Genomic DNA, 144,179 nt, shown 5'->3' with positions numbered 1-144,179 from the left:
CCCCTTCACAAGTTGACAGAGAGCAAGCAAAAGTTCTTGTGGACAAAAGAATGGGAGGATGCATTTAACAAGTTAAAGGAAGCTTTAATATCTGCTCCAGTTATGACGTATCCTCAGCTGGACAGACCATTTATTCTCGACACGGACGCGAGCAATGAAAGTGTCGGTGCTGTTTTGTCCTAAGAAATAGATGGCCAACAACGTGTAGTTGATTACTGGAGCAAGTGCCTGTCTAAACCAGAGAGGAATTACTGTGTCACTAGAAAAGTGTTGCGTGCCATAGTCAAAGCCGTAGAATATTTCCATCATTATCTACACGGCAGAAAATTCCTGCTCCGCACAGATCATGTATCATTGGCCTGACTTTTAAATTTCAAGAATCCTGAGGGTCAAATAGCCAGGTTGATACAGAGACTCCAGGAATATGACATCACTATCCGTCATCGGAAGGGATCATCACATGGAAACGCCGACGTTTTGTCTAGAAGACCTTGCCCAGAAAGCTGCCGATATTGTTCCAGGGTCGAAGCGAAATACGAGCTGCTGAGTCCGGCCGCACGACAAATTACGACATCAACATCGACTGATCGAGACCCTAGAGTCACAAAAAAGTCAGAAAAGACCAGCTGGAAGAGGAAGATGTTAAACCTATAATTGAATTGATGGAGCCTTCAAGTAGAAAATCTTCAAACAGAAAACCTATCTGGCAGATTTCGATCTATAGTCCGACGACAAAACAATACTGGGCTCTTTGAGATTCACTTCACATTCGAAACGGCGTCTTATACCGGAAATTCGAATCCGATGATGGGAAGACTTTCCGATGGCAACTGATACTTCCAAGATCCCGGATTCCTGATGTCCTTAAAGAACTACATAGCAGTCATACAGGAGATCACTTCGGAACAATGAAGACCTTTCAGAGAGTTGGTAAGCGTTTCTACTGGAATAGTGCAAAGGATGACGTGCAAAATTGATGCCGATATTGCGTTGCCTGTACAGGTCGGAAAGGACCGAAGAAACGCAGCCGAGGCAAGCTGCAACGTTACAATGTAGGAGCACCTTTTGAACGTATCGCCTTTGACATCTTGGGACCTCTGCCACGAACTGCTGATGCAGAGTCGTAGTTAGGGTTTTCAGCGCCCAGGGACAACTGAAGCTTTCGCGACCCCTACTGCTTGCCAAGGATGGAAAACATTTAATTCTAAAATTTCGTAACATCAGTTTGGCGCCTCTTGGATGCTGCGCCCGGGGACAGATGTTCCCCCTTGACCACCTTTAACTACGCCCCTATGCTGATGGCAACAAATACATACTCGTTGTCATTGATTATTTCACCAAGTGGCCTGAAGCATATCGTATTCGTGATCAAGAGGCTGTCACAGTAGCTGAGGTGATGATACAGCACTGGATTTCTAGGTTCGGAGTGCCTCTTCAATTACATTCCGATCAGGGAAGGTATTTTACGTCGGCAGTAATCAAAGAACTCTGCAGACTACTCAGCATTGACAAAACCCAAACGACGCCAATACATCCCCAGTCAAACTGCATGGTAGAGAGGTCCAATCGAAACATCCTTAATAACCTCTCATTAGTGGCTTTCAGGACTGGGTCAAGAAAGCGATCTCTTGTTTGGTCACCCTCCGGATGCGGCTTCATCGCCTGAGGAACATATTCAAGATATCCAAGCCCGGTTTAAGTATGCACAACTCTGCACGAGAGCGAGTGAACTTGGTGACGGAGAAGATGAAAACCCGATACGACACGAGAGCTACTGGACATCAATTCTACGAAGGAGACAAGGTATGGTTGTGGAATCCGACCCGACGGAAAGGACTCTCTCCGAAATTACATTAAATTTAAAGTAGACATTCTTAATCATCACATGAGAAGAACGACAGCAAAATCATGGGCGATCTCGATTAAAATTCTAAGAACCTGGTACTTAACAGTTATAGAGAAAATTATACTATACTGTTGCGGTGTTTGGGTCAACGTTTTAACACGGCATGAGCGAAAACTCTTGCTGACCATCCAAAGGACATTTCTTCTACAAATTTGCAAGGGATACAGAACAACATCAACCCAAGCTCTTCTAGTATTGGCAGGTATCCCTCCTCTTGACCTTGTGGCGGAAAGAGAGGCTCTCATAACAAAAATTTTACGTCTCCGCATTCATGGTTCTCTATGAAATCACCGATATTACCCAATCGACATGAATACAAGCCTTCTCAATTGCTTTGCCATCCAGCAGAAAATAACATAACAGACTTCATTTCTACACATCCCCTTCACTTGCCTTCTGACTTTCCAGTAAAAATTTTTACAGACGGCTCTTGCACTCTAACGGGTCATGGCAGTGGCTTATGTATTTTCTATGAAAATTCCTTAATCTACACTTGGAGACATAGGCTAAATATTAATAATTCTATTTACCAAGCTGAACTGATTGCTTTTAAAAAGGCAATTCTTCTGTCTACAAAATTCGATCCTCCGCCACTGATTTGTACGGATTCTTCGTCCAGCTTAAAAGCCTTACGAAATGATAAATCAAATAGTCCACTGGCCTTCGACATACAGCGAATCATCCTCTCTCTTCCTTCAAATAAAAAACCTTTTATCAGTGGGATTCTAGGAAATGAACTCGCTGATCAAATGGCCAAAAGAGCGGCACGGGGTATTTACTTGCCGGAATTCCAACTTTCGTTTCCAGCCTCATTTCTCAAAAGACAGTCTTTTCAGATTCTAATGCATAAATGGCAACACCGTTGGGATTTTGCTTCGACAGGACGTCGAACGTTTCGATTAATCCCAAAAGTATCTGCTTTAGCACGATCTTTTAATTCTGCACTAACAGCATTCTTATCTGGTCATGGCCAGTTCCACCAATACTTAGATTCAATCTTCGTGATCATGATAGATGTGATTGAAGGGAACTGGGCTCAGTTGATCATTTTGCTTACGAATGCGAATTCACCAGGCAATTTCACCTTAAAAAACCTTCTGATGCTTATTGGCAACATTGGACTTTGCGGTTTTTAAAATGCAATACTGCCATCAACAAACTCTTACAAATCATAAGTATTTGCAATAGTCGCTTCACTTTCCCAACTGAACGTTAACTAGCATCTAAATTATGTCACAGTCTCTGGTGAAACTTAATATTAAAACAGCCTGAACTGCATTATACAACTGAACAATTAGTTCACTGTGAATTGCTTGCACCAACTGAAATTATCTAACCTCAAAGCAAAATGTAGCAGTGACAGTCTGGTTATTAAAAGTGTGATGTAACATTTACATATTGTTAGTATAACAAATATAACAAGTATGTTGAATGTTACTGTATAACACGGTAAACTAGAGCAAGAAAAATTCTTTTTTGTACCGTAAGCAAATGCACAGCTTATTGGAATTTGTTTTGTATAATACATAGCAAATAATTTGGTACATGGCTATGAACAGAATGATTTAGGAATACTATAATTTCACTGTATGTGACATATCAATTAGTAAAAGGTTATGAATTGTGTAATTTATGAATATAATAAATTGTTCTGTAATACGTTTTGTTTAATTTGTGGTTTACTATACGGATGGTTTCTTGTAATGCCTACCTATTGTTCGGTATTACCCTTTGGAAGTATTGTAGATCCTCTAGTAAGGTTACCGCATTTTGTAAAAGACTATTGTTGGATCTTGTATAATATGAAAGTGCCTCTAATGTTTTGTAAACTGTACTGTTCTTCACAAAATCCAGCAAAGCATGTGTTTCTTTTAGTATTGCAAGTGGTAAAGACTGTTGTAAATAGTATAGTCTAATGCTATGCCCTGTGTCATGTCCTGAATTAAGTTCAATATTTGGCATGAGTAGAGGTAAAAGGACACTTCTGGCTCGGGAGCTCAGGGAGCGGAAGTTGAGGTAGCTCCCGAGAAGGAATGATTGGCCCTGAACAGGAGGTTTATCTGAAAATGGAAACAGGGAGCCTTATCGAGTAGAGTAGTTGCTACGTCACAGAAAAATGACGTGTGCTTAGGTTTTATTAATTTGGTGATTTAGGCATTTAGTAGTTATATGATAATGTGTAAACTTGCTTATTTTATATTGAATTCTCAAAAACGTGTATCAAGTAGGTGTTTTAAGTGACTGATACAGTTAATTTTCTTAAACAGATATTAGTATATAATAAAATGTTTCCTTAAGAGTATAACTTCTTTGGAAAATAATTATTTTCTTACTTGTATTTAACCAAAGGTTGAATGTTTAAGTGACTGATACAGTTAATTTTCTTAAACAGATATTAGTATATAATAAAATGTTTCCTTAACAGTATAACTTCTTTGGAAAATAATTATTTTCTTACTTGTATTTACCCGAAGGTTGAATGAAAACTGCTACATATAATGGGTTTTATACGGACAATACATTTTAAACCAAATCAGAAGTTTATTAAAATACAAACAATATTGAGTACTATTTCTTAATTTAATGATTTAGACATTTATAACCATGTGACCATTTACTTACTTATATTGAGTTCTTAAAAACATATATTAAGTAGGTGTATTAAGTGACTAAATACAGTTATTTTCTTTAAACAGAAATTACTATATAATAAAATACTTCCTTCGCAGTATAAACTTTTTGAAAGAATAATTACTTTCTTACTTGTATTTATCCTATGACTGAATATTTACAAAACTGCTACATATAACAGATTTGATATAGACAATAAAGACAACTTTTATAATCATTTCATGTCATCTTTATTTTATATCATTTACCAGATATTATTTTATCAACCTGTTAAACTATCACTGCTAGGATATGTACATATCCTTGTTTAACAAAGCCTCACTTCCCTAATCGCTTGTTTACCAGTTTAAGATAATAAAACTACCCTTTCTTATTTTAGATGATTCATTTTCATAAGGTTGGATATGTTGGCCATTGTCTTGGAAAGTGTGTTGCTACATTCCTAAAAACGTAAAATGTGCTTAATATATGAAATATGCATAGAATTATATAAAATGTGATTAATTTTTGAACAGTTTAATGTATTCTTTAAGTAGGTCCATGAGTATTGTACTCTATACCAATTTAGAAGTCAAACAATAAAAATCAGCGTTATTTCGGCGTGTTATTGTGTCTTAATTATTGTACTCTATGGTCTGTAAGTAATATACGTAGGTTATTCAGCTTTTCTTATAGTTGGCACTATTTAACTGTAGTATTATATGAAATTTATGGATGCTGAGCTTCCAATATGTAACTTAAAATAGTTTTGTGCAGAAAAAAATGGTAAGTAATGTGGGTATAAACTGTCATTAATTCGTTGTAATAATTTACATAGGAAAAATATAAACTTTTATTTTCGGAAAAAATACCAGAAATATATCAAATCATGTAATAAATCTGGTTGGACTTCAAGTTCGACTGAAGTGATATAACTTCGGATATAACTTTACATAAGAATATCTAAAATTTTCAATGGGAATTCAGATTTTGAAAATAGTTTTCTATTTTTGATACTGTTTCATTGCATTAAGTCTTCTAGCTCTTATGAAATATCATTGTTATTCAAAAATTTTCATGAAAGATGAAAAATATTTGATTTCTTCCTTGGAATTTTTAGTGTCATTCAGTAAGCACCTGCAATTAAACTCGTATGGCACTCTCTAATTAATCTGAAATGATATATATCCTTTGAAAAAGGATGGGCTATGTTCTTAGAATCTACGAAATAGTGAAATGTTTGTTATGAAACGATAAAAATCTTGCATGAAGTTCGGTATTATTGAAGATCTCTTCCTAAATTCTGAAATAGTGATGTTTTTACTCTCATTATTTTGAAAATTTGGTAGTTCATGAGTTAAATAACTGTATAGATGTACTAAATAAATTTATCGAAAATTCAAATATTTTATTAATTGGTTGGTTTTATAATGTATCGCATAAATATTCGATTCTTTTAAAAATCCTAATTGAAATTTAATTAAAATTATTTGGATTAGTATTAAATTACCCCCAAGGGTTGTTGAGGAAAATGCAATTAATATCCACGTACACGCTAGGAAAATCCACTCATTAGGAACAGTAAAACCTTACCAATACTTAAATGTAAAATCTTGTAATGCATTAATATAAAACCTGAGTAACAAATTATTTCCTATAAGCAGTATACGGTTAAAAAGAGTTTTCTTATAACTTATCAACTTTTAAGAAGGAAGAGTAAGATAATGAAACAATGTTTTTAGAAATTTTCCTTTATTTTCTAAATCTACCCTTTTGTAGTAACGAGAAAATTCAGTGATACTCCTATTTTATTTTAGATGATAACGTATATGTAGGCATACGCATTATTCCTAACAGACGAAAATCCGAATATGTCACTTTTCCAAAGATTTAGCTTTAGACTTACTGACATCGGAAAAGGAAAATAATTTTACTTAAAAAACAGGATATCTTCTACTAAAAGACCTTGAAACAATCACGATCACATGTATATGTAGCACTCAGTGATTTAGTTTCAAACCAAATTTTGATATTTTTTAATCATGTCAGCAACAATTTTCATCTTCGAGTTAAATTTTATACGACTGCAACAGATTTTTCAATGGCTTTCATGCTCACATTGTGTAAAAGACTTTTAGTTTTGACTATTTTAACTTATAATATTGCGAAATACATTGATTATTTTCAGAAAACGTCATTTCAGAATCATATTTTACCACTCTGAAACTTTTGAATAACAGTTCCTATTATAACTCTATTATAAACTCAGTTCCTATTATAACTCTATACACTATTTCCAAAGACACTCTAGATGATAACGTAGCATCATATCACCCATATATTTTTAAAAATTTAGAACAATTTCAGTAAGGCAAATTATCTACAGAGTTTTCAAATACGGCTATATTTCTGAAAGAAACTGCCTAACATACAGCTCTTTCACATCAATACCATTTAAATAAAACCAATCAATTAATAAAATATTTGAATTTTCGACAAAGTTTAGTACACCTATACAGTTATTTAATTCATGAAGTACCAAATTTTGAAAATAATAAGAGTAAAAACATCACTATTTCAGAATTTAGGAAGAGATCTTCAATAATACCGAACTTCATGCAAGATTTTTATCGTTTCATAACAAACATTTCACTATTTCGTAGATTCTAAGAACATAGCCCAATTTTTTTCAAAGAATATATATCATTTCACATTAATTAGAGAGTGCCGTATGAGTTTAATTGCAGGTGCTTACTGAATGACACTAAAAATTTCAAAGAAAAAATCAAATATTTTTCATCTTTCATGAAAATTTGTGAATAACAATGATATTTCATAAGAGCTAGAAGACTTAATGCAATGAAACAGTATCAAAAATAGAAAACTATGTTCAAAATCTGAATTCTCATTGAAAAATTTAGATATTCTTATTTAAAGTTATATCCGAAGTTATATCACTTCAGTCGAACTTGGAGTCCAGATTTATTACATGATTTGATATATTTCTGGTATTTTTTCCGAAAATATAAGTATATATTTTTCATACGCAAACTATTACAACTAATTAACGACATTTTATACCCATATTACTTACCATTTTTTACTGCACAAAACTATTTTAAGTTCCATATTGGAAGCTCAGCATCCATAAATTTCATATAATACTACAGTTACACAGTGCCAACTATAAGAAAAGCTGGATAATCTATATTACATACAGAACATAGAGCACAATACTCATGGACCTACTTAAAGAATACATTAAACTGTTCAAAAATTAATCACATTTTATATAATTATATGCATATTTCATATATTAAGCACATTTCACGTTTTTAGAAATGTAGCATCACACTTTCCAAGACAATGGCCAACATATCCAACCTTATGAAAATGAATCATCTAAAATAAGAAAGGGTAGTTTTATTATCTTAAACTGGTAAACAAGCGATTAGGGAAGTGAGGCCTTGTTAAACAAGGCAGTGATAGTTTAACAGGTTGATAAAATAATATCTGGTAAATGATATAAAATAAAGATGACATGAAATGATTATAAAAGTTGTCTTTATTGTCTATATCAAACCTGTTATATGTAGCAGTTTTGTAAATATTCAGTCATGGGATAAATACAAGTAAGAAAGTAATTATTCTTCCAAAAGGTTTATACTGGGAAGGAAGCATTTTATTATATAGTAATTTCTGTTTAAAGAAAATAACTGTATTTAGTCACTTAATACACCTACTTGATATATGTTTTTAAGAACTCAATATAAGTAAGTAAATGATCACATGGATATAAATGTCTAAATCATTAAATTAAGAAATAGTACTCTATTGTTTGTATTTTAATAAACTTCTGATTTGGTTTAAAATATATTGTCCATATAAAACCCATTATATGTAGCAGTTTTGTAGACATTCAACCTTCGGGTAAATACAAGTAAGAAAATAATTATTTTCCAAAGAAGTTATACTGGTAAGGAAACATTTTATTATATACGAATATCTGTTTAAGAAAATTAACTGTATCAGTCACTTAAAACACCTACTTGATACACGTTTTTAAGAATTCAATATACAATAAGCAAGTTTACACATTATCATATAACTACTAAATGCCTAAATCACCAAATTAATAAAACCTAAGCACACGTCATTTTTCTGTGACGTAGCAACTACTCTACTCGATAAGGCTCCCTGTTTGCATTTTCAGATAAGCCTCCCTCCCACGGCTGACCATTCCTTCTCGGGAGCTCCCTCAACTCCCGCTCCCTTAAGCTTCCGAGCCAGAACTGTCTTTTTTTCTCTACTTACATCCTTTTCCGCTGTGGGAACTATAATCCCGTTAGGTTAACCCTTAGGTCGGGAGCTCTCACAGTGACGTTAAAGTCACCTTGGGATGGTCAGTATACAGACTAAATGACGTCGGATTAAGGCTAGTATATCTCTAGTAGCTCTAGTTTGGATTCGTAAGTCATCGAACTCTAAAAGTCGTTCGTTACGACATGTTAGCTCATTACTATGGGCATAGTATGTAGTGTAAATAATTGTAAATAGTGTAAGACCATGGTACTTTGTGTTTCTAAATGTGTATTTGGTTTGACTTGTATTTAGTATTTGATATGTTTAAATTAGTTATTGCATTTATTGTTCGTGTTGTTTGTTAATGAAATGTAATGTTTATTATTGCATTTATGCCTTAGTTGTAAGTTTGGCTTCCTTTCCAGGGACTGTACTGCGCGGGACGTGCAGTCTTTGGGAAGGGGGCAGTGTTACGGATTTGGTATTTAAATAGCTAAATCCGTAACAATATATTGAACTTACATTAAAGGCATAACATTAAAATAAAACATTTTTATTTTTTTGCTGTCGTATTATAAAATGACATTACTTTCCACTTTGGCGACGTATTATATAGTACAGAGGTGGCCAACCTGTGGCTCGGGAGCCACATGCGGCTCTTTGAAAGATTATTTGTGGCTCTCGATAAATGTACCCGAGTTCCCTTTTCATTTTTGTGTTATTATATTTTTAAAAAATATTATTGTTCCGTATGTGTTTTAAAATGTCTTTTAAATTACTGACAACAAATATGAAAGACTAAATGCAACGTTGTAACATATTTCATTTCCGTCCAAGTTAAGAGTGATAGGACTCATCGAAAACTGCGCGAACGAACATAAACAGTGGAGTAACAGTTCCGTTCGTCGGATTTTCTTTCCCTTCGACTGCCTCGTGAATTTTGAGACGTGAATTTATTCGTAGTATGTAACACGTGTTGTTATTGTTTTAATAACACAAAATTTGTATTTTTCTAAATTTCTTTATTTATTTCCAGTTCTTTTAAAAATATAACGATAGAAAACGAAAAAAAAAAAAAAATAAATAAATAAAAAATAAATAATAAAATAAATAAATAAATAAATAAATAAATAAATAAATAAAAAAAAAAAAGAAAATACGAGCAAGAATATAGCAGTTTTAATAATGATTGGGAGGAGAATTTCGTTTTTATTGACAATAACGGAAAAGCATTATGTGTTATTTATAATTCTACGGTCAAAAATTATAAAGCTAGCAATTTACGTCGACATTATGAAATCAATCATCCTCAGTTTTCTAATCAGTATCCGCCAGATTCCAAATTAAGATCAGATAAACTTGCTTCTTTAAAATCAAATTTAAATACACAACAGTCAGTTTTGATGATCTTTAGCAATCAAGCTAATAATGGAGCTGAAGCCAGTTTTGTTATTGCCTGGAATATTGCTCGTGCAAAACGCCCGTATGGAGAGGGAGAGTTTAATTTAAAAAAAAAAAAAAAAAAAAAAAAAAAAAAATGGAAGATATACAAAAAGTTTTAGATCCAAATAACGCAACATTGCACAAAGTTGTTTCGCAAATTCCCATCTCAAGACACACAACCGAACAAGAACTGCAATTAATACATCTCTTGAATATAATTTAAAAAATGATTTGAAGAACTGTATTGCATTCAGCTTACCCCTTGACGAATCGACAGATATCACAGATCTTCGCAATTGGCAGTTTTCATACGTTTTGTTTCACCTGACTTCGTTGTTAAAGAAGAAGTATTAGATTTAGTAGCACTTCAAGAGTCAACCCGCGGTGTCGATATTAAAAATGCATTAAATTCCATAATGAAAACTTTTGATGTGCCTCTTAATAAACTTGTAAGCTTTGCAACTGATGGAGTTCCGGCAATGATGGGTAAAAAAATCGGTCTTTTGGGCTTTTAAGAGATGTTTCTCAAATTCCACAATTCATACCGAATTCATACTCGCATAATTCACCGAGAACATCTCCTTACAAAATATTTACAATATCCTGATGTTATGAAAACAGTGCTACACATTGTAAATTACATTCGCACCAATGAAAAAAATCATCGACAATTCAAAAATTTCCTTGAAGAATTAAAGGACGAAGAACTTCCATATGACATTAATTTCTTTTCCATTGTTAAATGTTTATCTAGATACAACGTATTAAATCGATTTGTTTGATCCGATAACTGCATTTCTAAAAGAAAAGGAAATAACCTATTCAGAATTAGACGATGACGAGTGGCTATATGACTTAATGTTTTTGACTGATGTCATGAAACATTTGGAAACACTGAATTTACAATTGCAGGGAAAAGATAAAATAATGTCTGACCTCTCACAGTGTATATTTAGTTTTCAAACTAAATTATAACTTTTCCAAAAGAACATTAAAAATAAAACATTTTGCCATTTTCCTCGAATTAAAAAAAAATCCGTTCCAATATTAAACAAGAAAAACTCAACGAGTATATAAAAAAGCTAGAAAGAAAATATTGACGGAATTCCAAAATAGATTTCAAGACTTGAAATATTTTAAATCGTCTCTTGATTTTTTTCTGAATCCATTTGAAATTAACATAATTGAAGGTGAGTTTTCCAGTTCCAATATAATTATGACTCAAAAAGCATCTGAAGAATTAGAATTAATAGAGATACAAGAAGATCAAGCTTTGCAATTAAAATATAAGTCGACGCCGATTACTAAATTTTGGAAATTTTGTATTAGAATCGAAGCATACCAAATTAAAAAAGGCTACTTGTCGAATTATTTCAATATTCGGAACAACGTACTTATGTGAATCATTTTATTCCACTTTAAAATCAAAACACCGATCAGTATTAACTAATCAGCATCTCAAAGAATTACTGAGGAGTGCTGTCACCAATTATTCACCAAATTTTAAAGAATTATCAAGAGAAGTAAAATAAATGTGTTTAATTTTTAATATTTAAATTCAATACACATATTTTATACTTTTATTTATATATTTTCAATAAATGCAATTTCTGTAAAAAATTTAATACTTTTTTTGCATACCTTTTAAATACGTATTTAATTGCGGCTCGCGAAAAATTTCAAATTTTGAAAAATGGCTCGGACTATCAAGGAGCTTGGCCATCCCTGATATTGTACGTATTTTGAATTTGAAAAATAAACAAGGTAATAAATGCTATAAAGCAGCGGTTCTCAACCTTTTAACTAACGTGTACCATCTAAACAAAAATTGGAAACCTTTAGTACCACCACTACATTTTACAATGATTATTTTTCTATTTCTCAACAGAACTATTTAAAAAAATATGAAAGCTTCAGGTTTTATATTAAGCCCAAACAGGAGTTTCTTTAGCATTTTGTGTGTTACCTTTATTTATCAAATATCAGGTTCTTCGCACTTAAACCATCAAATTCAATTCAACAGCAATAACCACAAAATATTTAAAAGAGCATATCCTTAGAATTTCCGATACACAGTCTCACGCACTGGAGATAAAAATGTTCGTTTTATTCCGTACAGTGTTGCCATTGCTCGCTTTCAAATCGTTGAGTTTGGTAATCAAAAATTCCTTAAAGTGTTACAAAATATAAAATCGATAATAAAATAAATTCCAAATTAATGTTTCCACATGCCCATATTAGGTGGAGGATTACGTTAATCAAAATTTGATGGCCCTGTGTACCGTTGTTTTATCACAATGAAAGAAACATACTTACATATATACAGATTCTTCATTATTTAACTTCTTTAAACATAACACAGGGTTCTAATATTTGGTGACAACAATTTGAAATGTGAAACAGGCATTTAAGTTTTCAACACAAAATGCCAAAACAAAGTTAATAGCCCTTCTGGGCTAAAAAGAAAGAAAAAAAAAAATCTGAATGCTTTCAGATTTTATATTACGCCCGAAAGGGCGTTTTTTTAACGTTTGATGTGATACATTTATTTATTAAATATCATGTTCTTCCCAAATAAAACAAATAAAATTTAATTTAAGAGCAATATCACAAAATATTTAAACACTACATACCTGTAGAGTTTTCGATACACTGGAGATTAAATTTTTTTTTCGTACAGTGCTGCCATTGCTCGCTTTGAAATCGTCAACTTTGTTAATCAAAAATTAGTTAAAAGTTTTGTAAAATTTAAAATATATAATAAAACAAATTCGAAGTTTAAAATCCGGGCTTCCAAGTGGCCATGTTCGGTTGGAAAACTAAAGACTACGTTATTCAAAATTTGATGGATCTAGGTACCGTTGTTTTTTCCCAAAGCTAGAAACATTCATGCAGATTCTTCATTATTTAGTTTCTTTAAATGTAATGCATGACGATAATATTTGGTGGCAACAGTTTAAAAAGTTAATCGACGCAAAATGCTGTTTTGAAATTAATAGCCCTCCCCTCCTTTGGGATAAAAAATATTTTGCCATTTGTGCAACCTATTGGCTATTTGAATTAAATATGCACATATAAAAATATTAAATTAAAAATTGGTTGCAATATTAATTATCAAAATTTAAGTTATAATATTTTCTAAAATTTAATGCGAAATTCGGGCCTGTTTAAGGGAAATCAATATGTCTGGTCTTATTTCACTTAGTTTTAAGCGTAAATTAGAATCAACATTTAATTTTGTTCTGTACTTGTTTTTTAAATATAACATGGAAAAAAATCCTCCTTCACACATATAGGTTGTGCAAGATGGCAATAAAATTTTAATAGTTTTATTTGAAATGCTTCTAAATTCTTTTTTTCGGTTGAGCCAAAAGTTAAAAAATGTGTTACTTTTGAAATCTTCAGTTAGAGTTCGATCACAGGAAATTTCTATCAATTGTTCTTTTTCTTCACAAGATAAAATTTCAGGTATATTTGAACAAAATGGATTTATAATACAATTTTCTTTTTCATAATCCTCGGAATAATACATGTTGAAATTATATATCATTGAAAAACAATGATTGTTAATGTCGGATGCTAATTCTTCGCTAAAAGTGGCAAAAAGCTTAAAATATTATTATGCAAGTCTTTGATTGTTAGCTCGATTTTTGTTTTATCATTGCCTTTATTTTATCTCTAACGGTAAACAAATTAACATTTTGTCCTTTAATTCCTAAACTTAATTCATTTAACTTTCCAAAAATATCAGCTAAATATGCTAAACGCGCCAACCATAATTCACTAAATAAACATTTTTGCAATTCAAATTTTGAATCACAGAGAAAATTTGAATTTCTGATCGAAGCTCAAAGAGACGATTCAAAACCTTCGCCCTGGATAACCACCTTACTTCGGAATATAAACAAGTGCGTTTCATGTTCATTGGCCATCTCTTGGCATAAAAACGTAAATATTCTTGAACTTAAAGCTCGGCTTTTAATAAAATTAACAATTTTCAGAGCTTGATTTAAAACAATTTTCAGGCTTTCAGGGAATGTTTTGGGTACTAAAGCATCACGATATATGGAGCAATGAGTAAATTTAGTTTTTCACGTGCGACTTTCTTTATTTAAGAAATTACTTCGGAATGTTTTCTGGTTAAAGCCCGAGCTCCGTCACTGCACTTATTCCAAGGAATATCATTCTCAGATATAAAACTGTCAATTACTTTGAAAATTTCACTTGCAGTTGCTCTATCATGAAGAGATTCACAAAATACTCTTCAGCAATTCGTTTCTCTTCTTCGAAACGTTTGTAAACGAAATGAGCAAAGTTCGTTATATCAGTACTTACATCAATTGCAATGCGAAATACTCACTGTGTTTTATTTTTTAATAGTCTCTTTTATAGAATTTGCTATTACCATGAATTTGTTGACGTATTGTATCATTTGATAACGGAATATTATTAAGTTCATTAGCCGCTTTTTCGTTGAATAATGTTAAAACGATATCTTTAGCTGCTGGTAATATAAGGTTTTCTTCAATAGTTTGAGCCTGCCCAGTCATGACAAATCTTAGGCTTACTAGGTAACTAGCTTCCAAAGATTTTTCTCTAGAATAAAAACCTTTCATTACTTATCTACTATTTTTGAACTTCGATAATTTTCTCTTAAAATATTCTTCAGATTTATCCTTTAAATTGTAATGTTTAGATTAAAGATGTCTTTTAAGAAACGATGGTTGCATACTTTGATTGGATAACAGTTCACCGCAAACAACACATTGAGGCTGAGTGTTCATTTCATCTCCATTCCAAGTAAATCCAAATGCTAAATAACTTTCATTATATTTTCTACAAACAATTTTTCTTTTCTTTTCAATATTCTTAGTGCTAGTAGATCCATCACCTGTGAATCGTCACTTTTCCGCTTAGTCAATCCTAGTCCTTTTTTTTTTTTCATTTTGAAAAATCTAGGTTTGTTTTATTATTTTTTCACAAGTATTTAAATGCATATTTAAATATTAGGGGTTCTCCAAAGACAGACGACGATATTCTCAAATCACGTAGAAAAGTAAGGAATACAAAGCAATAAGAAGACAAAATACCTACTGCTACAGACAGCAAACCGACATTAAACAATTATTCTCACTGAAAATGGAACAAAATGAGCCCGGAAATGGCGAGATAAAATGCTGACATGCTAATAAGTCGATAAAGTCTAAGAGAATTAATGAGATATTATTTCTTTTTTATAGGAACTTATTTTTATTTCCTATTAGATGCAGCATCCATTTCTATAGCGCCTTTTAAAAACATCATTTATGGCAAATTTTGATATGTCTATGGCTAACAGAATATTTGTAAAACGTACAACATAGAAGAACCCAGAAAAGTGGACATTCAAAAGAAATATCGTTCGCCTCTTTCTAAAGTCTATAAGCGGCTATTGACTTTGAACAAAGCTCAAATCGCATAAATGTACGAGTGCTAGAGAAAAAACTCAATCAGAATGCTGGAGTTTTAATTTTTGAATTTAATAGTTAAAAATAATTTATTCTTTTGCGTACCACTTATTTTTCTCTTCCGTACCACCGGTTGAGAACCCCTGCTATAAAGCACAGTTTACAAAACAATTTATAGCAAAAGCAAAATAGCAATGTAATTAATTAAAAATTTCTTCCTTTTAATTTTTTCACGTTAAGAATTTTTTTCTATGTAATTGTCAGAATATGCATGTTTTCTCTATAAAATTAATTTCACACTTTTTCCACTGATTTTTTTCTTTTTCAAAATATTTCTAACCTTTTTCTATTACGGAATTGGGAGAGCTAATTCTTCTTTCGGATTTTAAACATTGCAACTTGAAAAGTTTAGAAGGATTTGAAGGCAAGATTTACAGACCCACAGTTGTAGAAAAATGTGACAATATGAAAAATGCCTTCATTGTATTAGCACATAATGGATGTATTTTACAGAAAGTTTCTGATGAATTTCTTACATTTTGGAGGCACAAGGAAAACATTATGTTTGAATTTTGTACTTCTGATACTAGAAGTCTTTTTCTTAACATGCTTATCTTTCCCTTATTTTCTCAACTTTTCACTAGACACAAATATGGAAAATATCAGAAATTTTTCTAATCTTCGCATGGACAGGCATTTATAAAAAAATAATTTTTCCATTAATAAAGAAATTGAAAATTGACAATTTAAAAGTTTCACCTTATATGTCTCAATGGATCATACACAGGGCTGGCGCTAGGCATTTTCCCACCTGATGCGATCTAAGTGGGGCCTATAAATTCTGCTGCATATAGCGCTTCCAGTACCTGTCCTAAATTCTACTAAAAGTTTTGCCATTTCTAGATTTTGTTGCCCGGTGTGTCACTAAATTCTAAAAATTCTCATCGGCTCTGAAATATCATTTCACATTTATTCTGAATATTTTTCTTTACATTCTAAATGCATATGGTTGATAAAATAACAGAAATCGTTAATTAATTCCAAAAATTCTAAAGTGAAGAGGAAATGTATTGAAGAAAGAAACTGATGACATAAAGAGGAAGAAAATTATTCTTCAAAGATATGTATAGTTATTACTATGCAAATTAATCAGTTGTTTGTAATTTTAGCATTTACTGTAAGTTTCCTTTTTCATTTCCTCAACATAATGCAAATCAGATAGATTTTAAACTGAGGTTTTTGGATTGTAAGACAGAGCGTTGTTGCCCTCCATTTGGATGTTGCCTTAGTTCCTGCCAGCTCTGATAATTTGTAATTATTCATCTTTACGTTATCGCTGCTAACATTTGAATTTGTTACTAAGGTAGAGTTACTGATCCAGCCTAGATTAAAATTAAATTGTGTAATCGTTGACTACTAGTCCACATTTTTAGTTTGAATTTGACTGTTCGTGTTTAATTACATCACCACAAGCTGTAGTTGATTTTGTCAACATAAGAACGTCCTGTATGTTCTAAGTTGTTTTTAAATAAAAGTTTTATTTAAACCTTTATGTGATTTTGTAGCTATTTTCAGACATGGTGATAATTTGCTTCATGTCTATCAGAGGTTTCGGACTATTCAACTTTTACCAGATCAAGTGTAACCTCGTTAGGTACACTGTTAAGAGATTGGTAAGTTAGGAGATAAAGCACGCAGAAATAGGAGGAACATTATCTTGTGTATTGAAACATATTCCTAATTGTTAGAAAAATATTTAACTCTTAGGGTACGTTTGACGAGTGAGACTCGTCATCTGCTTACTTGGGCGAAGTTACGATGTAATCAGTGTTGTAATTAAAATGCTGTATCAAAAATATATTTATATCACCAATATAAGTATATTCCAAATAAAATGTATTACGTTTACATATTAATCCATATAGAGACAAATTAAATCCGTCCCATGGGCAAAAACCTTCAAATTCAATACCCAAAGGGTTAAAGAGAAGAAAACTGATATAAATTTAGCCAAAATATCTGGGAAAGCTTCAAATTAAAAAGACGCATAAATATTTTGTTGTGTGTTCTTGTAGCTTTTAAAATTATCCTAATGCCGTTATCAATGTCATTAATTACATGCATTTTAAACTGTGAAATGTTATTAGATTCTGATTTTAATAGTGCTTTTTTAACAGATGTTTTTAAAAGATAAATAAAATTTAATAGTGTTCATGTAAATCTATAACAACTAAGGGTATTTAACTACCTAATTTAACTATTACGGGATAACTAACTGCTCACCTTTAAAAGTTATCTCTGCATATTAAAGCAAGTTATTGCCTTTCATTAATCCTTACTGTAATCACAAGATGCAACACAAAAACAGAAAACTTATTCTTTGCATCTAGTGAGACTTAAAATAATACAAAACAACTTATCACCTCTGGTGCATTAGTGGCTTATTGAAACCTTAAAAATATATTAACTGGGTTACAATCTCAGAAACTCTACATGAAGCTGCAACACTAACTGCGTCAGACAGACGGAGCACAACTAACTTTCAAATCTTGCCAAACATACCTACATCAGGCTTTCATGTTTGTTCTGATCAACAGATCTCTCTCTAGGCAAGCAGCAGCACTGGCAACCGCCAGTCTTCTGTTACGAATCATGCTTCATTATGAAATTATTTCTCATTTTAACCTATGCCATTTGACATAAAATCTACCTGCTATTCATTAAGCCTAAGTATGTGGCAAAATGAGACATAAAAGGTAAAATATACCTGTTAGTAAAAGAGTAATTTAAGTAAAATGTCTCTAATCTTTCAAATATGCCCAACTATCATACGTGCAAAATATTTAATGCTGCTTGATAAATTTTATGAAATGGATTTTATTCTCAATTTTGTTTTATAGTTATGTTTAATAAGAATGCCCCCTACTTATGGATCTATTTTATTCTTAGAGTGTTATTACAAAAAAGAAGTTCAGACATAAGTTGACTGAATTTAATTGAATGTATTTATTTTATTATTTTCATTTTTTCCCCATATTTCGATTCTACGACTCAAATTACGGAAAACTGACAAGTTTTGTAAAAATCGCGCGAATAGTTTTTCAAAAATTAGCTCCTCGTTGCTAATTAAATTTGATATATATTTATTAATATACCTCTTTTTTATTAAACTTAATGGATTCCTTCTTCCAGAATTCGAAATTTAGGCTTAATACAAACAGATTGGCACGCTTTGAAATTTGGCATCTTTTTTTTTTTTTTTTTTTTTTTTTTTTACCGATAATAACGCCATAATGGTTTACGCAATGTATGAAAATTATTTGAAAGTATGAACGATGATTTTTTCTGCTGGTCTACAATGAAAAGAAGGAAAAGAAAATAGGTTGCTATAAATTAACAAGTTCGCCAAGTAAATTACTCTTGGCGCAAACTAAAAAAAATGTGCCTAGATAAATTTTTGAATTTCTCCTTAAATTTCGCACCAAATTTTACAAAATTTAATATCTAGGCATAATTTGAGTTATAGATTCGAAATATGGAAAACAAATAGCATGACATTTCGGAAAAAGTCCGATTTCGGGTCAAAATACCTATGTTAGAATACTGCTATATATAAATCTAATATGTCGCGCTTTCGAGACATGAAAAACGCAATTTAAATTTCGTCAATTGGCCCAGTAGAACGGGAAATATAAAACTGCGCCCTCCCCCCTTTTCTTTTCTTTTCTTTCTTTTTTTTTTTTTTTTCTTTTCTTTTCTTTTTTTTTTTTTCTTTTCTTTTTTTTTTTTTTTTTTACGCAGTGTACATCTTTTTTGACATTGCTTGTTATGGCCATAGAAAGTAATCAAGTTTTCGTCATGGTTCAAGATGAGTTACGCTTTTTCTACAATTGCTTTTGCACCTACAACTGAGTATGCGCTGTTTAGAGGTCATTTTGTCATAAAACGAGAAAGTAATTTTATCACCGGCTCCAGATACCCTTAATTTGTTGTGTTGAAGCCGATATTCGTGTCTGAGCGCCTTAACTTTAGTTTTAATGTCAACGGTATTTCTGGAATGCCCAGCATCAGCCAACCTTGTCTGTATTTGTTTATAAATTTCCGTATCTCGTGCGGTTCCATTTATTTTTTTTTTCTGGAATCTATCACATCTCCAGATCTCTATCAACACGATTGTTTCACTGACAGTTCAGCGAACAGGCAGTTATATTGTTTACTGAAATTAAGTGAATCGCGCAGTAGCGTACTTCAGTATGGGAAATCTCCCCATTTGCCCTGCTCCAGAGAGGTAGGAGGATTCTACGAAATTCTACCTCCAATTCCGAGAGGCAGTTGAAGCTTATTCACCACATGAATGGGTGACGTTGGAAAATCAGGTTTTTGCCACCGGTTAAACCTGCTCTTGTTAACGAGGCTAAGGTGGCAGATGAGATTTTGAAAAGGAAGCATTCTTTATCATGTGCATGTGATTAAAGTGGGGAAGTTTTGTCCAAAATTTGAAGGGCCATATGTAATTGAATGCATAACGGGCAGCAGTTATATATTTAAAGAATAAAAATGGGAAAGAAGGAGTTGCCAGACCAGGTAAAGTGCTTCTATGGACGTGCCGATATGCCTGTTTTTAAAGATATTATACAAGAACAGCAAAATAACAATAACGCAGTGCCAACAAGAACCAGCGCGAAAGTTCCAGCCACATCGGAAGTACACGTCCCAGAAAGGAAAAGACGAGGGACTGTAATTCATGAAAATGAGGCAAAGAAATTAGGAATGGAAACTTTAAGAGGAAAAGAGTGAAAAAAGCAAGAAGTTCCAGACTTAAGAAATAAGAGACTTCCATGACGGCAAGGTAAGGCCAAGGATCTAGAAAATCCAGTGAGCAATCAACGGGCAGCCAGCGCAAGCTCAGAGATCGGAAAAGAGTTCAAATGCAAACTTCAGAGCTCGGCAAAGTTCCTGCACAACAACCTCTGTGTCCAAAACAACTAGCGGAGCAGGATTCAGCACAGCAAATGAGGCCTTTCAAGTTTCAGACAAGAGGTCAAGTACAGACAGCAGTTCAGAGCCTGAACCCACACACTATGAAGCAGGCCGTGGAATCAGAGTCCTCCCAACTATGAGGTTAAGTCAAAGGCTTCCAAGAAACAGCTTGGAAGAGAACCAGCCCAACCAAATGACAGAACTTCGTCGCCAATTGAATGGCTGATTACCAAAAAACAAAAGATAAGTGGAATTTTATTTCCTTCACATACTCTTTCTATTTTATATCGAAAAGGCAACACTTGCTATTTATTTTAAGTTTTGCCTTAAGCAGGGTCGTTTCAGGTGTTGTTAGCTAGGAAGAAGCCCTGAATTTAATTATGCATTTATTCGCACTGATTTTTAGTCTAGAAACAGAAGTTCTGATTTAAATTCAAGAGACTGATGTCTGAGGAAATTTTAATGACCACAAAGCCCTCAGCGAATATTTCTTAACTAAACAAATTGAGTATTATGCTGTAATTCCCAAAACAAAAAGCCAGTCAAAGTCCTCATAAGAGGCTTACCGATTGACGCAGAAGTCAATACTATTACTGAAGCTTTGCGTGAGCAAATGTCAATAAAGTTGTTCAGCTCACGAGATTCCGAACTAAAACCTTAATGACACTTTTCCAGGCTCAAATATTCCCTGATAAAAATATAGATGAAATATATCTTATTAGGCATTTAATGTATTTTAATGTGATTATTGAAAAGGATATCTCAAAAATACCAGGTGCCGCAATGTCACAATTGCCAGAAGTGGCACCATTCTTCCGAAACCTGTCATGTGGCACTCCGGTGCGTTAAATGTGCCGGGCACCACAAAACTGGCAATTGTGACATAAAAGGCCGAATAGAAAACCCAGTTTGTGTGAACTGCCTGGGACTCGATGTCGCTTCGTACAGGCGGTGCCCTAAGTTCCCCTCTTACAAAAAGCAAAATAAATCATCGGTAATTGAGCCAGCTATCAGTTTTGCCCAGACAGTTAAACCTGCAGCTCAACCAAGCAAAGCTTCAGCACCGAGTGTCTCTGCGGATGCGGACAAGGTAAATAAGCAAACCTTAGCAATGAGCAATAATGTTATGTCTGATAATATTACTCATAATATGAATGTAAACAATATTCCTAATGATTCTAACAATATATCCAATGTTCATAAGAGCCATAATCAAACTGAGCTAACCCGTGTTAAGCAAAACAGCCCCACGCAAAACACCACAAATGACATATTTGAACTTTTAAGAGTTATGAAAGAAGTTGAGTCCATATTTGGCTGTAATATCAGCCGCGTTATTGACATATACAAAAGGAAAATACCAGAATTAAGAAAATGCGACAATATTATAGATAAAATTCAGGTCCTCCACTTGGAGGAAATCCTGGATTCTGGAGGAAATCCACGGGTTAGCCAACAATAACTAATTACGGACAGAAGTCTCTCGATTGTCACTTGGAACGCAAAGGGGTTACGCCTGAGAATTGAATTACGCATTTTTGTAAATGAGTATAGTCCCGATATTCTCCTTCTTCAAGAACACAAGCTTAGTCCACAATTCACCTTCAATATTGCAAACTACTGTCTCTACCGAAAGGACCGAGAACATACAAATAGCAGAAGCTCCGGTGGGGGTCTCATTATCCTAATCAAGCGCTCTATCGCCCTTCCATCACACAACACTGCCACAGCTTTTAGCCCTAGAGGCCCTAGCCATTACAGTCACTACACTCTCATCCCACCCAATCACAGTTATGTCGGCCTACGTATCCGGCAAAAAAAGATCACAAGCGAATATTGAGCGTGATTTTGAAGCGCTATTCCAAGTTAGCAGGAAAATTATCATAGGCGGAGACTTCAACGCACACCAGCGTGCGTGGGGCTGCTCTTATATCTCATACCTAGGAACTGTAATTCTCCGTTTTGCCAACGATGCTGGAATTACCATTGCAGCTCCAAATACTCCAATACGCTACAACAACAGAACAGCCAATGTGCTAGACTTCTTCCTCCTCAAAGGCTGCACAGCAAGATCTGTTGAAACCCTTAATGAGTTATCATCAGATCATAACCCAGTCTTGGTCAACCTGGGTACTTCTGTTTGTAGCACAGCACACAAGAAGGCCTTCATTATCAATTGAGCAAGATATGCCAAAGCCTTAAACAACACCTCACTCCACATTCCAACAGCACTGTCGGGTGATGAGTTAGACGCTATCGTTATGGAAAACTGCAGTGGTTACACCAATCCTTAAACCTGGCAAGCCTTCTTCCGAGCCATTATCATACAAGCCGATCAGTCTCCTCTCCTCTCTGAGTAAAGTAGCTGAGTACGTGATTCTATAAAGAATTCTGGACTTCACAGACCGCAACAAGATCATTATACCAGAACAAGATGGGTTCCGGAAGAAACATTCCACCGTACACCAACTGTACAGGGTTACAGAGATGATCTCCTCAGGATTCCAGGAGCGAGAAGTTACTGGTGTCATATTCTTAGATGCAGCCAAAGCCTTCGACCGTGTCTGGCTTGAGGGCCTCTCATACAAACTCATCACTCTAGGTTTCCCAGAGTACATCCACCACACATTCCTATCTTAAGGAAAGACACTTTATCGTTCGTGTGAACAACTCACTTTCTACACCACGGGTTATCAAGGCTGGCGTCCCACAAGAGAATCCTCTTCCGTTTATTATATCTACACGAACGATATCCCACAAACACCACACTGGCTATGCCGATGATACGGCAATTCTCTCCAGAAATGCATCTCTCGGCTCAGTCATATAATCACTACAAACCCACGCCCACGCACTTGAGTCCTGGCTTACTGCCTGGAAAGTAAAGATAAACGTGGAAAAATCAGAGGCAGTCCTTTTCCACAAGAGAAGAAACATGGACGAAAAAACCTGCGTCCAGATCTACAATACTTCTATTCAGTGGACTAGGCAGGCCCAATACCTAGGTGTCATTTTAGACAGATCGCTCACGTGGTCTCCACACATAACACAAATTGTTGCCAAGTTCCGTGTCCGTAAACGAACACTTAGCCCCTTAATTGACCGAAACTCTGTTCTATCTATTGATAATAAATTACTCATTTACACGACCCTTTTGCATCCCATTCTGACCTATGCCTGCCCTGTTTGAGGATACACCCGCAAAAACAACTTAATGAAACTACAAAATATTGTACTCAGGCAAGCGGCGAACTGTCGATGAATCATTCGAAACTCGGCAGTTCATCGTGAGCTAGATATTCCTGAAATTCATTGTTATATAGCAAAACTTGCTGAGAAATTTTTTAGCAAGATCCCAGATGTGTGTTACAGTACCATTCCGGTGTTCTCTCACAACTATGATTCTGATGCTAATCGCAAAAGGTCTTAAGATACCTTATCAGGTTCAGTGTTCCGTCTTACTTTCTTCCGGAACATGCAAGGACCTGACTCGGAAGAGAGAGCTTACTAAAGTTATGTTCAATAACTGTGGGAAGTAGACAGGATACACAAGAAGGGTATACAAAACCCTTTATTTTTCTCTATTTACAATAACTTCCGTACTTCGGAATACAAAGACCCACCACTTGTGGTCTAAACGTAAAAATATAAAAATAAAACTAAACTCTAATTTAACTTTAAAATAATAAACGTGGAAGATTGGCCTTATATTATCAGGAAGCCGTATGTAGTACAGAGAACTGTGAACACTACAATACGTTTAAAGTTATCGAGAGGATTAAACCTCTGGCCTGGAAGGCAACCAGCAACTGAGTAAAACTTCTAAAATAAGCGGCCTGCTTCGACTAACTGCTTCCTCTCTCTCGCTTGGCAAAAAGCCACAACTTAAGTACTTGGCGTTCGCCAGACAAACTTTGCATAAATATGTTAGCGCTTATAATTCTGGCCGGAAGTAGAAAATAAGAAGTGATAGTAAAGATTTAAAATAAAATAAACGTTAGTAAAACTTAAGATCCTTACATACTTCCCGCCAGAGTTAATTAGTTTGAAACTGAGGTCTAAAACGACCTTGTTGAAAACTTTTAGCTCTAGAATCTAACGCGAGGCCAATCTTTTACAAACATTTTTCGCTAGAAACTAGAAATTTAAAAGAAAGAAATTTGTTTTTACAATAGCAGCTCCCAGGACACACAATTTTTTCATCTGTACTGCATCTAAACAGGAGCTTTTATTCAAATCTGGTTCCTTCCAAAGATCTGGAAGGAAAACTAGTTTAATGAAATGTTACACAATGAAATGGCAAGTAACATGTATAATTATATTTCTCTTAACATTCTTATTTCATTCATGACTATTTTAATTATCTCTGCCCGTGCTCTCTGACATGTGTTGTAAAAGAACACCAAACACGAATGTGTTTCTGTCTACGTGTTCAACACTTCCTCCTACAATCAAAACACTAACGTGTTAAAATTCAACATACCAAGACCTCGTAACACACCCTAATTTCAACTCTAAACCCTGAGGTACTATTCTGAAAGTGGCTAACTCTGAAGTGTAGCGTCAGAGAGCCTAACTACATCATTCAACCTTTAACACATATTCACCATGATTTAGTCTTTTTACAGTCACACGAATAAAAAAAAAATTTTTTAACATTACTTTCACTTTTACCATATCACGGTATTTCTTAACATTTAAAATAACAGTTCACATTGTATATAAGAACATATTAACATGCCGTTAATTTTACACATTTGAAAACATACATTAGTAGTACATTGTTAACTTCTATTCTTTTCAAAGCAAGTGCCAATTCCTTCTACACTGAAATACTACATTTCAAAAAGTCTTTCGGACTAAAACTTCTTTCTTGCCAGAATGTTTTAAATAAAATTTATACAATAACTTGTACAATATTTAAGTATTTACACATCGCTATTATACATCAACTTTAGTTTTACGCGCGAGTAATTGAAAAACATAATACCAAAATCGGTAACAACTCATTTCTCACCCTTTTGGAGATAAAGGTAGACCTCGCATGAGGTAAAACTTCTTGAAATCTGCCACTTGCAGTAAGAATGAAAGATTAACTTAAGTTTGCAAAGTAACATAAAATTTTACTTATCTTTGTGATATTCGGACGTTCTTTTCTGAGCCCAGTCTTGGAAAGTAGCGTAGATTGTTGTTTGATTTATCCTCCTTCGTGTGCGGGCTCGCCCTTAAGTGCCTTCCTCTAGAAGCTTTCTTTTTTTTCCGGTTCGGTCACCCTTGAATACCTTCTTTTTCGCCTCTGCTTGTGGTCTTGGCCGTTTGATGGCAGCTGGTCTTGGCGGAACCGGGAAACTTCTTTCGTGTTCCTGCTTGGACCTCGTTGCTGGCCGTTCAAATTTTCCTTGTAACTTTTCCTCTGCCGCTGGTGGCCCTTCCGCAGTTCGGCGACATTTGCTGCGGAGAGTCCTGTCGGATAAGTAGATCTTCCGTTTTAGCGCCGGGTTATAGTTGCCGTCATTTGTCCTGGCTCTCTTTGCATACGTCGTCCTTCTCCCTTCTTCATTCTGGGGGTGTTCGTGAGCTCTCTTTTCTGGACGGTGGAACGGCTTCTTTTTCTTGCTACCTTCAATTTTCCCGCGGGGAAACTTTCTTTTCACTTGCTCCTGCCTCTTAATGGCTTGCCCTTGTACTTGTCGTTGTTCCACCTCTGGAGCTTGTGCCTGCGGTGTCTGCCGTGCCGGATCCTGCAAAAGATCTGTAAATATTTGCATTTTATTACGATCATAGTAGGGTTTGATTTGATCAATGTTTGCGGAGCAGGTTTCACCATTTCTATCTTTTAACACCACTACAGCGTGAGTTATTTTTTCTATGACATATGGTCCTTCAAATCGTGGAAAAAATTTGGCAGTTTTATCTTCTGGTGCTGAAGAAAGTGAATGCTTAATTTTTAATACTTCATCCCCTACTTTATAAGTTACTCCCCGTCGTTTCAAGTCATAATATAGTTTTTGTTTTCTCTGTGCTACTTCAGTATTCTTTTTTGCTTCTTTAATTAGTTTTTCTATATCACCCATTTTAAATTCTGAGGCTCTTTGTTGCACATAAAAGAATTTATCTAACGGCGTTATAATCTTTCTGCCTAAAAATAACTCAGCAGGAGTTTTGCCCGTTGTATCATGTTTTGCGGTCCTAAGGGCGAAAGCAAATTCATTGACATAGTTATCCCAGCTTTTATGAAAATTTTTAACATAACTACGGATAATTTTCACTATATTTCTGTTGACCCGTTCCGCTATATTTGATTGCGGCCGATACGGGACCATTTTTAAATGACGTATGCCCAGTTTTTGGCACATGTCTTCAAATATATTACTTACAAATTGAGGACCATTATCCGATATAACTTTTAGGGGCGCCCCGTATTTTAAAATATATTTATTTAAAATAGAATCGGTAACCAATTTCGCGGAGGCTCGTTTTAAGGGAACAATTTCGGTCCATTTACTAAAATGATCAACCATAACAAGGAGATAGCGACTTTTGTTTAACTGACTTTTTGGGAAAGGGCCCAATAAATCGATGCCGATTATTTCATTTGGAAATTCGGATTTAATACTATTTAGAAACCCGGCCGGGCGGAAATTAATATAATTAACGGCTTGACATGTTGGGCAGGACTGGACATACGCCCTTGTTAACTTTTGCAGTTCAGGAAAGTAGACTGCCTCGCGTACGCGTTGAGTAGTTTTTCGAATACCAGCATGAGAAGCTAAAGGGCTGTCATGGAGCTCTTGCAGGATATTTAATCTAAGACTAGCTGGGATAACAGGTCGAAATTCGTTGTTGGAATTCGTAGTTTTTGTATAGAATAATAGACCATCTATTAGTTCGTAATGGGCCGCCCTATTTCTTATCGCCACAATATCTTTGTGGCTAAAAGTTTCAGGATCCTTTAAATACTCATAAATGCTTCCAAACTCAGGATCCTTACCCAGTTCGGTTATTACAGTTTCTCGGGAATTTATTGTACATGCTGTGATCATTGCCACCTTTACGGTATTACCTTCTTCATCTATTTTAATTCTGGATAGGGCATCTGCTACGATATTTTCCTTTCCGGGGGTATGCTTGATTACCAGATTATATTCTTGTAGCTTGAGTGCCCATCTTATTAACCTTGGGGATAAGTTTTTCCCTGAGTACAATCTAGTTACCGCCGCATGATCAGAGTACACTGTTATTGGCGCCCTTCCAAAATAGACTCGGAACTTTTGCACTGCTAACAGAACTGCAAGTGCCTCTCTCTCGGTCGCGGAATAGTTTCTTTGTGTTTGATTTAAAGTTCGGCTAAAAAATGCCACGGGCTGTTGATTTTGCGAAAGTACCGCTCCTACCGCATAATCCGAAGCATCCGCTGAAATTTCTAAATTCTCAACCTTTTCAGAAAATTTCAACACAGGGGCTTGCGTTAATGCTTGTTTTAATTTTTCAAAAGCACTATTGGCTTCGGCCGTCCACGAGAATCTTGCCTTTTTCCTTTTTAATTTTAACAATGGTTCAGCAATAGCTGCAAATTTTTTTTATAAAGGACCTATAATATGAACAAAGTCCTAGAAAAGAAGAGAGCTTCTTTGCCGTGTTTGGAGTCGGATACTTTTGTACAGCGATTATTTTTGATTCGTCTGTCTCTATTCCTTTCTGAGATATTTTGTGACCTAAATATTTTAATTCAGGGGCTGCAAATTTGCACTTTTCGACATTAACTTTTAGACCGGCCTCATTTAATAAAGAAAACACCTGTCTTAAATCCTGTACATGTTGGTCGAGATTATCACTAGTAATAATGATATCGTCTAAATAGATAAATGTGGACTTTCCAAGAACAGGCCTTAACACAATGTCCATACATCGCTGAAATGCTGCCGGCGCCCCTGAAAGGCCAAACGGCATACGCAAAAATGCATAAGTGCAAGACTTGGTTATAAAAGCAGTCTTAGGCACGTCCTCAGGCCTAACCCCTATTTGAAAATAACCAGTCGTTAAGTCTAAAGTCGTCATATATTTGGTGGATGTTATGTTCCTTAGAATTTCTTCAATAATAGGTAACGGATATACCGGATATTTAGTTATGGAGTTTAATTTACGGTAGTCAATTGCGAATCTCCACCTATTTGGATGTGTCAAAGGATAGTCATTATTTTTCTTACATAAAACCACCGGGCTAGCATAACTACTTGAGATGGGCGTTATGATCTTTTTACGTAACATATCGGTGATATGCCATTCTATAATTTTTTCCTTATTCTTATCATACCGGTATGCTTTGTGGCGAACTGGCATTGAATCTCCGGTGTCAATACTATGGTTAGTAACCTGAGTAAATCCTGGAATATCACTAAATAACGAAGCAAATTCACTTACCACTTGTCGGATTCTTCGTTGCTCTTCATTAGGCAGGTGGTCAAGGTTTAACATCGGCGGTTCAGCCTTTTCTTCTCGAACTGGTTTCATCGTCAGCTTAAGGGACGCTTCATTAAAATCCAGCGTTGCTTGTGCCTCAGAAAGAAAATCTATTCCTAAGATAATATATGCTTGCAGATTCTTTACTATGAAAAACATAACCTTTACTTGTTCGTCCTTGATACGGATGTATAGTGGTAATTTACCTGTGCACTTACATCTTTCTCCTTGCGCAGCTAACACTGTCGTATTATCCGAATTATGTATGTGATATTTACGAAAATACTTCCTAAAAAATCTTCTGCCACACAGGAACACTGCGCGCCTGTATCCAGGAGTGCGGTGGCTGGGATATTATTCACCAACACTTCAATCTTCGGAAGAGTCAAATTTTTTACCATTACTGTATTTAACTTGAGGGAAGAGGGGTTTTCGTGGCCTTCGGATTTCCGCACCCTCTCGTCAGCAGAAATCCGTTTTAGTTTAAATTATTTTTCATTTCCGTGCTTTCCTTCTTTTTCCACTGGTCTTGAGACTTTTTTCCTGGATTGCTATTGAACTGTCGACGTTCGCCGGCTGTTTTTGAATGCTCGGGTTTCCTTGCCCACTGATTCGCTTTGCTTCCGTAGCCGTGTGCTTGAGTTTGCTGTAGTCTTGGCGCATCAAATTGGTTTCGCTGTTGATATTGGCGTCTTCTTTCAATGTCCGCCGTTCTTCTACTTTCAAACTGGATTGCTAGCTCAAATAACTTTTCCAGTGTAGTCGGATTTCTTAATTCAGTAAAGTCTTGCACTTGGGGCAGTAACCTCGGCAAAATCACTTGAATTATTTCAGGATCCGGACGGTTTCCATACAAGAGTTTGAAGACGTGAATTTTTCTTAAAATAAAGATTGAGAATTTTCGATTCTTTGCTGATATATACTAAAAAGTTCCGTTTCTAATTCCGCACGATCCCTTACAACAGGGAAGGCTTTTACTAGGGCAGTCTTGAAATTCTCGTAAGTATAGGTGGGACTTCCTGCTTGACCCAAGAGACTTCTGCCTATACACTTGAACCAGTTAAGCGCTTGGCCCCTCAAAGCGCTGGTAGCTAAGGTAACTTTTTGAAATTCGTGCACGGGGTAGAGCATGAAGTGGTCATCCAATTTTTCCAAAAAACTGGTTACCGGTGAGTTTCCATTAAATGTTGCTTCTGGTTTCATCGAAGCGCGCATGGTCTGGACGATGTAACCAAATCCTTCCAGGGCGGCAGCTGGCATTTCTGGATTCTGAGCCGCTTCTGCAGGCAGCACAGGTTCTTCTTGAAACTCGACCATGGTTATTCTTCTTCGTTGGGCGCCACTATCAGGTTCAGTGTTCCGTCTTACTTTCTTCGGGAACATGCAAGCACCTGACTCGGAACAGAGAGCTTACTAAAGCTATGTTCAATAACTGTGGGAAGTAGACGGGATACACAAGAAGGGTATATAAAACCCTTTATTTTTCTCTATTTACAATAACTTCCGTACTTCGGAATACAAAGACCCACCACTTGTGGTCTAAACGTAAAAATATAAAAATAAAACTAAACTCTAATTTAGCTTTAAAATAATAAACGTGGAAGATTGGCCTTATATTATCAGGAAGCCGTATGTAGTACAGAGAACTGTGAACACTACAATACGTTTAAAGTTATCGAGAGGATTAAACCTCTCGTCTCTCTCTGGAAGTCAACCAGCAACTGAGTAAAACTTCTAAGGTAAGCGGCCTGCTTCGACTAACTGCTTCCTCTCTCTCGCTTGGCAAAAAGCCACAACTTAAGTACTTGGCGTTCGCCAGACAAACTTTGCATAAATACGTTAACGCTTATAATTCTGGCCGGAAGTAGAAAATAAGAAGTGATAGTAAAGATTTAAAATAAAATAAACGTTAGTAAAACTTAAGATCCTTACAACCTCAGCAATTAACTCTTTCCATACTCACTTACTAGTTTATGTAACTAGTTACCTGTCAATTATACCTTCTTATTGCACTATTATTACTCCTGTACACCATCCCATTACAAATTGTTTTTTCTCTGGTACCCTTGCTGCATATTTAATTACTTTGTATATATTATGTAAATATTATGCATCTTTTGTATTCCTAATGTATTTGTTATACTTCAACTGTATGTATCCCACGATGACACTAAGACTCTTTTTACTGGAGCATTTTAGGGATTTCTTTTGTATTTTGCCATATCAATTGCATATGCACGTTCTACTTGCGCACTTATCTTCGCCCCAGGCCTGCTGCCGCAGGTGTTTTCGTTCAGACTCTCTCATATGGTACACCGCTTATATGGACTCTTCCCCGTTGGACTTTTAGTATCTTATTTTCTGATCCCAAGTGCTCGTAAAACTCAAGGAATCGAAAATCGAACAACATAACGCCGGGTTAGCGATCATACGCGGGCACCCTTTTCTGCGAACTTTTCGAGTTTGATAATGTAAAGTGTGAACTGCATTTCCTCAGTGCACTGTATTGTCCATGTTTCATGAAGTATTTTTAATAGTTTAGTATTCCAAACATTAAAGTTCTGTTAATATATATGTTAAAGTAAAGGAAATGCTTGTATAATTATAAGAATTGAAATTTTGAAGTATGAATGAAATGTTTAAATGTAAGCTAGCAAAGACAAAATTTAGTTAATGCAAAAGCTAGCGATATTCATGAATTTTAAAAAAAGTTAGGCTCTTCAGCCAATACAATAGTTTAGTCACCTATTTTATTAGTATGTTAAGTGCAGTTTTGAAATTAAGGTGTTTTTGAGTTCTAGTGTGTCTAAGTTTCTGACATGTAGGATGTTGGTTAGATGGCGGTATTGTTTTACTTATACAAAAGACACTTGCTCATACATTCATAGTTCATTTTACAGGGACAGAAAATTTCAATTACAGAACAATGAAAATGTATGAAAATTTCTCATAAAATTGAACGGAAACTTCGGATAAAGTGATTTGAATAGGAAATGATGTGTACTGTTTCGAACACTTCTGCTAAAATCCTTTTCCTTTTCTAGATGGCTGGAAGGAGATCAGCTGTTACTGTTATATGAAGATTAGTATGTTGGCATTCCAAATGTTGTAAAAACGAATTGATAAGATGATAAACGAATTACAAGTTCAACTGCTTGTAAGAAGTTGGCTCATGATTAGTTAAAATTGAAGATCCTCACAATTTCATTAAAGATCTTCACTGTGATTGTTTAAATTCTGGGAGGGAAAACTGCAGGGTTTATTTATGTTAATTAACCAGTTACTTTATGTTCTGAACCTGAACTAACACTTCTTTCTTTCCATTTTCCTGCCAGAATGCAAATTAGCTAATGCATATTTAAAAGAGGGTTTGAAAATGCCTAGACAGAGCATGTTCTGCCTGCTGAAGGCTATATTACTAGTTTATTAAGATAAGAGTTCCTGTCTTCAGCACTGCTTTAATCTTGCTGGTGTATGCTTAAGAGCCAACTTTTGCATTTAAGTTACTCTGCATAGCCTTTGACTAACAAATATATAGGTTTACTTTCAAACTTAAGTTCTACTTCTCACCATAAATGTTGGTTGATCTGTAAGCATCCGGTGTGGCTTCTGTTCAACTTAATTTTAAATAAAAGGGTCTTTTACACCCGTCTTCCATTTCCACTTTCATATTAGACACAGTGATAAGTTGCTTACAATCTTATTCAGGAACTGCCACATTGTTAAATAAATCGATATCATATGAAGAAGCAAGTCGAAAAATAAGAAACGTATCTTTTCACATTTTTTATTGAAACTTAAGAACACGTGCACAACATTACATTGGCATCCATAGCTCGCACACAGAGAAAGAGAACTTGGTATTGCCAATATGGTAAAGATAAATGTACCAAACTAACACGCCTCCTTACATTTATATTTACTAATTACAAATATACATAGATATAAGCAACCTTTTCATCTTTACCATTTACAATTAAGCATAGATATAAACAACAACATTCAACACTTAACACAAATTATTTTTTTTAAAAAAGTTTCTTTTATTAACTTAAATGTTAAAATCAAAGTTAAACACAATTTAGTTTACATAAGGACATTACCAAAATCTATTTCATTTCAAGCAAAAATATTTAAATAAACATCACTTAAATAAACAGTATACAAAATTTATTTCAATTTCAAACCTTCTCTAAATTTCATAAATTTAATCTTTCCTAAAGACTTAGTAAAGATATCTGCAATATTTGATTCTGAATCAATCTTTACAATTTCAATTACTCCATTTTGAACATTTTCGTGAACATAATGATACTGAACTTCTATGTGTTTTTAATGTTGTTTTAATGTAAGTTTGTTCTTCTATGTTGTTTTAATGTAAGTTCCCATAATTAGCAATGGCCAAAGCTCCTGAATTATCTTCATAAATTTTAATGGGGTGAGTTATATCAGCAAAAACATCATTCACAACATTTTTTAAGAAATTAATTTTTGTCACAGCCTCAGATAGAGCAATATATTCGGCAAACATGGAAGATTTTGTCACACAACTTTGCTTTTTGGATTTCCAGTAAATTGGATTACCAAATAATTCAATAACAAACCCAGTAGTTGACTTTCTGTCAACAATATCACCTGTCCAATCAGCATCAACATAACAATTCATAATATCAGTTTTAAGATTTTTACTATAGGTTAATTTTAGATTTTTTGTTAAGTACAAATACTTTAAAACTCTCAAAGCATATTTGAAATGTGTCTCATCATAACAATTTTGAAATCTACTTAAATAATTTACGCTGAAAGATATGTCTGGTCTAGTACCATGACTAATATACAAGAGTGCTCCTATTAGATTTCTATATTTGACATTTTGATTTAAATTAGATTGGCTTAGTTTAAGATTAGTCTCCATTGGTGTATCATAAGGTTTTGAATTTTCAATACCATACAGTTTAGCTAAAGATTCAATATAATTTTCCTGACTCAGAGTTAAGATATTACTTTTCTCATTATCATATTCAATATCAATTCCAATGTAGCTTTTTACTTTATTTAAGTCCTTCATTTTATATTTATTATGTAGTTGTTCCTTAATATCATTAATTACCCGAGTATCTCTGCAACATATCAACAAATAAAAGAATATATACAAATACCTCATTTTCAGATTTTACATAAAGACAATATTTACATAAAGACAATAATCATATTTACTTCTATGAAATCCTAGACTCGTTAAAACACTCATACCAAGCACGAGGGCTTTCTTTCAACCCATATAGTGCTTTCTTTAATTTATACACTCTATTCAAATTATAATTATAGCCTTGTGGTTGTTTAACATAAACCTCAGACACAACATAACCATTTAAAAAGGCAGTCTCAACATCCATTTGATGAATATTTAAATTATACTGACAAGAATACGAAAGTAACAATTTTAAGGTTTGCATCTTGATGACAGGGGAGTAAGTGTCCTCAATACTATCTTTTTGCTGGAAACCTCGAACCACTAATCTAGCTTTAAAAACATTACCTGGTTTTCTTTTGAATACCCACTTCACATCTAGAATTGCTTTATCCTCTGGTTTAGTCACTAGTGTTCAAGTGTTATTTTTAACAAGACTGTTCATTTCACTGTCCATTGCCTCTTTCCAATGTCCAGCCTCACTGCATGTTGTCGCCTCCTCAAAGTTACCTGGAACTGTAGCATCACAAAAATTTGCACTAACACAGTAGTACCAGAATTCTTCATGAAATCGAACTGGTAGTTTGATTTGCCTTCTTGGTCTCATTCCACTTTTTGTTTCATCTTCATCTATCACACTGTCCTTGGAGTTATCATTACTCGATTCACACGACACTTTCTTGAGGTTCATTCTTCTTATTTGTATCATCATTCTTATCTTCATCATCACAACCTACACACATTATGTCTTCTTCAATAATGTCAACATGCTTGGCAACTATTATTCTGTTATTCATCAAAACTCTATATCCAACTTCTGTATACCCAAGTAAAATTCCAAATTCAGCCTTTTTATCCCACTTCGACTTTCTCTTTTCTTCTGGTATTCTTACATACACTCTACTTCCGTATAATTTCAATTCATTAGCAGATGGTTTCCTATTGAAAAATATTTCATATGGTGTCTTCTTTACAATAGTATTTGTTAATGTCCTGTTTTTCAAATAAGCAGCAGCTTTAATTACTTCAGGCCAGTAACGTCTGTCAACTTTTGCTTCGGCTAAAAGACATCTTGCCATATCCATTATAGTTTTGTTGTAACGCTCAGCAGTAGCATTTAATTTGTGTACATATGGTGGGCATGACTTTATCTTGAAACCTTTTTCTCTTGCAAATTTGTATATCTTGCTATTCATATATTCACTACCATTATCACATCTTAGTTCTTTGATAGTCTTCCCTGTTAAATTTTGAATTTTATTTACATATTCAATTAAGCAATCAGAGACTTGATACTTAGATTTGATACAATAAATTTTTGCCAACTTGCTATAATCATCAATAAAACTCACAAAGTATTTCTCACCATTACATCCAATTGTTCTGTGAGGTCCATTTACATCTGTATGTATAATCTCCAGAATATCTTCTGCTTTTCTTCTATTATTCTTGAATGGTAAATTGTGCATTTTATTTTCAATACATATGGCACACTTCATATATTCAGTTTCTATTTCTTTACGGATTCCTTCTAATAACTGATCTTTGCACATAATATCCAGATATTTAAAATTTACATGTCCAAATGAATGGTGCAATTTTTCTTCTAACGTTAACTTACTGTTGGTCAAATTTGCAAATATTTTACTATTTTTGACATAACTCTTTACTTTATATAATCTTTCTTCTTTCTTTGCTATTGCTACTAATGAACCATTGACATCATATATTTTAGAGAACTTTTCTTTTGAAACTATTTTATGATTATCAGTAATCTTCGAATAACTTAATAAATTTGCTTTCATTTCTTTTACATAAAATACATTTTTCAATGTTACGATAGGTTCAGAGTTATATACAAGAAAAGAAACTATTATATAGGCAACCTTTGTAGCTTTCAAAATCCTTCCGTCACCAACTTGAATAGGATCCTTCAAAGTGACTTGCTCTTTGAAATATTCATCACTGTTTATAATGTGGTCTGTGCATCCGCTATCCAGTAACCAATCGATTTAATTTTTATTTGTCACAGTATTTGCACTGGAACTTGTCATTTTACTTTCAATAACAGTGGTGTGAAAACTATTGCCTTGACGAGTGTTTATTCTGTGGTTAGAGTATGCTCCATGTTCACGATGTCCATTAAAGCACGACTACGTCCTCGATTGTTTGAAGAACTTCGACCGCGATAATTAGTGGAGCCATTACCACGATAGTTCCTCTGATGGACATGCCAACAATTATTTTTAATGTGACCAGGTTTTCCACAATTATAACAGACATTCCCTTCTGGACCCGATTTGCTTGTTTCGATTTTGAACACATTTGATTTTTCTGCTGGTGCACAATCTTCATAATCATTTTTCTCTTCAAGTAATTTTGATTTGATTTTGCTCTTTAGGTAATCGACTGTTATGTCCTTCACTGGTAATACATCTATTAAGTCACCAATGTGACTGTAATTTGAAGGTAATGCTCTTAGCATATAGTTCAATTTTTCTTGTTCCGTTACGGTGGCGCCAGCATGTTTCAGTTTGTTCACATACTTCTCAAAATCATCAAAAAATATATTTACATCAGGATAATTTTTCAGTTTCACACATTCTAAGTTATTTCTAGAAACAATTTGTAGAGATGTTGAAGTTTTTAAATACATTGCATCAAATTTCGTAATTACATCAAATGCAGTCTTACACTCGTGAATGTATTCCAATTGCTTGTTTGTTATGGCGCCATAAATGTAATTCGTAGCTTGGATATCCTTTTCTTCCCATTTTTCCACGTCATCGTTTTCACTGAACCACATCTTTACACTTTTTAAATTGAAGAAATTTCATCATACACACTTTCCAATTAAAATAGTCCGAACCATCAAATAGCAATATGCTGATATTGCTGCTTCTTGTACATGCCATTTTTACGCTAGTACCAGTAACTTTTAAAACAAATTATAACTACTAAATTCTTCATTCATATTCACAAACCATGAGAACTACTACCATGTTGAATAAATCGATATCATATGAAGAAGCAAGTCGAAAAATAAGAAACGTATCTTTTCACATTTTTTAATTGAAACTTAAGAACACGTGCACAACATTACATCGGCATCCATAGCTCGCACACAGAGAAAGAGATAAAGATAAATGTACCAAACTAACACACATGTTACATTTAGTAAAAGACACATTCTTTAGAAAGTTATTTTAAATTCAAATTAATTGTTGAGATAATGTTTAAAATCATAATAATTATTTTCAAAATCCCAATTATTGTGTTCCATGACACCACCTATTGTGTGTAGTAAACGAAAATAAGATAAGAATCATATTACCTATTTGGATTCCTGATATTGGATTCATTATATAATGAAGAGTGATTACTGTTGCATTACTCAACACATCTGATATTAAAAATTTTATTTATTTATATGATAAATTTTCACTAAATTTATAAATAATCAATTCCAAATCTAATGCATTTTACTATAAATAATACATACATAAATATAAAAAGGTTACAGGTGGAGAAAAAATGTACGGAAAGGTTTTCTGTTAAAGAATATGCCAAACATTTTTTGTAGAAAGATATATATGCCAACATGTTATTACAAGAAATTATGTATGTTATTACAAGAAAACGTAGTTTAATTTTTATTTAAATGAATTCATATGTAAAGGACAGATTTTTTTTTTCTTAAAAAAAACCTTTTTTGAGCAGATCTTAGCCAGCACACTATTGTACCGCCCTGTAACACAAAAGAGCTTTCAAATTGTATGAAAATATATATATTACATATTATGCGTTTCACTATGCACATATTTCAAGTGATTTGTAATGACATCTACTTTTTCAGATACTTCTAGTTCAGGAGAAGGGATATTTGGAGAAAAACCATGCTTGTTTGTACTTGGTATTGGCAAATCACAGTCACAGCAAGACATAGGAGGTGAAAATACATATTCATGAACTAAAGCCTACAGAAAGAAAATCAAAATATACTGCAATGACTATAATGGTTTTCATATAACAGCATTATATATTGTGAATTTCGTTAATTTTTTGTGATTTACAGCAAAAAATGCACAACATTTTTACTTGCTATTTAACTTATCTTTTTATTTATTTATTTTATTAATACTTTGGCTAAAGAAGGCTCTTTTGAATGAAAGTTTTTTAAAGTAGTGTTTTTAGTTTTATTTTGAGTTTTTAAAATCCATTTTATAGGGAGGGGGAAACATTATTACTTTGAAATGATTGTGCTGTATAAACATGTTACAACATTCTTGCATTATAAAAGACATTTTTCGTACACATTCTTTAATTTCACTGCTCAGAATGCTTTTGCAAACCTTATTCACGAGCTAGAGCTTTCATTTATTTATTTGATAAAAGTAAAGAATTTATAATAAAAAGTTTATTCAATTTTAAAATAGTTTCCACTTCACAGAAATTGAAACCCTGACATGCATATGTACACTGCGAAAAAAGATGGGACAGTTCTATATCTCCCTTTCTACTGGGCCGATTGACAAAATTCAAATTGCGTTTTTCATGTCTCGAAAGCACGACTTAGGATATAGGATATATATTACATTTATATATAGCACTATTCTAACTTAGGTATTTTGACACAAAATCGGACTTTTTCTGAGATAACATACAATTTTTTTTTAAATATTTTGATTCTACGACTTAAATTATGCCAGACTGCCAAGTTTTGTAAAAATCGTATGAGTAATTTTTAAAAAATTAGCTCTCAAAATTTTAGCTCTTCAATGTTAATCGAATTTCGGCATATATTTATTAATATCTCTTTTTTTATTACACTTTTTTTATTTTTCCTTTCACATTTCGGAATTTAGGTTCATTCCAAATAAAATTCGCCCATTTTTTGTGTTTTATTTTTAAAATTTCTATTTTTAAATAATTTTTATAAATTTTTCGAAAAAATTTTTGAATTATAACCTATAAAATTTTTACCATCGTCTTAAAGTAGGTGTAGTTCTAAGCACACCTGCAAAAAATTAGAGTTTTTTATTCAAAATTTTCTAAGATATACACGAATTTACATATTTTGAAATCTGGCATCTTTTTTTTTTTTGAGTGATAATAACGCCAAATGTGGTTTATGGATTTTTGTAACAGTGAATTTCCACAGCTATTTTTAACCTTAAATTTCAAATTAATTTTTACAGAGAATTAATTATATGAAATTTTTCCCTCAATGATGCATAATTAATATTTATTAATACTTTGCAAAAAGTTTTTTTTTTTTTTATTTATAGATGATATTATTCAAATTTTTAACTTTAAAAAAATTTTTTCTTTCTTCCTTTTTTTTTTAAAAAAATATTTTTGAGAGTAAATTTTTACCTTCGCTGTGTCTGCTACTTTACTTTGACTGCATTTAAACTAAATTGTCAAAAACTGAGAAAGTTCGTTTGATGTTTATTTTCACAATGTTTTTAAGCAAACAGGACGTTGACAGTTTGGGGGGTCATATCCCAGCTTTAAAAATTATATATATATGTATAAATTTTTACATTAATCCTCTTCGAAAGAATGATTTAAGTAGCTAATTTTCTCTCGTGTTATAGATTGTATAAAAAACACTTGAATGTGTATGATTTAGATTGTTTGTAGCCGATATAATAATCGGGTTACTCAGTGGTACAGATTAAACACTGCTGGACTGTTTTATTTCTTTATCATTTAGCAAAAAATCATTTAATTAAAATATTTATCCTTTGGACTTTGCTTTAAATTTTATTTATAGTTAAAATGCATAGAAAATGAAAAGCTATCTTCAAATGAAATGCTGTTGATGTAATTGATATTTTTAAAAAATTGGCAAGAATGCAAAATTTATGGAAGTGTAACAATCGAAAAATCTTAATTTTCTTGTGGTGAGCACTGAAAATAAATGTAGAAGGAAAGAAGAAAATTAGGGAGGAAAGTAAGCAAACATTTGAATGGTAATTTGGCTGTCAGAAATACCAAGGTGTTTCGAAAAGTTGAATGCTTTTGAATATACTTTCAGAATACTTCAAGGAATTTGGGTGTTCAAGGAGAAAACACTTGAATGTGCACACCAGCAAATACCATCAACTGAGCTTGTGCTAATGGAAAAGACAAAAACTGTATCATTACAGATTAAAGTCAAGAGCGACTGGTTTTCGACTATATGTTTGTATAAATTTAAATTACGCTATAGAACATCATAAATGGAGAATCCCATGATTTCTTAGTCGAATTATTTGAATATTCAGGAATTTATCAGGAGTGATGTATGTGGATGTCACCTAAAGGCGTTTTCCCTCTTAATGAAACCAGTCTTTCCTTTCATCTCATGCCTTCAAAATGCTTAGCCTCTAAAGACTGATAAAGGCGACTGATGAAATGGATTGAATTGGATTATTAAGCTATGACAAAGCAGGGCTATCTGCTTAAAAGGAGGAATGCCTTCGTGAAGAACTTTCTAAGGGAAACCAGCTGGCATACATACAGGTTACGATGAGAGAAACCACGAAAACACCCATGCAACCAGTCAGTTCGCCAGGATTCGAACCCCGGAGCGAAGTACTGGTGTTCAGCGACTCAGCCGTTGCTGGGTCTTTAATGGAATGGAAGGCGATAACGTTACTTAAAATGAATGTCAGAAATACCAAGATGTTTCGAAAAGTTGGATACTTTTTAATATACTTGCAGAATGCCTGAAGAAAAAAAGCAAGCCATTATGAATAAAAAATAAATTTTTGCATAAAATTTAGTATTTTTTTTAATTTAAAACTTTTTATTCTTATGATATTTGATTCTTGCGATTTCAAAAATAAAATATTTGACTAAAATATGAATAACATTTTAAGAAACTAAATGTAGGATGATAAAATTGTGTAAAGCAATGAGCACAATGATAAAGCTGGTTTAAAGCCATGTATGCAAGTCATACAAGGTTAAAATATCGGTTATACATCTCTCTTATTTATATATCTTTTCTGAACAAAACATTGAAAGGCGTGTTAACTGTGCTTTACTGTACTTTCTCTTTTAATATATGCAGTTTTCAAATGCATCGTAGTCTGGGTCACAAAGTATTCTTCCAAAACAAACGTAATTCAAATAAATAAAATCAAATTCTGGAAACCTTATATTAATAAATATATTTAAAATGCTCAGTTCGAATGAATAAATAGAAAATTTTAAAACAATTACCTAAAATATAATAAAAGTCTAAAAATTGAAAAATTACCTAAAATAATAACTATGACAAAAAATTATAAAGAAAATTACTTGAAAAAAATAAACAATGTACCTTTTTTTTTTTTAAACTATGCAGTTCAAATGGGTATAAAGAAATTTTTAAAACAGTTACTCGAAAGAAAGCATGCAACTTAAACATTTAAAATGAAATTCGAAAAAGAAAAAAATACTTAAAATAATTATAATTAAAAATATAATATAAAGAATATTATTTGAAAAAAGGAACAATATTGACTTTTTTCCTGCTCACGTATGATGTAAAAATGAAAAGGAAAATAGGTTGCCATGTATTAAGAAGTTCGCTAAGTAAACTATTCTTGGTGCCAACACAAACTTGTGAATTTCTCCGTATATTTCGTACCAAATTTTACAAAATTTCATATTTTGGCATAATTTGAGTCGCAGAATCGAAATATGGAAAAAAATTACTATGTTATTTCAGAAAAAGTAGGATTTTGTATCAAAATACCTATGTTAGAATAGAGCTATATATAAATCTAATATATATCCTAAGTCGTGCTTTCGAGACATGAAAAAAGGAATTTGAATTTCGTCAATCGGCCCAGTAGAACGAGAGATATAAAAATGCCCCCCCTTTTTTTCAATCCCGTAGTGTGCATCTGAAGGTAAGAAAAGTTATCAAAACTGTTATTTCTACTGCTGGATCAAACTATATAATTAGAAAATCAAAATGATAATGGTAAGGACAGGAAATTATTCAAGTAGGACTGCATAGAACGTCCGTAGGCGATAAGCTTGCCTGTGGGGAGCTATTAGATAGGCTAAACATCATGCCTTTATGGTTTTATAGAGGGTCTGGACATTCGCAAGGATACATCACTTCTTGTCTAGGCTCAATAATCAAAAAGGGAAACGAAATCAGCCCATTAGGCTTGCAGATAAGTTTCTAACTGCTGGCAAAGAAATAGCTGGTGCTTTTAATGCTTACTATGATAGAGTAAGTAATTATCGTCCTTTTGATAAAATCCAATGAGATCTTCTTAATTGCCCACAGACTTGCATTAATCAAGAAATGGACAACATTTCTAATTCAACTTTATTAGAATGGGAACTCAAATGTGGCATTAAGCAATTGCACAGAGAAAGAGTGCAGGACTGAATGGAATCCTGCTATAGTTTCTCATTAATCTTGGTAAAAAATCTACGAAAGTCTTATTCAAACTTATTAACCTCACTTAAACTACAGGTATTCTCAGTGTGTGGCACAAAATAGAAATAATATCTGTTAATAGATTCAATCATTATCTTGAAAAATTCTGTTGCATTTCTGATAGAGAGGCCAGTTTTAGGAAATATAGAAATACTACTGAACAGATAGCAAGACTCACACATGAGAAAAAAGATGGCTTCCATCTTAAAAAGAGTATTTGTAGCAGTGTCGGTCGACTTCCAGATGGTCTTTGATAGAGTATGGAGAAAAGAGCTGCTCAGGAAATTAATCGATATTAGTATTTGTGGAAATATGTATCACTCGATTAAATCTTTTCTGGACCAGCATTTTATCAGAACCAAATTTGGATCAGCTGTCTCTGCCTATAAACAGATTAGACAAGGGCTTCCTCAGGGTTCAGTCCTGAGTTATGTTCTCTTCAACATCATGATCAATGATATTTTTCATTATCTTATGAATTTACATCCTGAGGTGCAGACATCTTTGCTAACAACCTTGTTTTGTGGTCCGCTGACTGGGGAATCTACATTATTCAGGATTCACTTAACATTACCCTTGATGGCCTTTTGATTTGGTAAAAAGACAATGAAATGATTGGAGATACAAGTACGACAACTTTTCAGGTTTTTACCCTCAGTACCAAAACTAAAGAGATAGAGCTGTTTCATAAAGATCAACAGCTCCACAGGACTCAAGAGGCTGTTTACCTGTGAATTGTTTTGGGTTCCAAGCTAAGCTGGAATAAACAGGCTAGCAGAATACTGGGTATAGGCAACATGAGAAATAGATTGCTTAGAAGGCTTACTGGGTAAAGTGGGATACTACCCAGGATCTACTTACTCTGTACCACTTATGAATCTTATATTAGGCCTGCTGTCGAATATGGTGGTAAACTTCTCACAACTGTTTCTGAGTCAATACAGAACAAGGTTGAAAATACTCAAAATTATGCCCTGAATGGTGGAGCATTTCCTCCTCTTATCCAGGCTATGCACATAAAAACAAATATTGAGCCTTTGAGCCTCTGACTCATCAAAGAAAAATACGTGCTCTCAAATTGGTCAAGAGATTGATGAGGTGTGGTGATTTCTAGAAGATGCACAGTCCTGCACAGCACAGGGTAAAATCCTAACCTATTTTTTACATGTGTCAAATGAACTGGCTGATTTTTACTATATCCCTTCCTTTAACAGACAGGCCCTACTTGAGACTGGTGAGTTTCTAAGACATGTGAACTCGGCAAATTATAATTTAGACTTGGTTCCGCCAATCAGTAAAAAATCCTATACTGAGACAGAATTAAGGACGGTTGCTTTGGCCACTATTGGAGAAACATTTCCAACAATGCACTGGTTGCATGTGTAAACCTGTGATTCTGCTATAGCTGCTAATAGTAATGCTGGTTACTCTCCGCACTTTAGAATGGCTGTTGATGCAAACTGTACCAAACATGATGTTGAGGTGGCTGCTGTTCAACTGGCCTTAATTGAAATCAATAAGAGAGATGATCAGAACACCGTGATATTTATTAATTCACAAGATACTATTAAAGTAATTTCAGTACGGGTCTGTTCTAAATTGTTAGCTTGTGATAAATTCTGTAATAAATAATGGTTGCAATGTTACTCTGCAGTGCATCTCAAGTCATTGTGGAATCGCAGATAATGAGTTTGCTGACACTCTGGCGAAGGCTGGATCTGTCTTCCTCAAAACAATCCTCCTTGTTTGCTATCACAGTGCTAAGAGAATCATTGGAGCCAGATGTGGAGCTCATCTACGAAAGAAGAATGGGGGCTGTGAAGGAAAAGATTTGGGTTTCCCTAATAGAAAATACTATTCCTTGCGATACTTAGACCTGTCGGTTTTGCTATATTTAGATTTATAATAAAATAAAAAATTAAAAAAACTGGACAAACTACCTTATGAAACACCTACACATATTTGGTTTAGCAGACTCTCCATCTTGCCCATTATGTGATACTGACGATATGTACAGTGACCATTTGGACACTTATTCTGGACTTAATGACGAGGCAACGGCTAATGCTGTAAAAAATTACTGTACTTTTAAATGTTTTTGAAATGTATTGGGCTGCCCATCACAGACTAATGGTGGTCATGCCTAGGTCTAGCACAGGATTAAAAAAAGATTTATACTAACAATTTTCACATTTTCATAATGTTTTACTACTTACTTAAATTTTTTGACACTAATAAAGGACACTAATATTAGTTAAAATTCTGCCAAATTTGAGTATTTACTACAATAGTAACAAAACAGAGAATCTAAATCTACATATAAAAAGAAACAAAAAAGATGGTAGTCATCTATGTTCAGTCATTTCATCAAAAATAAAAAATCACTAATTTACCACTGCAAGTAATCATTATTGTTTTTATTATAAATTCTTTTCTATTATGAATATTCATAATGTCAGAGTTTGTTATAATTCATGTAAGCATACTTTTGCGTACATACAGGTTCGTAACAGATTGAATGAAGAAGTCTGATAATAGGTTAAAAAAAACTTATTTTTATCAAAAGAAATAGCTCAGAACTCTGGAATTAGTTCAGAACTCTAGAAATTTCCTCAGAAATATTTGCACAGGTGTTCACAGTATCACAAAGTATAATCAGTAGAAATTAAGAATGTACTAAGTAGAAACTAAACTACTAAGAATGTTAAAACACAGCCAGGGCTCTGAAGTCGGTGGAGAAAGTGACCAACTCCGACTATATATATATATATATATATAAACATATACACATAGGTTACAGCTTTATATATATATATATATAACTGGCAAACTTCCAATCATAGTCACATGGACACTCAATTTTCAACACAACTAACCTATATTTTTGTGTACTTCACTGACTGTTTTGTTTAATGTTTTGTTTGTGATGCATAAGTAGGATTCCAATGCCTAAGTATGAATGTACTAACATGAGAAAATTTCATACCACCTTTCAAAATGCTTGGCTTAAAATATCCGTGTTTGAGGATTGGATAGAAAAAAAGAAAACAAATAAGGCAAAACCTTATTGCAAGTTACATAAATGTTAGCTGAGGGTGTATAAAACTGATGTTTAACTAAGCACAGTACTTTAAAAGGATATGCAAAATTTTATGTTCAAAAACAGATAGTTGTCTTAAGTGTGTTTATTCCCTAACATATGTTTGTTTCATGCATATGTTGTTTATTCCCTAACATATGTTGTTTATGTTTATTTCAAACATTACTTGATAATTTTAAAATGAAAAATTTTAGAATAATTATAGTCTAAACAAAACTAATCTTTTAGAAGCTAAGATGTGAATGTCTGTTCAAAATTGAAATAACTATCTTATTGTAAATAACAAGAAAAAGAAATTTAACAGTGAAAGTAGATAGCTATTTATCAGAAATCAGAATCTGACGAAGTGAAATAAGTTCAACAAACAGAGTGAAATATTAAAGCTGAAAAGCATTAATAACTAAAGTAAAGCAGGAAGCAATGAGTAAAAGAATAACTTAAAACTCCATGAACTTAAAAGAATTAGTACAACAATATTAAGAGTGAAATTAGCTTCAGCAATGTTTCACAGAGACATTTCTTGAGAAATGAACTGACTATGGGTATAAAGCTGAGCATACCATTTTCATTTGCCAATTTATAAAAGTTGGCATCTTCACCAGCACATTCCACAACAACAATCAGCAACACATTTTGGGTACCTGTATGACTACGGTGGATATCAATGACTTGTTTTAGTATGTTATCACAAATCTGAGGAGAAAACTCTTTTTGAAGTTCATAACATTTTTGTTGCTTGCAGTAGAAGGTAAATTTTTTTATAGAAATAAACTTGTGGTAGCCTGATTGTCCCTTTCAACTGAGTCTTGTGTTTGACTATGGACCAATCTTTCCATGAATTATCTTAATATCTTTCCACATAGCACACAGCTTGGATATAACTCAATTACTGAATTCTCTACTATTATCTGAATACAATATAGCTAAGGCAACAAATGTAAAAAAAAATATTTGAAGAAGGTGATATGCTACATTTTTAGCTGTCTTAGTTTTTGAAGATCTTAATTGGGCAAACTTTGTTAAATGGTCTTGATATAGTGTTATGAACTTAAATTCATCATCCGTATGTGACTGCAGATTTATCCCATTGACTTGACATCTTGAATTTAGTTCCAAACAGATTACTAGTTTCCCAGCAACACTTTTTTTCAAGTGAACTACATTTCATTTGACATTGTTTACATAAACTTACAACATTACAGCGTCATATGTAATTCAGAGGGTCTTTACACATTTTTAGAATGATTTCAGGGCTGTTTAATTAACGTTTAAAAAATGTAAATAAAATTTTTTTAATAGTTTGAGATGATTGCCCTTTTTCAGGACAAACATATCAAACTGTTATGTATCATGATCGAATGTCTGTTATCATATGTCTGTGCCATGATTTCCATGGTAGAAGGGCTTTTCATAAAATTTCAGGGCTGTTGATTTCCAGTCGTCTTCCATTACTTTCAGAGTCCATCAATTGTGGTGGGTTAGCAAGAGCTCTTTTCAAAAGATCAAAGGCATAATAAACTACAGGTAAAACAGGGCTGAATCAGGAGTCATTACGAAAAACCAGGAGTCGGTAGGAAAAATGACCGACTCAGACTCTGACTACTGGGATTTAAATGACTCCGACTCTGACTCCTTCATACATATTGTAATATTTTGTTATTTATCAAATAACTATATTTATTTTTGAAGTGGCAATGCCATGTTTGTTTGATGTAACCGTTGCTCAGCAATGTAAAAAATTGTTTTAAGATTAGGATTCTGAAGTTTGACCAGCTAAATGTATGAAATTTTTGCCATTTAAGAATTGTATACAAATATCTATCTCTGTAAACTAAAAATAAAATTTATGTTCTGCTAAAAAGATGATTTGTTTGTCAATTACTGCAAAATGCAAAACAATATATATATGTAAACATAAACACATGGGATACAGCTTATTTTTTAATATAAAAGAAGTAATAGATGCTAAAGGAAAAAATTGATAGCATAGCAAATTATTTATATTAATTAGCATTTATTATGAAATGGAAAAACTGGCAATAGTTATTTCTAAGAAATAGTATAGCTAACGCAAGATTTTCTTTGTTGGAGGGCCATAGATCCGATTTGATAAATTTCAGAGTTGAGAAGAGTATTTCCACACTAACTTGAGTAGGAGGAAGAGCTCTTACTGTTAGGGCTACTTCTTTTAACTTTTCAGGATAGATTTTTATAAGTTCTAAAAGAGGTGTCTTGCAAGCGCAATCATATTTCTCTATTTCTTCAAAGGCCGTATGGAAATCTTGTTTGTATTTTTTTATTTTTATATCTAAAGGCTCTTGGTTACTTATTTTCATTCGCTTTGCCTTAGCCTTTTCAATATTATCCAAAAATATTTCTCAAAATCTAATTCATCAATGGAAAAGGATGATAGGGACTCAACTGCAATATCTGCAGTTTGACTGTCCTGATTCGAATTCTCCAGTCGCTCTGAGAATAATTTCATTCTTAATGAAAGTTCATAGATGACTTTGCCTTTTTAATTTGTTCGCATCCCAGAAAATTCTGTGTTTCGGATCTCCATATATTGAACTCAGCAAGATCTCATTGTCTAGCAAACTAGTTTCTCTTTTCTTCATTGAAGAAATGATTCTTTCTGCAAGAAACCCTCCATTTTAAAAAGAACAAACATCCCACTCTCACCTCCTGTCAATTCTTCAGATTGTAGCTATTTTGTGGCTATATATGGGACGGAAAGAAGAGTTTCCAAGTCTGCAAAATCCACAGCCTTTCTGTTAGTGAAACATTAGGGTTATCTACATCTCTTAAAAAGTTTCTTAATTCTAAAAACTTCTTTATTATCAAATATGTACTTCCTCATTGCATTGCTTGATCAATAATTGCTCCTTTTCCTGCTCGCTTCCTAAGAATGGCATTAATTTTAGGAGTTCTTGCTGCTATTGCCACTTACCTAAATTTACCAGTGAGATTTGTAACTAAATGAATCAGTTTAAGCACTAATGGCAAATATCACATCCATCCTCCTCTCTTATATTTATTTATTAATAGGTCAATAAAATAGAAAATAATTATTTATTAATGTCCATATATAAAAATAATACTCAGCTTGTCATTAATTTTTTTCAATTCATTTTAAAATTCAAACTGTCCAACAAAAACTGGAGTTGGGGGTCGACCTGTTTTTAGCGACTCCAGCTCCGACTCCTTTTACCCCAAAATCTGCCTGACTCCACAGCCCTGAACACAAAACAATGCAAAGCACATCTAAAGAGAAAGCTAACTCGGATTTATCTCATTTCATGTGGAATTACCACTTGTAACAACAATAACTAAGCAGCTGAAATCAAATGCTCTCTCAAGACTTTTATAGTTTTCAATTGGCTGCCGAGATAATTTTAGTACTTTCTGGATTTATCTCAGGTCATACGGAACTAAAACTCGCAACAAAATAACTAATCAGCTATACTCAGCTGCTCTCTCTCTGGGCTTTTACAGTTTTCAGTTGGCAGCCAAGATGTTTTTAGTACTTCCTGCTTCTCGAAATTACTGGAAAGTAATAAGTGTGTAGGATTACGGTTACAGCTAATATAGCAGTCAATTACATTTATTCAATTTCAATAATATTACAGTAATATAGGGAATAAACCAAAACGTCACCATATTTGGCGATAAAATTAATTACCAAAACCGTCATCAGCTTGGCAATACCTCGCTAAATAATTGAGATACACATTTACTCAATGTTAAATGCACTTACCCCTGTATGCTTACTTTTCCAGCATAGCTTCTCTTTACATTTTTCACGTTACAAAAGAAGTACAACAATTTTACTTATAATTCTACAAAAATTACCCAAGTAAAAAATTCGTAACAATATGTTACATCATTGCTAGAGTTTTATATTTGTTGACTTAGATTACATTTGTTCATGTACAAAATGACACTTTCAAAATTGTAATTACTAAAGGGCATTCAAATATATGCTCTTTTTACCCATATTACAAATTTTTTTAAATTAACATCACAAGTTACATGTATGCATTTAAAATTTTAAAAATTTAGATACTGCAATAAAGTTACCTTTTCAGCTTTTATTCTTTTCTCTGATGAATAAATCAAACACTCACTTAAAAGCTTTCTAGCAAGTGGAGAACTATCTGGAAATAACTTTTCCCAGGGAACTGGCTCATACTCAGGGAATGATATTTTATTGTAATCTGGTAATTCTGTCATTTCCTAAAATGTTAATTCCTGTTTTTAATTTCAAGGTACTTGAAAAATTTTTAGCTCTTCAAGTTTTTAAATAAACTGCTAGAGATTAAAACTGCAACACTATACAGGACAAAATATTTACCCCTTAAAAAAAAAAAACATTTATTTTACAAATATGCTTACAAAGGTGAAGTGATAATCTCAGGAAGTTTGGATGCACAAACATACACAGTTCAGTATTATATGTAGCCATCATGGATAATGTAGCAGTAAATGTAGCTCCATAGACAGGCATAGAGAAATTATCTGATAGCGTTATAAAAAAAATTAGGTGAATGATTTTATGATTTATGGAAATTTAAATTTTATTTTGATTCTGAATTATTTAATTTAAGGCTTTAATTTTTGGGGAAAGACAGATGCTTCTGGGAATATTATTTAGTTTAAAAGAGTATTATTTATTTTCCTCTATTTGTAAATCTTGTACAAACTTTTATTCATTGTGAAAGAAGCAGGGAAAGGGAGGCAATTTTCGCCAAGTCATGATTTCGCGCGCTTTAGAATGTTCGAGAAAGAATTTTCATTGTTAGTTGACCTTAAGAGAGGAAAGTACGTGACGGAAAGGTCAAAGGTTGCTACTTGTCTTTCAATGTAAATCATGCAGGTTTTTGGCGATTGAGGGTCCGGTTGTTGGCTAAGTGAAGAAGGGCGCGCATGCGCGATCACCCTTATTTCCGCATTCTGGAGTTGAAAACGAAGATTTTGCCATAATTAAGGGGGCGATAAGTGAAGCTATAGTGGGAGCCCGTTTTGGGAAGGAGACGAAGGAAATTCGAGTTGGATACACACTGACACACTTACTTTTCTGGCTGACTCTCGGACTGACTCGCTGATTTTCGGGCTTGCTGGACAAAATGTAATTACGAAGTGGGATGTTTTCCGGCGGGGAGCGGCAAATATGCTCCCCGGCCGCGTTTGGTTAAGAGGCGAGACACACTTACTCTTGACTCGCTTAGGCACTCACTGCTTGGATTCGCTGACTTTCGGGCTTGACGGACTTGTTGACGGAGACTGAGAAAAAAACTTGTGTGTGTTGCGAAGGAGGAAGGAAAGGATTTAGTCGGCATCGAGCGGTGCTTCCGGTGGGGAGCGGCAATTATGCACCCCGGCCGCGGGTTTTCTCAAAAATGCGAAGAAAAAAAACTGTTGAGCGAATAACAAAAAAATTAACAGAGACTTGGGTCTCTATCTGTATCGGCAAAAGTCAGGACGATGTCCTCTGAACTCCGACTTGAAAACAGAAGGAATTATGTCACCTTAGTCAACTGGAAGCCTGCGTTAGCCGTTCTCTAAAATGCCTAGCTTAATTGTCTACGTTTTCCTTGGTGGAGCTGAGAGTCTAGGCAGACAGCCGTGCGGTGTAAGCTGTTCTCTTGCTTCCAGTGGGAATAATTTTCTTCTATGAAAACCAGTAGCAGGCGTAAGATTTGACGGTATAGCTGATGTAATTTATTGTCGTGCCGTTCGAGTCTCTGTCTTGCGGATTTGCCAAGTGACGTAAGGATAGAGCTAAGATATGAGCTCTCCTCCACTTCAAGATGTCCACTCAAGATAAGTTATTTTTTTTTTGTTTGAACTTTAAATCCTCTCACGGCAAAATTTAACATTGGTGCCAGATGTCTTAACAGATAAGTTGTATATATTTTTTTTTTTGTGTTTATTCGGTCCTCTCACGAAACTTTCTTCATAACATTGGTGCCGTGACCTCTGCTTAGTGAAGGATCGAATCAGTAATTGATTTTGAATTTACCTATTTTGTGTAATTTACTTTTTAAGGAAGGAGTTAAATTTTATGTGCTAGGATTAATTAGAGTTTTTGATTTGTGTTTGCTTATTTGTTAATACGAGAGTGATAAAGTTTGAAAATGTGTGTGAATTTCAAAAATTTTGGACTTTAACGTTAGGCAAACAGAATTGAACTTTAAAATTAGGAAAAATATATATTTTAATGTAGCAGAATAGGTACTGTACATTCTTACTGTTGAAAATCCTTGAGTGTTTTCTAGATGTGTATTTTTGATTTTCGACGTACTGATTTATGATACAAGATGGAAAATGAATTATTTCACGATAATCCTATGCTATTTGTGTATCCTTGTAACAAGTTTCGAGTGCTTGTCTTGAAAAACTGGACTCATTTTTTGAGCACTTCTAAGAGAAAGAGATTAAAGACTCTAATTATTTTACTGAATGAGACAAGCCATAGCTATGCGTAGCTAGAAATTTTTTTTGTGTTTTTGCTACTTATTGAACCTAGAATCTTGTGAAATGTGTAATCGTGAGGGGTAACGTTAGAGAAATTTTGATTTTTTTGACTTAATTGAATAATATTTTGTGAAATGTATGTAATGTTTTCATGATTCTCTAGCGTAGTATATTATTGCTTTTTGATTTACATTGTTTTGATATGATTCCAGTATATTGTGTAATGTGTTAGTAATTTAATTTAGTATTGAGCAATGAATTTTATAAGTTCTGAAGGCATAATGATACAAATGAATGAGTAAAAATTGTAGATTGTTTTTCAATTGCCAAATTCTGTTTTAAGGTTAACATGGGTTAGATTTGAATTTTTGCCTGAGATCAGCAATAGTGATGTTTGCATATTTAATTTTTTTTTTGGATTGAATTCTTCAGCTTGAGTGAAGTTCTAATTAGTTAATGAGTCAGAGTAATTGAGATTAGTTATCTTCTGAGTTTTAAGTTTGTGAAAAGTTGTCAGGTGAGAATTGTTTAAACAGTAGAAATTTAGTCTTGTGAATTGTAGAAAGTGAATTTTAATGAGAATTTTGGTGACAACGGGAATTTGGTTTGTGGAAATTTTTAGATAAGTTTGAGAAGATTAGTTACTTTTGCTCTGTACTCATGAGCGGGAATTTTCTGTTGATTACAAGTAGTTTGTCTTGAATTTGCTAGTTAATCGTAATAGATGTGATTTGAGGTACTGAATTTTCTTTCTTGGTTGGACTTGTTGTGGAATTTGGGGTCAATTCTTGTTTTGGTTTGACTTATTAGTATCAAGATAGTTGTATCAAGTTTGTGTGTTGTTTTCTGGTGGTTTCTGCCAAGGTCCGTAAAATGTAAGTTCTCTGATGTTTAGTTTCTGTGGAAGAATTGAGATTTCTGTGGTCTTAGGAAAATAGAAGAATTTGAGTTATGGATTTCATTTGTGTGATTTTTAGGGATTTTTTGAATTATGAGTATTTTTTTTAGTTTAGCACTTTTGAGAACTTTGCATTTGTTGCTTGCAGTTAGGTCTTGCGTGAAGTTGTAATGTCCTGAAAGCTCGTTTTCTTGTAAATACTTGCACTTCATGGTGGCACTTGACCTCTTACACCGGGGGGCAAACAGGAACTTGTTATCTGAGAAATCTATTGTTGTATGTCTTTCATTGTGTTGGTTCAGGATTGTAACGTTTCGGTCAGCGCACTTTTCTTTCCGAGATAAGAGATCTTATGTTCTCTTTCAACGTGTCTGGAGGTTTGCTTGATACGTAAAGTTTGAGTCTGTCATTTATAATACAGCGCTTTTCTCAGCTTACATGGACGCGGTAAAGAGTTACTTTGTTTCTTTTGTTTGGGTGGAGGTGTTGCTGAAGGCTGCTACTTAGGTTACTATACAACATTTTGGAAGAGTCTGATGCAGAATAGATCTCAGTTTTCGCCTAAATTGGGGGGTTTGTTTTGAACACCTTTTTGATTTGTGATATTTTATTTAGTGTTCTAGTAACGTGCTTCAGTCCAGCTTTGATTGATTTCTTTGACTAGGTTGAATTTTTTTTCTCGTGGACTTAAGGGATTTTTAGAATTACTGGATTTTTTTTTTTGGTGTTGTCTTACTAAGGGGACTTAAGTTTGGTGTTGTTACTCACTAGTGTTTACCGTGAGGTTTGAAATTTTTAGCGGCACTTCACTCTTGCTGGTTGATTTTTTTTTTTGGCTTGATTTGAATTACAGTGAAATATTTTTTGACTTGATATGGTTTAACATAATGACTATTTGTGTATTTGTTTAGGTATTGCAGTTTAAATTTTTTTTTTAAGTATCGCTGATCTCATTGCTCATTTGAATTATGTACGAAATTTTTACAGTTTAATTGTATTTTCATTTTATGTCTATATGTGTATCTTGGTAGTATCTGTTTGTAATTATTGGCCAAACATCATTTTGTATATACATTAGGTTGTATTATTACTATTATTTTTGTGTGTTTTGGATAAAATTCTAATTGGTATTTGCACAGCGTATTCGTTATGTTCATTCTCGGAATTGATTTTGGTTGGATTGAATTTTTGGACAATCACGTTTTCCTTCTTTCTGATCTTTGTGTGGGGTATTTTCGGCTGGTTCCGAGGTTCCTTGTGTTGTAACGTTCTTTTCTTTTCTAATGCTTGGCCCTGATCAGGCCGCTTCTGTTCTTAGACGTGATTGTTTGGGATTCATTCCTGGAAGTTATTCAATTTCGTAGTACTTAAGGGGGTCTTTACTCCTTATTTGAATACGTTCATGTGACATATTTTATTTGGAATTGTTTGAATTATTAGTGTGTTTATTTTCTCAGGAATGTATTTTATGTACCTGCGGCGCGTTAATTATCTTATTGATTGATCTTAGACATATTTTGTTTGTGATTAGCGCCTTATCTTTATTTTTATTTTTGTATGTGTTCTGAGTATTTCTAGGTTTAATTAAGTGATTTAATTGATGTTTTGATTAATTATTTTTGATGATCTTCCTTGAGTATTTTAATTAGTAATTGCTTTGATTAATCTTGTTGTTTTACTTGCACATTTTGGACTTGAAATTTAATGTGTCAGTAACGTCACTGTTACCAAGGAGTCGTGTGAAATATTGTTACATTATGTTATCCTTTAGCCTTATTGCACAGTATGAGTCATGGTATTTCAAGAAGTGTCTGTCTGCTAAATTTTGGTAAACCAAAATTTAATTCCTTAGGGGAAAGGAATGTTATGTAGAGAAATTATCTGATAGCGTTATAAAAAAAATTAGGTGAATGATTTTATGATTTATGGAAATTTAAATTTTATTTTGATTCTGAATTATTTAATTTAAGGCTTTAATTTTTGGGGAAAGACAGATGCTTCTGGGAATATTATTTAGTTTAAAAGAGTATTATTTATTTTCCTCTATTTGTAAATCTTGTACAAACTTTTATTCATTGTGAAAGAAGCAGGGAAAGGGAGGCAATTTTCGCCAAGTCATGATTTCGCGCGCTTTAGAATGTTCGAGAAAGAATTTTCATTGTTAGTTGACCTTAAGAGAGGAAAGTACGTGACGGAAAGGTCAAAGGTTGCTACTTGTCTTTCAATGTAAATCATGCAGGTTTTTGGCGATTGAGGGTCCGGTTGTTGGCTAAGTGAAGAAGGGCGTGCATGCGCGATCACCCTTATTTCCGCATTCTGGAGTTGAAAACGAAGATTTTGCCATAATTAAGGGGGCGATAAGTGAAGCCATAGTGGGAGCCCGTTTTGGGAAGGAGACGAAGGAAATTCGAGTTGGATACACACTGACACACTTACTTTTTTGGCTGACTCTCGGACTGACTCGCTGATTTTCGGGCTTGCTGGACAAAATGTAATTACGAAGCGGGATGTTTTCCGGCGGGGAGCGGCAAATATGCTCCCCGGCCGCGTTTGGTTAAGAGGCGAGACACACTTACTCTTGACTCGCTTAGACTCTTACTCTTGACTCGCTTAGGCACTCACTGCTTGGATTCGCTGACTTTCGGGCTTGACGGACTTGTTGACGGAGACTGAGAAAAAAACTTGTGTGTGTTGCGAAGGAGAAAGGAAAGGATTTAGTCGGCATCGAGCGGTGCTTCCGGTGGGGAGCGGCAATTATGCACCCCGGCCGCGGGTTTTCTCAAAAATGCGAAGAAAAAAAACTGTTGAGCGAATAACAAAAAAATTAACAGAGACTTGGGTCTCTATCTGTATCAGCAAAAGTCAGGACGATGTCCTCTGAACTCCGACTTGAAAACAGAAGGAATTATGTCACCTTAGTCAACTGGAAGCCTGCGTTAGCCGTTCTCTAAAATGCCTAGCTTAATTGTCTACGTTTTCCTTGGTGGAGCTGAGAGTCTAGGCAGACAGCCGTGCGGTGTAAGCTGTTCTCTTGCTTCCAGTGGGAATAATTTTCTTCTATGAAAACCAGTAGCAGGCGTAAGATTTGACGGTATAGCTGATGTAATTTATTGTCGTGCCGTTCGAGTCTCTGTCTTGCGGATTTGCCAAGTGACGTAAGGATAGAGCTAAGATATGAGCTCTCCTCCACTTCAAGATGTCCACTCAAGATAAGTATTATTTTTTTTGGTGTGTTGGAACTTTAGGCAAGTTTTTTCAAAAACGTCCTTAGCAGAAAAAAAAACAACGTCGAATCTAAAATTTAACTCTCAGGCCTTAAATTGTTTCCCTTTCCGTTCTTTTAAATCACCAGACAAACCTTAAGTTTTTTTTATGAATTTAAATGAACAGACTCTCAGATGAGGTTAAGATTTTTCTTATTGTGTTGTAATTGAATAAACTGATATTTAATCTGGAACCTCTTACAGTATGTTTTTTTTATATATTTAATATGAACTTTTCCTTTATATCTTGTATATGTTTTATGTTTTCGATCCTCTCACGGCGTGGTCCTGGAATGCATTTTTTTCACAACGCAAAAATGCTGTACACGTTTCACTATACGATCACTCCCTTTAACGGCAAGTAGTTTCATATTTAACATTTAACAATATAGGAATTTCAGATATAACATGGTACCTAGAAGTAAAAACTATTTAACCTATGGTCGAAACTTTTTTCTATATAACATTGGTGCCGTGAAGTAAGATTCATAACATTATTTCCCGGCGTGAACTTAAGTAAATATAACATACAGTCCAAATGGTAGCTAGGATAACTGCAGTCTTTGTAGTTTCCATTCTTTGCCAGATTCACCTCTTAAAGCTACTGATAATATCATGCAACCATGGGTTTGATTAGTTCAATCTAAAAAATTTGGTATATGTAGCAGCAGCACAGCACAAGTAGAATATGCTGTTTGTTCAGGAAGTATCAGAAATTTCATGCAACATGTGGTTATGTACTGTTTTTTTGACAAGTGGCTTCTACTCCATGGATGTCCGAAAGATATAGGACTAAATAGAGCTATCGTAACAAGTTTGAGTACCCTGGCCAAAATAATTTGGTGCCTTAATCACATTTGATTGAGGAATAATGAAATAATACATATAATAAATTAACTTTTATTGCAAAATAAATCTGTTTTGAAATACATAAACATTACACATTTTTAATTCGTTGAACAGTCCTCAGTGTATAAAGGTAGTTCTCAATTTTAATTCCCCCCCCATTAATTTTTCTGCAAATCTAGATATGCATTTTCTATGATCTACCCTTTCTAATGTGACGTACACTAATAAAATGCATAAATTATTTAACTTATTTTGTTTAATGATCATTCCAGACAATTTTTTAATTAATTTTATAGTAGAAATAATCTTTTTGACAAATGGTGCAAGCAGTGCTTAAATATAATCATACTGCTGTTGTTATAATGAAGAATGTATATATTTTCCTTTCTTATTTCAATTGAATATTCATTACATAAAATAAGTTATCCAAAGTTGAATTTCCATTACTCTATTCGCTTAAATAAGAAATTTTTCATTACAGATAGTTTGTTAACCTACCACTCAACATAGATAATACTTTTTGCACAGCTAAAAATTTTTGTTTAATTTTTTTGACGTTTTAAATGAGCATCTAAAATTAAAAAGAAACTTAGTTCTTAAAATCAAAAACTAATAAATTAATCTAATTGATTTTTAAACAATATTAGGATAATTACACATTAAAAGCTACAAAACATAAATGTTTTGTAAAAACACAACAAAATATTTATCTGTTATTTTAATTTGAAGCCTTCCCAGACATTTTGGCTAGTTTATATCAATTTCCTTCTCTTTAAGCATCTTTTTCTAACAATTAAAGATTTGTCTCAATATGCATATTAATGCTCTTGCTAGTCTTTGCATGCTTTATCTCCTAACTTGTCAACCTCTCCACAATGTAGCTATGAGGATTTAGTTGATCTGGTAAAAGTTAAATAGTCTAAAATCCCGTGACAGACATATAGCATATTACAGTCAAAAGTCGTTAATCCGGACTCGTCGGGACTTCGGCGATTCCGAATTATCGATTTTTCCGGATTATAGATCATCAGTTTAAATCTCGTAAGATGGCATGCAGAAATTCTAAAATTAAAAATATGAAACCGTAATTTATGAAATAAAGAACAATTATGATCTAAAGGTTATCAAAATTTACAAAAAAAAAGCTTAATATTTATTTGTTTACTTTATTAAACATTTCTTTCAATGTAAGTTGTTTAAGTTGCTTCGTTTTATGTGATAATAAATTCTCTTTAATTCTATAAACAGACATAATTTTTTGTTCACTTACAAAGTTCCGCTGTTCAAGTCCCGTTAATTGCTGTGCCAAGAATACCGACTAACTTGTCAATCGAAATTTTTTCGTTTTCACTAACCTCTCTGTCACATTCTTCATGTCTTTATCCATTTTTTGCAGCAATTCCAATTTTTGTTTGATGGACATCGAAACATACTTTCGTTTTGTACGATCCTTTGGGAGCTCCAGAATCAAAAATTCTATTTGACATAATTGAAAGTTCAAGTTTACTTTTATAGTATTGCTCTTACAGGCTGCAAAAAATAATAAGCCGGATACAATTCGAAAATTAAGGAACAACGCAATCATCAACATTAACTGAAATAGATAATTAGATAATTTTAGCTTACACCGTCCGTTATACATAAAACGCGCACGCGAAAACGTATTCTCCGCTTGCGCACACGCAAATGCGCAGTCGTGAGAAGTCTTACGCGCACGCGTAAACGCCTATGCGCATGTGTCAACGCGGCGCATGCGCAGAACGTTTTTAGCTTTGAGGTCCGGATTATAGATCATTCCGAATTATGGGTGTCCGAATTAACGACTTTTGACTGTACCACTATGTCTGAAAGTAACTACAATACCAGACAAAGGTTTAAATAAGCCTCTTATTTAAAAAGAACTTAGAACATAAAGGCATGTTGATGCTAACAAAATCAATTACAGCTTACGGTGACGTAATTAAACAAGAACAGTCAAATTCATACTAATAATGTGGAGTAGTGGCCAAAGATTATACAATTTAATTTTAATTATATCTGGCTCAGTAACTCTATCATATGAGGAAATAGAAATGGGAAATTATAGTAAAGGCTGAACTCATAAACACTTGGGTAATTTAAATAATAATAACTGCACATATATTTGGAGAATAATTTTCTTTAGGTATTTCTTTTTTCAACAAGTTTCCTTTTCATTTTAGAATTTTTGGATTTAATTAAGGATTTCTATTATTCTAAAAAACCTAAATGCATTTATTATGTACAGAAAAAGCTTCTAATTTTATTTCTTTAGTGATATTGAACATTCAGAATAAGGGCCGGTTACAGAGCTGGTGTGGCAAAAATTTTAGAATTTAGTGACACACTGAGCAACAAAATCTAGAAATGGCAATACTTTTAGAATTTAGACTATGCACTGGAAGGAGAATTTAGAAAGGCATTAGGCAGCAGAATTTATGATCCACAGATATTGCATCAAGTGCGAAAATGCCTAGTGCTAGCCCTGTGTATGATGCATTAAGACTTTTTAACTTGTCAGTTTTCAATTTCTTTATTAATAAAAAAATTCCTTTCTATAATGCCTGTCCATGTGATAAGTTTAGAAGCATTTTCAATATTTTCCATGCTTGTACTTAATGAAAAGTAGAGAAAATAAAGAGAAGATAAACACGTTAAGAAAAATATTATAGCATTAAAAGTAAACATTCAAATATTATGTTTTTATTGTTCTTCCAGATGTTCTCCAAAAAGTAACAAATTAATCAGAAACTTTCTGTAAAATACATCCATTACATGTTAATATCATGGAGACGTTTTTCATTTTGTCACATTTGTATAAATTCATCTAGAATCGTGAGTCTATATATCTTGCCTTCAAATCCTTCTAAACTTTCCAAGCTGCAATGTCTAAAATCCTAAAGAAAAATTATCCTTACCAATTCTGTAACAAGTGAAAAAATATTTTGGGGGAAAAAATCAGAGGGGAAATGTGTAAAATTAATCTTGTACAGAAAACTACTACATATTCTGAGAATTTTAAATATGTTGAGACATGAAAGAACCTCTTAACAGAAAAAAAAATTAAAAAAGAAGACATTTTTAATTAATTACATAGCTATTTTGCTTTTGCTATGAACTGTTTCGTTAGTTTTGCTTTATAGCATTATACCTTGCTTATTTTTCAGATTCAAAATATTATATAATAAGTGGCCCAAGTAGAACTTCATAATATGACATTGAAACATAAAAAAGTATTATTTTAATGTTATTTTTTAAATATAATTTCAATGTATTACCATTATTTCAATGAAATTTATCAATGCTACAATGTTTAAAAAAACAAATGGTCAAAAAATTTCCAGATCTCGGAATTAAAAATTTTCTATAGAAACTGATCTTAAAATCGCCAAAATTCACTAAATTTTGAACCGTTTAATATGTAGAGACATTAGGTATTTTTGGAAGCAGGCAAGATGAAAAATATGCAGCACCTTTGCCGGGAATTGAACCATGGACCTCTGAAATACCGGCTCAGTGTGCTGACCACTACACCACGAAGGCACGCTAGGAAGGCGGGAGAAATACCTTATAAATAAAAGAATTCACATCCTTAAAAGCGAAAAGTTGTTTAAGAGCTCTTCATTAGAAACATTTACATATTTTTGAAATGCTTATGTTTCACTTCTTGCTCAGAAACTCAAGTATCCTACCATTTATATTAGAAGTAGGGACAAATTATAACCCATGAACCCATTCAAAAGATAACCATATTTAGCAGTGAATCGCCAAAATTATTCCTCCAAAATACCAATTCACACTTAAAATGGCAGTCGTAAAAACAGACAAAAATTTCAGATGATTAAAATTAAGGACCATCTGCTGATTTTGGCCAAAATTAAAGACTTTTAAGGACCAAAAATCGATTCCAAAAAACCTAAAAACTTTTAAGGACTCTTAAAGATCGTACGAACCCTGTAATAAAGTTCAAATGCATTGCATTGTTAATTATTTACACGTTCTACCATATTATACCAAATATGCAAATTTCAGGTCTATCATATTCAAATTTCAGGCTTCCTTCATGGTGTTGCAATTATAATGAACAGGAATATACATGTAAAATATTTAATTATAAAGAATATAATTACTGTATTTAATACTTTATATTCTTTCATAATTGATACTAGCAAATGAATAAATATATATATAAAAAAATTAAATACTAACCGGCCAAATTTCTTCTGTTGGTGTCCCTAACGTCTGAAGAACTAAACATAACTGTTCTATATCATTTTCACCCTAAAAATTATAATTATATGAAATTAAACATAGTACAAATTTATAGCGTATTTTAATAAAGTTTGCATTACATAATTAAATGTCATGCAACAATTAAGAACAAAGTATTTTAGTCAGTTTAATCAATCCACAATATTTCAGTGCCGTAACAGCTGTAAACAGCCTTGTTAACAGAATCCCACAATGGCTGCGGTACAACAGCATGTAGGAATCTCTTCTTCCTGTTTGCATGGATTTTCTTACACTCTACAGCAGCATTTCTTAAACTGGGTTCCATGGAATCCTGGAGTTTGGAGGATGTCACTTTAGTGTTCCACAAAACGTACGTACTTTGTTTCATAACATTCAAGAAAGTAATTAAAAAAAGCAATAAAAATTTACATTTCTATGAAATTAAAAAAAAATAATAAGAACTAAACCTCGCTTCTACTTACTAATCTGGATATTACAGACAAAAGCAGCTGTTTAAGTTTTTGCTTACTGACAAACTTTATTGGTTCTTATAACATTACATCATGCATACTCTTACAGAAGATTAGAAGCAAAATACATAACATCTTGGGGATCACAATTTAAATTACAAGGAAATCCAACCAGAATAAAAGACAAATATTTATTTTTGGATGGAAAGTTCCCTAGATGAAACATTTTTATTTGTTAAGTATCACCTGATTCAGAGCAGATGGAGATGGGTTGTTATATTCTGCCTTTTAAGTTTTAAAATCTAAAAATTGTATTAAGTTTGTGTTTTATATTTTGCTGCTAACAATATTATCAACAAGAAATAAAAAACTGCTGTCATTGTATTATTTGTTTTAAAACCACTTTCGATATTTTGATGCAGGATGGAGAGGTGGCTTAATAAGGCACTCTAAAGCATTCTACTGTAGAACTTGACACTTCTGCTTTCGAATCAACATTTAGCCTCTTTTGCTAAAGAAATAGCAGTGATAATAAGAGTGATACAAATAAAATCAAGCCAAAAGAAGGCTAAATAATGCTTTTAAAAGTAATAAACACACAGCAGTTACTAAATTTAGAAAGTATGATGATAGTTACATGTTTAGGAAAGTTATGTCTTTAGGAACCATGAGCAATAATGGTAATCTTCAATGTTTTATATGCAGCAACGTTCTCCCAAATAGCTGTATGGCTCCAGCTAAAATGCATAACCATTTGCAATCAGTTCACGGAGAGTTTATAGAAAAAAATGTTGAATTCTTTATTCAAAAGTGTGATGAACTCTTAAAAAGGTTGATGGTTCAAACCACAAAATCAATGAATGACTAAGCAAGTAAGGCTTCTTACTTAATCAGATATCAGATACCTTGCTATGGTGAAGCTTACTCAACTGCAAAAAATGTTATTAAACTCTTTCGCTAGGAACATAGTAAGATATATGTTAGATGAAAAAACAGCAAAAGAAGTAGCTTCAAATGACACAGTAGTTGAATACATAAAAGTTTCAGAACCCAATACAGAGAATGAACTTAATTTTTGCCCATAATGATGCAAATTTTCATTACAAATGGAGGAATCTACTTATGTAGCTGGATTCAAAAAATTGTCATCGTTAGGCATTAGCATGAAAACATATTACTTGAGGATTTTCTGCTATGCAAATCTCTACCAGTACATAGTATTAATATTTGGTCACCTAAATTCTTTTTTTTTTTTTTTTTGAAGAGAATAAAATACCATGGAATAACTGCAGCGACGTACTGATGGAGCAAAGGCTATAAATGGCATAATTAATGGAGCTGTACAGCTTATTAGAAATATCGGCAAAAAGTCTTCTAATTGAGAAGTTTGCCCCGAGGAAGAGACCGACACAATGCTACCGATGTCAAGATTATGGACATACCCAACATCTCTGTAAAAATATGGAACGTTACTATAAGTGTTGTGAAAACCATAGCACCAGAAGTTGCCTTAAAAAAAAACCAGAAGGTACCCCCCACCTGCTCTTTTTGTGGCCAAGGACATGTCAGCAGTTATCGCGGATGTAAAGCTTATAAGGAGAAGTTTGAAAGAAAAGCTAAGACCCCCCCCAACCTAGTTGGACGAAGGAAGATTTTTCTAATCTGAAAAGCACAGAAGAAAGTAGAGATAATAAGGAAACTAGCGCCAATGCTATACCTAGGTATAGCGAAAAGGTCAAAGGGCGAAAACTTCAAATCCCGAGGGAAGCAAGTGTTGTAACTGACTGGATGATAAAGTGCAAGATTTCCTGAGAAATATTGTTATGCTCATTGAAAAAATTCGCAATGCAAGGACTATTGCTGATAAACTTTCTGCAGGCTCCGAGCTGTCACGTACATGATGAAAATTGCAGAAGGCGAAAATTGATGTGTTCTGAGAATGTCACCTCTTCCTTAATTTCTTGAACAGCTTTCCCAACATTTAGTCCATCTTCGATGCTTCTTGTCATCACAGTTTTTATTCTTCTCATCAAAATACATTCAAGTTCATCACCAGGTTATTTTTTGGTATAATTCGAAACTTCCTACAGTTCTACAATTGGTAAGGCCTCCGGCCCAGGTACCCTGGTGTACCGAAGCACCGTTCCACTGACGAGGAGCCCAAAAGTCTTCTAGTAGCTACTAGACGATCTGCATGATCTCTATGCAGGCAACTGCTGCAAAAAAAAATTATCCTGTAGTTAAAAAAATTGCTATTAATGAGGGCATCAGAAGCATTAACTTCATATATCTTGGGCACTAAATAATTGTTTATTTAAAATACCATGTGAAGACAAAAGAAATGTACACACATCTCTCTTTTCTTTTTTTTTTTCGAGGGAGGGGAGGTATACTGAAGTCAGAGGGTTAGCTTGAGGAAAGATGCTAACCTGCATTTCTGAGCTAAGGTATGAGGTAAATGCTTTTTTTTTTTTTTTTCCAGAATAAAATTTTGAATTGAAAAGTCAATTGTTTGGTAGAAATTGGCATGTTAGAATTGCCAACTAGGCAAATCTAAGTTTTTATATAATTTTTTTTAAAAACTACTCACGCGATTTTTACAAAACTTGGTATTTTGTCGTAATTTGACTCGTTGAATCGAAATATGAAAGAAAAATTGGTATGTTATTTCAGAAAAAGTCCGATTTTCTGTCAAAATATCTACATTAGAACAATGCTATATATAAATCTAATACATATCCCAAGTCGTGCTTTCGAGACACGAAAACGCAAGTTGAATTTCGTCAATTGGCCCAGTAGAACGGAAGATATAGAACTGTCTCCCTGTTTCTTATTATTTATGAACAAAACACTATGAAATTATAAACAGTGAAGATATCCAAACAAACTTTTTTGGTCAATTTACATACTTGCCATTGACCTGGTGACAGTTCATCAGAAAGTACTCATATATAACTAAAAATGTTTTTGATTGCAAAGAACTGGATTGTTATCATATTATGCAATACACTAAAAAGAAAGCTGACTTCACCCTGAAAGGAAGAAGTAACACTTTTTCTGATACCCCCACCAAAGAGTTGGGCATAATTCAGTTATAATGTAAATGATTAATAATTCAATTATAATGAATTGCAAATATAACCAATTCCATTAACTAATTACACTGTAATTGAACAAATTACACTTGCAAATAGCAATGTATTGTAATTTGAAATAAATAATTCAATAAATTTAATTACAATATAACAGTAATTGCACAATTTGTAATTACAATTACATTACAACTACAATAAAATTACAGCTGTAGTTATAATAATATATACACACTCACTAAAATTATTACAATGTAATGAAAATTAAATTGATTAGTACTTGTGGTTTATTACACCCTGATGAAGACACAATTTTTTTAAGTATGATATAAAATATTGTCCTTGGAAAACAAAATTTGTAGACACAATCAAGCCTTGGAAATTGATGGAACAAGATAAATGGAGATAATCTAGAAGCAAGTTTGTGAAATGCTGCCAGTGCATGAAATTAAACTTCATTAAACTTTCCTGTACCATCACATATAGCAGTTTCTCAGAATTCTGTCATTTAGCAAAGCATAAAATCTTTAATTTATCTTTATTAAAATTTAAGCTATTTTTTATTGACGGAACAGAGTTGGTAATAATTGTAGTTACTTTATAGTTAAAACTGTTATTAAATGCAGATTTAATTGCACCTGTAATATAATAGCATTTAGAATTACAATATAACTCCCAAAGCAATTAAATTTTTGGCTTAGCAGTAACTCAGTAGTTAAGACTTTTTTTAATAGTGTTAGTTTTATTTGAATTTGAATTCTGGCTATCAATCTAGATGTTTGGATACCTTCCAAGTTTTCCTCCCAAGAATATAAATCAGTTTCCAGTCTTCCATAAAGACATCTTCCCCCTTAGATGCTTTGCTGTATTCAATGAAACAAGCAATCAACTTATTTTTTTATTTAACAAATGTTGCACACATTTATTTTTATCTGAAATATTTTCTGCATAAGCACTTTGTTGGAACCAAAACTTTAACTATTTATTGAAAATATGCTTTGTATTTTAAACAGACCTAATTCATAGGTAATACTATTACAAGTTGCAATTCACAAATTAATTAAGATTGTCTCAGATAGAAAATAATGTAATTTTTTCCACTGGTAAAACTGTGGTCTTCTTAATAATATTATGCATATTTCTCCTTGAAGCTATGGCAAATATCTGATTGTAATGAAATTTTTCTGCCAAAAATGTTCTTAATAAAGTTAAGGGGGGGGGGGGAACATGAAAGCAGTACCTAATGAAACAAGTAGCAAAATCAAAGATTTAGGTGGGTGGAAACACCACCTAAATCTTTGATTTTGCTACTAATGTTTTGGCAGTTTTTCAAAGCCTTTGCCCCAAAAACTTGGTGGCCGCGAGTCTTAAAACACATCAACCTCATTTTGGACGTTGTGTGCAGAATAGAAGATAGTGCCAGCAAGATTGAAAAAAGGTAGAAGTCTGAAGTAGCAATGTCGGGGCTATATGGTGGATGAGGCAAAAGATCTGATACAGAGTTTGTGCATGCAGACACATGTGGTCTTGCATATCTTAATGGAACATTACTTTTTTGTGACATAACCCAGTTTAATGTTTTTCCTTGATAGCAGCATCAACACAGATTAGCATTTCTCTGTACACCTTACTGTCGAGGGTTTTACCTTTTTCCAGATACTCTTGTGAATAATACCACAGGAATCCTACCAGATACAAAGCCTGATATTTTTGTTAGTCAAATTGCGCTTTGCGACGCTGTCGACGGGCCCACCGGGAGCAGATGAAACCCCTTTTTGGACTGTCTTGTTGGAGCAAATCTGCTTTTCAGATCCAATCCAGAATTTTGTCTTTGCTTTGATATTTGAGCAGATTAGTTGGGTCCAAACACATTTGTCCTTATCTACTTGAGTCAGCTCATGCTGCACCCAGCGATTGTCAAGTTTATGCGATGCATGGCACTAACGTCTAACTCCTTAGCAAGCTCTCGAGTGCTTGCATACTGATCTTCTTCTACTGGTTCTCGCAGGCAGGCTTTATCCGAGCGCTCTGCTCCTTGAATGTCATACTCCTCGTTTTTGAACTTTCGTTACCAAACATTCACAGTATCATATAATACAACATTAGTACCTAAAGCTGTACGCATCATTTGGTAACATTCTGTAGCAGACTTTTTGAAAAAGAACTGGAAGTAAATGGTGGTTTTAATCTGGTGGCATGATAGTTCCATTTCAGATAACTCATATTTAATGATAACAATACTTTTTTTACAAATTTCACAATGCAGTGTTCTAAAGCAAGTATCTTTCTTTCAAGTGGCAAAAATCATTTCACATAATATGTTCAAACATGCCAACGTGAACTGTTTGCACGGACAATATTTGAGGTGGTAGGAAACCTTCATTAAAACCTGATAGTTTGAACAGATGCATGCACTTGTAAAAAAAAGTGGTGCTTTAACTATTTATTGAAAATATATGAGCTTATCTAATTAATTAATGATTACAGTAAGATGGAGTTCATTAAATAATTCTGTAGAATGGTAATGAACAGAAAATAATTCCCCCCCTTTTTTTGCTGGCAACTGTCATCTTCAGACGCTTCTTAATAGTATTATGCTTGTTTATTTCTTCCTGAATCTATAGAAACCAGTTTGGGCACATGCATCAACTTGTTCAAAAACATTTTGACTATTTATTGAAAATACAGGTTATATTTAATAAAGGCCTATTTCATAGTTAATATCATTGCTGCAAATTTGAGTTCACACCATAATTATTCAGGATGATTTCAGATGGAATATAAAGCTATTTTTCTGCATTCAGTGTCCACCAACAGCTGAAAAATATCATTACTAACATTATTAGTCTGACTCTGGTTTAAATCTCAGTGAACAAACTGCTTGAATAGGGCTTTTGATACTGCCATGTGAATATCAGCAAGTTTCCCTTAGAAAGTCCACCACAAAAGCATATCTTCTTAGGCAGATAACTTTTTCTGTGCTTCACCACAATCCATATAACTTTAGTCATCTACAGGTATTTAACAAAATTATGCTCGTTTATTTTTACCTGAAGCTTTAAAGATATACTGTACAGATGCATTCACTTGTAAGTAAATTATGGTTTTTTTAACTACTTATTGAAAATATGTGTTGTCTTTAATAATAAATGAATTCACATTCAATACTGTAACTGAAAATTTTAGTATATAGCAATTAAGCAAGATGATTTTGGATCAGAATCTTTTTTCTATCATTTAAGAGGAACAGAAAAGTCCTCTTTATCACAATGAATTTGTAGATTTGATCTAATTCAGATCAGAAGCATAAACAATGCACGGTAATTGTTTTCTGGTATACTGTAAAGTACTAACAATGTCCATATAAATGCACATATTATCCTGAAGTTATATAAAGTTTGTCTATCATAAGATCTCTTGCCAGATAGCTTACAGCTGTCAGTCGCCAGAGAAATCAGTGCTAACCCATTTTAAATAGAAGTGTCTTGAAGAATTGCTTTTCACTTTGCCATCTTGGCACATTTAATGAAGAACTGGTGATATCTGTTTTTTGACTTTAGCTTTAAGTAAATTATTTGTTATGACATTATTATAACATCAAATTTTCAAAACTGAATATTCAATTGAATTTTTATAAGGAATCGTTAGAAAGTAAAAATGTTCATTAATATACCACACTCTCAATAAATACGTTTTGGAAACATTATTTCTCTTCTCAAACCTTAAGTTCATACAAAATCAAAAGCTGTAGTTTCAACACGGGAGGAGAGTGAAGGAATTGAGCTCAAGTCAAAACTGCTTTTATTTTAATTATCAAGCTTGATTCTCATTTTAATGCCTATTTTTAAAGACACTGTAACAACAAGTAACATAATAAAACATTAAAATCAAAATAAAATTAAGGTTTTTTTTTTAAATTATTCAACAACCTATTTATATTTATAATGTGCATTAGAGGCGTACAATTATACAAAACTTCGCTATATAGGTACAGTTAGCTTTGTTGCATTAACATAATTCTGCATTAATAATTTTATAATAAAATGAAATATTTCTAATTTTTGCTAATGATTAAAAATTCATTTTTACACAAAGCATGCCATGGCTTGTGGCTCCTCAAGAACAAAATAATGGAAGATAAAACAATACAGAGCTCCTTATTATCAACAAGAAGGGTATCACCTCTGCCAAAGGATCATAGTCCACTTTTGATATTCTTTCGTTCATATTTTGGCAAAGGAAATACTGAATATTGAAATATCATCCAAGAAGTTCTTAGCAGCCACAATTTGAATATTTCTTCTCTCCAGTTTTCTCTTAATATTTGGGAGACTTGGCATGGTTTTCCATTGTGTGAAAGCACACAAGAGCTATCAGCATGCTTTCATGGAGGACTTTCTAAGGGTAACTAGCTCATTACACACAGGAAAAAAGCATGAACATGCCACTTAAACAAAAGGCATGAGCCAACCTGTTTGCCAGGATTTGAGGCAAGTCACACTACCAGCATTCAGGCTTACTTGCTTTAGTAATTTTATCTATTTTGGCAAAAACAAGTTAACATTAAATGTATTCATAGAAGTTTAATGTTTAAAAAATCATTCAAATCACTGCTGCTTTTGAACTGTTATCAAAATCACTGCCACCAGTCTGAGTCATTAACTCTTTCAGAAATACATCCTTCTTCCAATAAAAAATTTCTGGTTTTCCACATGGCTGCAAGATGCTTTCCATTTTTGAAAAGTGATGCCACTATAGCCTTATGCAATGAACTTTCAAATTTTCCGAGATTAAATCATCAGTTGCTCTCTGATCAGTCTTTTAACTGATTATCAAACACATTCTATTGTGTTTAGACTATAGTGGTAAGGAGAGAGCAGTACAACATGATGCTCACTTTCTTTTATAATGTTGTTAATTTTATAGATGATTGAGCTTTACCAAGGTAAACAGTTCTGCTTTTTCACATTTCAAGGTTGCAATATATCCCCTTCCTTATCAGACATCATTTGCTTTATAGCATATTTCGTGGTTGTCGAATCTTCAATTTTCAAGGGATTTAGAAAATTTTCCATGCATACCACATTTTGGGGTTATTTATTTGGAAGAAGCGTTCTATCATTCATTTCTTGAAATTTTCATAATTTATTATTCCCATGGTAACCCCTGCTTTGAGCTTATGCTTTGTATACAAGTAGAGCATTTGTAACAAATCCTTCAGAAGAGTTTACAACAATCAGGCTATTTTTTTAATTAACATTTATTTGTGCATCCAAAATCGACTCATCCCGCCAAGTTTTCTTGAATATTAGATTATTATCGACCTAAATTTCGTCAATGTAAATCATGTGGTATCCACTTTCCCTGAGTTTCCTCATGTCTTGCAATTAATTATTCCTCTATAAATAGAATATCAGATCTTTTGATGATAATTTTCCTTTTATTAATGCATTTGTTCCAGCAAATATTAATTGAATGCAGAAGTTCACACAGAGTCTTCTTGTCATGGAATTTTAGTTTTTCCTTCAATATGTGCAGAGATTTCTGTACAGATGGCACTTCTTTCTTTTTGATATATAGGTCTTGTAGTACTGTCTGCCGCATAATATACTTAGCAAAATTATCAATTTTGTGGGTTTGATCAGTGGGCCTTTTGCAGTTCTTTCCAAAAGCATTTAGAAGTTTCTCTTCAGCCACTGTTGATACTTTATTCCTAATTTCATTAATTTTATACGATATTCCAGTTGCTTGAAAAATTCGTTTCAAAGATTGAGGGGAAGAAACCACTAAAGAATTTACTGAAACTTCAGAATAGCAAAATTCAGCAACACTGTGCACAATTTAACATCCCTGAGATTTTAAAAGTTGTCCTTTCTTTAATTGGAAGAGCATTTTTTAAAACTGATGATTATCAAAGTAGAACAAAAATAAGAATAAATAGAAAATAAAATTGACAGAGAATACAAAAGAAATAATAAGGAAAGCAAAAATAATTAAAATTAATATAAAGCTGTAGAGAGAAGATGTATGCAACTGAAAAGACAAATGGTAAACTTTCTCTTCCCCATGGCCAGCATCCTTCCTCCTCCCCCCAAAAAAATAAAGCATTCACTTGGCTCATTCCTATTTGAAATATGCTGACTCTATGCTACAGTTATCGCCACGAACTACACATACTGGTAAAAACAGTTCACCTGGTACACTGTCAATAACTTAAAGGAACCATGAAACTGAAGAAATATCCCTTATATATAGGTTCCATCTTTGCCTACATAGTGTACATAGTAAATATGAAAATGTACATAATAAATGGATGACTGGCATTTTAACAGTTTCAGGTGAGATTTTTAAATACTCCTTTTACACATTAAAAATAAGTAAGTTTTTCTACAGTTAAAGACAAGATCAGGGCATTAAAAATTGTTAAAACTACATGCCATGAAAATTTTAATTTTTTATAATAAAATTTATTAAAAGCTGTGAAGAATTACAAGTAAATACATTAATACTGCCTGTAGAAAACCAGCCTGCGGAATATTAAAATGCACCAATTCAGTTTTTTAAATAAAGGAGGTGTAAGCATAATAGTAAATAATTTTAAAAGCATATTTAGATTTATTATCATTGTTGTTGCTTTTAATATTATTATTTGGTTTCACAAAAATCTCTCTTTGTGCATCACAAAGCATCTGAAGAGTACAATGAGTAAAAAAAATTATAATCTATGACATTTATTTGCTTGTTTATTTGTTCGATGAAAAATTGTTGCGTGCGTATGGGTTCGTTACAAAATGAATGCACAAGTCTGATGGAAAATGAAGAAAATTTATTATTATCACCCCAAATATGCTTAAATTTCCTCAAATTATCGTGTAGTATTACAATATCTCACAGTAGTTATCTTTTAACTACTGAAACGTTCAAAAGAACTTAATTCAAAACAGCTAAAGAAAGCTAATCCGCGAATTCGCTACAATCAACAAGAGCAGTTTTCTAAACAAACTCTTAAAACAACAACAAACTAACTAAGAAAATTTTAAAATATTATTTCCAGTCTGCAATGGCGATTGTAAGATGAGAAAAAAAAAAAAAAAAAAAAAAAAAATATGGTTTACAGAAGCAATTTGGGGGAAGAGAATTTTTACATTGATCTTGATATACTATTTATGTTTAACTAGTTAACAAATTGTATTTTTCTTTGCAGAATTGTTCTCACAGATAGTCATAAAATGTACGAGAAATTTATAAAAAATATAAATAAATAAAAAACTACCGCAAAAATAATAGTAAAGTGCAGTATAAAAAAAGAGATCACAAAATATAATGAACAGAAATTTTCTTTTTTAGAAAATTTTAAAAAAATACATTTATTAAGAAATTGAAAATGAACTTCCATCCTAATTTCATTTTAGAATAGTGAAACATGAAATTATTAGTCAGTCATTACAAAACTGCTTCAGTATAATGTTATTTATAAAAAGCAAATCTTTCATTAAGATAAACTTTTCCATCGTGAAGGCAAACTACAATAAACACCAACTTATACCATTCAATAAATTTTTTTTTAAAAAATCTGGCATTTTTAGATAGCCATCAGTAAATATCATTATGAATTATTAATTGAAATAAGTACGTGCATAAAATTAACTAACCCTAAACAGAGGAAATTTGTTCAGCATTTCACCAAATATACATCCAACAGCCCTAAAAATATTAAGTTCTGTATTAGATATCAATTACTACTATTTACAAAACATTTAGAAAGCGAATTAAAACTATTTAAATATTTAAAATGTCAAGGCAATTTTATAAAACAACTGAAATGAAAGAAATTGAATCTTTTAGATTAAAATTTTACATTAGACACTTGAACAATGGTTTCATAAACTTTCTTTGATTTGAAATTTTATTTTCAAACATAAATAAATTTTCCTGAAGATATTTATTGTTTCTTTCTTATAAAGTTCTAATCATGATTATTTTGAACATATTTCAGTAATAATTTATTTTGACATGCTTTTTCATAGGTTTCTTAGCATGTTTAAAATGTATGGCATCCCTAGATGACATAAAAATTGCTATAGTTTTTGTAAGTAGCAAAAAAACTATTTCAAGATTCTGAAATTCTAAAAACCTGAAATTTTTGTATCTTGAATTTTATATACAGTGAGATACAACTAGCTACTTAGTAGTTTATATTTTCCTTTAAAAAGGTCTGAGCACCTTCAGTATTCATTCAATAAGATGTTAAACGAGGGCATCTCAGAGTACAGAGTGCATGCTTATAAATTTAAAATTAAGAAAAAGGAGTTATTTTTCAACTAAGTGTACACCAAAATCCTTATTATTTTAAACATACAGCTTTGCAATCAAATAATCATTTATTTAGAATCAGGTATTTAAAGTAAAATTAATTGCAAGCTGCTGAGTTTTCTTTTTCCCTGCTTCAGGAACTGGGTATACTATCAAGTTACAGCATCAGTTGACAAAATAATTTACATGGACAAATGGAATTTCTCCTTTCCTCTCACAACATGCCACATTCGATGAATTTCACACAGTTACATGTGGTCATTTTTATCACCTTTTTGTTTTCTTTTGAATTTAAAGATAAGTTTTCTGCTTTGAGGTTTACATTACACTGTACATTTAACTTAGATTGCTTATTTCTCAGTTTCTTTCAAAGTTCCATATAAAAATATATTAAATTTTAAAATTAAGAGGAGTGCTTTTCCAGAAATTTGAAGCATGACTGAAATCAAACAGAAGTGCTTTTAAAAAAGCTATTCAACAGAAATTCTTTAATTTTCCATCTTTCTCTCAAAAAGAAAATTAAATAAAACTGATAACCTTAAATGACATGTGTAGTAAATATAAAAACACAATATATTTTCAAACTATGCAATGCAAGAAATTTAGTTAGTTAATAGTTTAAAGAAAAGTTTTTCCTTTTAGCCTGGCCAGTTTTTAAATACTACAAGAATAAATACAAACACTAAGAATAGATTTGTGTTATAAGGTGGGTTATAAGTATCTATTTTAAGACATGAAAAGCCTTATTATAATCAAGGCTTAAATTCAGCCTTAGCCTACTTCTGGTATATTTCAATTTTTGAATAAAAGCCTAATTCTAACTAGAATGCACTGAAGCTCCAATAAGATGAGCTCCAGTTCTTTGTTAAGCAAATTAATCACAATTTTAACACAGAATTCTGTTATTAATAAAACATTTTTCAGCAATTATTAAAACTAATGCTGGTATAAGATATTAAGCGGATGCCCCAATTTCTTTAGGAAGAGCAATCTCTGTAAATTTGAGCAGACGAGAAAGAAAATCCTCCACACACAAATGCAAACCCATCAAGAAAAGGAATTTTTATGAGCTGCACTCATCTGGTCAGAATGTCTTTAAACAAATCAGAAACCAAAACAAAGATGCAATTTGCTCTGCACGCAAAGAATATTGCTCAAAATATTCAACATTTGTCTCTTAGTATCATATTTTATTTCTGTTAATTTAACCACAATTCGTCTGCTTTATTATTTCATTAATTTTTATGATATTTTTAAAGATTTATTATTAATTTTTTCATTTTTATTCAATTTTATGGTATTTTAATTTTCTACTTACTTTAAATTATTTTAGCCCTTCTTCATTAACACTTTTAACAGTTTATATCTTATTTTAATTATTAAATTAATTATTTATTGTTTTATTTATTCTTATTTTATTCATATATTTTTGTTCACTGCTCCTGATGGCTTTTCATAAAGCCCTGGCTGTAATATTAGAGCAAGTTTAAAGTTTTTACATATGAGGAATGAAGAAGAGATCCTAAGTCAAATAAGCAAACGAAAATATCTATAAAACTTAATAAAAATGCGATAAAAAATGCAATTCACTTTTAAATCAATTGATAAATTATGCACATTTTTCTCAAAACAAAAGCTACTATTTGCAGGCCTCGGTCAGACTGCTAGTTCTACAAGATAAATTGAGAAGTTTAAATGAGGAAAAAAATAAGCACATTTAAAAATTAAGTAAGCGCACACAGTAAGAAATACCTATACTAGGCACAGATATTTCTTACTGTGCACTCCAAAATGCTGTTCTGCAAAAGTTCCCGTCAAAACTTCTGCCAACCAATACACACACACAAAAAAAAAGAGGGATTTTTTTTTTTTTCTGAAATGAAAAACACACTGAAAAATATAAAATCACTTAACTGTATTTTGAAACTGACATATATCCAAGCAAATATGCGAAAAGCCTGATTATTATAATGAACTTGAATTTATGACTTTCTGAATGCAAAGATCCTGAAATTTGTTAAATAAATACTAGTCCTGCAAAGTATTTCAGTTGAATGCTTTCTGTTTCTCCTTTGAGACTGAAAATAAATCTTTACATTATTTCATACTTTATACAAACACCAGCTGTATTTATAACATTAAGAGCAAAACTTTAAGATAGATTTACTAATTTTACCAATATCAGCACATCTAACAGAGTCAATTTTTATCGGGATTAAAATATTATCAGCATTAAGCATGGTTGATTAATTAATTATGCATAACACTACATGCATAAACCAAGAAGAACTTGAGGTAAGAGTGGGTATCAATAAAATTAAATAGACAACAGCAATCTTAATTAAGATGAGACTGATAAGCAATTACTAATCAAATTTAATAAGAAAAAATAACGTAATTGCCAGAGTTGGCAGTACTATAACGGACTGAAAAGAACAGAGAACAGCCCAACACAGGCATGGATACTGAGGTTCACATGTCCTGGTAAAGCACAGACTGCCGGGAAAAAACTCGTCTCTCTCCATCAGCCTGTAAGGTTACCATACAGGTTTAGACTGTCTTCCTCCAACTGGTGGTTCTCTGTACAGTTTTGAGTTTACATCGCCTGTTGAAAATGCCGCTGCATACTCCCTCCGCAATGAAATGTGACATAACGATGCGGGGGTTCGATCAATCATCCAGAATGGGTAATACAGATGTCTGAGGGTTTTTTCACATTCTGGAAAACAACTTGAGAAGAACCCATGATTATAAAAGCGGGTTTCAGTCTATCTATGGAGATTGTTCGCTTAATTCCTTTTATTTTGAGATCAAATGTTTTACCTTGTCTTGCTAGCAATTTAAATGATCCATTGCAAGGAGCTTGGATTGGCTTTCTAACTCTGACGTGTCAAACAAACACATGTGTGGATTATTGTTAAGGTGAGGATGTGAACGAAACAGGTTCGCTGGCCATGGCTGGAAGTCATGGTCGGGCAGACATTAGCAAAGTGAGATTTTAAGTCCTCCATAAATTGTTTGGGGAATGAGTCTGTAGGTATCAGATCAAAAGATTCTCCTGGGAGACGAATAAACTTTTCGTACACAAGTTCAGAAGTGGTTGCCCCTATGCCCTCCTTGAGAGCGGAGTGGAAACCCATCACGAGTGATGTAAGGGCCGCCGCCTAGTGACTGGTATTATACGCTTTTAAGGCAGCTTTCAAAGGACACTGAAACTCCTCGATAAGTCCATTTGCTTATGGGTGATACGGAGACATCCTGATCCTTTCGATTTCCAACAAATGTGAAAGAGCTCGAAATAAGCCGTTTTCAAACTGTCACTCTTGGTCAGTAGTAATAACAGCCAGACAACCAAATCAAGTAATCTAATGGTGTAGAAAGCCTGTGCCACTGTGCATGCAATTATGTCTGGTATGGGTACTGCTTTGGGCCATTTAGTAAACTTATCCATCATAGTTAAAAAGTAATAATTATTGTAGAAAGGAGGTAGCGGACCAACAAGGTGGTGAAGGTGGACATGATCTGTGATTGGTCTGGAAATTTCATTAACGGGGTTCTAGTAAATCTTGCTTTTACTTTTGCCTTATGACATGGAATGCACTATTGCACCCAGTTTTCAAAATCTTTACGGATGGAAGACCAAATAAACCAAGAACATTTTAACTTTGTTGATGCACGAATGACAGGGTGAGAAAAATTGCGCAGTGTTGTAAAAGTTTTCTCATAGAATGCCGGGGGAATGTAAAGGCGGGAAGCACCTGTTGACAAATCGCAATATATCAGTAAGCTACAGTTAGGTATTTTGAATCTTTAAGTAAAATTTGTAATTCTGGATCAATTTGTTGCATGTTAGCAATTTCCTCATAGTTGATAGGGCTAAGCATGCTTTTTGCTGCTATGTGTGAAATAGCGTTGGCAGCTATACTCTCTGATCCTTTTATATGGTGGATTTGTGGTGGTGAGTAGGGAGATAAAATCTAACTGCCTAGCCTGACAAGGTAAACACTTATCCTAACACTGTCAAAATGCATGCATAAGCGGCTTGTATCCAGTGATTAAAGAAAAATTCCGTGCTATCAACATATGTTTAAAATGTCTAATAGCAGCATAAGCTGCAAATAACTCCCGATCCTAAGCGTTAAAGTTCCTTTCTGCTTGAAAAAGCTTTCAAGAGAAAAATGTGAGAGGCTGTAAATTTCCATCAACTAACTGTGATAGCATTCCACCAATCACGAAGTCGGCTCAGGCGTTCCTTTGGAGTCCCGACTCAGGCAGCCGCGCGTAGCGCTATCACAGGATAATTGAGTTGAAGATTTTCTAACATATACAGTTGCGAAGTTCATAGTCTCCATATAACAACACAGAGCAATGAGAGAAAGTCAGTAATGGCGTATAAGTGCGAAAATCCAACTAACAGTACAGGTAGCAAATCAAAACATCCCGCTGCCTGTGGCTCCAGCCAATCAGGCGGGTACTAAGTGTACGTAGAAATAGTCCAAGGAGATGAAGTACAATAAGCAGTAGAGTTAAAAAGAAATGCCAATGATTGCTTCCTGACGAGGTAAATCGTGACATTTGACCAGTAAGTGCAGAGTAACAGGTAGAAATATCAAGCTAGCATCGATAATTAAAAATTTGAAAATTAAAACACCAGTAACTAAAAATTAATTATTAAAAATGAAAGTGTCAACATAGTTAGGGAATAAAGAATATCAAAATAATGTATCATAGGACTCTAAAGAATTATGGAAAGCAAGGGATGATGCACAGTAGGTGGAATGTAGTAACTGAGGGAATAACAGTAATTAAAGGTGAATTGCAAGTGGGAGATTAATTAGCATTTGACAGTTGAGATAACTCCTCAAGGACGAGGTGTAGGACCTGCATTTTATCTAACAAGTTTGTACATTTATTAAGTTCGGGAATTTTGCTCTTATCGATTTGTATGATCCTGCCAATTTGGAACCCAAACAGGTCCTGAACTTCTTTCATAACATTTAACAGTTCAGAGATGTCTGATCCGTTGTTGGTATTATTTGGAGTATTATCTGGAATAGACCTGCTAGGGTGGTGGTTGTTAGCTGTTTACACGAATGTTCGGGTTAGGATTACCAGTGCTAGCCAGATCTGCAGCTTGGGCATAACTAAAACCTGGTTTTACGGTAGATTTGTGAATGTGTTTCTTGTATGATGGGAACCTAGGGTAACCCCTATATGAGGCCACATGGGGGCCTAGACAATTTGCACACTTGGGGGTATACAGGTGCCCCTGATGGTCATAATTGCCAGTTCTATGATGGAATGCATATTTAACGCACCAAGGTTCAACGTCACAATTTTCTGAAGAATGATGTCATTTCTGGCAATTGTGGCATTGGGGAACCTGGGTTTTAGATACCTATTTTTAAATATTAATTCCAAAAAACATAAGATGAGTTACGTTAAAAATATCATCAATTTTTGCATTGAGAATAAGTTGAAAAGTCTGATGCATCGACCTGTAAAACCAAGTGAGTATCTTTCTATGGGTGCGCTAAAGGAACTGCATTCATGATTAACTGTTTATAATTTTGAAATTCGTTTTGTGCTTCCTCAGAGACAAATTCTGTCATTTTTCTTAGTTAAGTTTCCTTTTATTAAATAGGAACTTAAATGTACCTGATTCTGGGCTACAGTAGGTAAAAACTGACCATAAAAATCCTAAAAAGCTCTGCAAATCTTTTACTGTTTTAGGAAGTGCGTAGTTAAGTATCGGTTCAACTTTGTTTGGCAGAGGCTTGGTACCATTTTTATTCATTAAATATCCTAAGAAAGATATTTCGGGAATGCCAAAAACACATTTCGCAGCTTTAACTGTCAATCCGTATGAAGTTAATTTTCCAAAAGCAGTATGCAAGTGTGATTTACGATTGTCTTCTGTAACACTTAACATCAAAATATCATCTAAGTAGATATAGGGAAATGTTAGGTCCCCAAGAATTTTGTTCATAAACCTTTGAAAGGTTGGAGCTGCTCCGCACAGTCCAAAATTTAAAAACAGAAATTCAGACAGCCCAAATGGTGTGCAAACTGCAGTTTTCAGTATATGTTCTGGATGAACAGATATATGATGATATGCCTGAACGATATCGATTTTTGAAAAAAATTTTCTTTCTGCTAAGCATATTATTAAAGTCTTGTAAATGCAGGATAGGATATCTGTTGGGTTTGTTACATGTGTTTAAATTTTGGTAGTCTCCTACTGGCTGTATATCGCCTGAGCTTTTAGAAACGACATGAAGAGGTGGGAATTCTTTTTTTACTGCTTCATATAACTTAGGGCTTAATCTACGTGGTTTAACTATGCACAGGAAGACTGTTTGTTTCGATGTAATGGACTGTGATATGCTTTACTCCACCCAAATCAGATTTTAATTTCAATAAGTCCGGAAAGTCTTTCAAGACCCTGTGATATGGTGAATCAATCACCCGAGATTAGCTTTACCGAAAAATATTTTCAGAATCGGAAAGGAAACCAATTCAAGTTAATATTGTAGTATTATGTTTTAAATCTACCATGTTTTAAATCAATTAAAAGATCAAAATGTCTTGAAAAATCAGCTCCTATTATAGGCGCCTGTACATCGGCGATTAAAAATTTCGTCTAAATTCTAAATTCACATTTAATAATTTTGCTTCATATGTAGAAATTCTGGAATTATTCACAGCAAGTAATTGTAGTGAATCAGGATGAAGTTTCTTAAGTTTACAAGGCAGTGGGATGCATGAGACACTTGAGCCCGAATCGATTAAAAATTTTTAATTTAATCTATTATCGTAAACATGTAAATGACATGAATGCGTCTGTCGACAAGTTTCAATTGGCAGCCGCTACTGTTAGTTTTTATGATTTGTAGTATTCTGAGAAAAAGAACAAGGTTCTTGGCATTTTTGTGCATTATTACCAAATCACAAATGAAAATAACAATAATTGTTAATGTGCTCACGAGAATGACCATGTGAAAAACTACATGGTCTATTATGAGATTCTGAGCGAATTTATTTCTTATTTTTCCACAGCATAGTTGCTTAACTTGTTTACTTAGAGCTGCGATTTCGCTTCTTAAGGCCTTAAGATCTCCAAGGGAGGGAGGAAGAATTGTTCAGATCCCTGGTGGAACTCGTCGTAGCTGCCTGGATAGCGAACACGCAATTGTTTGTTGGCATGCGCACTTCAGATATCTTATCAGTCATTTTTGCCAAATATCTAAGGATTCAGAACTAGTTGACAAAATGCCGTGCACCTCGGAAAGTAACCTTTGCAGCCATGATGATTTTAAAAAGTCGTCAGTTATACATTTTCACCCAATTCTCTCTCTCAATAAGTGAGATGATTTGTCATCCCCTAAATGCAGTTCAGAAATAAGCCTACATATTTGTTTGCTTTCCGAATCCATTTTTTGTCAGTTCTTAGAAATCTAACTCACAAGTTCTCATGCCCACATAGAATGCTTTGTCTGGTGAGCAATGGCAGTCTGGTAAGATGACTGTTACAGACTTTTATATGCACAAAAGTACATAACCATGTCAGATGAGAGCATTAGTAATGCACTGTGACCTGAATTTTTAAACACTGATGCTCCAATTGGCCTTTATAAGTTGCCTCACTTTGCAGCCATCCTTTTCTGAGAGCTTAACATCTCTAAAGATCTTTCTGTCAAAACATCACATGACCACTGTTGTGCCATCCTAAATAATACATAAAATAGAAAATCTGCAGTGAAGAAATAAAGAAGGCCATAGTGAAGCATTTAATTCTAGTTTTAACGAGAATAGCAGAATAAGGTGTGTTGACCTCAAGGAAAATAAGATACATTATTATCCCTTTAGACACTCCACCTAAAGTAGCAAATGCAATTTGAAACATTGAGCATGAGAACCAGAAAGACCTGTACAGTGAATAAAAATAAAAAAGTTTATATCTTAAATTCAATACTAAAACTACTTTATTTATTTATTTTTAAGAATCTAAAACAGAACCAAAATTCTAATTTTTAAAATGTATAAAATACATAAAAAAAGTGTTTTATAAACTAATAAATAATACATCAATATTTCATTGAATACTGCTGTACTGATAAATTCAAAAACCAGTATGTAAAAAAGATACTGCTTTACTGTTCCTGATTATTAAAATAAGGGACTAGTTTCAAATACTACATGTACCATAAATCAACTGCTTCGTTATAAGAACGTGATCCATATAATAACTCAGGAGCCCTGTACCACCTGAAAAATAAATAGGCAACAAGCTATTCAACACATCATATACAAATTAAATTATATACAAAATGAATTAAACAGTAAATAAAAATTTTTACCTGGTAGCAACTTGATGACTATAATTTTGCTCTTTTTTTCCGAATAAATCAGCTTGACCAAAATCAGCAATTTTTAAATGCCCAGTAGAAGAAATCAATAAATTAGCAGGTTTTAAATCCTAAAAAGAATTTTTAACTATTTATGTTGCATTTGAATATTATATTTTTTGCACATGCAGCTCAACAGAGGCATAGCTAGGGCTTTCGGCACCCGGGGACAACTGAAGATATTACACCTCATTTTCTTTGCCAAGAACGGAAAACATTTCATTCTAAAATTTTGTAACATCAATTTAGCGCCCCCTGAATGCTGCGCCTGGGGACAGATGTCCCCCTTACCCCATCCTAGCTACGCCACTGCAGCTCAATAAAATTTAAGACAATCAGTCTTAATGGCTAGATGGTGAATATTTTGGCATATAACCTAAAAGGTTATTTTTTTAGCATTTTGTCTGTTACCTTTATTTATTAAATATCACATTCTTCGCACTTAAACCATAAAATTCAGTTCAAGAGCGCTATCGCAAAACTGAGCCTATCTTTAGAATTTCTGATACGCAGTCTCATGCGCTGGAAATAAATATATTTTTTCTGTACAACATTGCCATGGCTCACTTTGAAATCCTTCAGTTTGTTGATCAGAAAATCGTTTCAATTTACAAAATAGGAAATCGATAATAAAACAAATTCCAAATTTGGGCTTCCACATGCCCATATTTACAGTAGGATTAGTCATTCAAAATTCGATGGCTCTATGTACATTGTTTTATCACAATGTGAAAAATATGCATACATTTATGCAGATTTTTCATTGTTTAATTTTTTGAAATATAATGCAGGACTCTAACATTTGGTAGAAACAGTTTGTGAAGTGAAACGGACATTTATAGTGATTCAACGCAAAATCGCAAAACGAAAACAATAGTCCTTCACAGACAAAGCCCCTTTGGATTTATAAAAGTACATTAAAATGCTTGAGAGCCAGTTCAGATTAAGAAATAAAACCCAGTCTTCTTTAATCCTTTATTTTTCAGTTTCCATGCAAAAATTACCCCCCCCCCTCCGCGCCCAATTTTTTTTACCATGTACTTTTAATTAATGCAATTAGGTGTCAAAGATTTCAGAAATATTGTTCCAAAATTTTTGTATTTTTTATTATTTTTATGACACAAAATAAGTAAATAATTATACCAAATTCACTCGTAAGTAGGTTTTCAATAAGAATGAACACAAAAAATATTTTCAAAATTATTCTGAATTTTACTAGTCATAAATTGAATATTTACTTCTATAGAGAAAATGTGAAAGAAATTATCAAAAAGAAATAGAATATGAAATATAGACAAAAAATTATTTCATATTAGAAACAGTGTTGCATAGTTTGGAACACTGCATGACACATAAAGACATGTTACAATCTGGGCAAAAATAACATGTTTGTAAAAGATTTTTAGATGAAGTCTTAAAAGAACAAATTTACAAGCTCTAATTCGCATATTTCCCACCAAATTGCAAAACAGGCTGAATTACTTACCTAACGTTGTAGAGACATTAGAATTTTTTTGGAAGCAGGCAAGATGAAAAATTAGCAGCGCCTTCGCCAGGAATTGAACCGCGGACCTCTTAATTACGCGCTGAGCGTGCAGATCACTACACCATGAAGGCTTGCTAAGAAGGCTGGAGAAATACCTTATAACAAGCTTGACAGAGATAAAAATAGACTCATACATGGGTAGATAGGTTCCTGAATGTTGAGTTGAAAGAGGCAAGGCTAAAACTCATGTATTCTCATAAGAAAACATCATAAAGTTTACCAGCATAGCCACAAAACACACTGTGAGTTTATTTGGAGTATATAAAAAAATTCTATTCATGAAACGGGTGCTCTCCATCAAAATTGGGGGTGGAATTGTAAATTGCACTGTCAACAGAATGGTGCTCAAGGCTGTTGGCAACGGCAGGCACAATATAGCGCTCCTTGCCACGAGAAATATCGTGGGCTTGGGCTGACTATATGTCAGGCAAGTGAGCATAAGCAACAACAAATGATGAATCATCCATCTGGCCATGTAGTCATCAGTCATTAGTTCAGTTGAAATAAATTCCTAAAAGTTCTCTGTAGAGTCCTTCAAACTGCATCATTTTTGTCGAGTTTTAAAATAACGTTTTAAGTATTTTATATATATTTTGTGGTATGCTTGTTGATATAAGTGACACGCTAAGGCTTTCAAAGAGAAAGAAAACTTAGCACTTTGATAGCGAATTGGAGAAAAAGCTGTTATTTATAAACGTTGGTGAACAAGTAGTTTACTTATTATGCAATGCTTCAGTAGCAGTACCAAAAGAGCTAAGTGTTAATCATCTTCATAAAAATTTCAGTAATAAATATCGATCGCAGACACTTAACTGACAGGACATTTAGCTGACACGGACACTTAGCAGACAGGGACAGTTAGCCGACAATGACATGACTGACAGGACATTTAGCCGACAATGAGTCTTGCTCTTCCCAATGCTTTCAGGTTTCTAATACTTTCACATTTCCTTCCTACTTTGCTCAACAGCTCACAATACATTAATTCTCGTATAAAGTCGTTTCGCTTCTCCCACTAATTTCCTTTCCCTGTCAGGAAGTAGTGTGATTCGCCCTGCTCCTTGATGCACTGGAACTACTTTTTTTTTTCTGAAATGCTATTTACACATTAGGCATCGTATATTTATTAATCTGAGATAGGGCTCCGGCCCAGGAATTTGTGCCTCATGGCCTGTGATCACCTAGCAGAAGTAGGTTGGGTTTTGTTTGATTTATATAATTACGTCAAAGCCAGAGAGGGCTATCTACCTAAGGAGAGGGATACCTTCGTGGAAGACTTTCTACAGAAAACTGGGTCGTATGCACGTCACACATGGGAAAACCAAGAAAACACCCACGCCGCCAGTCCGTTCGCTTAATTTGAAATTCGGACCAAACTACCAGTGCTCAGTGACTTTACCGCTCTGCCGCTGCTGGGCCTAAGAGAAAGAGAGTGACCGTTTTACTTAATATATAACCAGTCTCTTCCAATGAAAATTGCTTTTTTAGGCTAGACCTTTATAAATGTGTTGCTAGGAAATGAGAAGAATGTTCCAAATTTGAATACCAGAGTATTGTTCAGAATTGTTCATCTGTTTCAGTATGGTGAAAAGTGTTAAGTTGCTTAAAAATATGTTTAAAATTTTAAAAAGATGTGTCTAATACTGATTATAACTGATATATCACACTAGCGCGACGTTATCAATTCTATTAAAATACAGCCGTAACAGTCACATAATTATATGGCATATCAGTAAAAGCTGGATTCTGAAAGACAGAAGCCATGCCAAGCAAAAATAGGTCAGTTACTGTGACATTACATGCAATGTTTATTTTTAGCAAAAGAATGGTGGCATGAACTGCCGTTTATAGAAGTAACAAATAATTTAAAGCTTTGCTTGTCTTAAAAATTCTCTTTTTGAATTGTTTTTTAATAACAAAAAATATATTTGCTAAACTAACCCTTCGCGACCAATGTTTCTATAAAAAGTATAATTCAAGAAGAACAATAATTTTTATTGCATTATTCAGATTTTTCATGACAGGGAAAAGAAATTTCAGTACTAGGAGGAGCACAACAGTTTTATAAAGGAAGGAATGTAGCATGATGTTTTGAGTAAAATAGTATGTGAAAGTGTTCAAAGGAACCCAGTTGATTAAATGAAGCTTTACGGACAATGTTTGCTTAGGGCATGGCAATTCACCGCAAACTTAATATTTCTGAAGAACTCTTTATGAAAATCCCAGAAGTGCAAAACAGCACAATTCCTATATTGAATTATGACTACGAAAGTAAAAAAAAAAAAAAAAAAAAAAAAAAAAAAAAAAAAAAAAAACGCAAAAAGCCACTTGCGGTACAACGTCACCTGAATTAATTTTTGTTTTGATCAATCTCACTATTGCTGTTATGTATTTATTTCTGTTCATGTTCTTGTCTTTTTGCCACGCATTATAATTGTTATGTATCAGTATTGTGCACTCACATGCTCATCCAGAAACTGTTTTTGGCAAGAAGGCATTTCTTTTACTGTCAATAATTGCTATTCTGTCATTAATTGCTATGTAATCACATGTACACATGTACACTGCTAAAAATTAAAAAAATATATGAAATGTAATTTCTCATACATTATTTGTTTTGTGCAGCTGGGGCAACAGGAATGAGACAAATTTTGGAATATAAAGTGGTAAGTTTATTTTAGCATCCATCTCACAAGTGTTGTTTTCATACCTTGAGCAGAAGCCCTATTTATACATATGTGTGCGTTACGAGGGTCATCCAATCAGCGATATTAATTGAAATCACGAGGTGACGCTATCTTCTCATCAGGAGTGTTCTTAAGGACTTTATGTAATATGACAGGTTTATGAGTTTGGCGATTTGGCAGGCGCCAACAGGTTAATATATTTTATACTAAAGAAAGGATTTCGCCAAAAATTTAGGAACAGGGATGCAATTTAGGTAGAGAATCGCCAACACATTATCAAGCAATATTATTAGAATTTAATTTAATCAGTTGATTTAAAAATATCATTACAGATTATCCCCCCCCCATCTGAAAAGGCTTGCAGTCGCGGCCGTCGACCCAAGACAGTCCAGATAGGGAGAGCAGAAAATTTAGTTATTAGGAAATTAAGTGAGTAGGAAAACTGATTGGATTTACCTCAAGGCACACAAAATGTTTACATAAAATATGACATCAAATATTTGAATATAATGAATACAGTATATAAAATATAATAAATGATTAATGAAATTATAATATAGTAACTAAGTGCAGAACAAATAAAGCACTAATAACATATTGCTGGTTAGCTATGCGGCAATAGGAAATAGTAATACAGTCAAAAGTCTTTAATCCGGACTCGTCGGGACTTCGGCGATTCCGGATTATCGATTTTTCCAGATTATAGATCATCAGTTTAAATCTGGTAAGATGGCATGCAGAAGTTATAAAATTAAAAATATGAAACCGTAATTTATGAAATAAAGAACAATTATGATCTAAAGGATATCAAAATTAAAAAAAAAAAAAAAAAAAAAAAAAAACTTAATATTTATTTGTTTTTTTTATTAAACATTTCTTTCAATGTAAGTTGTTTAAGTTGCTTTGTTTTATGTGATAATACATTCTCTTTAATTCTATAAACAGACATAATTTCTTCTTCAGTTACAAAGTTCCGCTGGTCAAGTCCTATAATTGCTGTGTCGAGAATACCGACTAATTTGTCAATCGAAATTTTTTCGTTTTCAATAACCTCTGTGTCACTTTCTTCACTATCGGAAGCGAATTATAATGAGGAGAAATTTGATTTAAATCATATCAAAGACGGAGTACATCGAGATAAAATACTACATTTAGTAAAAAATTATAAGACAAATAAAATAAAAACATCTGCCCTGAAGATAAGGATAGTGCTGACAGATCAACTTCCAATTCATTGCGCGCCGTGTCGTTTCCCTTCCCCTGCAGAGCAGCGTGAAATTGATAAACATATTTCGGAATGATTAGATAATCAAAGGATATGCCTTTATCCATTTTTTGCAGCAATTCCACTTTTGGTTTAATGGACTTCGAAACATACTTTCGCTTTGTAGATCCTTTACATATTAGTAAATATATATCGGAAATTCTATTTGACATAATCGAAAGTTCAAGCTTACTTTTATAAAATTGCTGTAACAGTCTGCAAAAAATAATAAGCCGGATCCAATTCGAAGATTAAGGAACAACGCAATCTGCAACATTACCTGAATTAGATAATTTCAGCTTAGCTTATACCGTCCGTTATACATTAAACGCGCTTGCGTAAACGTATTATGCGCATGCGCACACGCATATTCGCAGCCGTAAAGGTCTTACGCGCATGCGTCAAAGCGACGCATGCGCGTAAGTTATTACGAATTATACTTGTTTCAGGTTCAGCGCTAGCTGCCCTTAATGAATCATCAGGATCAGAGATGTTTTCCTTAGCCATTATTCTCTTAATAATACTTTCATAAATAAAACTATTTTCATAAATAAAACTAACTCAAAAATAATACTCTTTAAATTTTCCCAAAACAATATTAAAACCAAAATACATCCTCTAAATACCAAATTTAAAATATATTTATACCAAAATAATACTTTTTAAAATTTTCAAAATAAAAACACTATTATTAAATCAGTAATTATAATTCAATAGTAATAATATCATTTGCATCGCCAATCTTTTTACTAATTGCTTCTGTTTGACTTATTGTGACGAGAATATGAGTGATGAAATCGACACGAAAATACACATTTTTGTTATTAGATTTTCGCAAAACACGATCAATCACCACACAAGCACAAAGCTCTCGAGAGCAACACAGAATGGCGTAGACATAGGGAAAGATTTCTATCCTCAAAAGTAGGTCAACAGTAAGAGCACATTTGATGAACGACGAACTTTCGATGGAAACACAGATCACGCATCACAGGGGGCAGAAGGATGCTTCTCTGGACATAAAATAATCTGCAGAATACCAGAATACAGGTAACAGAAGGATGATTCTCTTGAAGCAAGAACGCCTAGAGAAAAATGTAGAAACATAGAAGTCGCACAGCGGCAAATTTGTCTAAAGTGCGTAACATTTTATACGTATAATCCTTGGGGTATCTTCTTTTTTAGATAATCCCTTTGAAGGTGGTATCCTACCGGCTTTCTGAAATGTAATTTCTCATACATTATTTGTTTTGTGCAGCTGGGGCAACAGGAATGAGACAAATTTTGGAATATAAAGTGGTAGGTTTATTTTAGCATCCATCTCACAAGCATTGTTTTCGTACCTTGAGCAGAAGCCCTATTTATACATATGTGTGCGTCACAAGGGTCATCCAATCAGCGATATTAATTGAAATCACGAGGTCACGCTATCTTCCCATCAGGAGTGTTCTTAAGGACTTTATGTAATATGACAGATTTATGAGTTTGGCAATTTGGCGGGCGCCAACAGGTTAATATATTTTATACTAAAGAAAGGATTTCGCCAAAAATTTAGGAACAGGGATGCAATTTAGGTAGAGAATCACCAACACATTATTAAGCAATATTATTAGAATTTAATTTAATCAGTTGATTTAAAAATATCATTACATATATATATAATAAAAAAATGGGACAGTGCTATATCTCCCGTTCTACTGGGCCGATTGACAAAATTCAAACTGAGTTTTTTATGTCTCGAAAGTGCGACTTATATTAGATTTATATATAATACTATTCTAACATAGGTAGTTTGACACAAAATCGGACTTTTTCTGAAATAACATACCAATTTTTTTCCACATTTCGATTCTACGACTCAAATTATGCCAGAATGCCAAGTTTTGTAAAAATACTACCAGTAGTTTTTAAAATATTAGCTCTCAAAATTTTAGCTCTTTAATGTTAATTGAATTTGGCAAATATTTATTAATATCTCTTCGTTTATTAAACTTTTTTATTTTTTCTTTCACATTTCGAAATTTAGGTTCATTCCAAATAAAATTTACCCATTTTTTGTGTTTTATTTTTAAAATTTCTATTTTTAAATAATTTTTATAAATTTTTCAAAAACATTTTTGAATTATAACCTATAAACGTTTTACCGTCATCTTGAAGTAGGTGTATTTCGAAGCATACCTGCAAAAAATAAGACTTTTTTATTCAAAATTTTCTAAGATATACACGAATTTACATATTTTGAAATATGGCATCTTTTTTTTGAGCAATAATAATGCCAAATGTGGTTTATGGATTTTTGTTACAGTGAATTGCCACAGCTATTTTTAACCTTAAATTTCAAATAAAATTTTACATAGAATTAATTATATGAAATTTTTTCCCTGAATGATGCGTAATAAATATTTATTAATACTATATGAAAAGCTATTTTTTTTAATTATAGATGATATTATTTAAACTTTTAACTATTTTTTTAAATTTCTCTCTTTCTTCCCTTTTTTTTAAAAAAAAAATATTTGTAAGAGTAAATTTTTATCTTCGGTGTTTTATCGTCTGCTACTTTACTTTAACTTCGTTTAAATCGAATTGTCTAAAACTGAGAACTTTCGTTTGATGTTTATTTGAATTTTATGAAAATATTTTATGACACTAACTGCATAATTTATCTACCTAGTTTCTACGTAGTTTCGTTGCATTCGAGTGCATAGCAGTCATTCCACACCGTTTGGTGTGGAATGACAGCTAGTTTCATAACTGAACTAATTTTCTCCGAAAAGCAGTCGACAGCTGGACCACTGTGATTGCAGCTCACTTAGAGTCAATGTTAAAATGTTTTGTGATACATGAAATGCAGTAACGTGGCATTTTAGATACTATGATTTTTATGCAGGGCTGGGCTCCACCTTACACGTGTCGCACAGTTACTTAGGCAACATTTCACGAATGAAACGTCTTATAGGCCGACACTTCCCAGCAGACTTCAACCTCTGTGACTTTTGGCTATGGGGTTACCTCAAAAGCACTGTTTATGGTGATAATCTAAACAATTTGGCAGAAATGAAAAATGTGATACACCGACATGTCCATAAAATTCCTCCTGATACGCTAAGAGCTGCTATTGAGAATGCAGTACCAGGATTTAACTTGCTTTCAGAAAATGCTGGACGCTACATTGAACATGCTTTGTAACACGTTTCGGAAATGATTAAACACATTTTAAATCGATGTTTTCATGTCTTATTTCATTTAACAATATTGCATACAGCGTCATTTTTCTGCTGGTGGTGAGTTTTTGAACTATCTTTATCCCGCGGAAAATAAATTCTCATAACCTCCTTTACACGATCCCCAAGTGTGATAATATTTGGTGCGGTAGTTTACCTTTTATGACCATTTCAAAGTGGAACTTTATTTATAACCACCATGTAAATTAAACTTTAAAAGTGTGACAGTTTGGTTCAAGTCACAGCTTTAAAAAAATATATATAAATATAAATTTTTATATTAATCCCCTTATAAAGAATATTTTAAGAAGCTAATTTTTCTCTCGCGTTATAGATTGTATAAGAAAACATGATCTTTAATATGATTTAGATTGTTTCAGCCGATATAAGAATCGGGTCACTCGGTGGTTCAGAAAAAACACTGCTGGACAGTTTTATTTCTTTGTCATTTAGCAAAAAATCTTTTAATTAAAATATTTATCCTTTGAACTTCACTTGAAACTTTATTTAAAGTTAAAATGACTAGAAAATGAAAAGCTGTCTTCAGCTGAAACGCAATTCATGTTATTAATATTTTTAAAAAATTGACAAGAATGCAAAATTTATGGAAGTCTAGCAACTGAAATATCTTAATTTTCTTGTGTGAGCACTGAAAATAACTGTACAAGGAAAGAAGAAAATTAGGGAGAAAAATAAGCAAAAGTTTGCAAAGAAATTTGGCTGTCAGACATACCAAGATGTTTCAAAAAGTTGGACGCTTTTGAATATACTTTCAGGATACTTCAAAGAATTTAGGTATTCAAAGAGAAAACACTTGAACGTCAGAAAATACCATCAATTGAGCTTGTGTTAACAGAAAATTCAAAAACAATATAATTGTGGATTAAAGTGAAGAGCGACTGGTTTTAGACTACATGGTTGTAACAATTTAAATTACGTTATAAGAACATCATATGGTATCAACAGAGAATCCCATGATTTCTCAGTTGAATTATTTGAAGATTCAGGAGTTTATCCAGTGATGTATGTGAATGTTACCTAAAGATATTTTTTTCCCTCCTGATGAAACAGTGGCCGGGCGGCAAAGTCGCTGAACACTGGTAGTTCGGTCTGAGGTTCGAATCCCGCGAACATGCATGGGCGTTTTCATGGTTTTCTTCATGTGTAACATGTATACAAGCCAGTTTCCCTTAGAAATCCTCCACGAAGGCATCCCTCTCCTTAGGCAGATAGCCCTAGTGTGCTTTGTCATAATTAAATAAACCAAAACCTCTTGATGAAACCAGTCTTTCCTTTCCTCTCATACCTTCAAAATGCTTAGCCTCTAAGGACTGATAAAGGCTCTGACCAAATACTGATGAAATGGATTGAATTGGATTATTAAGTTACGGCAAAGCAGGGCTATCTGCCTAAAAGGAAGGATGCCTTCGTGAAGAACTTTCCAAGGGAAACCAGCTGGCATACACATTACAAATAAGAAAATCCACCAAAACGCCCATGCAACAGCCAGTTTACCGGGATTCGAACCCCGGAGTGAACTACCAATGTTCAGTGACTTTACTGCTCAGCCATTTGTGGGCCTTTATGAAATGGAAGGCGATAACTTTATTTAAAATGATTGTCAGAAATACCAAGATGTTTCGAAAAGTTGGATGCTTTTTTAATATACTTGCAGAACGCCTAAAGAAAAAGAGCAAGAACGAAGCAGAATGCCTGAACAAAAAGAGAAGAAAAAATAAATTTTTGCATCAAATTTAGTATTTGTATTTTTTTAATTTAAAACTCTTTAATCTTATGATATTTGATTTGTGTGATTTCAAAAATAAAATATTTGACTAAAATATGAATAACATTTTAAGAAACCAAATGTAGGATAAAATTGTGTAAAGCAATGGGAACAATGATAAAACTGTTTAAAGCAGTACATGCAAGTCATCCTAAGTTAAAATGTCGGTTATACATCTCTCTTTTTTATATATATCTTTTCTGAACAGAACATTGAAAGGCCTGTTAACTGCGCTTTACTGTATTTTCTCTTTTAATACATTTTTCAAACGCATCATAGTCTGGGTTACAAAGTATTTTAAGTTACAAAGTCGCAGCGAACCTCTCATGTTTGCCTGAGCCGACAATTTTTGCAGATCCCATATTAAAATGTAGCTAAGTTACCGTCATACTTGGCTAAAAAAAAATATTTTCTTCCCTTTCAAAAATTAATTCATATTCCCTGACTAGAAATTTCAATGCTTTTTCAATTTGCCCAATATGTAGCAAACTATGCTAAATTGCATAAGATCTAAAAGTACATATGGGATTTTCAAGAATCGAAAAATGAATTTTACTGATAGGTCAAAATATGACTTAAATATTGAATTTATGGAGAAGTTGAGAAATTTTGTAATTGATAGTAAGTTAAAATAATTATTGGGTACTTGTCAGCTAAACGTCACTGTCGGCTTAATGCCCTGTTAACTAAATGTCTTGATAGTTTAATGTCCCATATCTAAATGCCCTGACGGCTAACTCCCCATGTCGGCTGAACGTCCTTGCCGGCTAACTGTCTATGTTGGCTAAGTGTCCTTGTTGGCAAATGTCCATGTTGGCTAAATGACCTGTCAGCTAATGTCATGACGGTTAAGTGTCTGTTACGGCTAAGTGACCATGTCAGCTAAATGTCCTGTCGGCTAAGTGTCCGTGCCGGCTAACTGGTGTCGGTTAAAGTGTCTTGTCAGCTAAGTGTCACAGACCCAATAAATATCCACTCATGTCTGCTTTACATATACATGAAGTTCAGTCATTGAAATCTTTTCTAAAGCTCAACAAAGCAGTCTTTTCCCTTCAAATATGAAGCAAAGAATGACACAGAAGCGTTCTTCAGTGACATTTAAGTAAGTTACATTTTTTGTAACTTAAATGACAAGTGTGTAAGTAAGTTACATTTTTTAATTATGTAAAAGACATACTCAGACAAGGCCATTATGAAGGAAGCTATCTTGCAATGTAAAGGTCTTTATTTCACAAATTTAAAAACAAGAATGAAAAAATCAAAGCTATAAAAGATGCTTTTGCCATGAAACCTGATGGCATGTCAAGTGGATGATATAGCGAATAAAATTTGTGTACATATGAGATCTGATTTGAAAATATGTGTAAATCTTCCCTTGCATTTTGATAAAGGGACTGGTCAGTAATATCGGTGGACACTGATATTACTGACTCTCCACAACTTCTGATGCCCATGAGAATGGTGTTTTCTGACCTTTCCGTGAAAGAAGCATATTGACCATCTTGACTTTGGAAAATCACACTTAAGGTCAATGTGTCCACAATTGCGATCGAGGGTGTGCCAACTATGACTGAAAATAATACTGGGTTTACTGGGCTCCCTGTAAGCAGGATATCACATTTTCCAAATTTAATTCAGACCATTGTGTTATTCATAAAGAAAATCTGGCCTCTAAGAAAGCTCAACCTCAATCATGTAATGACTGTTATTATATGCATATTAAATTTTATCCAAGGATGGGCTTTGAATCACTGATTTTTTTAAAGCTTTGCTTGATGAGCTAAATACCAAGTATGGTGATATAATTTATCAAGTAGTTAGATGGTTGAGTCAAGGAAGACCTTTTAACAAGATTTGTTGGAATGTTGTAAGAGATTAAACTTTTCTCAGAGACTATTATGACCAAAAATTAGATGGCATGGAGTGGCTTGCTGACTTGCATTTTTAACTGATATCACTCGAAAATACAACAATCCAAATACCACATTACAAGGAAAGCAAAACCATGTATCAGAAATGATGAGCTCAACATCTGCTTTTTGGGCTAAAATTTGTGAACAACTTAAAGGAGAATATCAACATTTTCCATCATTTACCCTCATTCTAGACATGGAATTTATTCTGGAATATGCTCTCTCTAAGCATGTTGAAAATCTTCTGTTACTTAGCTAAGAATTTAAAAGAAGATTCCAAGTTATGTTTTCTATGAAGACTATTTTATAGTTTACAAAAAATCCTTTCTTGAATTAGACACAACAAAAGTGACTTTGTCAATGAGAAATTTTGTTTTATTAATCAGTTTAGAGGCTGAATTAAAAATTATTATTCTTCATACTCATATAACACTAAAAAAATAGAAAATAAAACAGATGAAGTTTTTAACCTAATGGACCCTATTAAAAATACAAAAAATACTTAAGTATGTACATTTAAGCATGTTTTCAGTCAGCATATCTCTTTAAGCAGCCTTATCCATAACTTAAAAGAATAAAAAGCAAATACAGAAATATGTTGGCTTCACAGCATGTAAAACACGACATGGTGCAGGTAAGCTACGTATCAGAATATAAAAAAACCTTTAATAAGTTGTTAGAGAACATTAATAATCAAATTACTCATTAATAACAAGTAAACGACTTAATGAGATATTTGATAATTTAACAGTTACATTTCTTGTATTCATAATTAGTTTGTTAATATGTGCTTTCATTTATTTCCTAATTTGAAATAAAATTAGTTTGAGCCTACCCCACATTTGTGTTTTATTAGTGGACTTTCTTCAGTACTCTGAAGACATATCCCGACTTTCCCATTATATGGAAACTCAAAAGAATTCAGTAAAATCAGATATTTTCATGATATTGTTTTTCAAACATAAAACACTGTGTGCCTGCAAGATACAGCAGAAATTTAGAAGTGGCCCTTAAAGCAAAACCAGCTCAACACCACTGACCTACAGTATTCACAGGCAGTGAATGACTCCTTATTATATAAAGATTCACCATCGTAAGCCATATGAAAAGTTTGGATGGAGAGAAATACCCATGCAACCACTTTAAAAGCATATAACTAGGTTATTTCTTCAAAGTGGCAGAGACTGTGGGCAATTGAAAGAGTGGTGAGAGCCCACAGTGGATTTCTTTAAACCAATGCTGCGATCAAGATGTTTGCATTTTGATGACATAGCAACTCGCTTCGTCAAGAAAGAATCAGATAAACTTGCACCTATAAGAGAGTTTTTTGAAGATTTTGTGAATAACTGCCAGAAATATTACACTGTCGGTGAGTTCAATGAAATTAATGAATTAACAATTAATGAAAAACTTGAAGCCTTATGAGGAAGATGTTCTTTCAAGCAGTATATTCCTGATAAACCTGAAAAATACTTCCTGAATAACCTGAATAATAATATAACGAATTCCTAATAAATTCTACACTAATGTAATATGTTCTTCTATTACTTTAAAAAATTTTATTTCATAAAGAATATTATAGAAATTGAAATTAAAATTTTAATTTTTATAGTTTGCATATTTTTTAAGTTTGATCAAAAAATTTTAGCATAAATGTAACACTTTTACTTGAGTAACAGTTTTTTTCTTCAAAAAACAGAAGGCGGGTCTTTTGGGCACAGAGTGCGCGCTCCCGCGTTAATGTTTCGCAGTGCTATTTATTTCATATTTTGTAAAACTTACACACTTTTTATTAACCTTAAAACCAAGAAAGATTAATAAAATAAAATTATTTTTTATTAACCTTTCTTGGAGAGGCTGGTCAGTGAGTTTTCCATTTATTATTTTCCTCCTTTCCCCCTCCCCTTCTGCCTTCTCTTACTTTCTCTCCTTACTTTAAAGAGTGTTACTGATATATGACTTTGGTTTTAATTTCTAATAAAGAAAAATCACGTATGCGTTTGCTCTGCATGGAGGCCCGAAAAGCTGAAACAGAGGGTAACTCTACGATTTGAAAGTGAGTAGCGGAAACATTTTTCAAAATAAAAAGCCTATTTATATTAATAATGCTGGAGTTCTTAATTTATTAATTTATTAGACATGTTCTACTGACAACAATCACAAATGCTTGTAAGATTCTATGAATACTTTCTAGCAAAATTTCACAAATTATTACAGATAAATGTAACACTCTTTGATAATACATTTTTTTAATCCTAAAAGGGAAATGTATTTAGAAATAAATATTACTTTATATTGGATTTATGACTTCGCTATTATACTAACTTTTTTAATTATCATTATTACTAATAGTTACATTAAAAATCAGTAAAAATATATTTATTGGTGCGCCTTGAAGAAAATTGGCATTTTCTGGTGGTACATGGATACCGAGTTTGTGCAATTCTTTAACTTGTCGTTTTGGCTTTATGTAGCGGCGATTTTTGGCCGCTATACAAAGACAGAAAACCAAGTCAAAAAATTGCACAAACTCAGTATCCATAAACACATCGACATATTTTCAATCGCCGCAACACAAAGACAAAATAACAAGTCAAAGAATTGCATAAACTCGCTATCCATGTACACATCGACATATTTTCACTTAAAAAAAAAATCAGAGAATTGCACAAACTTCGCATTGCACACTCCCTTGACTTTATCCACATCGACCTATTTTCACTTAAGAAAAAAATTGAAGAATTGCACATACACATCGCTCTATTTTCACTTAAGAAGTCAAAAGAGCAGCCAACAAAACATATATAATCTTAATAAACTACATTTTAAATCAAACAATCAAATAACATAAAAAAAAAGGAAATTCGTCTTAGCACTACACAAAAGAAATATCCACTTACCTTATTTAGAAATTTCCCTTTATTCAGTCAAACAAAATTCCTTAACAGCATCCAAAAACTTCCTAAAATTATCTGAACTTGAATCTGTATACTGGTGATGCCACATAAATTAACAAAAATAAGAGTAAAAAATATCCTCCATAGTGCCGGCATCCTCCGACATTCAACCATACGCATTTCCTTCCTACAAACAGGACACTTACAATGGCTACTAAGTAAACCTTCATTTACACACCAGTCAATTAATGCTCTTTTCTCCTTTCATTCCAAATCGTACAGAAACTTCAGTTTAATCTTACCACATTCAGCCATTCTACCATCTAAACCACAACATAAGCACTGTACTTCCTAACACACCACAAGCCCTAACAAATTTTTCCCATAATTCAAAACTTACCACTGTGTTATTGTTCAGGTTACCATAAATGAAACAACAACTTGGCGATAAATAAAGCAACAACTCCACGATAATACAAGGGGCACCCTTCAATCTACTCTAACCTAAAAATCCTTTTCAGCTAATAGTATTTAAATTAAGTTAAACTTACCCTATGCATAATTCCAAGACTATGATAATAAGCCACACCTTTTAAAAGCATAATAAGATAGGCTTTGATCTGAGATTCTGTCAAAGGATTTTCCGTATCACGTAAAAGAATTGATAAATCTGTAGGCATATATTCAAAAACCAGTACCACACCAGCTCCATATGAGAATACATCCAACAATTGCACAATCTGTAAAAAAAAAAAAAAAAAAAAAAAAATTAATTTTTAATTAAATAAATATTTCTAATAACAATATTTTGTATATTAAATTAATAATTACTTTATTATTCTTTTCATTATATATATATCAAAATAGTACATAGTATTTCAAGTACTACTGCTGTGAATGTAATTCTATGTATGATCTGGATGGAAAAACATCATTATCATATTTGTTATTAGGAGATAATATAATCAATATTTCTTTAGTAAATAAATTATTATTATTTTACTTTGCAGCTAATGCGCAAGTATTACAAAAACTTGTTTTCGAACTAAGTGAATTTAAGATCATACAACGTTATATATATATATAGTTGAATGCTGAATAGTCAGGCTTTTACTGTAGCATTTCACAAAATTCTTAGAACAATACTCCATTGGTTCTGTAAAGATTATGATTAAAAATAACTAAACAGTTTGCTACACCATGGAAAATCAGTACAAGAAACATTCTTTTGAAAAACATTAAAATTATACATTTAACTTTAGTCACATAGCTGTATCTGTATTTTGCTATTTTTTATAAAATATAAAAAACTTATTATTAATTTACCAAAATTCAAAAAGCCCAAGGTAAGTTAAACAAATTAGCTTGTGACATTTTACTAAAGACTTATAAAGACTTAAGCTTAATTTCTTGTTATTATAAAAGAATATATACAGAACTTGTAAATCAAATACAAAAGTGAAGGGCATTTTATTAAACATTTACAAAGCATTAAGCTTAATTTCTTGTTAATATATAAGGTATACATATAGAACTCAATCAAATATAAAAGTGAACGGCATTATTTTATGTGCATTCTTCCTATGTATAGTTTTTCAAAGAAAATTCACACCTTTTAAAAGGGCTGATAGACATTAGTTCTTGTTTCTACATAATATAAGTAGAAAATACTTTTCTGAAGTATTATCTACTTTTATACATTATACAACTATAAATTCCTTGCATTTTAAAATGAGAAGGAATTCTTGTTTTCACATAGAGTACAAATGATCTATCGTTTGAAGCATATTATGAATCCACAACATACAGTAAACCAGTGGTCTCAAACTCAAACTGCATGCAAGCTGAATGCATGATCCAAAAGCAGAAATGTAGCCTATATTTTTTTAACTGGTCAATTTTATTTGAAATAAAAACCATTTTTTTAATAAAACAATATTTTTCAACAAAATTAAATATAAAATTGTATTTACTGAATATTTATCAAAACATTAACAGTCACATTAAATAATTAATAATAAACAAAAAGTAAAAATTCCAATTAAAATTTATTTATTTTCTGCCTGAAATTTAAAGACTGACATTATAAGGAAATTTCCAAAGGTTATACTTTATAATTCTCTTACGCCGACAGCTAAATATTAAATTTTCAGACATTTTTTTCAAAAACCTCTTAACATGTTGAATATACCTCTTTTATTATTATTATTATTTATTAAATTCTGTTTCCACACATGTAGAAAAAAATTACTGTATTTGCATGTAAAAAATTATAAATTTCTTTATTTCTTGCTACAGCTTCACACTTTGTAGAGCTTCAATTCTTATGTTTGTAATCTTGGAGGAAAATTACTAGAAACTATTTTCATCACAAATTGGTAGAGATGTTAGCTGTCATGGGAAAGATAATTCACTCAAGTTTGTTTCAACTTCTCTGATTCAACAAAGTTTGAATCAGAAGATAATTTTGTAGCATAGTTTATTCATAACATAAATTTTTTTCACCGTGATCCACTTTAAACATTTATTTTGCTCAAACAAATTTAAACTTCTCAAAATTAAAATTATTCTCACATTACAGATTCAGCATGAATTTTATAGTAATTTTGTAAACATCTCTACTTTCTACTCAGTTCAGAATACAAATGCTAACAGCTATTTTTAGAATTTGGAAAGGAAGTCAACACAGGTTGCTAAAATGATTTCAATAAACTTTACAATAAAGCATGGAGTATGAATATTCTCATTCACATTCCATGTTGTTTATATACTCAAGACTAATTGAAGGCATTTCTGGACATCCTTCCACCTAAGTTAACATTTGACCTCAGACCATACATGATGAAGTTAAAATGCTGATGAATACTTACATCAAATCTTAATCATATACCATACACTTTACATAGGTACAATATATAAAAAAAATATTTACAAAATATATAAAAATGGATATTAATATTAAAGTCACAAATTCAGTTTTTTTTGGGGGGGGGGTATCTTAATTACTCATCCCATTCTGGTAACCACTGGTACAAGACTTGCAGTTTCCCAGTTATGTATTAACTTATCTTCTACCAAAATAGGAGCCTTTTTTAAGAAGATGATATGATTAGATACAGATATTTTTAATGACTACAAATGTTGAACTAAGTTTTATGTATGTGCAGTCTGAAGTGTAACCAGTTTCATTACTCAATCTTTGCCTGGCATTATCTTGATATTTTTCCCAAGGTGCCAATTGAACCTTTTCGTGTTGTCAAATTAAATTAAAAAAATATCACCAATATTTATTTAAGGTGATCTTTTATTCTCTGAATTTTGAATAAGTGCTCCTATATATATTCACTTTGAAATCTTTTCAAGTTGTCTTACAAAAATTGTCTACTCATGACCTTCTGTTTAAGTTATAGTCTGCAGCATCACAATCTGGAATTCCATATGTTTGGATTCCTTGCAAAAACATAGCAGCATGAAAAGGAACAAGTTCATCATTCTTGGTGACATAGGTCAACGAACAATAACTGATAACTGACTTGCAGTCACACAGCACTGTTGTCATTTCCTCATAAGTTAACGCTTAGAAGACATGTGACTGAAATACAGACCAGAGTTGCAGTCTCAAAGAGATGGCTGTGGCCGAAATTTCAGCCAGAGAAATTCTTGCACCCCCCCCCCCACCATTCCACCCAAGATAATGGTCCGATGACCTTTGCACCTCACACCATGGAGTTTCGTGAATTCCCTTTCATTTTCCCTCAACAGTGGAATGTTAGCTCAAAGCAAAAATTTTCAATTGGGTTTCGCATGATTAACTTGAAACTCAAACTTAAACTGTCTCTAAAATGCTACACAAGTAACCTAACCAAACTGATATGTATATGTGTAAAGTACATATACAGTCAAAAGTCTTTAATCCAGACTCATCGGGACTTTGGCGATTCCGGATTATAGATCATCAGTTTAAATTTGGTAAGATGGCACGCAGAAATTATAAAATTAAAAATATGAAACCGTAATTTATAAAATAATGAGCAATTATGATCTAAAGGGTATCAAAATTTACAAAAAAAGAAGCTTAATAGTTATTTGTTTACTTTATTAAACATTTCTTTCAACACGCGCATGCGTAAAGCATACATTACGCATAGCCGAAATTAGAAAATTGCAACCAGAAAACTATTTGATTTGTATTCGTGATATTTATAATGACGAGGAATTCGATTTAAATCATATCAAAGATGGAGTACATCGAAATGAAATACTACATTTAGTAAGGAATTATAAGCCAAATAAAATAAAAACATCTGCCCTGAAGATAACGATAGTGCTGACAGATCAACTTCCAGTTCATTGTGCGCCGCAACGTCCCCCCCCCTGCACAGAGCAGCGTGAAATTAATAAACAGATTTCAGAACGGTTAGATAAACAAAGGATATGCCTTTATCAATTTTTTCGTAGCAATTCCTTTTTTTTTTTTGTTTGATGGACATCGAAACAAACTTTCGTTTTGTAGAGCCTTTGGGAGCTCCAGCATCGGAAATTCTATTTGACACAATCGAAAGTTCAAGCTTACTTTTATAAAATTGCTCTTACAGTCTGCAAAAAATAATAAGCCAGATCCAATTTGAAAATTAAGAAACAACGCTATCATCAACATTAACTGAAATAGATAATTAGATAATTTTAGCTTAAACCATCCGTTATACATTAAACGCGCACGCGAAAACGTATTCTGCGCTTGTGCACACGCATATGCGCAGTTGTAAAGGTCTTGCGCGCACGCGTAAATGCCTATGTGCATGCGTCAACGCTTCGCATGCGCAGAAAGATTTTAGCTTTGAGGTCCGGATTATACAGTGGATGGACAAAAATATGGAAACACCGTGTGAAATGCATGTTTGAAAAGAAAAATTGATTTTAATGAAATATGTACGTGGCGATGGCGTTTTTGACTACTGACGCCACCTATACAACTTCATAAATGTGCTAAACAGTTCAGTTGTTGTCGGAGTACTGTTATGTGAGATTGTCATTGCATTATGTCAAAGTTAACAGACTTCGAAAGTGGGCAAATTGTTGGAGCACGTATGGTAGGTGCTTACGTAAGCAAAGTAGCCGAGGTGTTTAGTGTTTCAAGAGGTACTGTATAGAAGATTTATTCCGCATATTTGAAAAGCGGAAAAACATCATCTGCTAAATCACAGCGCGGATGAAAGTGTGTCCTGAGTGATCTTGACAGACGATCATTAAGGGCAATTGTGACGAAAAATAAGAAGACCACAGCTGAAAAAGTTACTGCTGAAATGAATGTTGTGTTACCGAACGCTATGAGTACCAAAACAATTAGAAGGGAGCTTCATAAACAGGGAATTGCTGGCCGTGCTGCAATTGAGAAGCCACTCATCAGTGATGCTAATGCCCATAACAGGAAAAGGTGGTGTTTAAGTCATAAAGCCTGGACTATAGAGCAGTGGAAGCGAGTAATATGGTCTGAAGAGTCTTCTTTCACGTTGTTTCCCACTTCTGGCCGAGTTTACGCCTGGAGAACGCCATCTCAAGCCTATAATACAGACTGCTTGTTGCCAAGTGTGAAACATGGCGAGGGTTCTGTTATGGTTTAGGCAGCCATATCATGGTTCTCTGCTAGCCCCATGATAACTGTGTCAGGGCACATCAGGGCACATGACTGCCAAGACTTATGTGAACATTTTGGCCGATCAAGTTCATCCCATGGTACAAACTTTGTTCCCCGATGGTGATGGTGTCTTCCAAGACGACAAAGCCCCTGTTCACAAAGCTCACATTGTCCAGGACTGGTTTTCTGAGCATGAGGATCAGTTGTTTCATCTTCCCTGGCCACCACAGTCACCAGACCTGAATATTATCGAACCTTTGTGGTCTACATTGGAATGGAAAGTGCGTTCTCATTATCCACCGCCAACATCGTTATCTGAACTTGCCACCATTTTGCAGGAAGAATGGTATAATATTCCCTTGGCAAACATACAGGAACTGTATTTATCCATTCCGAGAAGCCTGCAAGCTGTTTTGGATGCCAATGGGTTTCCTAAACTATATTAAGGAAAGAAACATGTTTTTTTAAAGGTGTTTCCATATTTTTGTCCAACCTCTGTAGATCATTCTGGATTATGGGTGTGCGAATTAACGACTTTTGACTGTACAAATGAGGTTGTGCAGCACAATGCAATCATTTGCGAGGTTGACACCTTGCCAACCAAAGATCTGTACTTGAGTGTTTGCCATCTGAGCTCGAATTAAGACGTGAACGCCTAGTTTTTGGTTTTATTCGTTTTGCGCACTCTCTGTGAGTTTATCACTAAACTGATTGTGCAACATTTGGTCTCATTCATTCGCTCTCCCAACACTGTTGTAAGTTCAGATTGTAATTCTAATACAGTACAAAGTCCGTAATCCGGACTCATCGGGACTTTGGCGATTCCGGATTAGGGTTTTTTCCGGATTATAGATCATCAATTTAAATCTGGTAAGACGGCATGCAGAAATTATACAATTAAAAATATGAAACAGTAATTTATGAAATACAGAGCAATTATGATCTAACGGGTGTCAAAATTTACCACAAAAAAAAAAAAAAAAAAAAAAAAAAAAAAAAAGCAAAGCTTAGTATTTATTTGTTTACTTTATTAAACATTTCTTTCAATGTAAGTTGTTTAACTTGCTTCGTTTTTTGTGCTAATACTTTCTCTTTAATTCTATAAACAGACATAATTCCTTGTTCAGTTACAAAGTTCCACTCAAGTCCTGTAATTCCTGTGTCGAAAATACCGACTAACTTGTGAATCAAAATTTTTTCGTTTTCGATAACCTCTCTGTCACTTTCTTCACTATCGGAAGTGGTATTTTCTGGATCTAGAACCATACTATAGATTTTGCCATCCGTTAATTGACTGATGATTGGGCATAATCTTTTTGACATAATCAAAAGTTCAAGCTTAATTTTTATAAAATTGTTCTAACAGTCAGCAAAAAATAATAAGCCAGATCCAATTAGAAGATTAAAGAACAGCACAATCTGCAACATTAACTGAAATGCCTTAGAATCAGTAAAGATAATTTTAGCTTAGCTTATACCATCCGTTATACATTAAACGCGCATGCCTAAAGCATACCAAAAAAAAGTTTGTGGCTTTGAGGTCCGGATTATAGATCATTCCAGATTACGGACTTTGTACTGTATTCTTATTTTCTGCCTCTCAGAGTGGAATGCAACCCTATGTTCTATGGTAATTATTGATCATCTGGATGAGTACTATCACCCTTCTTAATTTGTAAAAGTAATTTAGAATTGCCCTGTATATATCAATATATGTATGTGATACATACATTTGAAAATCACAGATTTAAATTCAAATGCTATATTAATTAATATTTTTTTCACATTAGGCAAAAAGGTTTTATTCAAAAATACGAAAGAAACAAAATGAGATAATACTCCAATTATTCTTGATTTTATGGTAAGAGACTAATTCGCCTTATAAAGTCAGGATCTATCCATGAGATCAGCAATAATTAATCTTATATATTTGCTTTTTATGTTTCTTTTATTTTCAATATTTGAGTTTTATTTAATAAATTTGATACATTTTCCACATTTTGCTTTCTATAATTTCAATATTTTCAATATTTGAGTTTTATTTAATAAATTTGATACATTTTCCACATTTTGCTTTCTATAATTTTACAGCATTTACTAAGATTTAAATTCTAAAATAATCCCTCATTAAATTATTACTTATGCGTTGTGTCCTGGGATATAATTAAAATGAAGACAGTCAAAAGTCTTTAATCCGGATATCCATAATCTGGAATGTTCTATAAACCGGACCTCAAAGCTACAAACTTTCTGCGCATGCATAAATGCATAATGCGTTTAAGCAGGCACATAATACCTTTACACATGCACATCATACATTTACACATGTGCGTTTAATGTATAAAAGACGGTCTAAGCTAAGCTAAAATTATCTATTTCAGTTAATGTTGCAGATTGCGTTGTTCCTTAATCTTCGAACTGGATCCGGCTTATTATTTTTTGCAGACTGTTAGAGCAATTTTATAAAAGTAAGCTGGAACTTTTGATTATGTCAAAAAGAATTTCCGATTCTGGAGCTGCCAAAGGATCTACAAAGCGAAAGCATGTTTCGATGTCCATCAAACAAAAAGTGGAATTGCTGAAAAAAAATGGATAAAGGCATATCCTTTGTTTCTCTAACCATTCCGAAATCTATTTATCAATTTCACATTGCTCTGCGGGGGACGGGGACGTCGTGGTGCGCAATGAACTGGAAGTTGATCTGTCAGCACTTTCCTTATCTTCAGGGCAGATGTTTTTATTTTATTCGGCTTATAATTCCTTACTAAATGTAGTATTTCATCTCGATGTACTCCGTCTTTGATATGATTTAAATCAAATTCCTTGTCTTTATAAATATCACGAATACACATCAAATAGTTTTCTGGTTGCAATTTTCTAATTTCGACTATGCGTAATGTATGCTCTACACATGCGCGTGTTGAAAGAAACGTTTAATAAAGTAAACAAATAAATATTAAGTTTTTTTTTGTAAATTTTGATCCCTTTAGATCGTAATTTCTCTTTATTTCATAAATTATGGTTTCATATTTTTAATTTTATAATTTCTACATGCCATCTTACCAGATTTAAATTGATGATCTATAATCCGGAAAAACCGATAATCCGAAATAATAAAGCTTTCATTTTTTTTACTTCAAGTACACACATACAACTAACATATGGCCAGTTTCACGCACAATGTCCTTAAGTCCCGACGAGTCCGGATTAAAAACTTTTGACTGTATTAATAATTAATATATAGATACCGTTACGAATTTGGTACACAGAAAGATGATTTTAGTGCAATTATATGTGAAATGGTTATATTTTTCTGTGCAATGCAAAAAATTTAAAGAGAGAAGCCATGCCAGAAAAGAATAAAGGAAACGTCCATTTAACATTGAGTAAATGGGCATCTTGGTACTTTAGGAAGATATCAACAAGCTGACAATGGTTTCGGCGACTTATTTTTGTTACCAAATTTGGTGAGAAATTGCCAAAAGTTGCCAAATTTGGAGAGATTTTGGTCCAGTCTCTATATAATAAGTATTGTAACTGAATGAATGTAATTGACCACTATATTAGCTGCAACCATAAATTAACCCTCCTATTGCTTTTCAGTAATTTGAAGAAGCAGAAAGTACTAGAAATATCTCGGCGGTCAGTTGAAAACAATATAAGGCTGATGATAAAGAATCTGCAGTCAGTTGCTTAGTTATTGTTGTTGTGAATAGTTAGTTCAGCATGAGATCAGAGATATTTCTGGGTTTCTTTTTCTCTTTAGATGTGCTTTGCATTGCATTGTGTTTAACGTTCTCAGTAGCTAGATGTACTACTGATTGTACACTGTGATTCTGTGAGCACCTGTACAAGTATTTTTGTGAGAAATTCCAGAATTTAGAAGGGTTTCTATTAATAAAATAAATTTTATTTGCATTCAATCTATTATAAACATGTACACACGCAACAATACATATGTATCCTTTCACTTCAATTTCTTTCTTATAAATAGTTGCACCCATATTGATAACAGTCAGGTCACACTGAATATCACCTAATAGCATATCAGTAAAGTCAATATATACTGGTGGTTCTTGAAGGTTTTACTCTCTCCTGCAGCTAAATAAAGCTTTCGTTTTTTTACTTCAAGTACACACATACAACTAACATATGGCCAGTTTCACGCAGAATGTCCTTAATGAATGCTCACCAGGAACCAAGTAATAAAATCCTCTGGCAGTTCAGTCCGGGATTCGAGTCCCAGCAAACAGGCTGACTGCATGAGTACTTTCTCGGTTCTTCCCATGTGTAACGTGGCTACGAGCGGGTTCCCCTTAAAGCATCCTCCACAAAACGTCCCTCCCTTTCCAAGTAGCCCCTAATGGTGGAGAATGTAATAAATAATAAATATAGTCTTTCATGATGTTATTTGTCCATATACTCAAACGGTGCTAGTATAATTTAATAAAATCATACAATCTAATTCACCTACACTATCTAATTTTATCTATATTATCTAATTTATCTTATTTCATATTTTACCTAGAGCCCGATCTACTTTTCGGCATAAGCCTTTTATTATTATTATTTTAAATTAAGAATGAAATTGTATTATTATTATTTTAAATTAAGAATGAAATTGTATTATTATTATTTTAAATTAAGAATGAAATTGTATTATTATTATTTTAAATTAAGAATAAAGTTGCATTATTATTATTTTAAATTAAGAATGAAATTGTATTATTATTATTTTAAATTAAGAATGAAGTTGTATTATTATTATTTTAAATTAAGAATGAAGTTGTATTATTATTATTTTAAATTAAGAATGAAATTGTCATCACTGTGGTCAAGTAATAATGAGAAATATTATTTTAATAACATATTTAATCTCAGTATTTCTCATATTCCTGTGCATAATGAAAATACAAGCTAAATTTCTGTAGAAGTGACCTGCATAACAGCATCTATACTCTGACAGGATACTTATACGTTTATGACAATTCCAATATTTATAGGCATATATAAATAAAAGTCAAAATATTTTTATTATAACCAAGGCACAGAGGACGTATCTACAGAAGGGAGAAGGGGATACTTTGGAGAACCTTTTAAGGGAAATTGGTTGGTATTCATGCTACACATGATGCCACATGCAGCCAGCTAGTTCACTGAAATGAGACCTGAACCTAGCTAACAGTGTTCATCGATTTTTACCACTCAATCTCTGGTGAATCCATATAACTAAATAAAGAAACTTTATGACACTAGTATTAATATCACCAGTTTTTTAGTGTCATTAAAATGTATTTTTTCTTTATATTTCCCATCTTTATTTATTTTTTTATTTAATATTGCTGTTTGAAACATGCAAAATGCAGTGCAATGAAAATAGAATAATTAAATACTTTTTTTATGATAAAGAAGAACATTTATACAGTCAAAAGTCGTTAATCCGGACTCGTCGGGACTTCGGCGATTCCGGATTATCGATTTTTTCGGATTATAGATCATCAGTTTAAATCTGGTAAGATGGCATGCAGAAATTATAAAATTAAAAATATGAAACCGTAATTTATGAAATAAAGAACAATTATGATCTAAAGGGTATCAAAATTTACAAAAAAAAAAAAGCTTAATATTTATTTGTTTACTTTATTAAACATTTCTTTCAATGTAAGTTGTTTAAGTTGCTTCGTTTTTTATGTGATAATACATTCTCTTTAATTCTTTAAACAGACATAATTTCTTGTTCAGTTACAAAGTTCCACTGTTCAAGTCCTATAATTCATGTGTCGAGAATACCGACTAATTTGTCAATTGAAATTTTTTCGTTTTAAATAACCTCTGTCACTTTCTTCGCCATCGGAAGCGAATTATAATGCCGAGGAAATTGATTTAAATCATATCAAAGATGGAGTACATCGAGATGAAATACTACATTTAATAAGGAATTATAAGCCAAATAAAATAAAAACATCTGCCCTGAAGATAAGGATAGTGCTGACAGATCAACTTCCAATTCATTGCGCAGTGCCGCGGCGTTAAAGATAAACAAAGGATATGCCTTTATCCATTTTTTGTAGCAATTCCACTTTTTGTTTAATGAACTTTGAAACATACTTTCGCTTTGTAGATCATTTACATACTAATAAATATATACAGTAAAAAGTCGCTAATTCGGACATCCATAATCCGGACCTCAAAGCTAAAAACTTTCTGCGCATGCGCCGCGTTAGCACATGCGCACAGGCGTTTTACGCGTGTGCGTAAGACCTTGACTACTGCGCATATGCGTGTGCGCAAGTGCAGAATACGTTTTCGCCTGCACGTTTAATGTATAACGGACGGTGTAAGCTAAAATTATCTAATTATCTATTTCACTTAATGTTAATCATTGCGTTGTTTCTTAATCTTCGAATTGGATCCCGCTTATTATTTTTTGCAGACTGTAAGAGCAATTTTATAAAAGTAAACTTGAACTTTCGATTATGTCAAATAGAATTTCCGATGCTGGAACTTCTAAAGGATCTACAAAACGAAAGTATGTTTCGATGTCCAACAAACAAAAAGTGGAATTGCTGCAAAAAATGGATACAGACATGAAGAATGTGACAGAGAGGTTAGTGAAAACGAAAAAAATTCGATTGACAAGTTAGTCGGTATTCTCGGCACAGCAATTAACGGGACTTGAACAGCGGAACTAAGTAACTGAACAAGAAATTATATCTGTTTATAGAATTAAAGAGAAAGTATTATCACATAAAATGAAGCAACTTAAACAACTTACATTGAAAGAAATGTTTAATAAAGTAAACAAATAAATATTAAGCTTTTTTTTTTATAAATTTTGATACCCTTTAGATCATAATTGTTCTTTATTTCATAAATTACGATTTCATATTTTTAATTTTAGAATTTCTGCATGCCATCTTACGAGATTTAAACTGATGATCTATAATCCGGAAAAATCGATAATCCGGAATCGCCGAAGTCCCGACGAGTCCGGATTAACGACTTTTGACTGTATCAGAAATTCTATTTGACATAATCAAAAGTTCAAGTTTACTTTTATAAAATTGCTCTAACAGTCTGCAAAAAATTTTAAGCCGGATCCAATTCGAAGATTAAGGAACAATGCATTCTGCAACATTAACTGAAATAGATAATTAAATAATTTTAGCTTAGCGTATACCGTCTGTTATACATTAAACGCGCACTCGTAAATGTATTTTGTGCACGCGCACAAGCATATTCTCAGCCGTAAAGGCCTTACGCGCATGCGTCGAAAGTTTGAAGCTTTGAGGTCCAGATTATAGATCATTCCGGATTATGGGTGTCCGAATTAACGACTTTCGACTGTACACAAAAAACATACTAAAGGCGGGGAAGCTTTTATCACAAAAGTGCAAGAAGGAAATATGAACAGTAATGCAGTTGAAAGGTGAAATACTTACAACTGAATGGGGGGAATCAATAAATACAAAAATTAATAAATAAATAAAAATAAACTCAAATAACAGTACTAATGTAAAAGGGAAAAGAAGCTAATATCACAAAAATATAAGAGGATTCATTTAATATATAAATATAAGGACGTGGAAATGCATTCACATTGCCTGTCCTTCTAAGTAACTTTCCAGTCTTTGCAAGGTTAAGGAAAGGTACTGTTCTGTTATCAGAACTGGATTCAGGTATCGCCAAGCTGGCGATTTGGTGAAAAATTCAAAGTATAAAAATAATCGCCAAAATATTTACAATACCATTGAGGTGCAGAAAAATCCAAGAGAAAAAATAATATAACAGATATTCTACAAATTGCAGATTTTTAATTTAAATTACAAAGATATCAAAAAGAAAAAAAAACACCCTTTGGTTGGTGAATTAATATTAATATGCAGACGTGAAACTGCAGATATCATTTAAAATTTCTGAAAACATATGTGTGTTAGGATGCTTTTACCGCCGCAACAATTCAATAGAATAGAAAACTAATTGGTTACTATCAGTGTCGCATTGACTTTTGTTTTGTTTCCTGTTACGGTGTTCCGTCATGGCACTGCCTCGTAACCCTTCAATAGTCTGCATGTGACAACCAGTATCGGGATCGATAAAATTATATTTATGGTTAACGGAGGAATGTTCAAACCCAGCCTCTTTTAGTTTTTCAGTGTGATTCGCTTTTTCCAAGTCTGAATATATTATAGTACCATGAATTCTGCAATAACTTTAAGCAATATTCTGGCACAGCAGTAAGCATAACAACTAAAAAACTTTTTTCTGGCAAATCCCGCTGCATATCCACCGGGGCAGAAGGATTTTACCAACATTGTTTGCTTGACATGAAAACAAACTTTTGCCAAATTCGACAGTATTACCAGTGTTACCTATTTTAACTGACAGTCTAGACATTAATTAATGCATGGCCACAGAATTCCTACTTATAGACGTTCCAATGAACAAAAATGCAATGGTTCATATCAAGCTGATACTGACCAAATTCGAGGGAAGTTAATGCTAATCACTATGCATAAATGAAATGAACTGCCATTAAGAAATTGATTCTAGATTCTTCAAACCAACTTTGAGAGCATAATCCCCCTCCTTTTTTTTTCTTGGCACGTCATATCTCCATATCTCTATGTCGGTAGTTCCTTCAAATTGAAATAGAGCTTTGTTTTATGGTTTTTCAGACTCTTTCCCCCCCCAGAGTAAATTGTTTCTCTTCCTGAAGAAATTGTATGGCAGATGTTAAATAAGTCCCAAATTTTCATATAAATGGTAAATACAACAATAATAAAAACAGAAGTGACCGTTACATCTTGAGAACTTGTATTCTCATTGCCAATTTTGAAACGGCATACTTAAAAAAAAAAAAAAAAAAAAAAAAAAAAGAGAAAAACATTGCAACAACTTTAAAAGTAAACACTAGCGACTTTATGTGAATCAAACTCTTTAACAAAACATTTGACGATGACTCCGGTCCCGATAATAAAACAGTACCTAAGGAAGCCATGACATAATAGTTTTCTCAATACATTTTTAATATTCCTATAAATCTCTCCCACCAAGAGACAGTATTTGGACTAAATTTCTATTCTATTTGGTGAATAAATGTATCAGAAGTCACATGATCCCAATTTAAAATTCGAAACATTTGAAGCTTTAACAAAGTTTGCGTCATTATCACAATAGCTGATCTTGCTTCTCCCTTTTTAGAAATAATAAAAGACCCTACCTAGAACTAATAAAAAGCGTGAGTGAAGTTACAAACTCTTTTTGCACTTAGTTTTATGTTTACTTAAATTATGTAACACGGAATACTTTTTCCATCCCTGAATCAGCCATATCAGTTACGATTAAATATTCATACAATATACACAGATCTCAAAATTCATTATTTTTCCCAAGATTAAAACCAGATTAATTTATTTACAAGTAATGTTTGCAAAATGTGCATAAAAGGCACTATTTTAGTTTTAAGTGCAGTGTTTACAAGCTTTCAAAATATGTGTACAAGATAAGTTATGCTTCAGAGAAGCAAAATTCAACAATTTATTTTCTCAGTTCAATTATAGCTAAGGACATGCAATTAGTACGATCAGAGTCTACTTAGCTGTTTTAAGCAAAATGGCAAAAATCTTTATAAATCTTATAGCACTTTCTTTCACTTGATGCATAAAGATCGTTTGCGCTAAAACAAAGCGCATTTACCTGTGCTACTACATTATTTCATGTAGATCTGTAAAAACGTAATTATACAAAAACATATAATTTCAGAGAGTAAAAGATTATATTTACTAAATAAATAGATATTAATAAACCATGCTAACTAAAACAAACTATAATAAATGTTACAAGCATAATTTTAAGCTTTCAGTCACCAAAGTATCCGTGAAAAAAAATTCTATACTGTAACTGTGCTAACTGAAAAAGTTAACATAAAAAATTGCCAAAATATTTCGATTTAAAAACTGCTTTTCCACTAACAGAACATAAAAGTGCATTTCACATTGTTTGCTGTGAGGTTTTAATCCATAACAATTTAAATTTTGCTTCATACTCACATTTTCATTGGCCAGCTGCTGCAGAGCTTTTATTTCTCTAATAAAATAAAAGTAAATATTAAAAATTTAATAAATTACATTTCAGCAAAAATTTTTTGAAGGAAAAGTGCATCTTCACTCCCCTTTTAGTTACAAAATTAGTGCAAAATAAAGTCATAAGCAAATTTAAATTATAAACTTATTTCAATCCACATGAAGAAAAATCAAGTATTTTAATAAATTAGAAATTTTAATACTATGTGCTACTAAAAATAGCACATTTATTTTAAATTTCAAATTAACAACATCTAATATTTAAAAGTTTAACAAATGTAAAATTAATTTTTTCAGAAGTTTTTCAGTTCATGTCTCAAGAAAAAATACCATATGTAAACTTAAAGCATGTAAATTTCAAAGCAAATTGGATTCAAAGCAAGGCAATTTCTCAACAATATTAATAATTGCATCTTTGTAAAGGGGTTAAACATAAAATCAAAACATTCCAAAATAAAAATGATCATAGAAGTACAAACTCGAAAATTAAAAATGCAAAAAGGGAAAATATATAGTACAGGATAATAAAAAGACATTTTATTATTTACTTGTTATTAAGGTTGAAAGCATAACTAAATGCATCAAATGCTCTAAATTATAAGTTAAACAAATGAATAAATGAAAATTTAAAAAAAAAAAAAAATTATATTATTTTGGTCCTAGAACACGTGTTCAAAGATATTACAAAAAGATCGAAGATGTTGCAAAAATCTAATAGCATACAAAAAACGTGAAGTCATTTTCCTAGGTTTCCTTATGAGCATACTTTATACGTTTTCAGGAATAAAAGATAACCTTCAGCATATAAACAAACAATTTTAAAGATTTAGGCTTAAAATTGAATAGTTTCAAAATGTCCACATATACAGGGTGTTTATAAAGTCCTGAACCCATTTTGATGTTTAATAACTCATAAAATAATGAAGATATAAACAAACTTATGGTATTTATTGATGGAATAACTTATATATTTTCCTTTTCAGGTTTGAATATCTTTACTTTGTAAGTATCGTCTGCGCATGTGGTTAATTTCAGATAATTTCATTTTCCAGTTTACATATCTGTACTTTTCTATATATCGTCTGCTTATTAATTGCATTTTTCTCTCTTTTGTTTTTGGCATCTTTATGGCATTGTTAATCACCGTAATGTGCACATATGGGAATCTGAAAACCCCCATGAATACCGTGAGGCACAAAGGGATTCCCCAAAGGTTAATGCGTGGTGTGGACTAATGCAGAAAAGCATTTTTACAGAAATGACGGTCTCATCAGTTGTATACTTAGACATGGTAGTAAACTTCGTACAGTCAAAAGTCATTAATCCGGACTCGTCGGGACTTCGGCGATTCCGGGTTATCGATTTTTCCGGATTATAGATCATCAGTTTAAATCTCGTAAGATGGCATGCAGAAATTATAAAATTAAAAATATGAAACCGTAATTTATGAAATAAAGAACAATTATGATCTAAAGGGTATCAAAATTTGCAAAAACAAAAAGCTTAATATTTATTTGTTTACTTTATTAAACATTTCTTTCAATGTAAGTTGTTTAAGTTTTGCTTCGTTTCATGTGATAATACTTTCTCTTTAATTCTATTAAACAGACATAATTTCTTGTTCAGTTACAAAGTTCCGCTGTTCAAGTCCTATAATTGCTGTGTCGAGAACACCGACTAATCTGTCAATCGAAATTTTTTCGTTTTCAATAACCTCTGTTACTTTCTTCGCTATCGAAAGCGAATTATAATGATGAGGAACTTGTTTTAAATCATATCAAAGACGGAGCATATCGAGATAAAATACTACATTTGGTAAGGAATTATAAGCCAAATAAAATAAAAACATCTGCGCTGAAGATAAGGATAGTGCTGACAGATCAACTTTTAATTCATTACGCGCCCGCCGCGGCGATTCCCCCGCGCAGCAGCGTGAAATTGATAAACAGATTTCGGATTTCAAAACATACTTTCGCTTTAGATCCTTTACATATTAACAAATATATATCAGAAATTCTATTTGATATAATTGAAAGTTTAAGCTTACTTTTATAAAATTGCTCTTACAGTCTGCAAAAAATAATAAGCCGGATCCAAATCGAAAATTAAGGAACAACGCAATCATCAACATTAACTGAAATAGATAATTAGATAATTTTAGCTTATACATCCATTATACATAAAACGCGCACGCGAAAACGTGTTCTGCACTTGCACGTCCGGATTATAGATCATTCCGAATTATGGGTGTCCGAATTAACGACTTTTTGACTGTATTTCCACAACTAGAAGAGCTTCAGCCACATGTCTTTTTGCAACAAGATGGTGTACCACCTCATTGGGGTACCATCGTTCGTACTTCTTTGAATGACCATTTTACAGGAAGATGGATTGTGCAAGGAGGTCTGATTCCGTGGCCACCCAGATCACCTGATATAACGCCGCTGGACTTTTTCCTTTGGGGATTTGTAAAGAAAAACATTTACAGGAGAAGAGTGTCAAACATTAATAACCTAAAAGCCAGAATTACAACCACAATAGCCTCTGTGGATGCCGACATGCTTGCCGGTACCTGGCGTGAAATTCAATACCGACATGATATCCCCCGTGCGACGAAGGGGGCACACGTGGAAGTTCATTGACAAGGGTCATGAAACCTTTTGAGTCTACCTAACCATTTATGTTATCAATTTTAATCTATCTTTATTATTTGAGTTATTGAACATCAAAATGGGTCGGTAATTTTATAAACACCCTGTATTTACTCAAATTCTACTCTCAATTCTATCAAGTTTTATTTTCTGTGATCAGAGGGAAAGCATAATCTTCCCCTCAGGGAATGCCAGATTTCATGAGTATATGGGAGATGATTAAGAATAGTTACATATGTGTTTGCAATAAGCTACCTGGCAACAGCTGCATTATATGAAGAAAACCTTTCTTCTTCTTAAATGTAAAGCCATCACATTCATAACAGTAGCCATCGGTTACCTAAATTCAAACTTGTTTTCATGAGGGAAAAAAAAAATATTTTCATGATAACGAGATGTGTTAACCACCACTGTTACTAATTTCTATCTAGCAACATTACTGTAGTTAATAGAAAAAAATTCATACATTACATACACAAATTATTCTTTCCAGAACTGAAACATTTCTTCTGCTTTGCTTATTTATTTATTGGCTAAGAGAAAATACACATTTATACACTGTAGATGTTACACTTATCATCCGTATTATTATTTTTACTGATTATTGCTTGATATTTCTCTTTCTTTGCAATGTGAGCAATGAATTTATCCACCATTACACCAGCAAAAAAAAAAAAAAAAAAAAAAAGAATTATACAATCAAAAGTCGTTAATCCGGACTCGTCGGAACTTCGGCGATTCCGGATTATAGATCATCAGTTTAAATCTCGTAAGATGGCATGCAGAAATTATAAAATTAAAAGTATGAAACCGTAATTTATGAAATAAAGAACAATTATGATCTAAAGGGTATCAAAATTTGCAAAAAGAAAAAGCTTAATATTTATTTGTTTACTTTATTAAACATTTCTTTCAATGTACGTTGTTTAAGTTTTGCTTCATTTCATGTGATAATACTTTCTCTTTAATTCTATTAAACAGACATAATTTCTTGTTCAGTTACAAAGTTCCGCTGTTCAAGTCCTATAATTGCTGTGTCGAGAATACTGACTAATTTGTCAATCGAAATTTTTTCGTTTTCAATAACCTCTGTCACTTTCTTCGCTATCGGAAGTGAATTATAATGACGAGGAACTTGTTTTAAATCATATCAAAGACGGAGCACATCGAGATGAAATACTACATTTGATAACGAATTACAAGCCAAATAAAATAAAAACATCTGCCCTGAAGATAAGGACAGTGCTGAGAGATCAACTTCCAATTTATTACGCGCACGCCGTGGCGTTCCCCCCGCTGAGCAGCGTGAAATTGATAAACAGATTTTGGATTTCAAAACATGCTTTCGCTTTAGATCCTTTACATATTAACAAATATATATCGGAAATTCTATTTGATATAATCGAAAGTTTAAACTTACTTTTATAAAATTGCTCTTACAGTCTGCAAAAAATAATAAGCCGGATCCAATTCGAAAATTAAGAAACAACGCAATCATCAACATTAACTGAAATAGTTAATTATTTAGCTTATACGTCCATTATACATAAAATGCGCACGCAAAAACGTATTGTGCACTTGCGCACACTCATATGCGCAGTTGTAAAAGGTCTTACGCGCACGCATAAACGCCTATGTGCATGTGTCAACGCGGCGCATGCGCAGAAAGTTTTTAGATTTGAGGTCCGGATTTTAGATCATTCCGAATTAACGACATTTGACTGTACTAAAAAATGCAATTTTAAATCCCTTTTTCTGTGCTTTCTAATTATTCGCATCCCCATACAGATTTGCTAATCCATAAGGGTCACTTAGGGAAACGGCAAGTAACATTTGTTTGGCTATCTTTGTGGCTGACAGGTACTTTTGAGTTCATAAAAAATATAAAATGAAGCATTATAAATGAAAGGTTAGAGTAGAGAGAAGGGTACCTTTTGTATTATCACAAAGTTGTTGTTTCATTTATGGTAGCCCGAGTAGTTGAATGTTATGGAAACCCTATTATGACATAATCGGTTGCAAGATTGCGGTCAATTCGTAAGGGCTTGTGTGTGTTTTGGTTAGGAAGTATATTCCTTGTCTTGTGGTTCAGATGGTAAAATGGCTGAATGTGGCAAGATTAATTTGAAGTTTCTGTATGATTTGGAAAGTAAGGAGAAAAGAGTTGTACTTGACTGGTGTGTAAATGAAGTGTCCTGTTTGTAGGAAGGAAATAGGTATGGTTGAACGTCGGATGATATAGGCACTATGGAGGATATTTTTGTGAATTTATGTGCCAACGCTAGTACATATTCCAGTTCAGATAATTTTAGGAAGTTTTTGAATGCTGTTAAGGAATTTTGTTTGACTGAAGACATGTTAATTCGTAAATAAGGTAAGTGGGTATTTCCTTTACGTAGTGCAAAGATGAATTTTCTTTTTTACCTTATTTCATTGTTTGATTTAACATGTAGTTTATTGATATTATAAATTTTTCTGTTGGCTACTCCTTTGACTTTTTAAGTGAATATAGTTCGATGTGTACATGGTCAAATTCAAGGGAGTGTGCACTGCACAGCTTGTAGCGGTATTGGTTGTTCGTGAAATCTGGAAGCCCGCTGAGCTTTTTTGTAATAGTAACCTTTTCGTATGCACCCGGGTTTTGGGTTCGTAGCTCATATATTAATTTACTTGGTAAAATTCAGGTCTTAATACTGATAGTTAGATCTTTTAATCTCTTAAACTAAATATAAAACACGTAAATACTTATATATTCAAAGACGTGTGGTATAAGCATGTATGGATTATGTATTATTGCATGTCTACTGGAAAATATGCCAAAAGCAGTCATTATCCCAATGTTGAAAGTAGGATGCTGAAAATCAACACGTACTTCTTTCCTCTTTGCATATGTTACAGAACAATGAAAGAAAAATTTTAAAAACTGCTTTTGTTTTGTTATTTATATCATATTAATAATATTATTTAACTTTTGATATTAAGTAATACATATCAAATGAAAATAAAAATAATATGATATATTTAACCGGAGAAGTTATGAAATTAAGTACTGGGTGAATAAAGCTCAAAATACAAACCGTAGAGTCATGCAGGATACTCCACTCTCGATATTTTTTAATGGTATCTTTTTCAAAGCAGCAATGGAACCCGATGCTTTGTGTTTAGCTTTTAAAACTATGCCATGAGCTCCTTCTCCTATTCTACCAATAACAGAATAATTTTCCATATTTCTAATAAAAGAGAAAGATTTTTATAAAATTTTTTGCTTGTTGCTACATATAACAATGTAAGTATATATTTTCGCAAAATATTTTAAAAACAAAACTGACTGATCCTTTTCATGTTATAATACCAAATCAAAATACTTCATTTATATATATGCACACACAAACATCTTCAAAAAAAATCTATGCCCAATTTGTTAAATTTCTAGGAAAATTTATTATTTTATTGTAGAGAATTTTTCTAATCCTACATGTAAGATTTTAAAAATTTTATCAGAAATGAATTATTCTCTTAAACTTGAAAAGGCATACTTTTTATTTTAATGCATGCACTGATGTTACTGTAACAAATGTAAGACATTTATCTCTTATGCAGTTGAAAATATAAATCTGAAAGGAATGGAATCTTTTCTCTGATCGCATTAATACTTTAAAAAAAATTTTGAGTTTGACAAGCTTAAACATAGGCCTCTTTCTTATCAACAGAGGCAAATAATACTGAAATAGTAGTTAATTAGAAATGCATAAAATTCAAAATAATACATTACATTTTGTAAGAACTTTTGATTTTGAAACTGCAACTTATTAACAAGTTGCAAAGACGCAAAAGTTTTACAGTTTTAGATTTCTGAAAATTTACTAAAAATGGCAAGTGATTATTCAATAACGATTTTGAAAATGTTTAATGTTCTAGAAATAAACAATCATAAATTTGGGTAAAATTAGAAGAAACTGCTAGAACTAGTAACTATAAGAAGATATTTCAAGTTCGCATATTTCATTCCCGCCAATAACCTAACATATGGTTACTACATGATTATCATAATTTTAAATTCATTCCTGCACTAAACTCATACATTCAGGTACAAGACAAAATTACCACAAAAGCCAGCTTCCACTAGAGCTGGAGCAAACCGCATGTATTCGTTACTGAGTAACGGGTACATCGTTTGACTCGAAGTACCGATTCGGTACTCACAAATTCATTTCGTTACTCGCATCTGTTCGTTACTCGCATCTGTCGTACGATGCGGTTTGTTCGAGTACGAATGATGCGGTTGCTATACGAATACGAATGATGCGGTTTTTATGCGAATACGAATGATGCGGTTTCTATGCGAATACGAATGATGTCGTTGCGTCACAATGCGCTCATATTTTTCATAGATAATTTTGAATTTTTTTGGGCATCGGGCAAGTTCTTGTTTACATTATGTGTTTTAGTTGAAATACTATTTAGTTGTTGATATTTAAGAAAATGAGCAATTTTGATAGCGTGAAGCGTTATTTTGTATTTGCTTTTTACTATTGCTATTTATGTTTGTAATTTGAAAATTTAGATGATTCTTCTTCTTTTTTTTTTTTTTTTTTTTTTCCCTTGAGCGTGCCATAGTCAGATTTTATTGATTTGAAATATTTATATACTGCACTTAGGTATTGTTTATATAAAAATATGTAGGTTAATATAGGTTCTTTACTTCCTTGTATCAAAGAAATGATCGTAATTATTGTAATCGAGAAAACTTTTGGGTATCATATTTTAATGGAAATATCCGTTTTTGACGATTACGGAATCCATGTGAATTATTTTTTGGGGTGACGCCTGTACAGTCGGCCACAAAAGTATTCGAACACCGGTACCCATTCAGAAAATTAACTTTTCCATTGAGAAACAAAATTGTCTCCAGAGTCTATCTTGGTTCGATAGACAAAAAAAAAAAAAAAAAAAAAAAAAAAAAAAAAGGGATGGCTCATGTCCAAAATTGGCTAGGTGCATGAAACAAAATACAACATGACCTATCTGGGTGAGATGGGAAACAAAATGGCTGCTCACGTAATCCATTATTGCGCTCATAGAAAACGCAAAGTGTCGCTGCGGCTCGTCTCGGTTCGCGAAGAGTGAAAACCCAAAACGGTCTGCAGTGTCTATCTTTGTTGAATGAGAAAACAAAAGGATGGCTCATGTCCAGTTTATTTAGGTGTGGGAAAACATATAACGTGACCTATCTGGATGAGATGTCTCCAGCGATCCAGTATAGACTTTTTCCCCATCTGCAATAGGTGACATCTATAAACAATTCCATTGAAATCTCCTCGAAATATAAGAAACAGCTAGCTCGTGAAATTGTAAAGTATTCCCAAAAAATTCCACTTCTTGAAGAAGGAAAAACACCCTAGCTGCAGATGAGGTAGAGAGAGAAAAAGCATGTTACACCATGGAGAGCCCGCACGGTTCTGAACAGAAAACGTGGAATGCTTTTATAGAAAAGAGTTGAAAGTGAAAGTAAAAGCCGATTGGAAATTCTTCAATTGGTTGCCGACTGGGAAAAAATTTTCAGAGCTCAGAAAAAAAATCTGAGATGTTAAAAAAAAAAAAAAAAAAAAAAAAAAAAAAAAAAAAAAACCTTTTTTTAATTTTTATCATGTCTTCTAGACATGATAAAAATTAACCCTACCCCCCTTTTGTGTGGAAATGTTGTCTGACTGTTTCTAAAAATAGACCATGACTCATTCTAGGAATTATATGTTTTAAAAAGGATGAGTTTAAAGTTTATAAGATATGATAAGTTTTTAAAAAGGATATGTTTTAAAAAGTCTTTGGGTTTCTCCATTCCAAAGTAAACAAAGTGAAGACATCAAATTAATAGAAAAAAATAGAAGAGGTTTTTTTTTTTTTATATATAGCTCTGGAAATATTTTTCCAATTCAACAGCCAAGAAATATTTCCAGCCAATACAATTTCATTTTTACTTTCACTTTCAATTCATTTCTTATATCTATAAGAACATTTCATGTTTCTGTTCACATCAGTGTGGGTTGTTCAAGATGCAGCAACTCTAATCCATCCCACAACCAGGAAAAAAAGATGTTCTTTCATGAGATGTTCTTTTGGCTTTCGAAAACAATGATGACATGATGATTGTAATACATTTCGGTTCTCATGTCCCATGCTTGAACTCAGAATTATTTCCAGAACTCTGAGAATTTTTCCTAGTCAGCTCGATAACCCCACTTTCGTATATTTATTTTTTAAGCCACTCGAGTTTCGACTTCCCATCCGTGTGTGCTGTGCATTCAACCTGGAGACACATTCCCTGAGCTCTAAGAAAATGTTTCCCAGTAGACTCAATCCCTGAAATGGATTAAAAATAAATTCTTTCATACATTTTTAAAGCTCAAGCGTGTTAGGTGTCATGGAAAGAGCCTTTTTTTTCCCTGAGCTCTAAGAAAATGTTTCCCAGCAGACTCAATCGCGGAAATGGATTAAAAATAAATTTGTTCCTATATTTTTAAAGCTCAAGAGTGTTAGCTGTCATGGAAAGAGCCTTTTTTTTCCTGAGCTCTAAGAAAATGTTTCCCAGTAGACTCAATTGCTGAAATGGATTAAAAATAAATTCTTTCATACATTTTTAAAACTCAAGAGTGTTAGCTGTCATGGAAAGAGCCTTTTTTCCCTGAGCTCTATGAAAATGTTTCCCAGCAGACTCAATCGCTGAAATGGATTAAAAATAAATTCTTTCATACATTTTTTAAACCTCAAGAGTGTTAGCTGTCATGGAAAGAGCCTTTTTTTTACCTGAGCTCTAAGAAAATGTTTCTCAGTAGACTCAATCGCTGAAATGGATTAAAAATAAATTCTTTCATACATTTTTAAAGCTCAAGAGTGTTAGCTGTCATGGAAAGAGCCTTTTTTCCCTGAGCTCTAAGAAAATGTTTCCCAGCAGACTCAATCGCTGAAATGGATTAAAAATAAATTCTTTCATACATTTTTTAAACCTCAAGAGTGTTAGCTGTCATGGAAAGAGCCTTTTTTTCCCTGAGCTCTAAGAAAATGTTTCCCAGCAGACTCAATCGCTGAAATGGATTAAAAATAAATTCTTTCATACATTTTTAAAGCTCAAGAGTGTTAGCTGTCATGGAAAGAGCCTTTTTTCCCCTGAGCTCTAAGAAAATGTTTCCCAGCAGACTCAATCGCTGAAATGGATTAAAAATAAATTCATTCATACATTTTTAAACCTGAAGAGTGTTAGCTGTCATGGAAAGGGCCTTTTTTTTCCCCAGCCCACTCAATCGCTGAAATGGATTAAAAATAACTTCTTTCATACATTTTTAAAGCTCAAGCGTGTTAGCTGTCATAGAGCTGCAGATGAGGTAGAGAGAGAACAAGCATATTGCACCATGGAGAGCCCTAACGGTTCTGAACAGAAAACGTGGAATGCTTTTATAGAAAAGAGTTGAAAGTGAAAGTAAAAGCCGATTGGAAATTTTTCACTTGGTTGCCGACTGGGAAAAAATTTTCAGAGCTCAGAAAAAAAAATCTGAGATGTAAAAAAAAAAAAAAAAAAAAAAAAAAACTTTTTGTTAATTTTTATCATGTCTTCTAAACATGATAAAAATTAACCCTACCCCCTTTTGTGTGAGAATGTTTTCTCCCTGTTTCTAAAAATAGACCATGACTCATTCTAGGACATTCCAAAGTAAACAAAGTGAAGACATCAAATTAATAGAAAAAAAGAAAGAGTTTTTTTTTCCAGCTTTGTAAATATTTTTCCCAATCAACAGCCAAGAAATATTTCCAGCCAATACAATTTCATTTTTACTTTCACTTTCAGTTCATTTCTTATATCTATAAAAACATTTCATATTTCAGTTCCGATCAGTGTGGGTTGTTCAAGATGCAACATCTCTACTCCATCCCACAGCCACGAAGAAAAGATGTTCTTTCATGAGGAATTTTTTTGGCTTTCGTAAACAATGATGACATGATGATTGTAATACATTTCTGTTCTCATGTCCCATGATTGAACTCAGAATTATTTCCAGAACTTTGAGAATTTTTCCTAGTCAGCTCGATGAACCAAATTTCGTATATTTATTTTTTAAGCCACTCGAGTTTCGACTTCCCATCCGTGTGTGCTGTGCATTCAACCTGGAGACACATTCCCTGAGCTCTAAGAAAATGTTTCCCAGTAGACTCAATCCCTGAAATGGATTAAAAATAAATTCTTTCATACATTTTTAAAGCTCAAGCGTGTTAGGTGTCATGGAAAGAGCCTTTTTTCCCCTGAGCTCTAAGAAAATGTTTCCCAGCAGACTCAATCGCTGAAATGGATTAAAAATAAATTCGTTCCTATATTTTTAAAACTCAAGCATGTTAGCTCTCATGAAAAGGGCCTTTTTTTTCCCAGCCCACTCAATAGCTCAAATGAATTAAAAAGAAATTCTTTCATACATTTTTAAACCTCAAGAGTGTTAGTTCTCATGGAAAGAGCCTTTTTTTTCCCTGAGCTCTAAGAAAATGTTTCCCAGCCCCCTCAATCGCTGAAATGGATTAAAAATAAATTCTTTCATACATTTTTAAAGCTCAAGAGTGTTAGGTATCATGGAAAGAGCTTTTTCTTTCCACAGCCCACTCAATCGCTGAAATGGATTAAAAACAAATTCTTTGATACATTTTTAAAGCTCAAGCGTGTTAGCTGTCATAGAAAGGGCTTTTTTTTCCCCAGCCCACTCAATCGCTGAAATGGATTAAAAACAAATTCTTTGATACATTTTTAAAGCTCAAGCGTGTTAGCTGTCATAGAAAGGGCCTTTTTTTCCCCAGCCCACTCAATCGTTGAAATGGATTAAAAATAAATTCTTTCATACATGTTTAAAGCTCAAGCGTGTTAGCTGTCATGGAAACTGAAATTTATGTCACGGTTTGTGTGTCACAAGTCGTCAACGGTATGATTTGAGGTGAAAATTGAAAACCCGGTATAAAAAATCTCTTTAACTTCACTTTAGAAGAAGGTGTGGGATAGAGAGATTTCGTCATGGGAAAATGTCTTTCAATGTCCGTCATGGGAAAATGTCTTTCAATATCATGTCATCTCCTTTCAAATAGGATTGAAGGATTTTTCTTAAACTATGTTGAAATCTTGATGCATAAAAACCACGGATGGGAAATTCTGATTTATGGATGGATCATCCAATTTCGCTAGAACCTGATAAACGGTTGCTGATGAAATCCAAACGAGGGGTCCTAGCTTTTCAAATGGGAAACATTTTCCCCTAAACGGAGGAATGATTTCTATTCTGTGAGACGTCAAAAATTGGAAAAAAGCTTGTGTTCACAGAAGCTCTTTCTAGACGAGTGGTCCTGGGTCCAGATGAGGTAGAGAGAGAAAAAGCATGCTGCACCTTGGACAGCCCGCACAGTTCTGAACAGAAAGCGTAGAATACTTTTATAGAAAAGTGTTGAAAGTGAATGTAAAAGGCCAATCGTCTTGGCTGTAGAATTTTCACTTGGTTGCCGACTGGGAAAAATTTTTCAAAGCTCAGAAAAAAAAAATTTGAGATGTAAAAAAAAAAAAAAAAAAAAAAAAAAACTTTTTGTTAATTTTTATCATGTCTTTTAGACATGATGAAAATTAACCCTACCCCCCTTTTGTGTGGGAATGTTGTCTCACTGTTTCTAAAAATAGACCATGTATACCAATACACTACAAACGGACTTGAACGGCTGTTCTCAGTATGTAGCTATACAAATTTGAAGGTAAAATTAAAAAAAAGACATCTTTTTGGGGAAAAGGGAGTAAATTTGTATAGGAATATACTACAAACGGAATTTAAGGCCTGTTTTCAGTATATAGCTATACAAATTGGAAGGTAAAAAAAAAATAAAAAAAAAGACATCTTTTTTTTTCGGGGGGGGAAGGCAGTGAATTTGTATAGGAATATACTACAAACGGACTTTAAAGCCTGTTTTCAGCATATAACTATACAAATTGGAAGGTAAAAAAAAATTTAAAAAAAGACTTTTTTTTTTTCGGGAAATTAAGTGAATTTGTATAGGAATATACTACAAACGGACTTTAATGCCTGTTTTCAGTATATAGCTATACAAATTGGAAGGTAAAAAAAATTAAAAAAAAAGACACCTTTTTTTTCGGGAAATTATGTGAATTTGTATAGGAATATACAATAAACTGACTTTAATGCCTGTTTTCAGTATATAGCTACACAAATTGGAAGGTAAAAAAAAATAAAAAAAAAGATATCTTTTTTGGGGAAAAGGAGTGAATTTGTATAGAAATATACTACAAGAACATCAAGAAAAGAACATCATGGGTCCAAGAATTGAAACTGAAAGTCTAAAAACGAAATGTTAACGACTGGGAAGAAGGGAAGAAAATTTTCAAAGCTGAAAAAAGATTTAAAAAAAAAAAAAACTTCCTTTTTCTTTCTTAATTTGATATCTTCATTCTTTTGACCTTGTAGAAATAAAAAAAGTGAAGACATCAAATTAAGAAAGAAAAAAGTAAGGTTTTTTTTTTTTTTTTTTTTTTTTTTTTTTTTTTTTTTTTTTTTAATGTGTTAAAATTTTTCCAGAGCTCTGAGAATTTTTCCCACTCGGTTTCTAGAAGCAACTCGTTAATGTATTTAAACCACTTGCGTTTCAGTTTCAGATCAGTCTGTGCTGTGCACTCAACGTGGATACACGCTTCTCACTCTCCTGGGAAGAGCTTCTGTGAAGGTATGTTAACATTTTTTTCTTACCCTTTTGTATTTCATAGACTACAAATATTTATTGAGTCACCCATTTTATAGAAATGTATTCTTATTTCCTTTCAATACTTTGAGGTAGGGTAATATTTTTCCCCGTGCTACTGTTTTTGCTTTTCAAGGCTAGAAATGTTTTACTCAATAGCTGTTTTTATAGAAAACATGCTATTATTTCGTATACTGATATATTTTGTGAAACTTTAACAAATCCTTTTCAACAAAGCAAGATCATGTGATCCACAGCTGGCTAGACCCGTCAATGTAATCGGATCACGATTGTTCCATCCTATACTGATATATTTTGTGAAACTTTAACAAATTCCTTTCAAGAAGCCAAGATCTCGTGATCCACAGCTGGCTAGACACGTCAGTGTGATCGGATCACTATTGTTCCATCCTATACTGATATATTTTGTGAAACTTTAACAAGTTCCTTTCAAGAATCCAAGATCTCGTGATCCACAGCTGGCTAGACTCGTCAGTGTAATCGGATCACGATTGTTCCATCCTATACTGTTATATTTTGTGAAACTTTAACAAATTCCTTTCAAGAAGCCCAGATCTCGTGATCCACAGCTGGCTAGACTCGTCAGTGTAATCGGATCACGATTGTTCCATCCTAAACTGATATATTTTGTGAAACTTTAACAAATTCCTTTCAAGAAGCCAAGATCTCGTGATCCACATCCGGCTAGACCCGTCAGTGTAATCGGATCACGATTGTTCCATCCTATACTGATATATTTTGTGAAACTTTAACAAATTTCTTTCAAGAAGCCAAGATCTCGTGATCCACAGCTGACTCCATTAGTCAGGAAAAACGGATCAGGATTTTATCAATCGTATACTGATATATTTTGTGAAACTTTAACAAATCCCTTTCAACAGGGCAAGATCTCGTGATCCATAGCTGGCTAGAGCAGTCAGGATCAATGGATCACGATTGTCCCATCGTATACTGATATATTTTGTGAAACTTTAACAAGGCAAGATCTCGTGATCCACAGCTGGCTAGACTAGTCAGTGTAATCGGATCACGATTGTTCCATCCTATACTGATATATTTTGTGAAACTTTAACAAATTCCTTTCAAGAAGCCAAGATCTCGTGATCCACAGCTGGCTAGACCCGTCAGTGTAATTGGATCACGATTGTTCCATCCTATACTGATATATTTTGTGAAATTTTAACAAATTCCTTTCAAGAAGGCAAGATCTCGTGATCCAGAACTGACTCAATCAGTCAGGATTAACGGATCACGATTGTTCCATTGTATACTGATATATTTTGTGAAACTTCTTTAACAAATGACTTTCAAGAAGGCAAGATCTCGTGATCCACAGCTGACTAGACCCGTCAGAATTAACGGATCACGATAGTTCCATTGTATACTAATATATTTTGTGGAACTTTAACAAATTGTTTTCAACAAGGCAAGATCTCGTGATCCAGAGCTGACTCAATCAGTCAGGATTAACGGATCACGATTATTCCATTGTATACTGATATATTTTGTAAAACGTCTTTAACAAATGACTTTCAAGAAGGCAAGATCTCATGATCCACAGCTGACTAGACTTGTCAGAATTAACGGATCACGATTCTTCCATTGTATACTGATATATTTTGTGAAACTTCTTTAAGAAATGACTTTCAAGAAGGCAAGATCCTGTGATCCACAGCTGACCCCATCAGTCAGGATAATGGATCATGATTTTTTTTCAATCGTATACTGATATATATTTTGTATATTTTGTGAAACTTTAACAAATCCTTTTCAAAAAAGGCAAGGTCTTGTGATCCACAGCTGACTCCATCAGTCAGAATAACGGATCATGATGGTTCCATCTTATACTGATATATATTTTGTGAAACGTTAACAAATGACTTTCAAGAAGGCAAGATCATGTGATTTAATAGAATTGTTCAATCGTATACTGGCATATTCTGATAAAACAACAGAATGATCCAATTTTGAATACGATCCCAATATGTTTTTATAAAATCCATTTCATATTTTGTTAAACGTGAACGACTGACTTTCAAGCTGGCTGCATGGGTGTTTTTTTCGTGGTTTTTCCCCATGTGTAACGTGAATACGAGCCAGTTTCCCTTCCAAAGTCCTCCACGAAGGCATTTCTTAAGGCAAATAGCCCTCAAATGCTTTACCGTCCTCCAAATCGACTTGACCTCTCTCCAACTTCCACGGTGTCATTTGAACGATCGAGTCGGCTGTTGGAAAAAAATGTCTGACAGCTGAAAACAATATCTCCACACACCTTCACAAAACCTCTTTTCAGGAGGAAGAAGCGTGTATTCAGCTCCAGTGCACAGCACAGACTGCTTTAAAGCTGAAACGCGACTGGTTTAAATAGATGAGATCCCTCTATAGAAATAATTTGAATATATCTGGTTTTGTGAATTAAGCCGACTGGGTAAAGAAATTCTCAGAGCTCAGAAAAAAATTCTGAGATGTAAAAAAAAAAAAAAAAAAAATCTTTTTGTTAATTTTTATCATGTCATCTAGAACTGTTCTGAACAGAAACGTAGAATGCTTTTATAGATAAGAGAAGAATTGAAAGTGAAAGTAAAAAAACGAAATCAGATCGGCTGGGAAAATTTCTGAGCCGAAAAAAAATTCTAAATAAAAAAAAAAAAAAAAAAAAAAAACTCTTCCTTTTTCTTTATTAATTTGATGTCTTCACTTTTTGACATTCTACAAGGTCAAAAGAGTGAAGACATCAAATTAATAAAGAAAAAGGAAGAGTATTTTTTTTTTTTTTTTTTTTTAATTTCAGAATTTTTCCTGAGCTCTGAAAAATTTTTTGCCAACCGATCCCATTTCATTTTTTGACTTTCACTTTCAATTCTTCTCTTTTCTATAAAAGTATTCCGCGTTTTTGTTCAGAACAGTGTGGGCTCTTGAAAAGGTAACACGTCTTCCTCTCTCTTTACCCAAATCTGGAACCCATGATGATCTTAAGAAGAATTCTTTAAGAATCTCTTACAATTCCTGAACCTTAGACAAGCTGAATGTTTCTTTTTTGTATTTCGAAGCTATTGATGGATCAAAGAAGAATATTTCAATGGAATGACTTCATCGTTCTAGAATAGAATATTTTTTCGAAATCTCTTCCTACTTTCGTCTACACAGAAATGCTTTTCACGAAAGTTTGGTCCTCTTTTACATTTACTTTTTAAATAGTTATACAAAGGGATTTTCGTTCTGCTGATTCAGGTTTCCCGCGCTTCACGCTACCCATCCTCACCCATTTCTAAAGGATCTCAGAGAAAATTAAAAGGGAAAGAAATAGCCTCCAGTGAACAACAACGACAGTGGATAGTTTTTTCTGTCCTTCCAGAGATATCACCGGTGACCGATAGGTTGTTCAGCCACACGGGTGTCGTGAAAAGGCACACCATGCCTGTTTCCCTCCCAAAAATGTTTCTTCGGAAAAGGGAAAGTTTTTTTCCCACCCCTTTGGAGATTCCTTTTCCGCATCGATACCCAAACCCATCGGCCAGAAAAATAAATTTTTTTAAGAACATTAGGTTTCTGAAATATATTACAAACATACGTATTCATTTTAATATTTTACCTTCATTGGATGAAGTAGTCTGTAAACTCTAAATTTCTTAAATGAATCCAACAACATGAGATTTTAGTGTTATTTCATGAATCTTTTAAGTATATTGTGTCTCGTCAAATCCTTTTTATTTGAGATGGATGATTGCTAAACAAAATGGTTGAAATAGCATGATATTTTACCTTCATTGGATGAAATAGTCTGTAAACTCTAAATTTCTTAAATGATTCCAACAACATGAGATTTTAGTGTTATTTCATCAATCTTTTAAGTATATTGTGTCTCGTCAAATCCTTTTTATTTGAGATGGATGATTGCTAAACAAAATAGTTGAAATAGCATGATAAGAAGAAAAAATATGTTATGTTAGCAAATAATTTACGTGACATAAATATTATCTAACTATTTACACGGATCCAGCTAACTCAAACTGACTCTATATAAATTGTTTTGAGGGGGGGGGAATTAAATTCATCTTGTCACAGGTTTTAGCTAAATTGTATATACAATGTATTAGAAATTCCTTAGAAAATTTAAACAATATAGTTGTAAGAGGTTAGAAGAAAGAAATAATAATACGGTTCTTCCAAGCTACTTTACGTAAGATTGACGAAGCATTGTAAGAAATAATAGATAAGCTCGTAAAATACATGTATGCGTGATTTATTAAAAATATTAGACTGAATACGTATCTTATATTGAGTTTCAAGAATGGAAATGTTCTTAAAAAAATTTATTTTTCTGGCCGATGGGTTTGGGTATCGATGCGGAAAAGGAATCTCCAAAGGGGTGGGAAAAAAACTTTCCCTTTTCCGAAGAAACATTTTTGGGAGGGAAACAGGCATGGTGTGCCTTTTCACGACACCCGTGTGGCTGAACAACCTATCGGTCACCGGTGATATCTCTGGAAGGACAGAAAAAAACTATCCACTGTCGTTGTTGTTCACTGGAGGCTATTTCTTTCCCTTTTAATTTTCTCTGAGATCCTTTAGAAATGGGTGAGGATGGGTAGCGTGAAGCGCGGGAAACCTGAATCAGCAGAACGAAAATCCCTTTCAACAACTATTTAAAAAGTAAATGTAAAAGAGGACCAAACTTTCGTGAAAAGCATTTCTGTGTAGACGAAAGTAGGAAGAGATTTCGAAAAAATATTCTATCCTAGAACGATGAAGTCATTCCATTGAAATCTTCTTCTATGATCCATCAATAGCTTCGAAATACAAAAAAGAAACATTCAGCTTGTCTAAGGTTCAGGAATTGTAAGAGATTCTTAAAGAATTCTTCTGAAGATCATCATGGGTTCCAGATTTGGGTAAAGAGAGAGGAAGACGTGTTACCTTTTCAAGAGCCCACACTGTTCTGAACAAAAACGCGGAATACTTTTATAGAAAAGAGAAGAATTGAAAGTGAAAGTCAAAAAATGAAATGGGATCGGCTGGGAAAAGATTTTTCAGAGCTCAGGAAAAATTCTGAGATTAAAAAAAAAAAAAAAAAAAAAAAATACTCTTCCTTTTTCTTTATTAATTTGATGTCTTCACTCTTTTGACCTTGTAGAATGTCAAAAAGTGAAGACATCAAATTAATAAAGAAAAAGGAAGAGTTTTTTTTTTTTTTTGATTTAGAATTTTTTCTCGGCTCAGAAATTTTCCCAGCCGATCTGATTTCGTTTTTTTACTTTCACTTTCAATTCTTCTCTTATCTATAAAAGCATTCTACGTTTCTGTTCAGAACAGTGTGGGCTGTTGGAAAAGCAACACGTCAATGTTTTCCCCCTCGACTCGATGAGTCAAACAAGACCTATCTAAAGGGTTATTAGAACGAATTCATACTTGTGTATTGAAATCACTCCAGTTTCGACTTAACATCAGTCTGTGCTGTGTATTCTGATTGGATACATACTTTTCCCTCCTAGAAAGAGCTTTTGTGAAGGTAGGCCATCCATTCTTCACAGCTCTTAGACATTTATTTACAGCTGATTTGATCGACGAGACATCACCTTATTTTTAAGCATCCACTCTCTGGGATCTATGAAAGTTTTTATCGTTTTGTTTCTGTTGAGTCTGTGCTGTAGAGCCCTTATTCTAGAACGTGTGCACTGTTTTAACGTTTCATTTCATTGCTGGGGTGATGGGTGGGTCACCTTCCTGTCAAACTGCACCGTGGAGGTAGAGATGTTAGAGAGTTTCGAGCCTACGTGTTTAATTCATGGGTGAACCACGGGTCGTGAACAAAAGAGGACCCTTTCGTGGATCGTCCCTAGGAAAAAGCATAGAACTGAAATGGCTACTCGTGTTTTGTCTATTCGACATTATTCAAAAGGATCTCTACTTTCTTTTTGGTTCGAAGTATGTCTCTAACTGTTGTCTTAGGTGTCTAAAGAAGTTAGCTTTTCAGGAAAGAAATGTTACTTGAGTAACATGACGAGATAGGTTGAAAGAGGTTTCAAAGAGAAAAGAGGTATGTCGTTCATTTTTATCATGTCTTCAGACATGATAAAAATGAACAAAAAGTATTTATAATATATATTATATAATATATATATTTTTTAGTTTTTTAAAATTTTTTTTCAAATCTCTCAGAAAATATTTTCCAGCTCATCTCAAAATGACCCTCCTACTCAGTTTCGAAAAAAGAGACTGTGTCTTACTACTCTCTATTTTTTTTCAAATTTCTAAGAAAAAAAACACTTTACAGCAACATCTCTCACCATGAGCCTGCTTCATCCTTTCCGAAAAAAACGACACTTTGCTATTGTCTTCATAGGTGTTTCTCTGAGATCCTTTAAAAATGGTTTCAGAATCCACTCGACAGGATTTGTCAAAGTATTCCGAGCTTCACTTCAGAGGGCGTGCACTGCTAAACATACCTGATTTCAGGGAAAAGAGTTCCGCGAGTCGTTGGAGGAGATATCCAAAAAAATATAACGTGGTTGTGAGTCAAAATAAACGAACCCTTTTCACTTGAGCTATCACGAGATTTCAGCGACCACGAGAGGGTGGAGATGACTATCTCGTAAGAGAAGAAATCTAACCGTCCCACCACACCTACACAAACACACATGTTTTTTTAAAAGATTCATGCTTTTAGAAACTCATTTCAACTTTGGATAGGAAAATCGTGTTTTTAAGAGAGTGTCTCATCTAAAACGTAGAGTAAAACATATGAATCATGCCGGGTATAGATAGCCCTAAAACTAGGCATTGAAATTTTTTAATAGATTCATGATCAACAGAAAATAATACAACGTCTTACTTGCAACTATTTAAAAGAATCCTTTGAACCTATACTTGAAAAAGAAATGAAGAAACATCCAGCTAGCTCGTCTAAAGTTCAGAAAGGTTAAGAGATTCTCAAAAAATTCTTCTTAAGAACATCTTGGATTCCCGATTAATGTAGAGAGGGAGATGTCTTGCCTTTTCAACAGCCCACAGTGTTCTGAACAGAAACTCGAAATACTTTTATAGAAAAGAGAAGAGTTGAAAGTGAAAGTCGAAAAACGAAATGAGATCGGCTAGGAAAATATTTTCAGAGCTCAGAAAAAAATTTTGAGATGTAAAAAAAAAAAAATCTTTTTGTTAATTTTTATCATGTCTTCTAGACATGATAAAAATTAACTCACCCCTCCTTTTGTATGGGAATGTTGTCTCCCACTTTCTAAAAATAGACCATGACTCATCCAATCTTTTCTTGGAATTCTATTCTTTAGAAAGAATGAGTCATTGTCTATTTTTAGAAAGTGGGAGACAACATTCCCAGACAAAAAGAGAAGGGAGTTAATTTTTATCATGTCTAGAAGACATGATAAAAATTAACAAAAAGTTTTTTTTTTTTTTTTTTTTTTTTTTTACATCTCAGAATTTCTTTTTGAGCTCTGAGAATTTTTTCCCACTCGACTCGATGATCAAAATAAGACTTCCAAATTGTTTCTAGAAAGAACTTTCACTTAGCTATTTAAACCACTCGTGTTTCAGCTTCCAATCAGTCTGTGCGGGGCACTCAACGTGGATACACGCTTCTATCTCTCCTGGAAAAAGGTTCTGTGAAGGTATGTTAACGTTTTTTCTTCCACTCTTTTGTGTTTTTGCTTCTCTGACAGGTTTTTCCCCTTCTAGCCGATGTTATTATCCTATTCTATTGATGGTATTTACTATGTTGTTGACTTGTTTACGTTTAAAATATTTTGCGGGGTGAGATTTGAGAGACCAGCTCAATAGATTTGCTTTACCATTTTGTTGATATTGTTTACCACGTTGTTTATTTGTGGACCGTTTCAATTTCTAAAAAAACCATTGCCCAGCCAACTCGATGGATGAGTCCTTACCCATTTATTCTCTTCGGAATTTCACTTTAGACGGGCTGTTCATTTAGCCTTCTTTAACTGTTTTTTGGAACCCAAGCGCATGTTGTTGTTTTTTCCGAATTTTGAAAAAGAAAATAGTTTTAAACCTATTTTAAAATCCTTTCTAACTTTTTGAAAGAAGATGCGTTTGTAAGTTGTGAGACTAGATACCCTTTTCCATGTTGGAAGAAAAGCGGAACGGCTCTTCTTTTTAATCCGAAACCGACCCCAGTCGAATCTGTCTGCCTTTTCAACCTCTCTAGGGTCCACTCAACAGGTTGTGGGATTGGATGCCCCTTTCCCTCTTGAAAGAAAAGTAGTACGAATATTGTTTCCATCCCGAAAGAAGAATAATCTCCCTCCCATCGAATCCATTTTCCTTTCCAATCTCTCTAGGGTCAGCTCGATTGGTTTCGGGACTCGATGTCAATTGTAAATCCTATCATTTTTGAGATTTTGGGGTTGTAATAGTATCTTCAGAATTCCTAGGAGGAGCTAGGGATGACAGGTCTCCCTGCGTCTTACCGTAGTCAACTGTAAAACCCATCCATTTCGAGATTTCGTGGTTGTAACAGTATAATCAGACAGTCGGCCACAAAAGTATTCGAACACCGGTACCCATTCAGAAAATTTACTTTTCCGTTGAGAAACAAAATTGTCTCCAGAGTCTATCTTGGTTCGATAGACAAAAAAAAAAAAAAAAAAAACAAAAGGATGGCTCATGTCCAAAATTGGCTAGGTGCATGAAACAAAATACAACATGACCTATCTGGGTGAGATGGGAAACAAAATAGCTGCTCACGTAATCCATTATTGCGCTCATAGAAAACGCAAAGTGTCGCTGCGGCTCGTCTCGGTTCGCGAAGAGTGAAAACCCAAAACGGTCTGCAGTGTCTATCTTTGTTGAATGAGAAAACAAAAGGATGGCTCATGTCCAGTTTATTTAGGTGTGGGAAAACATATAACGTGACCTATCTGGATGAGATGTCTCCAGCGATCCAGTATAGACTTTTCCCCATCTGCAATAGGTGACATCTATAAACAATTCCATTGAAATCTCCTCGAAATATAAGAAACAGCTAGCTCGTGAAATTGTAAAGTATTCCCAAAAAATTCCACTTCTTGAAGAAGGAAAAACACCCTAGCTGCAGATGAGGTAGAGAGAGAAAAAGCATGTTGCACCATGGAGAGCCCGCACGGTTCTGAACAGAAAACGTGGAATGCTTTTATAGAAAAGAGTTGAAAGTGAAAGTAAAAGCCGATTGGAAATTTTTCAATTGGTTGCCGACTGGGAAAAAATTTTCAGAGCTCAGAAAAAAAATCTGAGATGTAAAAAAAAAAAAAAAAAATTTTGTTAATTTTTATCATGTTTTCTAGACATGATAAAAATTAACCCTACCCCCCTTTTGTGTGGGAATGTTGTCTCACTGTTTCTAAAAATAGACCATGACTCATTCTAGGAATTATATGTTTTAAAAAGGATGAATTTAAAGTTTATAAGATACGATAAGTTTTTAAAAAGGATATGTTTTAAAAAGTCTTTGGGTTTCTCCATTCCAAAGTAAACAAAGTGAAGACATCAAATTAATAGAAAAAAAAGGAAGAGGTTTATTTTATTTTTTTTTTTTATATATAGCTCTGGAAATATTTTTCCAATTCAACAGCCAAGAAATATTTCCAGCCAATACAATTTCATTTTTACTTTCACTTTCAATTCATTTCTTATATCTATAAGAACATTTCATGTTTCTGTTCAGATCAGTGTGGGTTGTTCAAGATGCAGCAACTCTAATCCATCCCACAACCAGGAAAAGAAGATGTTCTTTCATGAGATGTTCTTTTGGCTTTCGAAAACAATGATGACATGATGATTGTAATACATTTCGGTTCTCATGTCCCATGCTTGAACTCAGAATTATTTCCAGAACTCTGAGAATTTTTCCTAGTCAGCTCGATAACCCAACTTTCGTATATTTATTTTTTAAGCCACTCGAGTTTCGACTTCCCATCCGTGTGTGCTGTGTATTCAACCTGGAGACACATTCCCTGAGCTCTAAGAAAATGTTTCCCAGTAGACTCAATCCCTGAAATGGATTGAAAATAAATTTGTTCCTATATTTTTAAAGCTCAAGAGTGTTAGCTGTCATGGAAAGAGCCTTTTTTTTCCTGAGCTCTAAGAAAATGTTTCCCAGTAGACTCAATTGCTGAAATGGATTAAAAATAAATTCTTTCATACATTTTTAAAGCTCAAGAGTGTTAGCTGTCATGGAAAGAGCCTTTTTTTCCCTGAGCTCTATGAAAATGTTTCCCAGCAGACTCAATCGCTGAAATGGATTAAAAATAAATTCTTTCATACATTTTTTAAACCTCAAGAGTGTTAGCTGTCATGGAAAGAGCCTTTTTTTTACCTGAGCTCTAAGAAAATGTTTCCCAGTAGACTCAATCGCTGAAATGGATTAAAAATAAATTCTTTCATACATTTTTAAAGCTCAAGAGTGTTAGCTGTCATGGAAAGAGCCTTTTTTCCCTGAGCTCTATGAAAATGTTTCCCAGCAGACTCAATCGTTGAAATGGATTAAAAATAAATTCTTTCATACATTTTTTAAACTTCAAGAGTGTTAGCTGTCATGGAAAGAGCCTTTTTTTTCCTGAGCTCTAAGAAAATGTTTCCCAGTAGACTCAATTGCTGAAATGGATTAAAAATAAATTCTTTCATACATTTTTAAAGCTCAAGAGTGTTAGCTGTCATGGAAAGAGCCTTTTTTCCCTGAGCTCTAAGAAAATGTTTCCCAGCAGACCCAATCGCTGAAATGGATTAAAAATAAATTCTTTCATACATTTTTTAAACCTCAAGAGTGTTAGCTGCCATGGAAAGAGCCTTTTTTTTACCTGAGCGCTAAGAAAATGTTTCCCAGTAGACTCAATCGCTGAAATGGATTAAAAATAAATTCTTTCATACATTTTTTAAACCTCAAGAGTGTTAGCTGTCATGGAAAGAGCCTTTTTTTTCCCTGAGCTCTAAGAAAATGTTTCCCAGTAGACTCAATCGCTGAAATGGATTAAAAATAAATTCTTTCATACATTTTTTAAACCTCAAGAGTGTTAGGTGTCATGGAAAGAGCCTTTTTTCCCCTGAGCTCTAAGAAAATGTTTCCCAGCAGACTCAATCGCTGAAATGGATTAAAAATAAATTCTTTCATACATTTTTAAAGCTCAAGAGTGTTAGCTGTCATGGAAAGAGCCTTTTTTTTCCTGAGTGCTATGAAAATGTTTTCCAGCAGACTCAATCGCTGAAATGGATTAAGAATAAATTCTTTCATACATTTTTAAACCTCAAGAGTGTTAGCTGTCATGGAAAGGGCCTTTTTTTCCCCAGCCCACTCAATCGCTGAAATGGATTAAAAATAACTTCTTTCATACATTTTTAAAGCTCAAGCGTGTTAGCTGTCATAGAGCTGCAGATGAGGTAGAGAGAGAACAAGCATGTTGCACCATGGAGAGCCCGCACGGTTCTGAACAGAAAACGTGGAATGCTTTTATAGAAAAGAGTTGAAAGTGAAGGTAAAAGCCGATTGGAAATTTTTCACTTGGTTGCCGACTGGGAAAAAATTTTCAGAGCTCAGAAAAAAAATCTGAGATGTAAAAAAAAAAAAAAAAAAAAACCTTTTGTTAATTTTTATCATGTCTTCTAGACATGATAAAAATTAACCCTACCCTTTTTTGTGTGAGAATGTTTTCTCCCTGTTTCTAAAAATAGACCATGACTCATTCTAGGACATTCCAAAGTAAACAAAGTGAAGACATCAAATTAATAGAAAAAAAGAATGAGGTTTTTTTTTTTTTTTTTTCAGCTTTGTAAATATTTTTCCCAATCAACAGCCAAGAAATATTTCCAGCCAATACAATTTCATTTTTACTTTCACTTTCAGTTCATTTCTTATATCTATAAAAACATTTCATATTTCAGTTCAGATCAGTGTGGGTTGTTCAAGATGCAACATCTCTACTCCATCCCACAACCACGAAGAAAAGATGTTCTTTCATGAGGAATTTTTTTGGCTTTCGTAAACAATGATGACATGATGATTGTAATACATTTCTGTTCTCATGTCCCATGATTGAACTCAGAATTATTTCCAGAACTCTGAGAATTTTTCTTAGTCAGCTCGATGAACCAAATTTCGTATATTTATTTTTTAAGCCACTCGAGTTTCGACTTCCCATCCGTGTGTGCTGTGCATTCAACCTAGACACATATTCCCTGAGCTCTAAGAAAATGTTTCCCAGCCCACTCAATCGCTGAAATGGATTAAAAAAACTTCTTTCATACATTTTTAAAGCTCAAGCGTGTTAGCTGTCATGGAAAGAACCTTTTTTTCCCTGAGCTCTAAGAAAATGTTTCCAAGCAGACTCAATCGCTGAAATGGATTAAAAATAAATTCGTTCCTATATTTTTAAAGCTTAAGCGTGTTAGTTCTCATGAAAAGGGCCTTTTTTTTTCCCCAGCCCACTCAATAGCTGAAATGAATTAAAAAGAAATTCTTTCATACATTTTTAAACCTCAAGAGTGTTAGCTCTCATGGAAAGAGCCTTTTTTTCCCCTGAGCTCTAAGAAAATGTTTCCCAACAGACTCAATCGCTGAAATGGATTAAAAATTAATTCTTTCGTATATTTTTAAAGCTCAAGCGTGTTAGCTGTCATGGAAAGGGCCTTTTTTTCCCCCAGCCCACTCAATCGCTGAAATGGATTAAAAATAACTTCTTTTATACATTTTTAAAGCTCAAGCGTGTTAGCTGTCATAGAAACTGAAATTTATGTCATGGTTTGTGTCTCACACGTCGTCAACGGTATGGTTTGAGGTGAAAATTGAAAACCCGGTATGAAAAATCTCTTTAAGTTCACTTTAGAAGAAGCTGTGGGATAGAGAGATTTCGTCATGGAAAAATGTCTTTCAATGTCTTTCAATGTCAGTCATGGGAAAATGTCTTTCAATGTCCGTCAAGGAAAAATGTCTTTCAATAGCATGACATCTCCTTTCAAATAGGATTGAAGGATTTTTCTTAAACTATGTTGAAATCTTGATCCATCCAAATTACAGATGGGAAATTCTGATCCATGGATGGATCATCCAATTTCGCTAGAACCTGATAAACGGTTGCTGATGAAATCCAAACGAAAACCCTAGCTTTTCAAACAGGAAACATTTTCCCCTAAACGTATTAATGATTTCTATTCTGTGAGACATTAAAAAGTGGAAAGAAACTTGTGTTCACAGAAGCTCTTTCTAGAAGAATGGTCCTAGGTCCAGATGAGATAGAGAAAGAGAAAAAGCATGCTGCACCATGGATAGCCCGCACGGTTCTGAATAGAAAACATGGAATACTTTTATAGAAAAGCGATGAAAGTGAAAGTAAAAGCCAAATCGTCTTGGCTGTAGAATTTTCACTTGGTTGCCGACTGGGAAAAATTTTTCAAAGCTCAGAAAAAAAAATTTGAGATGTAAAAAAAAAAAAATCTTTTTGTTAATTTTTATCATGTCTTCTAGACATGATAATAATTAACCCTACCCCCCTTTTCTGTGGGAATGTTGTCTCCCTGTTTCTAAAAATAGACCATGACTCATTCTAGGAATTATATGTTTTAGAAAGGATGAGTCATAGTCTTTGGGTTTCTCCATTCCAAAATAAACAAATTGAAGTCATCAATTTAATAGAAAAAAAGAAAGAGTTTTTTTTCTTTTTTTTTCTTTTTTTTAAGCTTTGGAAATATTTTTCCCATTTAACAGCCAAGAAATATTTCCAGCCAATACAATTTCATTTTTACTTTCACTTTCAATTCATTTCTTATATCTATAAAAACATTTCATATTTCTGTTCAGATCAGTGTGGGTTGTTCAAGATGCAGTAACTCGACTCCATCCCACAACCAGGAAAAAAAGATGTTCTTTCATGAGGAATTCTTTTGGCTTTCGAAAACAATGATGACATGATGATTGTAATACATTTCTGTTCTCATGTCCCATGCTTGACCTCATAATTATTTCCAGAACTTAACGTATATTTATTTAAGCTACTCGAGTTTCGACTACCCATCCGTGTATGCTGTGCATTCAACCTGGACACACATTCCCTGAGCTCTAAGAAAATTTTCCGAGCCCACTCAATCGCTGAAATGGATTTAAAATAATTTGTTTCATACATTTTTAAAGCTCAAGGGTGTTAGGTGTCATAGAAAGAGCCTTTTTTTTCCCTGAGCTCTAAGAAAATGTTTCCCAGCCCCCTCAATCGCTGAAATGGATTAAAAATAAGTTCTTTCATACATTTTTAAAGCTCAAGAGTGTTAGGTATCATGGAAAGAGCTTTTTCTTTCCACAGCCCACTCAATCGCTGAAATGGATTAAAAACAAATTCTTTGATACATTTTTAAAGCTCAAGCGTGTTAGCTGTCATAGAAAGGGCTTTTTTTTCCCCAGCCCACTCAATCGCTGAAATGGATTAAAAACAAATTCTTTGATACATTTTTAAAGCTCAAGCGTGTTAGCTGTCATAGAAAGGGCCTTTTTTCCCCCAGCCCACTCAATCGTTGAAATGGATTAAAAATAAATTCTTTCATACATCTTTAAAGCTCAAGCGTGTTAGCTGTCATGGAAAGAGCCTTTTTTATTCCAGCCCACTCAATAGCTGAAATGGATCAAAAATAAATTCTTTCATACATATTTAAAGCTCAAGCGTGTTAGCTGTCATGGAAACTGAAATTTATGTCACGGTTTGTGTGTCACACGTCGTCAACAGTATGATTTGAGGTGAAAATTAAAAACCCGGTATAAAAAATCTCTTTAACTTCACTTTAGAAGAAGGTGTGGGATAGAGAAATTTCGTCATGGGAAAATGTCTTTCAATGTCTTTCAATGTCCGTCATGGGAAAATGTCTTTCAATATCATGTCATCTCCTTTCAAATAGGATTGAAGGATTTTTCTTAAACTATGTTGAAATCTTGATGCATAAAAACCACGGATGGGAAATTCTGATTTATGGATGGATCATCCAATTTCGCTAGACCCTGATAAACGGTTGCTGATGAAATCCAAACGAGGGGTCCTAGCTTTTCAAATGGGAAACATTTTCCCCTAAACGGAGGAATGATTTCTATTCTGTGAGACGTCAAAAATTGGAAAAAAGCTTGTGTTCACAGAAGCTCTTTCTAGACGAGTGGTCCTGGGTCCAGATGAGGTAGAGAGAGAAAAAGCATGCTGCACCTTGGACAGCCCGCACAGTTCTGAACAGAAAACGTAGAATACTTTTATAGAAGTGTTGAAAGTGAAAGTAAAAGGCCAATCGTCTTGGCTGTAGAATTTTCACTTGGTTGCCGACTGGGAAAAATTTTTCAAAGCTCAGAAAAAAAAAATTTGAGATGTAAAAAAAAAATAAAAAAAAAAAAAAAAAAAAAAAAAAAAAACTTTTTGTTAATTTTTATCATGTCTTCTAGACATGATAAAAATTAACCCTACCCCCCTTTTGTGTGGGAATGTTGTCTCACTGTTTCTAAAAATAGACCATGTATACCAATATACTACAAACGGACTTGAACGCCTGTTCTCAGTATGTAGCTATACAAATTTGAAGGTAAAATTAAAAAAAAGACATCTTTTTGGGGAAAAGGGAGTAAATTTGTATAGGAATATACTACAAACGGAATTTAAGGCCTGTTATCAGTATATAGCTATACAAATTGGAAGGTAAAAAACAAAATAAAAAAAAGACATCTTTTTTTTTCGGGGGGGAAGGCAGTGAATTTGTATAGGAATATACTACAAACAGATTTTAAAGCCTGTTTTCAGCATATAGCTATACAAATTGGAAGGTAAAAAAAAATAAAAAAAAAGACATCTTTTTTTTTCGGGGGGTGGGGAAGGCAGTGAATTTGTATAGGAATATACTACAAACGGACTTTAAAGCCTGTTTTCAGCATATAGCTATACAAATTTGAAGGTAAAATTAAAAAAAAGACATCTTTTTGGGGAAAAGGGAGTAAATTTGTATAGGAATATACTACAAACGGAATTTAAGGCCTGTTTTCAGTATATAGCTATACAAATTGGAAGGTTCGGGGGGGAAGGCAGTGAATTTGTATAGGAATATACTACAAACGGACTTTAAAGCCTGTTTTCAGCATATAGCTATACAAATTGGAAGGTAAAAAAAATAAAAAAAAGATATCTTTTTTGGGGAAAAGGAGTGAATTTGTATAGAAATATACTACAAGAACATCAAGAAAAGAACATCATGGGTCCAAGAATTGAAACTGAAAGTCCAAAAACGAAATGTTAACGACTGGGAAGAAAATTTTCAAAGCTGAAAAAAGATTTAAAAAAAAAAAAAAAAAACACTTCCTTTTTCTTTCTTAATTTTATGTCTTCATTCTTTTGACCTTGTAGAAATAAAAAAAGTGAAGACATCAAACTAAGAAAGAAAAAAGGAAGTTTTTTTTTTTTTTTTTTTTTTTTTTTTTTTTTTTTTTTTTTTTTTAATGTGTTAAAATTTTTCCGGAGCTCTGAGAATTTTTCCCAGTCGGTTTCTAGAAGCAACTCGTTAATGTATTTAAACCACTTGCGTTTCAGTTTCAGATCAGTCTGTGCTGTGCACTCAACGTGGATACACTCTTCTCACTCTCCTGGGAAGAGCTTCTGTGAAGGTATGTGAACATTTTTTTCTTACTCTTTTGTATTTCATAGACTACAAATATTTATTGAGTCACCCATTTTATAGAAATGTATTCTTATTTCCTTTCAATACTTTGAGGTAGGGTAATATTTTCCCCCGTGCTACTGTTTTTGCTTTTCAAGCCTAGAAATGTTTTACTCAGTAGCTGTTTTTATAGGAAACATGCTATTATTTCGTATACTGATATATTTTGTGAAACTTTAACAAATCCTTTTCAACAAAGCAAGATCATGTGATCCACAGCTGGCTAGACCCGTCAGTGTAATCGGATCACGATTGTTTCATCCTATACTGATATATTTTGTGAAACTTTAATAAATTCCTTTCAAGAAGCCAAGATCTCGTGATCCACAGCTGGCTAGACACGTCAGTGTGATCGGATCACGATTGTTCCATCCTATACTGATATATTTTGTGAAACTTTAACAAATTCCTTTCATGAAGCCAAGATCTCGTGATCCACAGCTGGCTAGACTCGTCAGTGTAATCGGATCACGATTGTTCCATCCTATACTGATATATTTTGTGAAACTTTAACAAATTCCTTTCAAGAAGCCAAGATCTCGTGATCCACAGCTGGCTAGACTCGTCAGTGTAATCGGATCACGATTGTTCCATCCTATACTGATATATTTTGTGAAACTTTAACAAATTCCTTTCAAGAAGCCAAGATCTCGTGATCCACAGCTGGCTAGACCCGTCAGTGTAATCGGATCACGATTGTTCCATCCTATACTGATACATTTTGTGAAACTTTAACAAATTTCTTTCAAGAAGCCAAAATCTCGTGATCCACAGCTGACTCCATTAGTCAGGAAAAACGGATCAGGATTTTATCAATCGTATACTGATATATTTTGTGAAACTTTAACAAATCCCTTTCAACAGGGCAAGATCTCGTGATCCATAGCTGGCTAGAGCAGTCAGGATCAATGGATCACGATTGTCCCATCGTATACTGATATATTTTGTGAAACTTTAACAAGGCAAGATCTCGTGATCCACAGCTGGCTAGACTAGTCAGTGTAATCGGATCACGATTGTTCCATCCTATACTGATATATTTTGTGAAATTTTAACAAATTCCTTTCAAGAAGCCAAGATCTCGTGATCCACAGCTGGCTAGACCCGTCAGTGTAATTGGATCACGATTGTTCCATCCTATACTGATATATTT

At 33.2% G+C, this 144,179-nt stretch overlaps 1 protein-coding gene across 4 annotated transcripts; it reads right to left on the bottom strand.

Moving 5' to 3' along the window:
* Positions 1–37,741: 37,741 nt before the first annotated feature.
* LOC118197829 (cyclin-dependent kinase 20-like) lies at positions 37,742–119,830 on the bottom strand. Of its 4 annotated transcripts, none has more exons than XM_085816927.1 (10): positions 119,687–119,830; positions 118,660–118,812; positions 112,899–112,935; positions 97,763–97,951; positions 81,847–81,965; positions 81,692–81,754; positions 72,826–72,877; positions 61,588–61,659; positions 49,954–50,109; positions 37,742–38,316 (listed from the first exon to the last, which is right to left on the bottom strand). In XM_085816927.1, exons 2-10 carry the CDS (start codon positions 118,806–118,808, stop codon positions 38,131–38,133), a joined length of 1,023 nt encoding a protein of 340 aa, XP_085673053.1. In that variant the 5' UTR covers positions 118,809–118,812; positions 119,687–119,830; the 3' UTR covers positions 37,742–38,130. The 4 variants fall into 4 exon arrangements, with proteins under 4 accessions (XP_085673053.1, XP_085673052.1, XP_085673054.1 ...); XM_085816926.1 differs by lacking the exon at positions 119,687–119,830 and adding an exon at positions 119,355–119,680; XM_085816928.1 differs by lacking the exons at positions 49,954–50,109; positions 119,687–119,830 and adding an exon at positions 119,355–119,680.
* Positions 119,831–144,179: the final 24,349 nt, after the last annotated feature.

Source organism: Stegodyphus dumicola, chromosome 5 (assembly GCF_044657685.1).
Source record: "Stegodyphus dumicola isolate Sdum_Otavi_A_Nest chromosome 5, ASM4465768v1".
Lineage (NCBI taxonomy): Eukaryota > Metazoa > Arthropoda > Arachnida > Araneae > Eresidae > Stegodyphus > Stegodyphus dumicola.
This window is presented reverse-complemented; position numbering and strand designations above follow the sequence as displayed.

Coding starts and splice junctions, on each gene's coding strand:
- LOC118197829 (XM_085816927.1), bottom strand. CDS start 118,808: ATGGAAAATTATTCTGTTATTGGTAGAATAGGAGAAGGAGCTCATGGC. Junction 72,878..81,691: donor AACGAAGCAGTTGATTTATG/GTACATGTAGTA, acceptor TAATATTTTTAG/GGCTGTTGGATGTATATTTG. Junction 61,660..72,825: donor ACAAATTTCCTCTGTTTAGG/GTTAGTTAATTT, acceptor TATAATTTTTAG/GGTGAAAATGATATAGAACA.